Raw genomic sequence first — 139,229 nt, 5'->3', positions numbered from 1 at the left:
CCCCATGCTGTAAGACCATAATGTTAGGGTCTGTTCAGTGCTGTATAGAGATATATATATATATATATATATATATACAATTTTATAGCATGTGTTTACATTATTTATAGTCATGGAGTCACTGCATCCACCTGTTCCTTTGCACACAAAGTGAAATGGAGTTACCTTGACGTATCAAAAGAGATCTGCCCAAGAAGGAAGTGAGTGGCAAAAAAACAATATCCTGGAGTCAACAAGTGTTCAAAACTTCATAGACAAAAACAGTTTTCGAAGTTTTATAGCATTGATTTATTTTAAGCAACAACCAAGGATCCTCCAAATCTTACACCCATAAGTGCATTGACATTCCATGCAGGTTACAAATACCACATTTGTCAAGAACTCCTTTGACAAAATCCTCCAAGGCACTAGTTAGTGATGTTCATTATGAATCAGGTTTCTCAATTTGCATCCACCACTGTTCCAGGGTTCATAAAAAGGCTGAGTCACCAAAGACAACGTCTCAATCCTGACTTGTCACTATAACTCTGTCACAGCTAATAACAGTTGAGCAACATGAGACACTATCGATTGGGATGAAGTGACACAGGCCATTGATGGTGAAGCAGAGGATACAATGCTGTGTCAGATTAGTGAAGGCTAGTGACGATCTCCAATACTATTTTGGTCACTGGTCTCTTGAGCAAACTTGTATCTGAAGATCCACCCATGAAATCGTTTGAAAAGAAGTTGCAAACAATAACTGAGCAGAAAAATAAATAATTCTGTACAGGCCTCATTTGGAATGGAGAGAACTAAGTCGGTGAATGATATCGCTGCTTTTGCATTCTAATAACAGTGTAACTAGGCTATTTGAGATTATTCTGCCATTCATAAAATGATGGCTGTTCTACCTCAGTTCTACCAGCTTGCACCACTTTATTGTACTTTGATCCCTTTGCAGCATCTAAAACCATCTAAGAATTATAAGACAATAGACTTGTCACTATAACTCTGTCACAGGAGTAGGCCATTCAATGTGATCATGGCTGATCATTGTCAAACAGTACCCCGTTCCTGCTTTCTCCCCATACCCCCTGTCTCCGCTATCCTTAAGATCTCTATCTAGCTCTCTCTTGAATGCATTCAGAGAATTGGCCTCCACGGCCTTCTGAGGCAGAGAATTCCACAGATTCACAACTCTGACTGAAAAAGTTTTTCCTCATCTCCGTTCTAAATGGCGTACCCGTTATTCTTAAACTGTGGCCCCTTGTTCTGGACTCCCCCAACATTGGGAACATGTTTCCTGCCTCTAACATGTCCAACCCCTTAATAATCTTATACGTTTCGATAAGATCCCCTCTAAATTCTAAATTCCAGTGTATACAAGCCTAGTCGCTCCTAATCCTCTGAAAGAGTTTCTTCTCAATCCAATGCCTCGGTGTTGGCCCTAATTCTGATGTTGACTAGTAGACAATAGACAATAGACAATAGGTGCAGGAGTAGGCCATTCAGCCCTTCGAGCCAGCACCGCCATTCAATGCGATCATGGCTGATCACTCTCAATCAGTACCCCGTTCCTGCCTTCTCCCCATACCCCCTCACTCCGCTATCCTTAAGAGCTCTATCCAGCTCTCTCTTGAAAGCATCCAACAAACTGGCCTCCACTGCCTTCTGAGGCAGAGAATTCCACACCTTCACCACTCTCTGACTGAAAAAGTTCTTCCTCATCTCCGTTCTAAATGGCCTACCCCTTATTCTTAAACTGTGGCCTCTTGTTCTGGACTCCCCCAACATTGGAAACATGTTTCCTGCCTCTAATGTGTCCAATCCCCTAATTATCTTATATGTTTCAATAAGATCCCCCCTCATCCTTCTAAATTCCACTGTATACAAGCCTAATTGCTCCAGCCTTTCAACATACGACAGTCCCGCCATTCCGGGAATTAACCTAGTGAACCTACGCTGCACGCCCTCAATAGCAAGAATATCCTTCCTCAAATTTGGAGACCAAAACTGCACACAGTACTCCAGGTGCGGTCTCACCAGGGCCCGGTACAACTGTAGAAGGACCTCTTTGCTCCTATACTCAACTCCTCTTGATATGAAGGCCAACATTCCATTTACTTTCTTCACTGCCTGCTGTACCTGCATGCTTCCTTTCAGTGACTGATGCACTAGGACACCCAGATCTCATTGAACATCCCCTCTTCCTAACTTGACACCATTCAGATAATAATCTGCCTTTCTATTCTTACTTCCAAAGTGAATAACCTCACACTTATCTACATTAAACTGCATCTGCCATGTATCCGCCCACTCACACAACCTGTCCAAGTCACCCTGCAGCCTTATGGCATCTTCCTCACAATTCACACTACCCCCCAGCTTAGTATCATCTGCAAATTTGCTAATGGTACTTTTAATCCCTTCATCTAAGTCATTAATGTATATCGTAAATAGCTGGGGTCCCAGCACCGAACCTTGCGGTACCCCAGTGGTCACTGCCTGCCATTCCGAAAGGGACCCATTTATCCCCACTCTTTGCTTTCTGTCTGTCAACCAATTTTCTATCCATGTCAGTACCCTACCCCCAATACCATGTGCTCTAATTTTGCCCACTAATCTCCTATGTGGGACCTTGTCGAAGGCTTTCTGAAAGTCGAGGTACACCACATCCACTGACTCTCCCCTGTCAATTTTCCTAGTTACATCCTCAAAAAATTCCAGTAGATTTGTCAAGCATGATTTCCCCTTCGTAAATCCATGCTGACTCGGAATGATCCTGTTACTGCTATCCAAATGCTCAGCAATTTCGTCTTTTATAATTGACTCCAGCATCTTCCCCACCACTGATGTCAGACTAACTGGTCTATAATTACCCGTTTTCTCTCTCCCTCCTTTCTTAAAAAGTGGGATAACATTTGCTATCCTCCAATCCACAGGAACTGATCCTGAATCTATAGAACATTGAAAAATGATCTCCAATGCTTCCACTATTTCTAGAGCTACCTCCTTAAGTACCCTGGGATGCAGACCATCAGGCCCTGGGGATTTATCAGCCTTCAGTCCCATCAGTCTACCCAAAACCATTTCCTGCCTAATGTGGATTTCCTTCAGTTCCTCCATCACCCTAGGTTCTCCGGCCCCTAGAACATTTGGGAGATTGTGTGTATCTTCCTCAGTAAAGACAGATCCAAAGTAACGGTTTAACTCGTCTGCCATTTCTTTGTTCCCCATAATAAATTCCCCTGCTTCTGTCTTCAAGGGACCCACATTTGCCTTGACTATTTTTTTCCTCTTCACGTACCTAAAAAAACTTTTGCTATCCTCCTTTATATTATTGGCTAGTTTACCCTCGTACCTCATCTTTTCTCCCCGTATTGCCTTTATAGTTAACTTTTGTTGCTCTTTAAAAGAGTCCCAATCCTCTGTCTTCCCACTCTTCTTTGCTATGTTATACTTCCTCTCCTTAATTTTTATGCTGTCCTTGACTTCCCTTGTCAGCCACAGGTGTCTCTTACTCCCCTTAGAGTCTTTCCGCCTCTTTGGGATAAATTGATCCTGCAACCTCTGCATTATTCCCAGGAATACCTGCCATTGCTGTTCTACCGTCTTCCCTGCTAGGGCCTCCTACCAGTCAATTTTGGCCAGCTCCTGCCTCATGCCTCTGTAATCCCCTTTGCTATACTGTAATACTGACACTTCCGATTTTCCCTTCTGCCTTTCCATTTGCAGAGTAAAACTTATCATGTTGTGATCACTGCCTCCTAATGGCTCTTTTACCTCTAGTCCCCTTATCAGATCAAGATCATTACACAACACTAAATCCAGAATTGCCTTCTCCCTGGTAGGATCCAGTACAAGCTGTTCTAAGAATCCATCTCGAAGGCACTCTACAAACTCTCTTTCCTGGGGTCCATTTCCAACCTGACTTTCCCAGTCTACCTGCATGTTGAAATCTCCCATAACCACCGTAGCATTACATTTGTGACACGCCAATTTTATCTCCTGATTCAACTTGCACCCTATGTCGAGGCTGTAGGGACACAGGGATTGGTCCAGGCCATCGAACCCTCTGATTGGTAGACCGGGTGAGGTGGTACGCAGGTAAAGGGAACGAGGCAGTCTCGTTTAGTCCTCCAGCGGAGACAGTAAGATTTATGGTTGTCTGTCGTTTGATGCGTTGATTGTCACGGTTGTTAATGTTATAATAAACGGCTACTTCAACGTACTTCGCCTACGACCCGCCATAGTGGTGACCCCGACGTGATCACAGATCACCAAGATGTCCCATCAGGAGGCATCGGCGCCAAACGCAGTCGGCGTTCATCTGCCCCCGTTCTGGGCCCACCAACCACGCCTGTGGTTCGCCCAAGCGGAGGCACAGTTCCACCTCCGGGGAATACAGGAGGACGCGACCCGGTTCTACCACCTACTGAGCGTCCTGCCGTCGGAAACGTCCGCACGGGTCGCACAGTACGTCACCGAGCCGCCAGAAACCGGCAAGTAAGCGGGCCTCAAGTCGCTGCTGCTGAAAACCTTCGGGCGCAGCCAACAACAGCGGGCCAGCACACTCCTGCACTTACCTGAGCTCGTCGGTCCTCATGATGGAGATGTTGACTCTAGCGGGAGAACACACCAAATGCCTCATGTTCGAGGAGGCATTCCGCGAAAAGATGCCAGAGGACGTCCGTGTAGTCCTAGCTGACGTTACTTTCGGGGACCCGATGGATTTCGCAGAAAAGGCGGACGCACTGGTCGCGGCAAAGGCGAGGCGCCCCGGGTCAGTAAATCGGGTTTCAACACAGGTGAGCGACCGACCGCGTGGCCAAGATGGCGCCCATCCGCCCGCCACTTTTCAAAAAGCCCGCCAAGCTGCTACGTCGACGGCGGCCATTTTGAAGCAGGCCCGCGACACAGAAACACACCAGCGCGGCTGGTGTTTCTTTCATAGAAGATGGGGAGCAGCGGCACGCAACTGTAGAAGCCCCTGCACATTCTCGGGAAATGCCTCGGCCGATCAAATGTAGAGGCAATCTCGATCGGCCAGAACCATCGCCTCTACCTGACGGAGCAACATACGGGCACCGTTTTCCTCGTGGACACCGGGGCGATCGTCAGCATTGTGCCCCCATCCTGCCAAGAAGCACGATCAGGTAAGACCGGCCCCCCACTCATTGCGGTCAACGGCAGCCCTGTCCGTACCTACGGAACACGGGACATGTCCCTGTCCTTTGGTTCCAGGACCTACAACTGGACTTTCATCATCGCAGATGTAGGCCAGGCAATCCTGGGAGCGGATTTCCTTTGGGCTTTCGCGTTAATCCCTGACGTCCGCGGGAAGACCCTGCAGCCGTCGTCCAGTAGTGTTGACCCCCCCGCTCCTTCGGTTTCCGTGTCATCCACCCCGACCGTCCAGGCCGTCACTATGACCTCCGACCCGTTTGCTGCGATACTCGCTGATTTCCCGGAGCTCCTAGTCCAGCGATTCGACACACCTGCTGCCAAGCACGGAGTCGTACACTTCATCCCCATGGAGGGACCGCCTGTTTTCGCCCGAGCCCGACGCCTTCCCCCCGATAAACTGGCAGTCGCTCGCGAAGAGTTCCTCACTTTGGAACGACTGGGGATCATACGCCCGTCAGACAGCCCGTGGGCCTCACCGTTACTCATGGTCCCAAAAGCATCTGGGGGGTGGAGACCGTGTGGCGATTACCGACGCCTGAACGCCATCACCACGGCTGACCGATACCCGATCCCGCATATTCAGGATTTTTCTGCCAGCCTAGAGGGTGCCACGGTTTTCTCAAAACTGGACTTAATCCGAGGGTATCACCAGATCCCGGTTCGCCCCACAGACATCCCTAAGACCGCCACCATCACCCCGTTCGGGCTTTTCGAGTGGCTGCGGATGCCTTTCGGCCTCAAAAACGCCGCCCAAGCGTTCCAACGTCTCATGGGCCATGTGGGTCGGGGTATGCCTTTTGTATTCATATATCTAGATGATATTCTCGTGGCAAGTCGGTTGGCTCACGAACACCGGTCCCACCTGCGCTCCATATTCCAAAGGTTGCAAGACCACGGTCTGATCCTACACCTGTCCAAATGCCAATTTGGACTATCCTCAGTAGATTTCCTGGGCCATCGGATCACACAGGCAGGTGCCGTTCCCTTGCCCGAGAAGGTGGCTGCTATCCGCTCCTTCCCCCGCCCCGACACTATCAAAGGGTTACAAGAGTTTGTAGGGATGATAAACTTTTACCACCGCTTCGTCCCGGCGGCAGCCCGGATCATGCGCCCCCTTTTCCAATGCCTCGCGGGTAACCCCACCGAGCTCGTGTGGTCCCCTGCTGCCGACGCGGCTTTCGCAGCAGCCAAGCTGGCCCTCGCGAACGCCACCATGCTCGTCCACCCGCGCGCCTCTGCCCCCACTGCCCTCACCGTCGATGCCTCCGGCGTGGCAGTGGGGGGCGTCTTAGAACAGCAGGTTAACGGCCTCTGGCACCCTTTGGCCTTTTTCAGCCGCCAGCTTACTCGCCCCGAGATAGCTTACAGTGCCTTTGATCGGGAGCTCCTGGCCCTCTACCTGGCGATCCGTCATTTTCGCTATTTTTTAGAGGGTCGCTTTTTCGTGGCTTTCACTGACCACAAGCCACTGACTGTTTGCTTTTTCGAAGGTTTCCGATCCGTGGTCGGCCCGCCAGCAGCGACACCTCACTTACGTTTCGGAATTTACCACCGACGTTCGGCACATTGCGGGAAAACTAAACGCCGTCGCGGATGCCCTGTCCAGACCGGTGGTTTCCCCGGTGGCCGAGGTAAGTTCCGGGGTGGATTTCCAGGAGTTCGCGGAGGCTCAGCGCCTGGAAGACACCCCCTCCCTGTACCCCCACACCACCTCGGGGTTGCGGTTGGCACAGGTAGCCTGTGGTCCCACGCGTACTAAACTCTGGTGCGACGTTTCCCTGCCACGCACCCGCCCGGTAGTACCCACTTCCATGCGGCGCCAGGTTTTCGACACTATTCACGGCCTGGCACACCCGTCCATACGGGCCACTTCGGCTCTCATTGCGGCTCGATTTGTCTGGCACGGGCTGCGGAAGCAGGTGGCCTCCTGGGCCCGCGCCTGCATTCCGTGCCAAACCTCCAAGGTCCATCGACACACTTGGCCCCCCGTCCAACAGTTCACGATCCCCGCAGTCCGATTCCTCCACATCCATGTGGATCTCGTCGGCCCGTTACCCCACTCCAGGGGCTACACCCACCTCCTCATGGTAGTCGAGCGGTTCACCCGGTGGCCAGAGGTGCTCCCGTTGTCCGACATCTCAGCAGCCTCCTGCGCGCGGGCTCTGGCGCTAAATTGGATTGCCCGTTTCGGCGTCCCGGGCGTCATCACTACCGACCGGGGCGCCCAATTCACCTCATCCCTGTGGGTGGCTCTGACTCAACTGTGCGGGTCCCGGTTACAACAAACCACCGCCTATCACCCCCAGGCCAACGGGATGGTGGAGCGGTTCCACAGGCAGCTTAAAGCGTCCCTCACATGCCCGCCTGTCCGGGCCCGACTGGGCCGACCAGCTCCCATGGGTTCTCCTGGGTATCCGCATGGCTCCGAAGCACGATCTCGGAGCTTCCTCGGCAGACCTGGTCTATGGCTCGCCCCTGCGAGTACCAGGCGACGTTCTTCCCCAATGTTCCACCCCCCCTCCCTCCATGACAGCACTCTTAGCTGCACTCCGAGCGCGGGTGGGGTCCCTAGCCCCGGTCTCTGCTTCTCGTCACGGGGATCCCCCTTCACACATCCCGCCGGCTTTGGCCGACTGCGAGTTCGTTTTCCGGCGCATCGATGCCCACCGCCCCCCTTTCCGACCAGTCTACCAGGGTCCGTTCAGGGTAGTGAAGAGAGGCACAGTTACCTTCACGTTAGAAGTGGGTACAAGACAAGAGGTCGTCTCGGTGTCCCGCCTTAAGCCTGCCTATTTAGACCCAGACCAGCCCGTCACAGCGGCTCAACCTCCTCGCCGAGGCCGCCCTCCGGCCGTGGCTCCTGTACAGCAGTTTTCCCCCTCGCTGCCCCCGTTCGGGACCCCGCTTCCCCCGGTCCCCTTGCCACTGCCCCCTCCGGCTCCGGCAGTTTCACCTTCTCCCGCCGTGCCGGTTTCCCCGTCCCCACCCCCGGCAAGGCCCCCCTCTCCTCTCCGCACCCGCTCCGGTCGGGTGGTCCGGACACCTGCCCGGTACCGCACCGAGGGTTCTGGGGGGGGGTCATGTAGGGACACAGGGATTGGTCCAGGCCATCGAACCCTCTGATTGGTAGACCGGGTGAGGTGGTACGCAGGTAAAGGGAACGAGGCAGTCTCGTTTAGTCCTCCAGCGGAGACAGTAAGATTTATGGTTGTCTGTCGTTTGATGCGTTGATTGTCACGGTTGTTAATGTTATAATAAACGGCTACTTCAACGTACTTCGCCTATGACCCGCCATAAGGCTACTGTTTGGGGGCCTATAGATAACTCCCATTAGGGTCTTTTTACCCTTACAATTCCTCATTTCTATCCATACTGAGTAGTTCTAGACTCCTCAGCCATGAGAAATATCTTTGCATCTGCTCAATCAAATCCATTCAGATGTTGGTTTCAATGAGACCGTCTGCCAATCTGTAATCTCTTGGGACCAGGCCTTCAGGTTGGCCTCAGGAAAAATCCAACATGTTATAGGAACAGAATTGAGCCATTCAGCCCATCAGGTCTACTCCGCCATTGAATCGTGGCTGATCTATCTTTCTCTATCAACCCCATTCTCCTGCCTTCTCCCCATAACCCTTGACACCCGTACTAAACAAGAATCTGTCAATCTCCGCCTTAAAAATATTTTTTAAATTTACTTGGCCTACACAGCCTTCTGTGGAAATGAAGTCCACAGATTCAACATCCTCTGACCAACAAAATTGCAATGAGCTTTAGTTGCAGAGTACGGTTTCCTGTTGGTTAGTCACACCTAAGGCGTGGAAACTGCACTGTATCTCAGTATAGTCTCACCTTCGCCCAATGTGGTTGCATTAAGACTTTTACTCCAACCATTTTGTGTGCTCCATAGGTTGAACAATTAAATGTCTCATCATTATCCTCAACTTCACACAGTATAATTGATATTACTATTGATATTACTAACAATTCTTCAATAATTACAAATGAATTATTGGAGGTAACAATGCTAAAATATGTATTTTCTCTTAAGTTTGCGGTTCAATGTAGTCAGTGATTTTTTAAATAGCAGCAGTTTTTTAAAATTTTGTGCGGTTATATACTACTGATAACCATGTGCTCATTGTGGGAGCATCAAGGCTCTCTGAAGGTCATATAAATCAGAATCTTAGAGCATGGAAACAGACTCTTCATGCCATAATCAAGCAACTATTCACCCTCATCCCATTTTTTTATTCTTCCGACATTCCCATCAACACACCCTAGAATAGACAATAGACAATAGGTGCAGGAGTAGGCCATTCGGCCCTTCGAGCCAGCACCACCATTCAATGTGATCATGGCTGATCATTCTCAATCAGTACCCCGTTCCTGCCTTCTCCCCATACCCCCTGACTCCGCTATCCTTAAGAGCTCTATCTAGTTCTCTCTTGAATGCATTCAGAGACTTGGTCTCCACTGCCTTCTGAGGCAGTGAATTCCACAGATTTACAACTCTCTGACTGAAAAAGTTTTTCCTCATCTCCGTTCTAAATGGCCTACCCCTTATTCTTAAACTGTGGCCCCTGAATCTACTACTCACCTGCATTGTAGGGATAATCTACAATTGTCGATGAACCTCCCAACCTGCATGGGATATGGGAGGAAAGGAGGTTGTCCACTGGGAACTCACGCAATCACGGGACAAAGGCGCAATATCCACACTATCAGAATTGAACCCAGGTCATAATAGGAGCAGAATTAGGCCATTTGGCCCGTCAAGTCTACTCCGCCATTCAACCATGGATAATCTATCTCTCCCATTCTCCTGCCTTCTCCCCATAACCCCTGACACCCATACTAATCAAGAATCTATCTGTCTCTGCCTCAAAAATATCCATTGACTTGGCCTCCACAATCTTCTGTGGCACAGAATTCCATAGATTCACCACTCTCTGACCAAAGAAATTCCTCCTCACCTCCTTCATAAAGGAATGTCCTTTTTATTCTGAGGCTATCTTAAACTCAGAATTTAAGATATTCTGTACTATATCTGGTCCTAGACTCTCCCATTCGTGGAAAAACATCCTCTCCACATCCATTCTATCCAAGCCTTTCACTGTTCGGTAAGTTTCAATGAGGTCCCCCCTCCCTCATCCTTCTAAACTCCATTGAGTACAGGCCCAGTGCCGTCAGACGCTCATCATATGCTAACCCACTCTTTCTTGGGATCATTCTTATGAACCTCTCCAGACCCTCTGCAGAAGCCAGCACATCCTTCCTCAGATATGGGGTCCACATTTCCTCACAGTAGTCCAAATGCTGCCTGGCCAGCACCTTGTAGAGGTGCTGACTCAGGTCGCTGGAGATGGAAGGCAGAGCTACATTAACAGTGTCACTGCACCACCATTATGGTGTTCTTTCTTTAGAATGGAAGCAGTACCGTCTGGTATCAATAGTAATTCTGCGGAGAAAATGGTGGAAATACTCAGCCAGTCAGTCAGGCGGCATCTGTGATGAAAGAAAGAGTTAATATTTCAGCTAAATGTCCTTTCCTCAGAGCCAAAATTAAAATTTTAATCAGGCATGTTTAAACTTGAGGAAAGGCAGTGAAGGGTAAGGACAGCAAAGAAATCTGTAATAGCGTGGAGACCAAGGGAAGACTGATGAGAGAGGTTTCAGTTGAGTCGGAGAGGATATGGAAGGTTTGTCAATGACAGGTAATCTGTCTGATGAGGTGTAAATAGAGGGAGGATAGGGGAGAGGAAAAACACCGCTGGAACTGTGAGGTGTACATCAGTTGCTGGAAATCAACAAAATAAAGACATAAAAACTAAATACAGACAAGACCTTCTGGTCCAAGAGGGAAATACTGAGTCATGCCAGGGCTGGCCAAAATTTGAAAAGTTAATTAGTGGAGCTGCTAAATGTCTGAAACTAAAACCGAAAACATGAGAAACACTTGGCAGGCCAGGCAACAATCAGAAAGAAACAAAGTCCATGGGATGTGTCGCAAAGAACTGCAGACGCTGGTTTAAATCGAAGACAGACACAAAATGCTGGAGTAACTCAGTGGGACAGGCAGCATCTCTGGAGAGAAGGAATGGGTGACGTTTCGGGTTGAGACCCTTCCTCAGACTGATGAAGTTTCGGATCGAGACCCTTCTTCAGACTGATGAAGTGGTCTCGACCCGAAACGTCACCCATTCCTTCTCTCCAGCGATGCTGCCTGTCCCGCTGAGTTACTCCAGCATTTTGTGTCTAAAGTCAATAGGATGTTATGTTACAGTTGTACAAGACGTTGGTGAGGCCGCATTTGGAGTATGGTTTGCAGTTTTGGTCATCCTGCTAAAGGAAGGATGCCGTTAAGTTGTATAGCCTGGGACTGGATGTCAGGTATCCCGACAGGCTTTGGGGGGGTGCTACTAGCTAGAAACAGACAGAGCAAAAAGCTGGAGCCAGGAGAACAAAGGAGCACAGTGAAAACGGTCACGCCATTGACATCTGGTGGGAGCGGAGCTGAAGGTGCCTTCACGGCTAGGCAGTACGGCCTTGAGAAGATAAGGTGCCTGGAACGGACATATTGCAAAATAACTCTATAATGAGAAGGAGATATGAACAAGCAACATAATTAACAACTCCCTAGCCCTGATCAGGAATGAAGATGTGTTTTGTTTATTCAGCCCTTGGAGGAGTGACAGCTTGAAATGATTGACTGCAAACCCATGAGAGCCTTGAGTTAGACCTAAGGCTTCCTTTCGAAGATGGAAGAAAAAATTAGTATAAAAGAAGGACGGTCCGAGACATCGGGGGCGACAACGAGGGAACAACCATGGCAAGAAGGAGGGACCTGAGTTCGAAGCTCAGAGAAGACTAACCACTACCAACAGTGAATCTGGCCAATTCATTCATACGGGTAATATCTGACACCAAGTCAGGGGTTTTGAGATTTAGTTTAAGAAGTGATGTTGAAATAGTAAAGTAAATGAGAAGTTATTAGAAGTCAAATGTTTGCATGCATGTTTAAAGTTACTCGAGTGTTAATAAAGATTAAGTTGTACTAAACTAAACTAAACCTTGGTTTAGAGTCTTTCGTTCGACACGTCAGTTGATACCCTATAGACGTAATAGGGTCAACAGTTGTAAAGAGTGCCGAGAAGATTGGTGAGGACTTGAGGGCCTGAGCTATAGGGAGAGGTTGGGCAAGCAAGGACTGTATTGCTTGGAGCGCAGGAGGATGAGGGGTGATCTTACAAAGATGTATAAAATCATGAGGGGAATAGGTAAGGTGAATCGCACAGTCTTACCCCATGTATGGGAACCAAGAACCCGAGGACATCGGCTTAAGGTGAGAGGGGATAGGTTTAATAGGAACCTGAGGTGCAACATTTCCATGCAGAAGGGGGGGGGGGTATATAGAACAAACTGCCAGAGGAATTAGTTGAGGCAGGTACTATCACAACATTTAAAAGACATTCAGGCAGATACATGGATAGGAAAGGTTTAGAAGGATATGTGCTAAATGCAGGCAGGTGGGACTAGCATGGATGGGGCATCTTAGTCAGCGCGGGCAAATGGGGCCGAAAGGCCTGTTTCCCTGCTCCATGACTCTATGACTATGACTCTTGGCTCAACAACCAGCCCCCAATTAAACATAGAAAAGCACAGCACAGGGCTAACCTTTTGGTCCACAATGCCTGTGCTAAACATGACGCCAAGATAACCTCGTCTCATCTGCCTACACATAATCCATATCCCTCCATTCCCAGTATATCCATATGGCTCTCCAAAAGCTTCTTGCCACCACTATTCTATCTGCAGGAAAGGAGAGGACAGGAAGGTTGGGCCCTTCATCCATGTTGCCCAACCCACCAAGCATCTCCTGTCCCTACCGCAGAAATGGTTATTTGAAATCGTTGAGTTCGCTGTTGACCAGAAGGCTGAAATGTGATGCAATAATAAATGAAATGTTGTTCCTGGCACTGACATTTGCCTTTTATTGCTGTGGCGTTTGGTTTGCATGGTATCTTTCACAACTGAAGTGATTTGAGTAAAGCAGCTGGTTGCACAACACAGCGTGTAATCAAACGGAAGTACAGATGCTGGTTTATACCAAAGTTAGACACACAAAGCACTGGAATAACTCAGCGGGTCAGGCAGCATCTCTGGAGAAATTGGATAGGTGCCATTTCAGGTCAGGACCCTTCTGTTTGAATCAGGGTCTCAACCCTAAACATCACCTATCCATTTTCTCCAGGGATGCTGCCTGACCCGCTGAGTTACTCCAGCATTTTTTTGTCTTTCTTGTGCAATATCTTGCACAATACTGTTGCCCTTCCTCCACAGACACAATCTTGCTGCAGTAATCTAGAATTTACAGGGATTCCTTTCTGGTACAATTATGTGTTGGCAATAAATGCAGTATTTTTCACATGGTCCACATCTCAAGATTTTTTTAAAGTTGATACATTTTTCCTTTTCCAGTACATTGAGTTTTAAGTACATAATAATACTTTTATTTTCATCACAAGAATGTACCCTGTACTATTTCTATAGTATTTTGCATTTTCTGTTGTATTTTAGGATTAAAGAAGAGGGTTTTTTGGTTTTTTTTTTTTTAGAGATACAGCGCAGAAACAGGCCCTTCGGCCCACCGAATCCGCGCTGCCCAGCGATCCCCGCACACTTACACTATCCTACACACACTAGGGACAATTTTTACATTTACCCAGTCAATTAACCTACATACCTGTACGTCTTTGGAGTGTGGGAGGAAACTGAAGATCTCGGAGAAAACCCACGCAGGTCACGGGGAAAACGTACAAACTCCGTACAGACAGCGCCCGTAGTCAGGATTGAACCTGAGTCTCCGGCGCTGCATTCGCTGTAAGGCAGCAACTCTAACACTGCGCCACCGTGCCGCCCTTAAATTGCGACCATTCTTGCGAGTATAAGATAATTCACTGTGAAATACAGATTTAAAAATAATAGTAGCAATTGGATTTTTGTGATATGAGATCAGATATTCCATACATTGGAACATGTTCAGTTGTTCCATACATTGTTTTGCAATATTGTGCTGACTTTAGTTTAGTTTAGAGATACAGCATGGGCCCAGGCCCTTTGGCCCATCGAGTCCACGTCAACCGATCACCCGTTCTCACTAGTTCTATGTTATCCCACTTTCTCATCCAATCCCTACATGCTAGGGCCAATATAAAGAGGCCAATTAACCTACAAACCTGCATGTCTTTGGAAAGTGGGAGGAAGCGACAGGAGGAAATCCACGCGGTCATAGGAGGAACGTGCAAACTCCACGTAGACAGAACCCGAGGTCAGGATCGAACTGGGGTCTCTGATGCTGTGAGGCAGTAGCTCTACCAGTTGAGCCACTGTGCCGCCCTTAAGTTGTTATACGAAACTCTGGAATATTCATTCCAGACTCATTAAAATCCAATGGAGAGCAGTATTGGTATGATAATAGTATGGTAATTGCTGAATCAAAGCCCACCTCAATAGTGCTTCATTTATCACGTATGCAACTGTACAGTGAAATTCTGTTTTAAATATACTACACATGCGGGCACTGCCATTATTAGGGCCATTACCCAAAGACCAGCCGGCTGCACGATCGATGTACCGGTGCAGTTCCCGCGAACTGACGCCCCTATCCTCTCCTCGCCAGGCATTTTCATGTCCCGGGGACACGTCCTGCAGCCTATTTTGAGGGCGCTGGAGGCATTACCCCCAGTTCACCCTCCTACCTGCCCACTCCTAGCACCTGACGTCTCCAGCTCCCTCCCGGTCACACCGTCCAACGAGCCTATGGACAGGCTGTGGCTGACCGACCTTGACAGATGTTGATGGACTATCCAGCAGTACACCTGGCCTTTGTTCATGCCCATGTACTAGTTTGCCTAAAATAGCCAAACAAGGTGTGATATTTGTGAAAAAATAATACAGTAAAAGCTTTGTTTTGCATGCTATCCGATCGGATCAGATAATACTATATACAAATACAATCATGACAAACTCAAGTCATAAGTCATAAGTTAGAGGAGCGGAATTAGGCCATTCGGCCCATCAAGTCTCCTCCACCATTCAATTATGGCTGATCTGACTCTCCCTCCTAACCCCATTCTCCTGCCTGCTCCCCATAACCCGTATTAATCAAGAATCTATCAATCTCTGCCTTGAAAATATCCATTGAAGGCCACCACAGCCTACTGTAGTAAAGATTCACCACCCTCCACTCAAGTACAAGAGGCGGAGCAAAGGGGAAGATACAGAGTGCAGAATATAATTCTGGGGAGGACACATGACCAGCATCTGATGACATTATTTTGTTGACCGGAAACATGAACAGTGTTTCTCTTTGCTGCTGCCCATCCTGCTCATTGTTTCCAGCATTTTTTGTTCTTATTTCAAATTTCCAGCGACTGCAGGTTTTTGTTTTACAAGTGATGTTTTACAATGACATCACTTTCTTCATTTCACATGTGCCTGTATTTGACATTCAATCACTGGAAATATCAACTCTGCATCTACCCCATCAAGTCCCTAAAGAATTTTATATGTTTCCATTAAATAACCTCACAATTGTATTAAACTCGAGAGTACGGGCCGAGGCACTGCTAATGTGATAAATATGCCTTCCCTGGAGTCAGTCTGTTGAAGTCTTGTTGAACTGCATTGGAAGTGCAGTGACCTGAGAAAAAATGTAATTACACAATAAATGGTTGGTGTAGGAAGGAACTGCAGATGCTGGTTTAAAAACCGAGGATAGACACAAAATGCTGGAGTAACCCAGCGGGACAGGCAACGATGACATCACCTATTCTGTTTCTCCGTCTGACTCGCTGTGTTATTCCAGATTTTTGTGTCTATCTGCATTTCCTAGTTTCTCAGAAACTAAGGATGTATTCCCAATCTCTCAATCTACCTTGTGGTGACCCTTGCACTTTTTTAAACACTTTGTCTTTAATCGTAACACTCTATTTTGCACTCTGCTGTCTTTTTCATTTGCATGTTGCGATTGCACTCATATATGGCATGATTCCCCTGGATAGTACGAACAACATGGGTCACTTTTCTTTTCGGGTCGAGACCCTTCTTCAGACTGAGCGAAATGTTTAGGATCCACAATATACTGCCCGTTAGAGTAGTGGAGACAGATTAATTAGAAGCCCTTCGAAAAGAATTAGAAATAAAGTCATAAAGTTATACAGCATGGGAAACAGGCCCGTTGGCCATCTTGTCCATGTCGATCAAGATGTCTATCTGAGATATTCTCATTTGCCCTGTTTGGCCGATATATCCCTCTAAACCATTTCTATCCTTGACCTCCTGACCAACAGACCACAGTCAGTGAGGATAGGTGAGAGATTATCCTCTACAATAATCTTCAACACAGGTGCCCCGCAAGGATGCATTCTCAGCTTGCTTCTTTACTCCTTATACACCAACGACTGTGCAACCAGATATAAATCCAATTTGTAGATCATAGAACATAGAAAATAGGTGCACGAGATGCAACACCTGTCCCATTACCTCCCCCCTCAACTCCATCCAAGGACCCAAACAGTCTTTCCAGGTGAGACAGAGGTTCACCTACACCTCCTCCAACCTCCAATCTATTGTATCCGCTGCTCTAGATGTCAACTTCTTTACATCAGCGAAACCAAACGCAGGCTCGGCGATCGTTTCGCTCAACACCTTCGCTCAGTCCGCCTTAACCAACCTGATCACCCGGTGGCTGAGCACTTCAACTCCCCCTCCCACTCCCAGTCTGACCTTTCTGTCATGGGCCTCCTCCAGTGCCATAGTGAGGCCCACCGGAAATTGGAGGAACAGCACCTCATATTTCGCCTGGGCAGCTTGCAGCCCAGCGGTATGAATATTGACTTCTCCAACTTTAGATAGTTCCTCTGTCCCTCTCTTCCCCTCCCCCTTCCCAGTTTTCCCTCTATCTTCCTGTCTCCACCTATATCCTTCCTTTGTCCCGCCCCACTGACATCAATCTGAAGAAGGGTCTCGACCCGAAATGTCACCCATTCCTTCTCTCCTGCGATGCTGCCTGACCTGCTGATTTACTCCAGCGTTTTGTGAATAAATACCTATGATTTGTACCAGCATCTGCAGTTATTTTCCTACACCAATGTGTCCACGATTTCTAGAGCCACCTCCTTGAGTACCCTAAGTGTAAGAAAATAACTGCAGATGCTGGTACAAATCGAAGGTATTTATTCACAAAATGCTGGAGTAACTCAGCAGGTCAGGCAGCATCTCAGGAGAGAAGGAATGGGGTCAGGAATCAGTCTGAAGAAGGGTCTCGACCCGAAACGTCACCCATTCCTTCTCTCCTGAGATGCTGCCTGACCTGCTGAGTTACTCCAGCATTTTGTGAATAAATACCTTCCTTGAGTACCCTGGGATGCAGACCATCAGGCCCTGGGGATTTATCAACACCTTCAGTCCCATCAGTCTACCCAATACAATTCAAATTTAAAATTTGTAGACGACAACACCGTAGTGGGCCGGATTTCAAATAATGACGAGATGGAGAACTGGAAGGAGATTGAGAACGTCGTAACCTGGTGCCAAGGCAACAACCTTCCCCTCAATGTCAGCAAGGCAAATGAGATTGTGATCGTCTTCAGGAAGCAAAACGGTACACATACTCAATGACCCAATATACATTGAAGGCACCCAAGTAGAGATGGGTGGGAACTTCAAGGTCTTAGGGGTAACTATCACCAGCAACTTGGCAAAATTAAACTGAAAAATTGTGTTTCTTGGGATATCGAGGTAGTAATAGTTATCCAATTCTCTGGATGCATGATAGATAATTAGCTGCAGTTTATTTATTGAAATAATCTCCAAGATTTACACCATGATTTCCCATGGAATGTCTTTTAGCCAATGCTTGACCCGGTTTATGGTTAGCCGACAATAACTCTTCAGTAAAATACTGTGACTATTTCACTGGCACCTCCAAAGAATAAATAAATAAATAAGTCTTTAATAAAAATGTGAATTTTGAAAATGATAAGATAAATATTAAAAGACCAAATCCTACATTTCCCGTCTATAACAGAAAACCCCCAATGAACCACTGTTTACTGAGATTACATTGAAAATTTCTATGTACCAATGACAAAATAATTTACTTGTAATACATTTAAAACAATTACCATCAAACAATGTACCAATTCATGTTTCACATAGTTGAAGACCTCACTTCGAATAGTAGATTATAAGCCACTTTGCTGTCACCTCCCACCAGCCAGTTTAGCTTTCTGTAATTCAGATAGAGTTTGACTATTCATCGAGATCGGCTCAGTTCCGTAATCGAAACAATTGTTCCTCAGTGATTTCCTTCCGACGAGAGAAGATAAGGCTTTTGCACCTTCTGCACATACCAATTCCTATGAGTAAATAGACCAGTATATCACGTTAAAAAGTGTGTAAGCAACTGGAAATATCAGTCTGGAATATTTATCAATAACGTGGGTGTCGATCCAAATGTGTCCTCGCAAGCCCATTTCCTTGCTCGCAGTTGTCTCGTCAGTAATCGGTGGATGTACCAGATCTCGATCCTGCTTCTCTCCATTTGGTGGCACATAACTAGGTCCAGCAAATTCAGCCAGGTTGCCAACTTCCCCATCGTTGTATGTTCGCTCGACCATTAAGGGTCTCGGCTCAGGTATTCCACACGTGCATGGTAGCTGCAAGAGAAGAAGTCAAAATCAATTTGTGCAGGAAGGAACTGCAGATGCTGCATTACACCAGAGGTAGACACAAAATGCTGGAGTAACTCAGCGGGTCAAGTGACATCTCCGGAGAAAGGTATTTATTTCACAAAATGCTGGAGTAACTCAGCAGATCAGGCAGCATCTCAGGAGAGAAGGAATGGGTGACGTTTTGGGTTGAGACCCTTCTTCAGACTGATGTCAGGGGGGCGGGACAAAGGAAGGATATAGGTGGAGACAGGAAGACAGAGGGAGATCTGGGAAGGGGAGGGGAAAGAGAGGGACAGAAGAACTATCTAAAGTTGGAGAAGTCAATGTTCATACCGCTGGGCTGCAAGCTGCCCAGGCGAAATTTGAGGTGCTGTTCCTCCAATTTCCGGTGGGCCTCACTATGGCACTGGAGGAGGCCCATGACAGAAAGGTCAGACTGGGAGTGGGAGGGGGAGTTGAAGTGCTCAGCCACCGGGAGATCAGGTTGGTTAAGGCGGACTGAGCGAAGGTGTTGAGCGAAGCGATATTTTCTTACATTCTGGATAAAGGAATAGGTGACATTTTCGGGTCGAGAAGAAGGATCTCCTGTTCCTTTTCTCCAGAGATGCTACCTGACCTGCTGAGTTACTCCAGCATTGTGTGTCTATCTAAAGTCAAAATCAACAGTCAAAATAGAAGGTCGACACAAAATGCTGGAGTAAATCAGCGGGACACGCAGCATCTCTGGAGAGAAGGAATGGGTGACGTGTCGGGTCGAGACCCTTCTTCAGTCAAAATAGAAGAGTAGTTGAAGGAGATAAATGTTCTATGATTGGAGAAAGAGCTGCTGTAAGCCTCTTTAAAACTCTCCACACATTTCGTAGCCTTCTTCATTTGACTACTTCATCCCCAGGGCCATAGCTGCTATGAACCGGTCCTGCTGAGCCGGATGGCCACAACGCATAGATCAACTTGCACTTTACCCTGTCTAAAAACTGTTACAATTGTTTCGTTTCGTTGGGTTGCTGTTAATTACTTAAATTATTGCATCGTATGGGGAGGCGCATTCCCAATCTCGTTGTACCCCTGGGTACAATGACAATAAAGATATATTGTATTGTATTGTATATGGCGCATCGTTTTATAGGCACAAACAACCTTATATCTAGTGGTTGGAGGAACTTCTTTTATTTCATTCTGAGCAGGCAGAAATTAGCTTCCATAGCACAGTGGCGCAGTGGTATAGTTGCTGCCTAACCTTACAGCAAGGTTCGATCCTGACACAGCGGTATAGTTGCTGCCTAACCTTACAGCAAGGTTCGATCCTGACACAGCGGTATAGTTGCTGCCTAACCTTACAGCAAGGTTCGATCCTGACACAGCGGTATAGTTGCTGCCTAACCTTACAGCAAGGTTCGATCCTGACACAGCGGTATAGTTGCTGCCTAACCTTACAGCAAGGTTCGATCCTGACACAGCGGTATAGTTGCTGCCTAACCTTACAGCAAGGTTCGATCCTGACACAGCGGTATAGTTGCTGCCTAACCTTACAGCAAGGTTCGATCCTGACACAGCGGTATAGTTGCTGCCTAACCTTACAGCAAGGTTCGATCCTGACCATGGGTGCTGTCGCTATGGAGTTTGCATGTTTTACCTGTGCAACATATTAAAAAAATGTTCTGGAAGTTTGTGCACTCTACATGGAAGGTACTTTCACGCTGCTGTAGTCTAGGGAGGTTCCCAGATTTTCAACCAGAAATGTGAATGGAACACCAATACATTTCTAAGTTAGAATGATACACAGCTTGAAAGGGAATGTGCAAGGTGACGGGCTTCCAAAAACTGCTGCCCCTTATTTATCTTGGGGCACAGACTTCCCACCAATGACTCCATCCACATTTTACACTGCCTCAGAAAAGCAGCCAACACTTCCAAAGACTTGTCCCACCCCGGCCATTCCTTCTTCTCCCTGCTCCCGTCCAGCATGAAGGTACAGTAGCTTGAAAATACGCATCACCAGACTCAGAAATGGCTTCAAGTCAAGTCAAGTTCAAGTCAAGTTTATTTGTCACATACACATAAATGTGCAGTGAAATGAAAGATTACCCATAGTTCAACAACAAGACCAATAAAAATAAGCAATAACACACACAATCAAACAAAAAGTAAACATCCATCACAGTGAGTCTCCTCCAGTCACCTCCTCACTGTGATGGAAGGCCAGAATGTCTTTTCTCTTCCCTTGCCGTGTTCTCCCGCGGTCAGGCTGTTGAAGTTGCCACGTTCCAGGCTGCGCCGGACGGTGAAAGGTCCGCAGCGGGCCGACCCAAGCCCCGCGATCCGGGGCGGGCGAAGACGCCGCTGCTGCTGCCGCTACCGCTGCCCATCGGGGCGGTCGTGGCTCCCGACATTGAAGCCCCTGCCGGGCAGAGAAAAACCCGCGGCTTATTTCAGGCCGCGCCGGACGGTGAAAGGTCCGCTTCTTCCCCTCTGTTATCAGGGTTTTGAATAGTCCTTCCATAAGCTAGAAGATTTACAAGAATGTTGCCAGGACTTGAGGGCCTGAGCTATAGGGAGAGGTTAGGCAGGCAAGGACAGTATTCCTTGGAGCGTAGGAAGATGAGGTGATCTAATAGAGTTGTATAAGCTCACGGGGGGAATAGATAGGGTTGATAGAACAGTCTTTTACGCAAAATAGTGGATTCAAGGACCAGAAGTCATAGGTTTAAAGTGAGAGGAGGAAGATTTAACGGGAATCTGAGGGGCAATTTTTTCACACAGGTTGCTAACTGGGTATATGGAATGAGCTGTTGAAGGAAGTAGTTAAGGCAGAAACTATAACAACATTTGTAAAATAAATTTGGGTTCCAGCTATGCTTGCCTCTTTGTAGGGTACGTTGAGCAATCCCTGTTCCAGGCATACTCTGGCCCCATCCCCAAACCTCCAACTCCATCACATTCATGACTGCATCGGTGCTACCTCCTGCACCCATGCAAAACTCATCGACTTTATTAACTTCACCAATTTCCATCCTGCACTCAAATTCACTTGGACCATCTCCGACATTGATTGGGGGACGATCAGCCATGATCACAATGAATGGCGGTGCTGGCTCAAAGGGCCGAATGGCCTCCCCCTGCACCTATTTTCTATGTTTCTATGACACCTCCCTCACCTTTCTTGATCTCACCGTCGCCATCACAGGAGATAGACCATCGACTGACTTCTATTGTAAACCCACTGACTCCCACAACTATCTCGACTACACTTCTTCCCACCCTGCTTCCTGCAAAGACTCCATCCCCTACTCCTAATTCCTCCGTCTACGCCGTATCTGTGAGGCGTTCCATACCAAGACATCCGAGATGTCCTCATTCTTTAGGGAACGGGGGTTCCCCTCTTCCATCATAGATGAGGCCCTCACATGTGTCTCCTCAGTACCCCGCAGCTCCGCCTTTGCTCCCCCTCCCCCAAGTCGCAACTGGGACAGAGCTCCCCTAGTCCTTATCTTTCACCCCATCAGTCGTCGCATACAACACATAATCCTCCGATATTTTTGCCACCTCCAAAGGGATCCCACCACTAGTCCCATCTTCCCACCTCCACTCCTTTCCGCCTTCGGCAGAGACCGTTCCTTCCGCAACTCCCTGGTTAACTTATCCCTTCCCACCCAAACAGCCCCTCCCCAGGTACCTTCTCTGCAACCGCATGAGATGCAACAACTGTCCCTATGCCTCCTCGCTTGACTCTGTCCAGGGACCCCGACAGTCCTTTCAGGTTAGGCAGAGATTCACTTGCACCTCCTCCAACTCACCTACTGCATCCATTGTTCAAGGTGTGGACTCTTATACATCGGCGAGACCAAACGTAGACTGGGCGATCGTTTTGCTGAACACCTTTGCTCAGCACGCCTGGACATATCTGATCTTCCGGTTGTCAAACACTTTAATTGCCCCTCCCATTCCCACACAGACCTTTCTGACCGAGGCCTTCTCCATTGTCAGAGTGAGACTAATCACAAATTGGAGGAACAGCATCTCATATTTTGCTTGGGCAGCTTGCAGCCCAGTGGTATGAATATTGATGATAAACACAAAATGCTGCAGTAACTCAGAGTAACTCAGTTACTGGAGAGAAGGAACAGGTGATGTTTTGGGTCGAGACCCTTCTAACTTCATGTAACCCCTGTATTCCTTCTCTCTCCATCCTTCCCCCACCCAAGTCGCACCAGGCTCCCGTTCACACCTAGCGAACAGCTAACAATGGCCTGTTGCCTTTATCATCGTTACTTTTTTGCATATCTTTCATTCATTTGTTCTATATCTCTCTACATCACCATCTATATCTCTCGTCTCCCTTTCCCCTGACTAGTCTGAAGAAGGGTCTCGACCCAAAACGTCACCCATTCCTTCTCTCCAGATATGCTGCCTGTCCCGCTGAGTTACTCCAGTATTTTGTGTCTATAAAAGACATTTGGACAGGTACATGGATAGGAAAAGTTTCGAAGGATATGGGCAAAACACGGGCAGGTGGGACTAGTGTAGATGGGGCATGTTGGTCGGTGTGGACAAGCTGGTCCAAAGAGCTTGTTTCCGTGCTGTATGACTATGACTCTGTCTGCAGTTGTTTGGGTTTCTGATAGATGTCACTGTTGTAAGTGTGATGGAGCACCATGGCTCGGTGCACAGATGGTTCTTCAGCATCACAGAGATGTTGCCTGACCCGCTGAGTTTAGTTTAGTTTAGTTTAGAGATACATCGTGGAAACAGGACCTACGGCCCACCGGGTCCACGCCGACCAGCGATCCCCGCACATTAACACTATCCTGCACACGCTAGGGACAATTTTTTTTACATTTACCAAGCCAATTAACCTACAAACCTATACGTCTTTGAAATGTGGGAGGAAACCGAAGATCTTGGAGAAAGTCCACGCAGGTCACGAGGAGAACGTACAGACAGCATCCGTAGTCGGGATCGAACCCGAGTCTCCGGCGCTGCAAGCACTGTAAGGCAGCAACTCTACCACTGTTTTCTTTGGTATAAACCAATATCTGCAGTTCTTTGTTTCTACTGATAATAAAGCAAACTTGACTTAATATTTGCCATGAGATATTTTGTGATGGGCACTGAAGATGTTTTGCAGTAATCTTCCTTCTAATTTCAAGTTACATTACAATAACGGCTCCAGAGTAAGACCACATTTGTTTAATCTGGTTGGTGTGTGGTACGGAGTTTGTACGTTCTCCCTGTGACTGACTGACGGGTTTCTCTGAGGCCTGGGTTTCCCACTACATTCCAAAGACATGCAGGTTTGTAGGTTGATTGACCTCTGTAAAATGTCCCTAGTGGGTAAGGAGTGGGTGTGAAAGTGGGATAACATAAAACTAGTGTGAACGGGTGATCAACGGTCAGCTTGGACTAGGTGGGCCGATGGGCCTGTTTCCACACAGTATCTCTAAACTAGTGCACAGGGCAATATTGAGCAAATTCCACAATGGTTATTTATCCCATTACTATTTTATCAAATTCCCGGGATGGCGGGACTGTCATATGAGGAAAGATTGTAAAGACTGGGCTTGTATTCACTGGAATTTAGAAGGATGAGAGGGGATCTTATAGAGTTATAAAATTATAAAAGGACTGGACAAGCTAGATGCAAGAAAAAATGTTCCCAATGTTGGGGAAGTCCAGAACAAGGGGCCACAGTCTAAGAATAAAGGGGAGGCCATTTAAAACTGAGATGAGGAAAAACTTTTTCACCCAGAGAGTTGTGAATTTGTGCAATTCTCTGCCACAGAAGGCAGTGGAGGCCATTTCACTGGATTAATTTAAAAGAGAGTTCGATAGAGCTCTTGGGGCTAGCGGAATCAAGGGAAATGAGGAGAAGGCAGGCACAGGTTACTGATTGTAGATGATCAGCCATGATCACAATGAATGGCGGTGCTGCCTCGAAGGAACGGATGGCACTTGCTCAAGTTGATTGGAGCAGATTGTTTGAAAGAAAAGAAAGTGGCAAGTTTTTAAAACTGTGCTGACAAGACTTCCAGGACCTGCATGTTCCTGTTAAAGGGCAAAGCAGGTGGGCGTAAGGAAGGTTGGATGACAACTAAACCATCCTACCACAACCAGAGAGCATTCCTGAATTGCTATCTACCTCATTGGTGACCCTCAGACTATCTTTGATCGGACTTTACTGGCTTTACCTTGCACTAAGCGTTATTTCTGTAATCATCTATCTATACACTCTGAATGGCTTAATTGTAATCATGTACTGTCTTTTCACTGACTGGTTAGTACGCAACAAAAGTTTTTCACTTTATCTCGGTACACGATACAATAAACAAAATCGAAAGTTTGGTGATCAGATGACTAGAGAAGTTGAGGCTCCAGTCAAGAATAGTGGGTGGCATGGTGGCGTCTCAGTAGGGCTACTGCCTTACAGCGTCAGAGTCACGGGTTCAATCCTGACTACAGGTGCTTGTCGGTATGCAGTTTGTACGTTCTCCCCGTGACCCACGTGGGTTTTTTCCCCGAGATCTTCGGATTCCTCCCACACTCCAAAGATGCATGGGTTTGTAGGTTAATTGGCTTGGTATAAATGTAAAATTGTCTCTAGTGTGTGTGGGATAGTGTTAATGTGCGGGGATCGCTGGTCAGTGGGGAATCAGTGGGTCAAAGGGCCTGTTTCCGAGCTGTATCTCTAAACGAAACTAAACTAAGAAGGAGGCATGGGGCTGGTGTAGGCAGCCTATCCATTGATCAAGTCTATCCCTGGAGGAGTTTCAGGACCTGAGGAACACACTAAAAAAATAAATTTGGGAGGGCAAATAGGGGACCGGACATGGCTCCGGCAGGCAGCATTAAATTTAATTACATTTAATGGCTCTGGCAGACAGCATTAAATTGAATTAGCACAGCCAATAATATTCATATTCTCACCTTTGCCCGAAGTTTTCGTTCTTTCCTCTCTTGCACTGTGCTCAGGTAATTCACAGCTGCATACTCCAGCACTGAGAGAAAGACGAACACAAAACTGACCCACAGGTAGATGTCCACGGCTTTAATGTACGACACCCTCGGCATGGAAGCATTTACGCCCGTGATAATGGTCGACATGGTCAGAACTGTCGTTATTCCTGGAATAACAGGGAGAGGATATGTTTTATATATGTTACCATTGAGAAGGTCATAAGGTCATAAGTGATAGGAGTAGAATTAGGCCATTTGGCCCATCGAGTCTGCTCCGCCATTCAATCATGGCTGACGTATCTCTCCCTCCTAACCCCATTCTCCTGCCTTCTCCCCATAACCTCTGACACCAGTACTAATCAAAAATCTATCTGTCTCTGCCTTAAAAATATCCACTGATGGCCTTCGCAGCCTTCTGTGGCAAAGAATTCCAGAGATTCATCACCCTCTGACCTGACTAAAGAGATTTCTCCTCATTTCCTTCCTAAAAGAACGTCCTTTAATTCTGAGGCTATGATCTCTAGTCCTAGACTCTCCCACTAGTGGAAACATCCTCTCCACATCCACTCTATCCAAGCCTTTCACTATTCTGTATGTTTCAGTGAGCCCCCCACCTCATTCTTAGAAACTCCAGTGAGTACAGGCCCAGTGCCGACAAATGTCCATCATAGTTTAACCTACTCATTCCTGAGATCATTCTTGGAAACCTTCACTGGACCCTCTCCAGAGCCAGCATATTCTTCCTCAGTCTGAAGAAGGGTCTCGACCCAAAACGTCACCCATTCCTTCTCTCCAGAGATGCTGCCTGTCCCGCTGAGTTACTCCAGCATTTTGTGTCTTCCTTCCTCAGATATGGTGCCCAAAATTGCTCCCATAATTCCAAATATTGTTGATATTTCTTTACTGTTTACCCCTCAGGCGATTCACAAAGTTCCCAATATTCCCAATATTCCCACCAGCCCAAAGAAGGGTCCTGATCCGAAACATCCCTACCCATGTTTTCCAGAGATGCTGCCTGACCCGCTGAGTTACTCCAGTAATTTGTGTATTTTTGTTGTTGTAAACAAGCACCTGCAGTTCCTGTTTCTACTCCCGACATTCCGTGACTGATTAAATATAAGTGCACAGATGAAGATGAGAGGTAGGAAAAGATTTGTTCAGAAAAAACTCAGAAGTCTTTTTGAATGATGAGCATCTTGTAAATTCCATTCATGATTTTGTGGTCCCCTCATTGAGCCCAAGAGAAAACATAACCAAGCTGTGGATGAAGAGGGGAATGATTTGATTCATAAACAATGTTTGCATTATAATGGGCCATGGGGCAACTTTCAGTCTTGGCATTATATGAAGTAACTAATATCCCTCCTGCACTCACAGCGATAATGACACCAGTTTAGAAGGATGAGGGGGGTGGACCTGATTGAAATTTACCGAATAGTGAAAAGCCTGGATAGAGTGGACATGGAGAGGATGTTTCCCCTAGTGGGAGAGTGTAAGACCAAAGGCCATCGCCTCAGAATGAAAGGACGTACCTTTAGAAAGGAGACGAGGAGGAATTTCTTCAGTCAGAGGGTAGTGAATCCATGGAGTTCATTGCTACAGAAAGATGTGGAGGCCAAGTCAATGGATATTTTTAAGGTGGAGATTGACAGATTCTTGATTGGTACGGGTGTCAGGGGTTATGGCGAGGAGGCAGGAGAATGGGGCTAGGAGGGAGAGACAGATCAGCCATGGTTGAATGTCAGAGCAGATTTGATGGGCCGAATGGCTCCTAGAACTCATGAACCTATGAACAGAAGATCTTGGCTAGTCTGGGCTGGATGTAGCTGGGACACTGATGTCTAACTGGTGCAAAAGCTATGGTTTTACTCTCCTCACCTAAAGGAACTCTGGCCGGCACAGCTCGCCGGTCGATCCAGAACGACACCCAGGATAACATGACCATCAGAGTCGCTGGGAAGTAGGTTTGCAGCAGGAAGAAAAAGATGTGCCGATGCAGCTTGAAATGGATATACAGGCGATTGTACCAACCTGTGGAATGACGCGGGAGATAACTGGTTATTATTATAATCCAAAGAATGCAGAAATATAGTGAATTAAAAATGTAACAACAGTTTAACGAGAGCAAAATGGCTGGTTTAAATAACTCTGACAGATAAAGTATTTTCTAAAAACCGTCACCTTTTTAAAGCACAGTTTTGGTGCCCCCTGTCATTAGAAGGATACCGCAGCTCCAGAGAATGTAAGCACATGGGGAAAGCACATGAGCCCTGCCATTGTGATGGGCCACAGTACAACTCAATCTTGGCATTATATGAAATAAGTGATATTTCTCCCACACTACAAATGTGCGGGCAGCACGGTGGAGCAGCGGTAGAGTTGCTGCCTTACAGCGCCAGAAATCCGGGTTCGATCCTGACCACGGGTTCTGTCTGCACGCAGTTTGTACGACCTCCCCAGGACCCACACACCCACACACATACAGGTTTGTAGATTAATTGGCTTAGTATAAGTATAAATTGTCCCTAATGTGTGCAGGATAGTATTAATATGCGGGGATCGCTGGTCGGTGCGGACTCGATGGGCCGAAGGGTTTGTTTCCGCACTGTATGCTCCGGTTTCCTACTACGCTCCAAAGACGTGCAGGTTTGTAGGTTGATTGGATTTGGCAAAATTGTGAAATTGTCCCTCGTGTGTCGGATAGTGTAAGTATACGGTCAGCTGGGCAGCACGGACTCAGTGGGCCAAAGGACCTGTTCCATGCTTTATCTCTAAAATCTAAAGAGAGCCTAGTTAGACTAAAATAGAAGTTTGTTGGAACTACAAATATTAATATCGGTCTGATAAAGGGCATGCCAGTTTAAGGTCACATTATGAGCAGAGACAAAGGGAACATAATAACTGATTCAGTTCAGTTCAGTTTAATTTATTGTCACGTGTACCGAGGTACAGTGAAAAGCTTTTGTTGTGTGCTAACCAGTCAGCGGAAAGACAATACATGAGTACAAATCAAGCTATTTACAGTGTACAGATACATGATAAGGGAATAACGTTTAGTGCAAGGTAAAGCCAACAGAGTCCGATCAAAGATAGTCCGAGGGTCAGCATTGAGGTAGATAGTAGATAGCACTGCCACATTGTTGCATGTAGACTCTCAGAAAGTGTTTGATGACCGTGATAAAGATAATATGGACTTGATTCACTTCGACAGATCTGCCTTAAAACCAGAATGACAATGGAGAAAAGAGATGATGGACGATGAGCCCCTTAGCTGCCTGAGATGAATTTCCCCTCTCTATCTGCTGGATACCATGACTTCATCTGCTCCATGTATGTTCCTTGACCTCCTGTGAGCCTTTGAGATCTAGACGACCGACAACGTGAATCTTAATGCAGTGGAAAGGTACCACCAACACTGTCTCTACAAAAAGTCCTTCAAAATCACGGAAAGAACACGCACAATAATGTTGGTGTGCTCTCCCAGTCCAACATCTCTGGTACCGAGGTCCAAATTACAATTGGTAAACCATGTAATTTACGTACCCAAAACCAGCTGCCAAGACAGACACTCTTTTTGGGTCTCTGGACTCCAGAATTCACAGGAATACAATGCAGGAAAAATAGTTCCTCTGAGGATGTGATCTCTCTTGCACAATTTTCAGCCCCGGTTCACCTTAACCTATCTCAGGATACTATTTTTTTTGCCTGTCAAACTGGTCTTTCCCTTTATTCAGACTGAAGAAGGGTCTCGACCCGAAACGTCACCCATTCCTTCTCTCCCGAGATGCTGCCTGACCTGCTGAGTTACTCCAGCATTTTGTGAATAAATCGATTCTTCAGAAGGGTCGCGACCCGAAATATCACCCATTCCTTCTCTCCTGAGATGCTGCCTGACCCGCTGAGTTACTCCAGCATTTTGTGTCTACCTTATTTCCAGAAGTGTTTAGTTTAGTTTAGTTTATTGTCACGTGTACCGAGGTACAGTGAAAAGCTTAACGTTGTATGCTAAGCAGTCAGCAGATGGACAATACATGATTAGAATCGAGCCATCCACAGTGTACAGATGCATGGTAATGGAAAAAATGTTTAGTGCAAGATGAAGTCCAGTAAAGTCCTATTATAGATAGTCCGAGGGTTAAGAGTGAAAGAGGTGCTGCCACATACCCTTAATCTTAACTCTACTCAACTTGATTATGCTGTCATTATACGTTTATATGCTTTCGTGCTACTTGGATTTTTCACTACAATCTTGCATCATTCTGCTTTTTTTTGCACTTGCTGCATTTATTGTTGCATTTATCATTACTGCTTATTCTGTGAGCTGCATGTAAACAAGGAATTTCATCGCGCCCCAGTTTATGCCAATAAACCCAATGGAATCTGAATCGTGGGTCAATATTATCAGGTGGACAGAAGGAAAGATTCAAGGATGTATTGGAAGCTTCCTTGAAGAAATGCAACTTTCCCACTGACTTTGGGAATCTTTGACCTCAAAGTGAAGAAGGGGCATTTGAGATGGTATTGAGGACCAAATGCGTACACAGGTGTACAGAGATGTTAAATGCAGAAGGATCTCACAACTTCATTGACTTCCCACTTGACTCTCCCTGGCCGACATCATCTGTCCCAACTGTGGAAGACGGTGGTTCTCATTTTGGCCTTATTAGTCACATAAGAACCCACAAAAGTGGAGTGGAAGTAAGGTATAGACGTAGCTTCCAAGATGGCGCCCAACCCAGGCAACTATTTGCGTGCTCGCCACCGAAGCAGATGTACAATCACATGTTACAATCATTCCACATCTATACACGGTTGTAATCATGTCTTGTCTTTCTGCTGACTGGATAGCATACAACCAAAACCTTTTCACAATCAACTAAACTGAAACTGAAACTGAAACTGAAACAAGGAACTGCAGATGCTTGTTTACAACAACAAAAAAAAGACACAAGTGCTGGAGTAACTTAGCGGGTCAAACAGCATCTCTGGAGAACATGGATAGGTGACGTTTCGGGTCAGGACCCTGTTGTACTTCGTGGTCAGGTACCTGTTGTACCTTTAGTGACTCTGGACGGACCACAAGTACACGTGTATAAAAGGTTACAATGCTGGAGCTCAACTCCAGGCTGTTTATTCCGTGGCCACCTGCATCCAGAGTGACCGCCTAATCACACCCATCACTTATATACACAGCCATACAAAGTAGTTCTTGGATACACAAAGTAGTCCCAGCAATATCACAACAGACCCCACTTCAGACTAATCAGGTGACATTTCGGGTCGGAATCCTTCTTCAGACTGACGATATCCATGTTTTCCAGAGATGCTGGCTGTCCCACCGAGTTACTTACTCCAGCACTTTGTGGTCTTTTGGAGTGGAAGTAAATAATTTTCAATCGTGAGGGACTGCCTAAGAAGATTTCATAAACGAATGGTCAGGAGTGAGTCTCGTTTTCCTGGCCAATTTGTAACTGCTTCCCAGACAGTCTGTGTGAGGTGAAGATATGTCCCATGGAGAGAAAGAAGTCAGCACAGCTCCATCCAGGCCCCTCACCCCACAGTTCCTCCCCTTGAACTCTATACTAGACATTATAGACATGGGAAATGTGCTGTGGAGAGGCACTAACAAGCGACCTGAAATAAGAGTTTAGAGCGATGGCTTGATAAATCATTGCTTCCAGCACGAAGTGTGACTACATAACAGGTGGCGCAGTGGAGCAACAGTGGAATTGCTGCCTTACAGAGCCAGAGACCCAGGATTGACCCAGACTACGGGTGCTGTCTGTGCGGAGTTTGTACGTTCTCCCTGTGACCGCGATTTCTCCGGCTGCTCCGGTCTCCTCCCACATTTCAAAAGACGTACAGGTTTGTAGGTCAATTGGCTTCTGTAAAAAATTGTAAATTGTCCCTAGTGCGTTGTATAGAACCAGTGAATGGAGTGATCGCTGGTCAGCATGGACTCGGTGGGCTGAAGGGCCTGTTTCCATGCTCTGTCTCTAAAGTCTAAAGAGTGGACACATTAGTGCGAAATGTCGGATCCTGGCAGAAGAACATAGACAAATGTTTAATGTCTGCCAAAGAATGTGGTGAAGCTTTGAAAACGGCTTACTTTTCTCTCATTCAGTATAATCATTTGCCTTATCATTGCAGCTTGGATTTCCTTCTGTATTCACCCTCTGCCCTCTAACATGTTTCCTCCCTCCATCCCTCACCCCCGCCATGTCTGTTCAGGTGAGGCAAAGGCACCGAAACTACTGAATCAGAAACAATATCAAATAATAAAGAATTCCAAATAATTTGTGATTAGTACCTTATCAGGGGTAATGGGGCGAAGGCAGGAGAATAGGGTTGAGTGGGAAAGATAGATCAGCCATGATTGAATGTCGAAGTGGACTTGATGGGTCAAATGGCCTAATTCTGCTCTTAGAACTTATGAACTTATGAATAATTACTACGGTAACACCAACAGATTGAAATACGAAGAGTAAAAGGAAAACATTCTCACTTTAAAGAAACATAAATGTATAACCTGTGCTACTGTAAAAAGCCAGTTTTGTTGTTGTGCGGAATTCTTTTATCATGAACTGAGACAGGGAAATCTTTTCATCTATTGTTAACGAGTTGTTGCCATTCTTCCAGTACAGCATGAGGTCATCGTCAGTGTAAGCATCTGGAGACACCAAGGATTAAACAAAGCATGCTTTAGTAATTTGGACAATTAACACGCAGCCGAATTGTGTCATCTTTCTCATAGTTTCACCTCTGGAAGAAAACACATATTGCATTAATATTACATGGTGTTCAAAACATTGAGAACTATTTTATTTTACAATTACAAGAGGGATAATATCAAGTTACATTGGGGACTTCCAAGATTTTTTTGTGTGGATGTGTTCAGGGATTAGCATATGAGTGCATCAGGGGACCCGGTTTTGATGCAACACGTTGCCTTATAGCTGTGACGTGACTTACAGCTCTCGATTTCCAGCGAACAGCTTTGGGTGTCGAGGGGGAAGCGACTGAAGTCCATGTAACATATCGATGTCACTGTAGCCCTGCAAACAACATAATCGGAAACTGTGACGACTACTTTGAGCTAAAGCACAGGTAGAAAAACAGTGAAAAAGCAGATATTCCACTGGCCATTTAATCAGGAACTGCACATTTCTGACACTATATTATGAATATCCTTAGAAGCTTTCAGCATATGGAACCCAACGATTTGACTGTAGAGAAGTAATCCACATAATTAAATCAAATATAAGTTTGCAAAACTCTTCAGGAAAGTACCAGCTTATTTAGAAAAGGATCTCTTTAAAAACAGGCTGTTAATCAGAATTAAAGGACGTTCCTTTAGGAAGGAGATGAGGAGAAATGTCTTTAGTCAGAGGGTGGTAAATCTGTGGAATTCATTGCCACAGAAGGCTGTGGAGGCCAAGTCAGTGGATATTTTTAAGGCAGAGATAGATAGATTCTTGATTAGTACGGGTGTCAGAGGTTATGGGGGGAAAGCAGGAGAATGGGGTTAGGAGGGAGAGATAGATCAGCAGTGATTGAATGATGGAGTAGACTTGATGGGCCGAATGGCCTAATTCTACTCCTATCACTTATGACCTTATGACCTTATGGTTACAGTATGTGTAGGCAGAGAGGAGTTGGTTTCGGCATCCAGTTCGGCTTAGACATTGTGGGCTGAAGGGCCTGATAAGTACAGGCCCTTCAGCCCACTGCTCTACGGTTCTATGTTTCAAAATGCACAGGATTTCAAACAACACGGATAGCATGAAGGGTCTTGACCCGAAACGTCACCCATTCCTTCTCTCCAGAGATGCTGCCTGACCTGCTGAGTTACTCCAGCATTTTGTGATACCTTCGATTTGTACCAGCATCTGCAGTTATTTTCCTACACAGATAGCATGAATTGTTATTTGTTCTTTCTTTATTAGGACTTCACCAGTCGGCGTTACTGTAATGCATGGAATCCTGCTCTAAAAGCAACAAAGGGTGTGATTTGTGTACAAAAAAAAACAAACCTACGAACAACATGAATAATATGAATATGAATATGAATAATTACCTCTCCTACTAGTGCAGGTTGTTACAATGTTCACTTTGCTCACTTACCTCAGACTGTATAGAACCTTCCCATCGGGATAGACACGCAACATAACATTGTCTGTGGTTGTATCATGTATGAAGGACCTTTTTGAATGAACAAAGAACAAATCAGGAACCCATATCTTTTTGACCAGTCTTCCATCGAAGGTCATGCTCAGGTTGTTGGTGCTGGGGAATGAGAGTCGCTCATCCTTCCAGTAATGCCTTAGGTACAGGGTCATTGTAAAGTCCTGTGAGAAAGCATCACACAAAAAAATAAAATCCTGATCAGATTAAGCTTCTGGTGCCCTCAAACATTATTTCCCTTTCTCTGGCAGCGCCATGGGAATTAGGTCAACATATTGATCCATAAGCCTACTTATATTTTGGTATGAACCATTTTAGCGCAATATGTGAATAAATAGTCAAAGGATGCTAAAATACACAAATTACCATTTCCACTTCAGATATACTGTCCAGACTCTCCACCTGCACATCAACACCAACAGGTATGGATGGACCTGTGGGGGCGGGGGAAACAAGATAGAAAATTACCGTCGATTTTCAAGCTGAACGTTACAATTCAGTGATTTTTTTCAAGATAAAATTAATGTTCCATCTTTCAGGTCAAAGTGGAGATTTCTTGATCACCATACTTGAGGACCATTGTTGCACGTGGCACTGTTGCCCTTTCTGTTTCATCTTGGGAAACCTTAGGAGAGGAGAATATTGTTGCTCACAAAGCTAAGAATGAAATAAATAAAAGCCTTTGTACTAAACTATTGATTTGTACAGAGGTTGGCAGGGGTTGGGTGTCAGGGGACATTAGGGGTCAAAGGTGCCAGGGATTACTAGGCGAAGGCAGGAGAATGGGCTTGAGCGATAGATCAGCCATTGTTGAATGGCATTGTTGACGGGCCGAATGGCCGTATTCTGCTCCTGGAACATAAGCATATATGAAAGTCTGATTAAGCATGGAATAAAGAAATCTCCATTGTGATGCAGTCATAGTCAAATAGAGTACCATGGACTTTGTATGGATTGCACTAAGTATTATTGAATTATTAATTATTGTATATTTATTTGTTGTGTTGTCACATTATAAGTTCCTAAGTCATAGGAGCAGCATTAGGCCATTCGGCCCATCGAGTCTACTCCGCCATTCAATCATGACTGATCTATCTTTCCCTCTGGACCCCATTCTCCTGCCTTCGCCCTGTAACCTTTGACACCCTTACTAATCAAGAACCCTCTCAATTTCCACTCTAAAAATACCCAATTACTCGGTCTCCACAGCCGTCCGTGGCAATGAATGTCTCTGATTCCCCACCCTCTGGCTAAAGCCTGTAAAGCTGCAGCAAGTTAAAAAAATATTTTTTCCGGTTCCAGTGCATGTGACAACACAACACACTATGAAGAAGGGTCCCAACCCGAAACATGGCCTATCTATTCCCTCCGCAAATGCTACTTGACCGTAGAGTTCCAGATGTCAACTTATTTACATCGGCGAAACCAAACGCAGGCTCGGCGATCGCTTCGCTCAACACCTGCGTTCGGTCCGCGTTGGCCAATCTGATCTCCCGGTGGCCGAGCACTTCAACTCCCCCTCTCATTCCCAGCCTGACCTTTCTGTCATGGGCCTCCTCCAGTGCCATAGTGAGGCCCACCGGAAATTGGAGGAACAGCACCTCATATTTCGCCTGGGCAGCTTGCAGCCCAGTGGTATGAACGTCGACTTCTCCAACTTTAGATAGTTCCTCTGTCCCTCTCTTCCCCTCCTCCTTCCCAGATCTCCCTCTATCTTCCTGTCTCCACCTATATCCTTCCTTTGTCCCGCCCCCCCTGACATCAGTCTGAAGAAGGGTCTCGACCCGAAACGTCACCCATTCCTTCTCTCCTGAGATGCTGCCTGACCTGCTGAGTTACTCCAGCATTTTGTGAGTAGAGTTCCTCCAGCTCTTTGTGTTCTAGTCTTGACTCCAGACTCTTGACACCTAGCGCCAACAACTTATGTGCAAGTCCCAAATGCAGCATCTTCCACACCTCCCTCTGTGCACATTAACAACTTCAGCGAATCCTTCCAAGCACCTAACACTTGTACTTGTACTTGAACTTGTACTTGGGTGGCACAGTGGCACACCAGTAGAGTTGCTACCTTGCAGCTCCAGAGACCCAGGTTCGACCCTGACTACGGGTGCTGTCTGTACAAAGTTTGTACGATTGGGTGCTGTCGGTACAAAGTTTGCACGTTCTGCCTGTGACCACGTGGGTTTTCTCCAGGTGCTCTGGTTTCCTCCCACACTCCAAAGGTGTACAGGTGTGTAGGGCCTGTTTCTATGCAATATCTTTCTCAAATGTAGCATCAAGTGGTAGAAATCATTCAGCTACTAATCTGCAGGCCATTGATGATTGATCTAAAGAAATTAGATGTGTGGTCCTTTCTATTGTAGAATGCATGTTCTTTGAAACATAGAGGCCATTAGTCAGAAAGCTGTTCCAAAATAGAGGCAGTGGAATCACATTAGCTTTACACGCTGACTGACATTACTCTCTGAATTCCCTATATATTTCCACTGTACCCTAACACCCTCCCCCATTCCTTATCTGGTAATAGCGTATTATACGTGACCATATATATTGCAATTTTAAATCATTTTCAATCATCAAAAAAGTGCTCTGGATAACCGAATGTTTCACCCAATCAAAAATCTAATTCAAAATGGACATTTCTTTAAAATGAGAATAAAGTTAGCGGTAATATTAGAAGATCACATTTCTGAGGAGTTAGTTCAATTTAAACAAATGCAGTATGATTTATGTCGGCAGGAACTGCAGATGCTGGTTTACACCAAAGATAGACACAAAATGCTGGAGTAACTCAGCAGATCAGGCAGCTTCTCTGGATAGAAGGAATGGGTGACGTTTCGGGTCAAGTCTGAGTTCAGGTCTGAAGAAGGGTCTCAACCTGAAACGTCACCCATTCCTTCTCTCTACCGACGCTGCCTGTCCTGCTGAATTACTCCAGCATTTTGTGTCCAGCAGTATGAGTTATCCTGAGGGCTGGATACTATTTGAGAACGTTAAATAAAATGACTGCTGAATCTAATCCAAAAGATTGGAACTGCATTTCCCTTTAATCTTTCATTTTGGAACTATCAACTAATTATTTTCTAAAAATGAATCTAAACATGTTTTGTTTCAAGGTGTAACAGTAAATTCCTAAAATACATGTTTAAGATTAAATGTGATTAGATTAGTTTACTGTCATGTGCACCAGGGTGCAAAGAAATGCCTTGTTCACATGAAGCTCACAGAGTAAACACCACAATACAACATTAAATAATGTTTCCATAATGTTTAGATCAGGGATATAGGGTAGAAACAGGCCTTTCGGCCCACTGAATCCATGCTGACCAACGATCACCCGTTCTATCAACAATTAACGATCACTAGTTCTATTCTACAATGTACAGAAGCCAATTGACCTACAAACCTGCAATGTGGGTGGAAACCGGAGCACCTGGAGAAAATCCACACAGTCACAGGGAGAACATACCTACTCCCTACAGACAGCACCCGTAGTCAGGATCGAACCCTGACGCTGTAAGGCAGCAACTCTACCGCTGCGCCACTGTGCTGCCCTTAAATGTATGTGTGATTTTACATTACATCCATTGAAGGCAGGGCGAAGGCCGCGGACGCCAATAGGATCAACAAACTCATCAGGAAGGCTGGCTCCAGCCTGGGGGCGGAGTTGGATTCATGGGAGGTGGTCTTGGAGGGGAGGATGCTCCTCAAACTGCGGAGCATCCTGGACAATACAGCTCACCCCCTCCATGATGCACTGGTCAACCTGAGGAGCACCTTCAGCAACAGACTGGTTCCACCAAGATGCAGCACGGAATGATACAGGAGATCCTTCTTCCCTGTGGCTATCAAACTGTTTAACTCCTCCCCCTTCTGTCGTGGGGTAGACTCAGGCTGACTCCCCTCCCTCCTCCCTCCCTTCCTCCCCCCCCCCCCTCCCCAATCTTTGCACCCCCCCCCCCCCCAATCCTTTCCACTCGTTACTTTAATTTAATGTTTCATGTATCTTATTGTATTTCATGACTGTTGGCAGATGAATTTCCCTCCTGGGATAAATAAAGTTCTATCGTATCGTATCATATCGTATCGAATGCAAGGTGGAGACTTTAAAGCTCCTGATATGTCATCCCAAGCCGAATGATGCACAAGAGAAGTAATCTCTCCTGGTTTTATCTCGTCCCTGTTGAGATGCAGAGCGTTCTCCATTTGAAGAGAGCGGAGCCATGTGACATAGTATTTGGAACAGCAGCATCGTGACTAACAGTGCACCCCACCCAGTAAGAGAAATATAATTTAATGTAACACATACTCAAGTGTAGACACTTAGAACTTGAAGCATCACTTTATTAAATATTGTTTACGTGTAGAAACACACTGAGGCCTGATTTCCTGAACATCACTTATATTTAGAACACAGAACCGTGCAGCACAGGAGTAGGCCTTTGGCCCACAACACCTGTGCCAAACATGATGCTAAGTTAAGCTATCCTTCTCTGCCTGCCCATGATCCATATCTCTCCATTCCTTGCATATCCATGTGCCTATTTAAAAGCCTCTTAAATATCACTGTCACGCCTGCCTCCACCATCACCTCTAGACATCAAATACCACATATTTTACCTCTTTAGTTTTGTGGAAAAAAAGTCAGTTTTAACAAGCATGGGAAAATTGTGCTTGTCACAATAAAACTGGTGACAAAAGGTTAAAGTGGTAATGTGAAAACATCAGGTGCAATAAAACCCAATCATAAATCCTGTAGAACTACTATGTTGCAGGAGATTTCGCCTTTGTGTACGGGACTCACAATATTATAAGCTATCAGCTGAGACAAAGATGATGGGCACAAAATGCTGGAGAAACTCAGCAGGACAGACAGCATCTGTGGAGAAAGGGAATAGGTGACGTTTGGGGTCGAGACCCTTCTTCAGACTGGGTCTGCAGAGATCCTGCCTGCTCTACTGATTTACTGCAGCATTTTGCATCTACCTCTGATGTAAACCAGCACCTGCAGTTCCTTCTTACACGAGACAAAGGTGAAGAAGTGTCTCGACCCGAAACGTCACCCATTCCTTTTCTCCACAGATGCTGCCTGTCCCGCTGTCCAGCATTTTGTGTCTATCTTCAGACAAAGATGATTGTTGGTTCCTACCTCCAAATCCAGGTCTCATTGTGAAGTCATGATCATCCACTCGAAGAAGTTGCTCAGATTTCGTTAAGTAAGATTTTGTAACATCGGTGCTCCTCTTCAGTGTAGGGCTGTTGGACAAAATATAATTAAATTCAACATTGAGGAGATATTGGTCAGCATTCATTTCCTCCCGCCTAGACTACTGCAACTCCCTATACACTGGGATCAGCCAATCATCCCTGTCCCGCCTGCAATTGGTCCAAAACTCCGCAGCAAGACTCCTGACGGGTACCCGTAAAAGGGACCACATCACCCCGATTCTGGCCTCTCTCCACTGGCTCCCTGTACAGTACAAAATCAACTTCAAGCTCCTCCTATTGACATACAAAGCCCTAAACGGGCTTCCCCCCCCCCCTCTCCATATCAAAAATCTTCTATCCCACCACTCCATCTCCAGGTCCCTCAGGTCGGCCGACTTGGGGCTACTGACTATCCCACGGTCTAGGCTTAAGCTCAGGGGTGACCGCACTTTTGCGGTTGCAGCTCCTAGACTGTGGAACAGCATCCCTCTCCCCATCAGAACTGCCCCCTCCATTGACTCCTTTAAGTCCAGGCTCAAAACCTATTTCTACTCCCTAGCGTTTGAGGCCCTCTGAGGGGGCGCTGCGAACTGTTTATGTATGTGCTGTTATGTTTGTGTGCCATTTTATGTGCTGTTATGTTTGTGTGCCATTGTATGTTCGTTCTTAGTACCTGAACTGATGTACAGCACTTTGGTCAACGTGGGTTGTTTTTAAATGTGCTATTGTAGCGACCATAGAGAATGGTCCGGGTCGTCGAACCCTCAGATTGGCCAGCAAGGTCACGTGTGAGCGCGACCGTAGGGATTGGTCCAGAGAGCGACATCGCTGATTGGCCAGCGTTGTCATGTGCGCTTTTGGCGCCCGAAATAGTTAGTTCGGAGAAGTCTTCGAAGAAGACAGTGAGTTTTTGATGGTTGTCCTTTACCTTGTTGTTTAACTTTGTATTCGAATATTGCTGCTGCAATAAACTTCTTCTACAACCAACAAGTTTCTGGACTCGCCATACTATACAAATAAAATTGACTTGACTTGACTCACCTCTCCAACTATTTTGTTCATTTTTCTGAACTTTTTTTGTTGTTTATAATGGTGTTTGTAGAGTACTATGATTACATATCTGTTGTGCTGCTGCAAGTAAGAATTTAATTGACATAAAAACAATAACATGCTCTTGACTCTTTCTCTCTGGACTCTTACTTAACCCGTCTGTGACTGGATTACATTTCTGAATGAAAGGCATGGCAGAGGAGTTCATTCCTGTGTGATGTGGCTTGCAGCGGATCCAACCACTTCATATTCTGTTATCGGCACCGGCACGGTGGCGCAGCGGTAGATTTGCTGCCTTACAGCGCCAGAGGCCCGGGATCTATCCTGACTACGTGTGCTTATCTGTACTGAGTTTGTACGTTCTCCCTGTGACCTGTGTGGGTTTTGTCCGGGATCTCCGGTTTCCTCCCACACTCCAAAGACGTACAGATTTGTAGGTGAATTAGCTTGGTATAATTGCAAATTGTCCCTAGTGTGTGTAGGATAGTGTTAGTGTGCGGGGATCGCTGGTCGGCGCGGACTCGGTGGGCCGAAGGGCCTGTTTCCGCACTGTATCTCTAAACTCTAAGATATCTTGCATGAAGGATCACTTATCTACTTGCAGGGACTGCTGTGGGTACAGGTGGTCTCAATGTGGGGATGTGATGTGATGGCAATGCCAGACACGTGGCTGAAAACAGGTGTCAATGGACATTAAATGTTCCTGGGTACAGAGTGTTCAGTATGGACGAGAAAGCAAATAAAAGAGGAAAGGTAGCAGTGCTGACTAAAGAGAATATTATAGTGCCGAGAGGGAGGACAATACAGAAGTGGTCAAAGACAGAATCTGTTAGTTGGAGCTGAGGAACTGTAAAGGGAACATTGCACTGCTAAGTAATCCATGTGACCAAGGAGTGGGAGAGATAGAAAGGAATAAAGTGGAACTCCGGCATAAAGATTTGTTACTTGAGGAGGAGAAGCCTCAATTGAATGAAAATCTTGTTTGCAGCAGCTTCACAGGCTCGTAGACACAGAACATACATGATGCAGATAGGATAAGTGACAATGAAACTGTGCAAACACTAGAGATTGACGCAACAACAAAACAAGTCCATCGCAGTGCGCACAAGTTCATGGTAGAAAACAAGTGAATGTGCCAAACATCTGAATGATTGGGTATTGTTGCTGGTGGAAGACCTGGGCCTGTCTCACTGATCTTGCATTCACTTGCTGACAATTCGTTTACATCAGATCTCAGGTGGGACTGGTGAATTGCTCTGATGGTGAGCCAGCACAGACACAAGGGACTGCATGGTTTCCTGCTGCACTGTAACCATTGTATTATGCCACGAATAATTGTATTCATTTCTGAACTGATCTCTGACTCACTTTTCACTTTTCTAAAGTGAATTAATATATAGTCGTAGAATCATCGAGTCTTACAGCGAGTCTTACAGCCGTTTGGCCCAACTTGCCCACAACGGTCAATATGTCCCATTTGCACCAGTCCCACCTGCCTGCATTTGGCCCACATCCCTCTAAACCTGTCTAAATGTTTCTTAAAAGTGACAACAGTACTTGCCTCAACTACCTCCTCCAGCAGTTCGTTCCATTCACCCACCACCCTTTGTGTGAAAAAGTTACTCCTCGGGTTCCTATTAAATCTTTCCCCCCTCACCTTAAACCTATGTCCTCTGGTTCTCGATTCCCCTACTCTGGGCAAGACATTCTGTGCGTCTACCCGATCTATCCCTCTCTGAATATCCAATATTCCAATATCAGAATGATTGTTTCTTTGTTTGCTATTCATTCACAGGATGTTAGTGTCATTGGCAAGAATATTGCCTATGACTTATTGCCCTCATCAAGATGGTGACAGTCTGAAGAAGGGTTCCAACCCAAAACGTCACCCATCCTTTTTCTCCGAAGATGCTGCCTGACCCATTGAATTGCTCCAGCATTTTGTGTCTGTCTTTGGTATAAACCAGCATCTGCAGTTCTTTGTTTCGACAATTGGTAGTGAGCCACCTTCCTTTGAACCACTACGGTTTATATTTTAAAGCCACTAGTACAGTGTTTGGCATGAGAGTTCTAGGATTTAGACTCCGTGACAAAATAAAAAAGAAAGACTTGCTTTTTTCCCCCCCCCCGAAAGGTGAGAATGTGGAAGCGGGCAGTGTTCATTCAGTAAGTTAGATATATTTTATTCAAAATAAAGCATTTTGCAAAACACGTGAAAAGTGGAGTATACTTGGGAGAAATATGTGACACTAGAAATATTGTTCACAAATCTTTTCATTGCTGATTGTTCTTCCTGTCATTGAGATCTGATGTAAACTAAATTGTCAGCAAGTGAATGCAAGATCATTGAGACAGGCCCAGGTCTCCCCCCATCAAGCAATACCCATCCATTCAGATGCCTTGCACCTTCACTTCTTTTTCTACCATGCATTTCTTTTAATTGTGCGCACTACTATGGACTTGTATTTTTGCATTATCTCTAGTTTTTGCACAGTTTCATTGGCACTTATCATGTCTGTATAATGGATGCTCTGCATGTTATCTGAGTTTATTTGTCGGTGATGCAGCTGCAAGCGAGATTTTCATTGTCCCTGTACCTCATCGTGAGCATGACAATAAACCAAAGGTAGACACAAAATGTTGGAGTAGCTCGACAGGTCAGGCAGCATCTCTGGAGAGAAGGAATGGGTGATGTTTCGGGTTGAGAGCTTTCTTCGGACTGAGAGTTGGGGGAAAGGAAAATCAGAGGTGTGAAAATGGACAGAACAAATCAGGGCCGGCACCAATGACCAAGGAAAGGTGGAGGTGGAGGTTAATTCCCGGAATGGCGTGACTGTCGTATGTTGAAAGACTGGAGCGACTAGGCTTGTATACACTGGAATTTAGTCGGATGAGAGGGGATCTTATCAAAACATATAAGATTATTAAGGGGTTGGAAACATTAGAGGCAGGAAACATGTTACCAATGTTGGGGGAGTCCAGAACCAGAGGGTTTGGCCAGCAAGATGCTGTGGAGATATTCTTCATCAAGGGAGAATTTAGAACATGGTTTCAAGACCTAGTTGCTGAAAAAAGAGTTTGCCCATTTAACTCATCGAAGAGGAGGAATTTATTCTCTAATCGGTCATGAATCTGTGGAATTCTCACCCTCCAGGGAGCTGTGGAGGAGGAATTATTGAATATATTCATGGTGGACATTCGCAAGTTTCTGAACTGTAGAAAAATCAAGGGTGAAGGTACAACCCAAAATCAAGGTACAACCCAACAGTATGAATATTGATTTCTGTAATTTCAAATAACTCCTGCATTCTCTCTCTCTCTTTCTCTCCCCCCTCCCCCCCCCCCCCCCCCCCCCCCCCCCACCACCACAGTGGTTCCACTGTTTGCATCCATGTATCGCATTGTTATAACCTCTTCCACAGCCAAAAATAGACCATTGTGGGCTCCACCTTTCCTTGTCCATCGGTGCGGGCTCTGATTTGTTCTGAACCTTTTCATACCTGTAGTTTCCCTCTCCCCTGACTCTCAGTCTGAAGAAGGGTCTCGACCCGAAACGTCACCTATTCCTTTTCTCCGGAGAAATACCTGTAGTTTCCCTCTCCCCTGACCCGCTGAGTTACTCCAGCAGTTGTGTTTGTCAAGTGTGAAGGGAACAGGCAGGACAGTGGAACGGAAGCTACAACCTTACTGAATGATGGATCAGGCTGTGGGGCCATGTGGCTACCGTTGCTGCTCCTTTTTTATTTTCTTATGTGACTGGAATGATGGAAAGATGCTGCAGATGTTCTAGCAATCGCTGGTAGCCAGTAACATCTACTTCGCTGCCGTGTGCTGGGGCAACAGATTGATTCCTGGGATGGCTGGACTTTCATATGAAGAAAGACTGGATAGACTCGGCTTGTACTCGCTGGAATTTAGAAGACTGAGGGGGGATCTTATAGAAACATATAAAATTCTCAAGGGGTTGGACAGGCTAGATGCAGGAAGATTGTTCCCGATGTTGGGGAAGTCCAGAACAAGGGGTCACAGTTTAAGGATAAGGGGGAAGTCTTTTAGGACCGAGATGAGAAAGTTTTTTTTCTCACAGAGTGGTGAATCTGTGGAATTCTCTGCCACAGAAGGTAATCGAGGCCAGTTCATTGGCTATATTTATGAGGGAGTTAGATGTGGCCCTTGTGGCTAAAGGGATCAGGGGGTATGGAGAGAAGGCAGGTACGGGATACTGAGTTGGATGATCAGCCATGATCATATTGAATGGCGGTGCAGGCTCGAAGGGCCGAATGGCCTACTCCTGCACCTATTTTCTATGTTTCTAAGGCTGTAGACGCCAGTAGGATCAACAAACTCATCAGGAAGGCTGGCTCCATCCTGGGGGCAGAGGTGGATTCATGGGAGGTGGTCTTGGAGGGGAGAATGCTCCTCAATCTGCGGAGCATCTTGGACAATACAGCTCACCCCCTCCATGACACACTGGTCAACCTGAGGAGCACCTTCAGCAACAGACTGGTTCCACCAAGATGCAGCACAGAACACCACAGAAGATCCAGCTTCCCTGTGGCTACCAAATTGTACAACTCCTTCCCCTTCTGTCATGGGGTAGACTGACCCCCCCCCCCCCCAATCTTTGCACATCCCCAATCCTTTCCACTCGTCACTTTAATTTCATGTTTCATGTATTTCGTGGTTTTATAACTGTTGGCAATTTCCCTCCTGGGATAAATAAGGTTCTATTGTATCGTATCATGTCGTATCGTGCAGGCTGAATACAGATGGAGGGCCATTTGAGCGGGCAATGTTGTCGATTATGTTAGAGACTGAAGGCAATTTAAGGAAGATGAGAAAGGAGACAGGATGGTCACAATTACACAGGAGACCATCAAGGGATTTGGTAGGTGCTGCATGAAATCTGTGGAGGAATTTCTGATGACAGATTTGAAATATGAAGAATAGCAAAATGTCCAAATGAATGAATGAATGAATAAGTTTATGGATAGGTTTATTGGCCAAGTATGTGCATATACAAGGAATGTGCCTTGGTGCTCCGCTCACAAATGACAACACAAACATACAGTTAACAATTAAGAATAAAGCATAACCACATCAAAACAATAAGGATACAACATTACGGTCTAAACATGGGGGTGAAAATAAACCAGAGCAAAAAAAACTGTTTTTATGTCTGGCTGTGGCTGCTTTGACAGTCCGGAGTCGCCTTCCAGAGGGAAGTGCTTCAAAGATTTTGTGGCCATGGTTAGAGGGGTCAGAGATAATCTTGCCCGCTCGCTTCCTGGCCCTTGCAGTGTACAGTACGTCAAGGGGGGGGAAGGTTGCAGCCAACAACCTTCTCAGCTGATCGAACTATCCGTTGCAGCCTCCGGATGTCGTGCTTGGTGGCTGAGCCAAACCAGACTTTTAAGAGGGAAACGAGTTTGGAAAGAAGATGAGAGTTTGCAAGGAGACAGGGCTCACAGTTTACTTTGTTGATAAGAACACGAACAACAGATTCAATGGGGAAGTATACAGTAGTTTAGAGATACAGCGTGGGGACAGGCCCTTCAGCCCGCCGAGTCCTTGCCGACAAGTGATCACCCTGTACACTCGCACTATCATACACACTAGGGACTAATTTACAGAACCCAATCAACCTACAAGCCTGTACATCTTTGAAGTGTGGGAGGAAACTGGATCGCCCACAGAAAACCCATCCGGTCACAGGGAGAACGTACAAACTCCGTACAGGCAGCACCCATAGTCAGGATCAAACCCAGGTGCCTGGCGCTGCAAGGCAGCAACTCTACCGCTGCACCACCGTGCTGCCCTAAGGGGTTAGAATCATTAACAATATAAAGCATCAAACGGATAGAAGGGATGGGTAACCTGTTGGAGGTTGCTTGTCCTCTGCATCTTTGCAAAGGCTCGAGACGCAGTTTTAAATACTTGGGAATCCGCATCACAGAGGATCTGACGTGGGCAACGCACATTGCCGCACTGGTGGGCAAGGCAAAGCAGCGCCTTTACCACCTTAGACAGCTGAGGAAATTCAGAGTGTCTCTGAGGATCCTTCATTGCTTCTACTCTGGGGCTGTAGAGAGCATCCTGTCCGGCAACATTACAGTCTGGTTTGGGAACAGCTCCGCCCAGGACAGGATGGCCCTGCAGAGAGTAGAGCGTTCGGCAGAACGCACCATGGGAACTACACTCGTCCCCCTGCAGGACCTATACATCAGGAGGTGCAGATCCAGAGCAAGCAAGATCATGAGGGACCCCTGCCACCCCAGTAACGGACTGTTCCAGATGCTACGATCAGGCAAACGCCTCCGCTGTCACGCTGTAAAAACGGAGAGGATGAGACGGAGTTTCTTCCCACAGGCCATCAGGACTGTCAACTTTTATAACCCCAGAGACTAATTTTTTGTCTACACTATAGTAACTTATTAACTTTATTTATATGCTGTAATGGTAATTCTTTTTTGTGCACAATCCGCAGGCATTGCCACTTTCATTTCACTGCACATCGTGTATGTGTATGTGACAAATAAATTTGACTTGACTTGACTTGACTTGACTTGACTTGACTTGACTAGAGTGGATGTGGAAAGGATGTTCCTACTAGTGGAAGTGTCTAAGAGCAGGGGTGATAGCCTCAGAATAAAAGGACGATCCTTTAGGAAGGAGATGAGGAGGAATTTCGTTAGGCAGAGGGTGGTGAATCTGTGGAATTCTTTGCTACAGAAGGCTGTGGAGACCAAGTCAGTGGATATTTTTAATTCAGAGATAGATAGATTCTTGATTCTCGGGTGTCAGAGGCTACGGAGAGAAGGCAGAAGAATGGGGTTAGAAGGGAGAGATAGATCAGCCATGATTGAATGGCAGAGTAGACCTGATGGGCTGAATAGCCTCAATCTGCTCCTATCACATGAACTTATAAACATTAATCTTTATATTTATAGACACAATTGGTATTTAGATGAAATAGATAACACTGGGATGAAATTGCTGTCAGCATTATTTATAATAAATGTCCTGGCACACATAATACATTTCATATCATATCACATCCAAGTCCGTGCCGCCCAGCGATCCCCGCACATTAACACTATCCTACACATACTAGGGACAATTTTTACATTTACCCGGCCAATTAACCTACATACCTGTACGTCTTTGGAGTATTTCTCTGTGAATAACTTTAATTTGTTGAAACCTGGCAAAAATTTATGAATATTCAAATGAATGATTTAATTCAACACGATAATTTGCTGATTACATTTTCACACAATTTCACACAAGTCCCTTTTAAACAAAATCAATTGATTTTTTTAACTACATTTTTTCCCCAGATATTGTTTTCCTTTGCAGAGAGAAAAACTAAATCAGATGGCATTAACCTAGATTTCTGCAAGCTTGTAGCTTCATTTTATTCAGACACTAGATAACATACACTAAGAATTTAAGAACAGGAACATGACAACTAGAATATCGAACCATAAAGAAACAATTTCTAAGTGGACGTGATTATTCATTTAACTTTATTTTTAAAGCGATCTCCGCAGACACAAATACCTCTCTAGATGTCAACTCAGTATTCAGAAAACATAATCCTGAGGCAGGATTTCCACTGAGCAAAGGCCCATTGGATCAACTATGTTTATTTTCTAAATTCATTGAACTATAACATAACCTGAGGAGTGATCTTATAGAGGTGTCTAAAGTCAAGAGTGAATAGATAGGGTGTATACACAGAGGCTTTTACCCAGAGGAGGGGAATCAAGAACCAGATTCCTTGCTTAAGGTGAGAGGGGAAAAATTAAATTGGAACCTGAGGGGCTACTTTTCACACAGAGGGTGTTGGGTATTTGGAACGAGCTGTCAGAGGAAGTAGTTAAGGAAGGTACTATAATACCATTTAAAAGAAGGGTCTGAGGAAGGGTCTCGACCCGAAACGTCACCCATTCCTTCTCTCCCGAGATGCTGCCTGACCTGCTGATTTACTCCAGCATTTTGTGAATAAATACCTAAAAAAGTAAAATGATTTTTAAAATGTTTCCTTACCCAAGTTCTGTTTATTCGTCTTTGAAACATAGAAACATGGAAACAGAGAAAATAGGTGCAGGAGTAGGCCATTCGGCCCTTCGAGCCAGCACTGCCATTCAATATGATCCAAAATCATTACCCCCCGTTCCTGCTTTCTCCCCATATCCCTTGATTCCGTTAGCCCTCAGAGCTAACTCTAACTCTCTCTCTTGAACACATCTTGGTTCACTTACCTGCGCTGGTGGTGTTCTTCCAGGTGATTATTTCCCCTCTCCATTTCCGATCTGCTATCCTCGGCCCAGAAAGCACAGCAGAAAGACAAGAAATGAGCAAAATGCATGGTGAAAGCGGCTGGCTTCAAGGATAATGCAGGAGAGAAAGGGAAAAAACTCCACACAATCTATTGCTTTCCAAGACCTGCTTTTCCCCTTTCAGTTCTCACCGATCGACAGCTCAAATGTCACAAAAACATCACAAAACATTTAATCTGGTCCGTGGTCATAGCAATTTGAACTAAACCAGTAAATCCCACTGAATCATGCGAGAGGATTTTCAGTCAGCTAAAATCTAATTCTGCACATGTGAGATTGGAAGATACCTCCTTTAACTGAGGCATCATTGCCAAATATACATGCTACCAATCCAGACCTCCGTCACAGAATGAAAAATCTGATCAGAAATCCAATAAGTGTCACTATTTGTAGCAGCAAGCTGGTATTTTGAGGATTGTTCATAATGCAGAGGGCAATGGTCGTGCTGTTAATACATCCCATTGACCATGTAAAGGTATATGAAAATTAAACAGTGTGGGGCTCTTTAGCCAGGCAGTGACAAACACACCATTTGACACAAGCGGCACGGTGGCGCAGCGGTAGAGTTGCTGCCTTACAGCGAATGCAGCGCCGGAGACTCAGGTTCGATCCTGACTACAGGCGCCGTCTGTATGGAGTTTGTACGTCCTCCCCGTGACCTGCGTGGGTTTTCTCCGAGATCTTCGGTTTCCTCCCACACCCCAAAGAAGTACAGGTATGTAGGTTCATTGACTGGGTAAATGTAAAAATTGTCCCTAGTGTGTGTAGGATAGTGTTAATGTGAGGGGATCGCTGGGCGGCACGGACTCGGTGGGCCTGTTTCCGCGCTGTATCTCTAAATCTAAATCTCTAAATCTCAAAAAACCAGGATCATTATTTGCTGTTTTTTAGGAGTGAATACCATTAGTATCAGACATTTCACATCTGATAAGGTGTGTTAAAGGTTGAGGTTTATTATTGTCACATGTACTGATATACAATGAAAAGCTTTGTTTCGCATGCTATCCAATCAGATAGATAATCTATATACTAAAAGTCTCGTTTGTTTGTTTATCTGTGATCAAACTACAGCGAAACCGGTACACGATAGCTCGACAATTTTAGGCCCACCTTACTCACTTTAATGGTAAAGCAAGTAGCTTTATTGAAATTGGTGTTATATTTTTTAAGTTATTCACATTTTAAAGTTTAAATCTATCTCCTAGGGAGGGAGGGGGAGGGAGGGAGGGGGGAGGAAGGTGGATAAGGGGGATGGAGAAGGGGAAGGGGAAGTGGGGAGGGGAGGGGGGGAGGGGGAGGGGGAGGGGGAGGGGGAGGGGGAGGGGGAGGGGGAGGGGAGGGAGGGAGGGGGGAGGGGTAGGAGAGGGTGCTGCACCAATGCAGGAGAGGTTTGGGCCCAACGGGTCCACTTGGTCTAGTACTATATATAAATATAATTAAGCTAAACTCAAATACTATAGGTACAAAAGGGTGGCACGGTGGCACAGCGGTAGAGTTGCTGTGCCAGAGACCCAGGTTCGATCCTGACTATGGATGCTGTCTGTACGGAGTTTGTGTGTTCTCCCTGTGACCTGCGTGGGTTTTCTCCAGGAGCTCCGGATTCCTCCCACACTCCAAAGACGTGCAGGTTTGTAGGTTAATTGGCTTGGTATCACGGTAAATTGTCCCTGGTGTGTGTAGGATAGTGCTAGTTTGCGGGGATCAATGGTTGGTACAGACTCGGTGGGCTGAAGGGCCTGTTTCCGCTCTGTATCAGAAGGCAAAATATAGTTCTCAGCATTGTGGTGTTGTTATTAGTCCTGCACATTTAGTGTTCGAACTGATGATGAATGATGGATTGCATCACCACATTCAAAACATCGCTGAAGTCTCACCTGTTCAGTACTGCCTTCAACCACTGAAGGTCACCTCACCTTCTGTCTCCTTTCTCTGTTCGTTTACTTATTTACTTATTTATCTATTTATTCATTTCCCTATGTTCTCTAAATCTCTGTAAAGCGTCTTTGAGTATATGAAAAGCGCTATATAAATGTAATGCATTATTATTATTATTATCATCAATGGTGAACTGTAAGTAAAAATCAGTAATCCGAGCTTGATCTAATAATGGCTCCTTAATTGACCTCCCAAGGTGTAAAGGTTCACTGTAGTGTCATTTTGTTACCATCATCACCTCTCAAGAAAACTAGAGGTGGGAGGTTACTCAAAGGTAAACAGGCTAATTCACAGATTCCAAGCCCAGAGATTACAAAATTATGAGCAATTTTAGGCCACAGATCTGAGGAAGGATGTGCTGGCGTTGGAGAGGGTCCAGAGGAGGTTTACGAAAATGATCCCAGGATTGATTGGGTTAACATATGATGAGCATTTGACGGCACTGGGCCTGTACTCACTGGAGTTTAGAAGGATGTGGGAGGACCTCATTGAAACTTACCAAATAGAGAAAGGCTTAGATAGAGTGGATGTGGAGAGAATGTTTCCACTAGTGGGAGAGTCGAGGACCAGTGGTCATAGCCTCAGAATTAAAGGACGTTCCTTTAGAAAAGAGATGAGGAGTCATTTTTTGAGTCAGAGGGTGGTGAATCTGTGGAATTCATTGCCACAGAAGGCTGTGGAGGCCAAGTCAGTTGATATTTTTAAGGCAGAGATAGATAGATTCTTGATTAGTACGGGTGTCAGGGGTTATGGGGAGAAGGCAGGAGAATGGGGTTAGGAGGGAGAGATAGATCAGCCATGATTGAACGGCAGAGTAGACTTGATGGGCCGAATGGCCTAACTCTGCTCCTATCACATGATCTTTTGAAGTTGATTGAGAAAATCTAGACATTGAATCATCCCAGTGTCATCCTCTCCACAGCCACAATATCCAGGCCTCCCCAGATGATGAAAGCTCACTGCTCGATTTTCAGCCCACCTCTTCACCCCAAATTGACTCCCACCCCATGCAGGACACTGTCACTGCACTGAGTAGCTCCTTCAGTGACAGACTCCTTCACCCCAAGTGTGTGAAAGAGAGATATCGGAGGTCCTTCCTTCCCGCTGCTGTGAGACTGCACAACCAGCACTGCTCCCAGCAGACCAGCCAACGGACAGTTAACAGTAACAGTAAAAACAAACACAGTAAATGATGACAATTATCCTTATCATTATTTTTATTTATAATGAATGTCTCTTGCTATCCACTTTGGTGCTGCAACACTGCAAATGTCCCCGGTGTGGGACAAATAAAGGAATATATTATTATTATTAACACTGGAGAGGGAACTGTGTTGGGAGCATCGTAGGTTCAACAGGATAATTCATATTTATCTTTTAGACATGATTGTATCCTAAGCATTGTGTCAGTAAGAGGGACTTGTTGATTGATTACCCCTTGCCAGAGGATTGCACAATGTTTGGCCTAGATGGTGATGATGATACTTTATTGTCATGTGTACTTAGGTAGAGTGAAATTCTCAGTTATTGCATACAAAGCACACAACAGAATTACAAAATGTACTCATCCCTTCTTCGACCCCCCCCCTCCGCAACCACGCCGAGTCCCCCTTTGCTCTTGGCAGCGCAGCCCATCCACCTCGGCCCAACTCCGCCCTTGAAGCTGCAGCCTGGACCCAGCTCACTCTGACCTCGCAGTTCCGATATCGAGGTCTTGGCCTTGTTCTGGACTGAGGCCAGTACTTTTTCAATATTGGAGTTGAGGTTCCCTTTGGTCACATCAGTGGCTTTCCGGGCCTGGTCAATAATTGTGCTGATGACATTGGCATACCGGTTCTGTAGGTCGGTGTTGGCGGAGGATCGCGAGTCGTTCGCTTAATCCCACGAGGGAGTTCCTCAGAAGCTGCGTTAAAGTGTGTAACCAGGAGGGGGCAGCAGTGGGTTGGGTGCAAGATAGGACTGGGAGCAGGGGCAGGTGTGGCGAGTGAAGTAGGGACAAAGTGAGTGACTGGGAGGGGAGTTTAGGTTTAGTTTAGGTTAGGTGATACCGCCCTTCGGCCCACCGGGTCCGCGCCAACCAGCGATCCCCACACATTAACACCCACTAGGGACAATTTTTACATTTACCAAGCCAATTAAGCTACAAACCTGTACGTCTTTGGAGTGCGTGAGGAAACCGAAGATCTCGGAGAAAACTCACGCAGATCCAGGGGAGAATGTACAAACTCCGTACAGACGGCACATGTAGTCGGGACCGAACCCAGGTGTCCGGTGCTGCAAGCGTTGTGAGGCATCAACTCTACCACTGCGCCACCGTGTCGCACAAACCAGGACTGCGGTGAAGGATTAAAGCTGGAGACTTGATGTCAAGTATCCCGACAGGATTTGGGAGGATGCTGTTTCAGTTTAGCTTTGGAGATACAGGAGGGAAATAGGCTCTTCGGCCCACCAAGGAAACATTAGTTATCCCACTAGCTAGATAGATACTTTATTGTCACATGTACCGTGAAGGTACAGTGAAATTCTTTGGTTTTTGCGTGTACAGTACACAAAAGTGTCGCCACAAGGCACCGATAAAGTTACAAAACTACCCCTAAATATTAGGTAGACACAAAATGCTGGAGTAACTCAGCGGGTCAGGCAGCATCTCTGAAGAGAAGGAATTGGTGATGTTTCGGATCGAGACCCGAAACATCACCCATTCCTTCTCTCCAGAGATGCTGCCTGACCCGCTGAGTTACTCCAGCATTTTGTGAATAAATACCTTCGATTTAAACCAGCATCTGCAGTTCTTTCCTACCCTTAAATATTGTTGAACCCTTCTTCGTTCGTCGCCCCCCCCCTGCCGCGCCGGGTCTCCATTGTTCTCCGTGACGCGGCCTGTCCACCTCGGCCCCCAGGGACTCCGCCCTGATGTTCCAAGCCCCCTCCTCGTTCTTGGCGGCGTGGGTCTGGTCAATGCCGGTGGTTCGGCCCCGAGTGCACACCAGGAGCAATTTACGGAGGTCGCCTAACCCACAAACCCGTGCGTCTTTGAGATGTGGGAGGAAACCGGAGCACCCGGAGGAAACCCACGCAGCCACAGGGAGAATGTGCAAACTCCACACAGACATCACCCGACGTCAGGATTGAACTGGGGAATCTGGTGCTGTGAGGCAGCAACTCTACCACTGTACCACTGTGCTGCCCTGCAGCTGGCTAGAGAGAGAGAGAGAGAGAGAGAGAGAGAGAGAGAGACAGAGACAGAGACAGAGACAGAGACAGAGACAGAGACAGAGACAGAGACAGAGACAGAGACAGAGACAGAGACAGAGACAGAGAGAAATGCTGGGAACACAAAAACAAAGAAGCACTGTTGAAACGGTGACTTGATTTACATCTGGTGAGACCATATCTGAAGATAACCTCATGACTATGGGCTATGGCCTTGAGAGGATATGGTGTCAGGAAACGGCCATCTTCGTTGGGGAGACAAACACTGGACCTTATAATCTGCAATAGCATTAGATCCTGCCACCTATTATATAGTGTCATTGAGTGCAAAATACCAAGGATGTCCACATCACCAGCACCTTGACCACTACTGAACACGTTGGACTAACCACTGCTTAATCCTTATGTTATATTTACCTGGTCCTGTTCCCCAACCACACCCTTTGACAGTGGGGGTCGATGACAAGACTCTGGAAAACATGGCCCACCACCCATTTACATAGAAACATAGAAAATAGGTGCAGGAGGAAGCTATTTGGCCCTTCAAGCCAGCACCGCCATTCATTGTGATCATGGCTGATCATCTACAATCAGGAACCCCTGCCTGCCTTCTCCCCATATCCCTTGATTCCGCTAGCCCCTAGAGCTCTATTTAACTCATACATCCAGTGAATTGGCCTCCACTCACTCTCAATGCTCCAGCATAGCTTTTGACCATCTGAGGAAAAGAAAACTCAAAGGTCACGATTTTAGAACTAGCATAAAGCTTGCCAGACCCCAATCGCCTATTGATTCCCTCCACAGATGTTGCCTGACGTACTGAGTTCCTCCAGCACTTTGTCTTTTGCTCAAGGTTCCAGCACCTGCAGTCTCTAGTGTCTCTTACTTACGCATTGGGAAGGCCACGTCATTCACATTCATGGCACCAAACTCCCAATACACCAGCACTCCATTTTGAGCTCCGTCACGGCAAAAGGTTAAAGGTTAGCATGTGGACAAAGAACAAAAAAATCAACGATGATCTCACAACCTCCTTAACAGGAGGTTTGGGCGGCACGGTGGCACAGCGGTAGAGTTTCTGCTTTACAGCACCTGAGACTCGGGTTCGATCCTGTTTCCACGTTGAATATCTCTAAACCAAACTAGGGAGTGACATTCTTGGCCGCTCACGGGAATCTCTAGCCTGTGACTGCTCCAGGTGGGGAAAGAGCAGGCTGGGTAACATGTATTGGAAGCGCTCAAAGGAGGAAACTGGCCCTTCGGCCCACCGAGCTTACGCCAACCATCCTTCACCCGTTCACGCTATTTCCACGATATCTCACTTTCTCATCCACTCCATACACATTACGGGCGATTTTACAGAGGTGCAATAAGTAAAACGAACCCACATATCTTTGGGACGTGAGAGGAAACCAGAGCACCTGGAGGAAACCTACGTGGTCACAGGGAGAACGTGCAAACTCCACACAGACAGCAGTCGAGGTCAGGATCGAACCCGAGGCAGCAACTGTACCAGCTGCGCCACTGTGCCAAATGTTCCAGAACTCAGAGAAGCAAGTCAAACTTGCACCCAAGGAACTGTCTGAGATGAAGGCAAGTAACATATGCTTAGGAATTTTAATTCACTGAAATTTGCCAATTACGGAGATTAAACCTTTACATTTAATGCATTTACATTTTAAGAAGAGCTGCCAATTGAAAAAGTCAACTCTCTCTTGAGCTCAGTGTTTCAGGTCTTGGAAATGTAGGGCCTGAGGTGACGAGGTATTGCATATTTATTTATCCATTGTTTTCACAAGGATGCTATTCGTACCACTAAAGAGAAGGACAGAGAAAGACAAAGCTAAAGAGAAGGACTTCAGACACATGGCAGCAGGAGGATCGGGACTGGGAACTGAATATTCAGGGTTATACGTCCCATAGAAAGGACAGGCAGGTGGGCAGAGGAGGTGGGGTAGCTCTGTTGGTGAGGGATGGAATTCAGTCCCTTGCGAGGGGTGTCATAGGGTCTACGATGTAGAGTCACTGTGGATAGAGTTGAGGAATTGTAAAGATAAGACACTAATGGGAGTTATCTACAGGCCCCCAATCAGTAGCCCGGATATAGGGTGTAGGTTGCAGCAGGAACTAATATTGGCATGTAACAAAGGTAATGCCACTGTGGTTATGGGGATTTCAATATGCAGGTAAACTGGGAAAATCAGGTTGGTTCTGGACCCCAAGAAAGGGAGTTTGTAGAGTGCCTCCAAGATGGATTCTTAGAGCAGCTTGTACTGGAGCATACCAGAGAGAAGGCAATTCTGGATTTAGTGTTGTCCAATGAACCAGATTTAATAAGGGAACTCAAGGTAAAGGAACCGCTTGGAGGTAGTGACCATAATATGATTAGTTTTAATCTGCAATTTGAGAGGGAGAAGGTTAAATCAGAAGTGTCAGTGTTGCAGTTGAACAAAGGGGACTATGAAGGCATGAGAGAGGAGCTGGCCAAGGTAGACTGGAAAAGGATCCTAGCAGGAATGACGGTGGAACAGCAATGGCAGGAATTTCTGGGCATAATCCAGAAGATGCAGGATCATTTCATTCCAAAGAGGAAGAAAGATTCTAAGGGGAGTAAGAGGCAACCGTGGTTGACATGGGAAGTTAGGGATGGAATAAAACTAAAAGAAAAGATGTATAACACAGCAAAGAGTAGCGGGAAGCCAGAGGATTGGGAAACTTTCAAAGGTCAACAGAAGGTAACAAAAAGGGCAATACGGGCTGAAAAGATGAAGTACGAGGGGAAGCTGGCCAAGAATATAAAGAAGGACAGTAAAAGTTTCTTTAGGTATGTTAAGAGAAAAAGATTAGTAAAGACAAATGTGAGTCCCTTGAAGGCAGAAACTGGTGAAATTATGGGTAACAAGGAAATGGCAGAAGAGTTGAACAGGTACTTCGGATCCATCTTCAATAAGGAAGACACAAACAATCTCCCAGATGTACTAGGCTAGAGGACAGAGGATCTAGTGAGACAGAGGAACTGAAAGAAATTTTCATTAGGCGAGAAATAGTATTGGGTAGACTGATGGGACTAAAGGCTGATAAATCCCAGGGGCCTGATGGTCTGCATTCCAGGGTACTCAAGGAGGTGGCTCAAGAAATCATGGATGCATTGGTAATCATTTTCCAATGTTCAATAGATTCAGGATCAGTTACTGTGAATTGGAGGGTAGCTAATGTTATCCCACTTTTCAAGAAAGGAGCGAGAGAGAAAACAGAGAATTACAGACCAGTTAGCCTGACATCGGTGGCGAGGAAGATGCTGGAGTCAATTATTAAAGTAATAACGGCGCATTTGGAGAGCGGTAAAAGGATTGGTCCACGTCAACATGGATTTATGAGGGGGAAATCCTGATTGACTAATGTTCTGGAATTTTTTGAGGATGTGACAAGTAAAATGGATGAAGGAGAGCCAGTGGATGTAGTGTATCTGGACTTTCAGAAAACCTTTGATAAGGTCCCACACGGGAGATTGGTGAGCAAAATTAGAGCACATGGTATTGGGGGTAGAGTGTTGACATGGATAGAGAATTGGTTGGCAGACAGGAAGCAAAGAGTAGGAATAAACGGGTCCTTTTCAGAATGACAGGCAGTGGCGAGTGGAGTGCCGCAAGGCTCAGTGCTGGGGCCGCAACTATTTACAATATATATTAATGATTTGGATGATGGAATTAGAAGTAACACTAGCAAGTTTGCAGATGACACAAAGCTGGGCGGCAGTGTGAACTGCGAGGAGGATTTTAGGAGGTTGCAGGGTGACTTGGACAGGTTGAGTGAATGGGCAGATGCATGGCAGATGCAGTATAATGTAGATAAATGTGAAGTTATCCACTTTGGCGGCAAAAACAAGAAGGCAGATTATTATCTCAATGGTGTCAGATTAGGTAAAGTGCAACGAGACCTGGGTGTCCTTGTGCACCAGTCACTGAAAGTAAGCGTGCAGGTACAGCAGACAGTGAAGAAAGCTGATGGCATGTTGACCTTCATAACGAGAGGATTTGAGTATCGGAGCAAAGAGGTCCTTCTGCTGTTGTATAGTGCCCTGGTGAGACCACATCTGGAGTATTGTGTGCAGTTTTGGTCTCCTAATTTGAGCTAGGACATCCTTGCTATTGAGGCAGTGCAGTGTAGGTTCATAAGGTTAATCCCTGGGATGGCGGGACTGTCATATGAGGAAAGATTGGAAAGACTGGGTTTGTATTCACTGGAGTTTAGAAGGATGAGAGGGGATCTTATAGAGGCGTATAAAATTATAAAAGGACTGGGCAAGCTAGACGCAGTAAAAATGTTCCCAATGTTGGGGGAGTCCAGAACCAGTGGCCCCAGTCTAAGAATAAAGAGGAGGCTATTTAAAAATGTGGTGAGAAGAAACTTTTTCACCCAGAGAGTTGTGAATTTGTGGAATTCTCTACCACAGAAGACAGTGGAGGCCAATTCACTGGATGAATTTAAATGAGTTAGATAGAGCTCTAGGGGCTAGTGGAATCAAGGGATATGGGGAGAAGGCAGGCACAGGTTACTGATTGTGGATGATCAACCATGATCACAATGAATGGCGGTGCTGGCTCGAAGGGCCAAATGGCCTCCTCCTGCACCTATTTTCTATGTTTCTATGTTTCTATGACACAGGCTGCCCTACATTTGGCTACATTAAACAGCGATAATGAGCTTCAGAGATTAAAGGATTTAGGCCATTGCTGCACATACTGCCTTCCGCAGTCAACATGAGAAATGGAACAGCAAACGCAATGAATTGCTCCTGTTTGTAATTATCAATTCCCAGCGTTTGTGCAGAAGAGTCTGGGTCAAAGATGCTTCGTTGCTAAATAAGTCCTGTAATCCGCATTCATAGGTGGAGGAATGTTCTCAAGCTGCGGGAGATGTCTACGTATCGAGGGAGATGATGCTGGTGAAACCTCAAGGGGAATAACAACCTACATCTGCCGGACACCAGTCATTGTTTAGAACAATCTCCTATGCTTGAAAATGAAGGATGCAGCACGGAAACAGACCCATCAGCCCACTGAGTCCACGCCGACCATTGATCACAAATCCGACACTAATTCTACGTTACCCCTCTTTTACATCCATTTCCTACGCACGAGAGGGAATTTACACCACCTATACATCCACATTTTTTTGTGGTGTGGGAGGAAATCAGAGCAACCGGAGGAAACCCATGTGGATGGAGTAGCCCAGATAGAGTGGATGCGGAGAGGATGTTTCCACTAGTAGGAGAGTCTAGGCCTAGAGGTCATAGCCTCAGAATTAAAGGACGTTCCTTTAGGAAGGAAATAAGGAGGAATTTCTTTAATCTGAGGGTGGTGAATCTGTGGAATTCTTCGCCACAGAAGGCTTTGGAGGCCATCAATGGGTATTTGTAAGGCAGAGATAGCCTTATAGTTTCTTGATTAGTACAGATGCCAGGGGTTATGGGGAGAATGGGGTTAGGAGGGCGAGATAGATCAGCCATGATTGAATGGCGTAGTAGTCTTGAGGAGCCGAATGGCCTAACTCTGCTCCTATCACTGATGAACTGGGTGGTGGTGTGAACTGTGAGGAAGATGCTATGAGGTTGCAGGGTGACTTGGACAGGTTGTGTGAGTGGGCGGATGCATGGCAGATGCAGTTTAATGTGGATAAGTGTGAGGTTATCCACTTTGGTGGTAAGAATAGGAAGGCAGATTATTATCTGAATGGTGTCAAGTTAGGAAAAGGGGACGTACAACGAGATCTGGGTGTCCTAGTGCATCAGTCACTGAAAGGTAGCGTGCAGGTACAGCAGGCAGTGAAGAAAGTCAATGGAATGTTGGCCTTCATAACAAGGGGAGTTGAGTATAGGAGCAAAGAGGTCCTTCTGCAGTTGTACAGGGCCCTAGTGAGACCACACCTGGAGTACTGTGTGCAGTTTTGGTCTCCAAATTTGAGGAAGGATATTCTTGCGATTGAGGTCGTGTAGCGTAGGTTTACTAGGTTAATTCCCGGAATGGGCGGTCTGCCGTATGTTGAAAGACTGGAGCGACTAGGCTTGTATACACTGGAATTTAGAAGGATGAGAGGGGATCTTATCGAAACATATGATTATTAAGGGGTTGGACACGTTAGAGGCAGGAAACATGTTCGCAATGTTCGGGGAGTCCAGAACCAGGGGCCACAGTTTAAGAATAAGGGGTAGGCCGTTCTGAACGGAGATGAGGAAAAACCTTTTCAGTCAGAGAGTTGTAAATCTGTGGAATTCTCTGCCTCAGAAGGCAGTGCAGGCCAGTTCTCTGAATGCATTCAAGAGAAAGCTAGATAGAGCTCTTAAGGATAGCGGAGTCAGGGGGTATGGGGAGAAGGCAGGAACGGGGTACTGATTGAGAATGATCAGCCATGATCACATTGAATGGCGGTGCTGGCTCGAAGGGCCGAATGGCTTCCTCCTGCACCTATTGTCTATTGTCTATTGAACATGGGGTCACAGTAAGAACCTGCAATCTCCACATTGACAGTACCAAGGTCAGGACTGAATCCAGGTCTCTGATGCACCACTGTCCCTTTCCTGTTCAGAAACAGGCTCTCTTTTTAAATTTTCATCTCTCAATGATAATAAGAACACATTTATAAACACCCAGATGAAAAAGTAATCAGAGACTGTGACGGACTCAAAGAGAGGATTACCCTCTGTAAGTGTGGATCAAGTGTAACAATAATTTCCCTACACAACACTTGCAGTCTGATAAATATCACACTTTAATTCTGTATAAAGAGGATACTGCTGGAAAGTGAGATTAAGTAACATTGTTTAAATTGGAAAATATTAAAAATCCGAGATTGCTTGTGGAGCAAGTTCAATTCCCACTGCTCCCATCGCCCTCTGAAACAGCGCCACCTCTTGGCTGAGCGTTCACATCCGCATTCAATGTGCAAAATGGAGAACAATGTGTTTTATTTTCATTCTCTGGTTTCCTGGCATAGTTGGCATTTATTGCCCTCCCATATTTACCCTTTGAGACTCGTTGGATAGGCAGGTAAGTCCTGATGCAGAGTCTTGGCCTTCATAACAAGAGGATTTCAGTATAGGAGCAAAGAGGTTCTTCTACAGTTGTAAGACCACATCTGGAGTATTATGTACAGTTTTGGTCTCCTAATTTGAGGAAGGACATCCTTGTAATTGAGGCAGTGCAGCGTAGGTTCACGAGATTGATCCCTGGGATGGCGGGACTAACATATGAGGAAAGATTGAAAAGACTAGGCTTGTATTCACTGGAGTTTAGAAGGATGAGAGGGGATCTTATAGAAACATATAAAATTATAAAAGGACTGGACAAGCTAGATGCAGGAAAAATGTTCCCAATGTTGGGCGAGTCCAGAACCAGGGGCCACAGTCTTAGAATAAAGGGAAGACCATTTAAAACTGAGGTGAGAAGAAACTTTTTTCACCCAGAGAGTTGTGAATTTGTGGAATTCTCCGCCACAGAGGGCAGTGGAGACCAAATCACTGGATGAATTTAAGAGAAAGATAGATAGAGCTCTAGGTGCTAGTGGAACCAAGGGATATGGGGAGAAGGCTGGCACGGGTTATTGATTGTGGAAGATCAGCCATGATCACAATGAATGGCAGTGCTGGCTCGAAGGGCCGAATGGACTCCTCCTGCACCTATTTTCTATGTTTCTATGAAACATCAACCATTTGTTCGCCACCACAGTTGCTGCTTGACCTGCTGAGTTCCTCTGGCAATTTATCTTTCACTCCAGGTTCTCGCCCATTAGTTTACAGACACAGTGGAAACAAGTCCTTCAGCACATCGAGTCTCTGCCGACCTACGATCCCCTGTACACTAGTTCTATTCTACCCACCAGGGACAATTTACAGAAGCCAATTAACCGGCGGCACAGTGGCGCAGCGGTAGAGTTGCTGCCTTACAGCGAATACAGCGCCTGAGACTCAGGTTCGATCCTGACTACGGGCGCCGTCTGTTTGTACGTTCTCCCCGTGACCTGCGTGGGTTTTCTCCGAGATCCTCGGTTTCCTCCCACACTCCAAAGACGTACAGGTATGTAGATTAATTGAAAATGTAAAAATTGTCCCTAGTGTGTGTAGGATAGTGTTAATGTGCGGGGATCGCTGGGCGGCGCGGACTTGGTGGGCCGAAGGGCCTGTTTCCGCGCTGTATCTCTAAATTTAAATCTAAATCTAAACCTGCACGTCTTCATTTCAGTTTAGTTCATTGCCATGTGTACCGAGATGCAGTGAAAAGCTTTTGCTGCATGCTAACCAGTCAGCGGAAAGACAATACATGATTACAATTGAGCCATGTATAGTGTACAGATACATGAGGAGGGAATAACGTTCAGTGCAAGGTAAAGCCAGCAAAGTCCGGTCAAAGATAGTCCGAGGGTCACCAATGAGGTAGACAGTAGTTCAGGGCTGCTCTCTAATCTTTGGAATGTGGAGGAAACTGGAGCACCTGGAAAAAACCCACACGGTCACAGGGAGAACGTACAAACTCCACACAGACAGCACCCATGGCCAGGATCAAACCCGGGTCTCTGGCGCTGTGAGGCGGCAACTCTACTGCTGCACCACTGTGCAGTCTCTTGTGTTTCCGACTTGATAAAGTAGATGCCTTGAGTGTGTTTCCATTGGCGTGGGAATCGGGAACTTGAACAGAGAAGAGGAGGACAAAGAGAAAAGAAACAACCTGCCAGCCTTTTTGTTCCTCGCTGCGTACAGTCTGTCCCGCCGGCCATTTCCCTGTAGGACAGTCACATCAGCAAACAAATGACACAGACACAGCGTCTTTACCTTACCCCACCTGCCACAGGACGGCACAGTGTCAGAGAAACTCCTTTGGTTTCACCCACACTCGGTGGCTACCAGGAGTAACTTACTGACTGACTTACTTCTTTTTTTCTCATGAAGAGTCGCTCATCTGTAACGTTAACACTTTCTCTTTCCAAAGTGAGGAACCAGCACTCAGGATGGTTTTGGGAATTGGGAAGACAGAAACCCTGCAAAAATGGCAGAGGGAGTGCATCATCCCACAAACCGCGCACACTCTCCTGACTCTTCAGGAACATCCAACGCCCATCTAGTTTAATTTAGTTTAGTTTAGAAATACAGCGTGGAAACAGGCCCTTCGGCCCACCGTGCTGACCAGCGATCCCGATCCCCGCACATTAACGCTATCCTACACACACTAGGGACAATGGACACTTATACCAAGCCAATTAACCTGTATGTCTTTGGAGTGTGAGAGGAGCCCGAAGATCTCGGAGAAAACCCACGCAGTCACGGAGAGAACGCACAAACTCCGTACAGACAGCACACCGTTGTCAGGATCGAACCCGGGTCTCTGACGCCACAAGCGCTGTAAGGCAGCAACTCTACCGCTGCGCCACCGTGACCGCCCCTGGGGAAGAATCTGCAGTTCTATATTGGCTTGATCAGTCACTTTAGAATCCACAATCTCTGGAACGTCGAATGGAGACGATAGAAATTATGAATGGCAGAGATAAAGTTAACAGCCAGAGCCTTTTGTCCTGGGTGGAAATGTCCAACACTGAATTAATGTTTAATTTAGTTTGTGGTCACGTGTACCAAGGTATAGTGAAAAGCTTTTTGTTATGTGCTAATGGTCAGCAGAAAGATTACACATGATTACAATCGAGCTGCCCACAGCATACACATACAAGATAAAGGAATAACGTTTAGTGCAAGATAAAGCCAGTAAAATCCAATGAAAGATAGTCCAAGTCTCTCTAATGAGGTAGATGGTAGCCCAGGGCCACTCTCTAGTTGGTGATTAAATGGTTCAGTTGCCTGATGACAGGTGGGAAGAAAGTGTCCCTGAATCTGGAGGTGTGCGTTTTCACACTTCTGTATCTCTTACCTGATGGGAGAGGGGAGAAGATGGAGTGGCCAGGGTGAGACTCATCTTCATGGACGTCATAGCGATAAGGTGAGTGGGGGAATGTTTGGTGGAGATGTGTGGGGCACTTTTATTTTACACAGAGAGTGTTGGGGGCGTGGATCGCACTGCCAGGGGTGGGGGTGGAGCCAGATACCAGAGTGGCGTTTAAGAGGCTTTTGGATTGGCACGTGGAAGTGCAAGGAATAGAGGGATATAGATCATGTACAAGCCGATGAGATCAGTTTAACTTTAGTTTATTTTATTTGATCATGTTGGGCACAAACATTGTGGGTTGAAGAGCCCATTCGTGTGCTGTACTGTTCTATGTTCTTTGTTAAAACAATAGTGGAAGCAAGATGTCCTTAATCAAAGAACCTGTCGAAGAAGAAGGATTCTGAAGACGGGTCTCGACCTGAAATGTCACCCATTCCTGCTCTCCAGAGATGCTGCCTGTCCTGCTGAGTTACTCCATCATTTTGTGTCTATCTTTGGCGTAAACCAGCATCTGCAGTTCCTTCCTACAATATACCTTCACAAAACGTGTGATTGTTTAGCGTTATAGAGTCATAGAGTGATACAGTGTGGAAACAGGCCCTTCAGCCCAACTTGCCCACACCGGCCAACATGTCCCAGCAAAACTAGTCCCACCTGCCTGCCTTTGCCAAACCTGTCCTATCCATGTACCTGTCGAACTGTTTCTTAAATGTTGGGATAGTTCCAGCCTCAACTACCTCCTCTAGCAGCTTGTTCCACACAGCCACCACCCTTTCTGTGAAAAAGTTACCCCTCAGATTCCTATTAAATCTGTTCCCCTTCACCTTAAACCTATGTCCTTGATTCACCTACTCTGTGAATCTACCTGACACTTTCCTCCAATTATTTTATACACCTCTATAAGATCACCCCCTCATCCTCCTGCGCTCCAGGGAATAGAGTCCCAGCCTACTCAACCTCTCCCTATAGCTCAGACCCTCTAGTCCTGGCAACATCCTTGTAAATCTTCTCTGTACCCTTTCCAACATCTTTCCTATAACATGGTGCCCAGATCTAAACACAATAATCTAAATGCGGTCTCAGCAACATCTTTTACAACTGCAACATGACCTCCCAACTCTCCTATACTCAATACTCTGGCTGATGAAGGCCAATGTGCCAAAAGCCTTTTTGACCACCTTATCTACGTGCGACTCGTCCTTCAAGGAACCATGCACCTGTAATCTTAGATCCCTCTGCTCTACAACACACCCCAGAGGCCTACCAGTCACCGTGAAGGTCCTGCCCATGTTAGACTTCCCAAAATGCAACACCTCACATTTCCCTGTATTAAATTCTATCGGCCGTTCCTCAGTCCACCTGGCCCATCGATCAAGATTCTGCTGCAATTTTTCACAACAATCTTCACGATTTGCAAAACCACCCACTTTTGCATCATCAGCAAACTTGCTAAACTTGCCGTATGTTCCCATTCAAGCCATTGTAGATGGAAAACAGTAACAATAGACAATAGACAATAGGTGCAGGAGTAGGCCATTCAGCCCTTCGAGCCAGCACCGCCATTCAATGTGAGCATGGCTGATCATTCTCAATCAGTACCCCGTTCCTGCCTTCTCCCCAAACCCCCTGACTCCGCTATCCTTAAGAGCTCTATCTAGCTCTCTCTTGAATGCATTCAGAGAATTGGCCCCCACTGCCTTCTGAGGCAGAGAATTCCACAGATTCACAACTCTCTGACTGAAAAAGCTTTTCCTCATCTCAGTTCTAAATGGCCTACCCCTTATTCTTAAACTGTGGCCCCTTGTTCTGGACTCCCCCAACATTGGGAACATGTTTCCTGCCTCTAATGTGTCCAATCCCCTAATTATCTTATACATTTCAATAAGATCCCCCCTCATCCTTCTAAATTCCAGTGTATACAAGCCTAATTGCTCCAGCCTTTCAACATACGACAGTCCCGCCATTCTGGGAATTAACCTAGTGAACCTACGCTGCACGCCCTCAATAGCAAGAATATCCTTCCTCAACGGGCCCAGCACCGAACCTTGAGGCACACCACTAGTCATAGGCCTCAAGTCCGAGAAGCAACGTTCTACCATCACCCTCTGCTTCCTTCCATGGAGCCAATTTGCTATCCATTCAGCTATCTCTCCTTGGAACCCCTGCGATCTAACCTTCCAGAGCAGCCCACCATGAGGAATCTTGTCAAATGCGCTTTGTGCGACACGACCTCCCACTTACAAAACCATGCCGACTATCCCTAATCTTCGTTTGTCCGTCTAAATGTCTGTATATCCTATCCCTCTGAATACCCTCTAGGACTTTCCAACTGTAGATGTTAAGCTCACCGGCCTATAGTTCCCAGCATTTTCCCTGCAGCCCTTCTTCAAAAGCACAACATTTGCCACCCTCTAGTCTTCCGGCACCTCTCCTGTATTTAAGGACGAATCATAAATTTCGACCGGGGCTCCCGAAATTTCCTCTCTGGTTTCCCGTAATGTCCTCAGATATATCTGATAAGGCCCTGGAGATTTGTCTACCTGCATACTCGGTAGTACCTCCAGCACCTCTTTGACCATAACACTGACTGACACTTCCATTGACAGCCCCAAGTTCCTCCGTCCTACTGTCTTTCTCCTCAGTAAATACAGAGGAGAAATACTCATTGAGGACCTTGCCCATCTCCTGTGGCTCCACGCAAAGGTGACCACTTTGATTCCTGAGGGGTCCCACTCTCTCTCCAGTTACCCTTTTCCCCCTTGTATCTCTTGGGATTTACTTTGATGACACTGGAAGTAGTTTGATCTTTGGGGTTTACTGTAAAAGATCTTGGGACATTTTTCTTCATGAAAGACACAACCTAAATGATTTAGTTTTTTATATATTTGAGCGTCCTGTAAATGATGACCGGAATCATTTTTTTAATAGATTTTGTCATCTGGCTTATTCATGCAAACATCGTTTTAACTGAGACACGGAGGTCTGAAGAAGAAACAATTTTATTATTATTATTATTATTATCATCATCATAATACACAAAAGATTTTCTTGCCACTCATTTCCATTTCTCCGATTTGCTAAATTTTATATTAAATGGAAGGTCGTTTGCAATGATAAATAGATCTTTAATGTAGTTGTACTACAGGCTCCATTCCCCATAACTAAATCTCCACATTTTGACACCTGTTCTACACCCACAGTAGACCAAATTTAACAGTATTGTAAAAATGTCAAAAGTTACTCTTTTAATTATTACATCATTTTATATTGTTCAGTCTTGAAATTGGATAATAGGATTCCAGTGGGTGAAATTAATCTTTTCATTATGTTGCCCGTTCACCCATTTTGAACAGCTGAATGGCTCTACGAGAGTAATATTAAATACGCACTAGTTTCTACTCTGATCCCACTATCAACCTTAATCTTTCGTACTCAGAAGAGCACCTGTTGCTGCAGATGTCTGATTTTTTAGTTTTTAGGTTAAAAGATACAGCATGGAAACAGGCCCTTCAGCCCACCGAGTCCACACCGACCATTGGTCACCTGTTCACACTAGTTCTATATTATCCCATTTTCTCATCCACTCTCGACACGCTGGGGGCAATTTTAAAGAGGCCAATTATTCTCCAAACCTGCGCGTCTTTGGGATATTGGAGGAAACCGGAGCATCCGAAGGAATTCCAAGCAGTCACAGTGAGAACATGCAAACTCCACACAGACAGCGCAGGTCAGGATCGAACAAGAGTCTCTGACGCTGTGAGGCAGCGGTTCTACCAGCTGCGCCAACGTGCCACCACTGTGACATCTTTCCATCTTAGAGCTGCTGCCTTACAGCGTCAGGGACCCAGGTTCAATCCTAACTACGGTGTTGTCTCTACGGAGTTAATACATTCTCCCTGTGACCGTATGGGTTTCCTCTGGGTGTTCTGAATCACTCCCGCACTCCAAAGACATACAGGTTTGTAGGTTAATTGGCTTCGGAAAAATGGTATATTGTCCCTGGTGTTTAGGATAGTGTTAGTGATCATGGTCGGTGTTGACTCAGTGGGCCGAAGGTCCTGATTCCGCGCTGTATCTCTAAAGTCTAAAGTACGGGATCATTACCACCAAGAAGACAGTGGAAACTTTTATCAGCTCATTCTGTGCTAATTTGACCCCAAATTGTGGAGCTGAAAGGTTGGTGAGCAAGCCAATTCTCATTAAGGTTAAATTTAAACATATTTAAATTTGCATAAAAATAAATATTTATGTTTAGGCTGTTGGATATATGTTGAATTTCAAGGCAGAGTTTCAAAAGCAAGATAAGAGCCACAACAAATTCATTAATAAATGCATTAATATCACACACATTTATGTTCTTTTTCTTAGTTTGTGCATTCCGTTTACTGTACAAATGCTGCGTCATTCACGTTTTGGTTTTAAAGGAGGAAAAACTCATTCAGAATGGTATCTATAGATATACAGACCAATACACCAAGTTGAAAAACACATAACAAGCTGGAAATACCAATCTGGAATATTTGTCAATTGAGTGGGTATTCATAATGATTCGCTTGTCAACAAATTTCCTAAGACGTTTCTTCTTTTGTAGATTAGATTCTCCGTCAATGGACAAGTGAACCACCATCCGGTCCTGCTTGACTCTATCCGGAGTCATCATTGGAGTCCCGGTAAATCCAGTCAGGCTGTTGACGTCAGACTCACTGTAGGTACCATCCAACAGCATGGTCTTGCTGCCGGGGAAACCACATGTGCAGGGGAACTGGAGAAGAGAGAAAAAAAAAATCCAGCTTCACAAAGATAAAGTAGGAAGTCTGGAATTACATTCACGACCTCAACTGTTTGGAACCGATTTGTCTCCTTTTGGGTAACCATTGAGGGGCAAGAGAGACAGAAAGATGCATTATATATTCAAATCTTTCTTGTCATTTTTGACCCAAAGCTCTGGAATTTCCACACTCAGCTTTTCCTCCACAACTCGCCCCCTGCCAATACTTTTAACCCACCTTGTCGTATCCCAGGGTTCTTTTGTGTTGCTGTTCACTAAGACAAATAGCAAAGGGAGCTAACAATCTATATACTAAAACTCTCGTTTGTTTGTTTGTTTGTTCCTGAACTACAGCCAAAACGGTACACGATAGCACAACAATTTTAGGCCCGCCTTACTCACCGTCGTCCCTTTGGTGCTAATGGAAGAAGTGTCATTGAAATTGGTGTTATAGTTTTAAAGTTATTCACATTTTAAAGTTTAAATCTATCTCCTAGGGAGGGAGAGAGGGCGGGGGGAGGGGGTGGAGGGAGGGGGGGGGAGGAGGGAGGATAAGGGTGGTTGAGGTGGATGGTGTGGGGGGGGAGGGGATGTGGGGGAGGGGAGAGAGGGTGGGAGGGGGAGGGGAGGGGGGAGAGGGTGCTGCACCAATGCAGGAGAGGTTTGGGCCCAATGTGTCGATTTGGTCTAGTATTTTATTAAAGGCTGATGCCCCTCCGCTGACAGCAGTAGCTAGTACAAAAATACATCAAAATATATACTAGTCCTGTTGCCAGGACTAGAGGGTGTGAGCTCTCGGGAGAGGTTGAGTAGGCTGGGTCTCTATTCCTAGGAAGATGAGGGGTGATCTTATAGAGGTGCATAAAATCATGAGCGGAATAGATCGGGAATAGGCACAGTCACCTGCCCAGAGTAGAGGAATCGAGGACCAGAGGACATAGGTTCAAGGTGAAGGGGAAAAGATTTAATAGGAATCTGAAGGGGAAACTTTTTCACACAAATGGTGGTGGGTGTATAGAAGAAGCTGCCAGATGAGGTTGTTGAGGCTGTGACTCTCCCAGTGTTTAAGAAACAGTTAGACAGGTACATGGATAAGACAGGTTTGGAGGGATATGGACCAAGCGCAGGCAGCTGGGACATTGTTGGCCAGTGTGGGCAAGTTGGGCCAAAGGGCCTGTTTCCACACTGTATCACTTGATGACTCTATGACTCTATGACATAACCGATGGTCCACACACAATTCTTAAAGATTCATATATACCACACAGCTTCCCGTTAGAAAACAATAAACCTATGCAAACCATTATCTCTCTATGTATATTGTAGCCTGGGGCTGGATGTCAAGTATCCCGACAGGCTTTGAAAGGATGCTACTAGCTGGAGACAGACAGAGCGAAATGCTGGAGCCAGGAGAACAAAGGAGCACAGTGAAAACGGTTGTGTCAGCTGTAAGATGTGAGAAGTTTTCCCTCATTCTGCAATCAACACCAAACCAAAGAGCTGCAGTTTGGACATTTTAAACGGGAGACTGGGGCTGATAGCGGAGAAAGGCTGCGGTCAGTTTACCAAGGGATGTCACAATCCGTGGGTCCTAAAATGGCCGCGGGACCTCGTGACCAGCCACAAAAGCAAAAACCCCACAGCCCAGTATCTAGGTTTCTGCAAAGCCACGGCCAGAACAATAATAATACATAATAATAATACATTTTATTTATATAGCGCTTTTCATATACTCAAAGACGCTTTACAGAGATTTTGAGAACATAGGGAAATTAATAAATAGATAAATAAGTAAATAAATAAATGAACAGAGAAAGGAGACAGTAGGTGAGGTGACCTTCAGTGGTTGAAGGCAGTACTGAACAGGTGAGACTTCAGCGATGTTTTGAATGTGGTGAGTGTGGGGGAGTCTCTAACGGTTTGGGGTAGTGAGTTCCATAGGGTGGGAGCAGCGATGGAGAAAGCCCTGTCCCCCCAGGATCTGAGTTTAGTCCGGATGTGGGGGGATAGGAGATTGGCAGCGGCAGAGCGGAGGGTGCAGGTGGGAGTGTGCCTGTGGAGGAGGATATTGGATGGATATTGGCAATGGATGGATATTGGCCGTGCAGAAACCTGCGAAACCAGGTCGAAGTCCAGACACTGGGGCGCTGACATCAGCATACTCACAATGCCCCAAGCCGACCTACACAGTTAATCTCGTTAAGGGGGCACAATCGCCCATAGAAACCTACCTGGCAGGAGATGGGAAACCAGTTAAACCCATCACCTCTCAACGAGAAACAGATTAACGGACCGTCTGGCCATCACCGGTACCCCCGGACATAACGCAGATCAAAGAGAAATCTCGAAACCTATCTTTGAATCAAAGAGATCCCGAGATCTGGCGGGAGATAGGACGGGTCAGGATTAGTATAACTGGCCACGACTTTTGGGTTTTAAACTCAAGAAGAAAAGACAGGCAAGAAAGGCATTCAAGACAGAAGTCAGAGGACGCAACAAACGGCACGGAGAACAGCGGAGACTCACCGAGAAGAACGGAAGGAAGAAACTCACGGAACAAGCACGACCCTCACGGAGAACAGCGGAGAAGCAGCACGAACAGCCAGTAACCCCAGTAATAGCCCCATGGTGAGCATGTACCCCGATCCTGCACATCCTGGACATAGTTTAGTGTAGAGGGGAGGGTGGTTTAATTAACGTGGGTGTATAAGTAAATATGTGTTGGCCAATTTTGCGATGTGTCGTACGTTCCCCATCTTACAGTCGTGTATATGTCTTGTAGAACTGTACGTTTTATGATTCATAGTCAAAAGTATTCATGTATATGTCCTGTAGAACTGTGCGTTTTATGATTCATAGTCAAAAGTATTCATGTAATTCGGTATGTGTCTTATAGATATGTCTTATAGAACTGTGAAGAGCATTCATGTACAATAGTCCCAAGCGCTCAATAAAAGCCTTTTCCATTTAAACCCTGGTCTTCAAATCTGGTCTGGTTGAGTTTTTCTGCACTATCAACGCTCCTGCATCTAAGTCCAGTGTCTAGAACCGTAGGGGGTGAGTGGGTCGAACCACTCACGGGGAACCAGTGTGCACGGCCTGGTCAAGGGATCAGAGCAAGGCACGGGGACCTTAGGTCGGGCGAAAGCTCGGCGCAGAAAACCCCTTACACAGTAGAGCTGAAGGTGCCTTCATGGCTAGGCAGTACGGCCTTGAGAAGATAAGGTGCCTGGAACGGACATATTGCAAAATAACTATAATGAGAAGGAGATATGAACAAGCAACATAATTAAAATAACTCCCTAGCCTGATCAAGAATGAAGATGTGTTTTGTTTATTCAGCCCTTGGAGGAGTGACAGCTTGAAATGATTGACTGCAAACCCATGAGAGCCTTGAGTTAGAACTAAGGCTTTGTTATGAAGATAGAAGGAAAATTAAGAAGGACGGTCCGAGACATCGGGGGCGACAACGAGTGAACAACCATGGCAGGAAGGAGGGACCTGAGTTCGAAGCTCAGAGAAGACTACCCCCTACCAACAGAGTGAATCTGGCCAATTCATTCATACGGGTAATATCTGACACCAAGTCATGAGTTTTGTGATTTAGTTTAAGAAGTGATGTTGAAATAGTAAAGTAAATGAGAAGTTATTAGAAGTCAATTGTTTGCATGAATGTTTAAAGTTACTCGAGTGTTAATAAAGATTAAGTTGTACTAAACTAAACTAAACCTTGGTTTCGAGTCTTTTGTTCGACACGTCAGTTGATACTCCATGGAGGTTACAGGGTCAACAATATTATCTCACAGTTAGTCATTTACTTATGAGAAATTATGCATTTCACTAATTATTTACAAAAACATGTCCAGATCATGTTTGATGTAGTTTTAGTTTTTAATTTTAGTTTTAGAGATGTAGCGCTGAAACAGGCCCTTCAGCCCATCGAGTCTGCGCCGACCAGCAATCCCCGCTCACCAACACTATCCTACACACTAGGGACAAGTTACAATTAAGGCAGTGAAGTATACGCAGAATAACAAGCTGACAACGGAAAGAACAACAGTCTCTTTGGTCACTGAAGGTGAACATTGACATTAATAAGGTGGAGTGATGGGCCTCCTGAACAGTGGTAAATTCCCACGATGGGATAACTTTGCTGCTGGGTCTCACCTTTTGGTGGAGTTTTCGTTCTTTCCTCTCTTGCAGTGTGGTCAGGTAATTCACAGCTGCATACTCCAGCACTGAGAGAAAGACGAACACAAAACTGACCCACAGGTAGATGTCCACGGCTTTAATGTACGACACCCTCGGCATGGATGCATTCACGCCGGTAATAATGGTCGACATGGTCAGAACTGTCGTTATACCTGGAATAACAGGGAAAGTGTGAAAAATGTTAGTTTAGTTCTAGTTTAGAGATACAGTGGGGAATAGACCCTTCACCGAGACCGCGCCGACCAGCGATCCCCGCACACTAACTACCCTACACACACTAGGGTCAATTTTACCAACCCAATTAACCTACAAACCAGTACGTCTTTGGAGTGTGGGAGGAAACCGCAGAACCCGGAGAAAACCCAACCAGGTCACAAGGAGAAGGTACAAACTCCGTAAAGACAGCGATAATCAGTATCGAACCCGGGTCTCTGGCGATGTAAGGCAGTAACTCTACCACTGCGCCAACGTGCATTGTCTCATTCTACCTAAAACAAACTAAAAAACATTTTATCTTAACGTCTAAAAAGGGATTTAAAAGAATATAATCTACAGATGTTTTAGTCATAGGGTGATACAGTGTGGAAACAGGCCTTTCAGCTCAACTTGACCACACCAGCGAACATGTCCCAGCTACACCAATCCCATCTGTCTGCGCTTGGTCCATATCCCTCCAAACCTGTGTACCTAACTAACTGTTTCTAATATGTTGGGATAGTCCCTGCCTCAACTCCTCTGGCAGCTTATTCCATGCATCCATCACCCTTTGTGTGAAAAAGTTACCCCTTAGATTCCTATTAAATCTTTTCCCCTTCACCTTTATCCTATGTCCTCTGGTCCTCGATTCTCCTACTCTGAGCAAGAGACTCTGTGCATTTACCCGATCTATTCCTCTCATGATCTATTACCCACTCGGTTATAGGAGAATGTATAAACTCCATATAGACTGCACCCGCAGTCAGAATCGAACCCGGGTCTCTGGTGCTACAAGGCAGCAACTCTAGCGCTGCACCACTGTGCTGCTCTTTAATGTGTGGAACAGCACTCTAACTTCCAGCGGGACACATTGTAATCCTTAAGAGTCAGCAATGAGTTCAACAATGTCAGATTTTGAGTAAATATCAGAACAGGCCAGTTCTGATTAAAGGCCACAACCCGGGAGATTAACTCTGTTTTTCTCTCTCCGCAGATGCTGTTAGACCTGCTGAGTATTTCCAGCAACTGCTATATTTTGTATTTTCACCTGCCGATCGGCGCGGAAGTCCCGATGAGGTTGAGTTCGGCCACCTCATCTGGCCGCATTTAGAACGGAGATGAGGAAAAACTTTTTCAGTCAGAGAGTTGTAAATCTGTGGAATTCACTGCCTCAGAAGGCAGTGGAGGCCAATTCTCTGGATGCATTCAAGAGAGAGCTAGATAGAGCTCTTAAGGATAGCGGAGTCAGGGGGTATGGGGAGAAGGCAGGAACGGGGTACTGATTGAGAATGATCAGCCATGATCACAGTGAATGGTGGTGCTGGCTCGAAGGGCCGAATGGCCTCCTCCTGCACCTATTGTCTATTGTCTATTGTCACATGTTTTGGGAGACATCCATGAGGGGGTGGGGGGGGATTTCAAGCGCTCTCGTAATTTGGTCTGGATTAAAGGAGGTTTATTTTTTAGATTAAAGATATAGCGCGGAAATAGGCTCTTCGGCCCACCGATCCCCACGCATTAACAATATTCTACAGTGGAGCAGACGAAAGGCGAAATGTGTAGGAAGGAAATGTAATTGCGGGTTGAAACCGAAAATAGACACACTGGAGTAACTCAGGGTAGGAAGGAACTGCAGATGCTGTTTTACACCAAAGATAGACTCAAAATGTCTCTGGAGCGAAGGAATGGGTGATGTTTCGGGTCAAGACCCCTCTTACTTATTCTACACACACACTAGGGACAATTTACAATTTACACTTATACCAAGCCAATTAACCTACAAACTTGTACGTCTTTGGAGTGTGGGAGGAAACCGAAGATCTCGGAGAAAACCCACGTGGTCACGGGGAGAACGTACAAACTCCGTACAGACAGCACCCGTCGTCGGGATCGAACCCGGGTCTCGGGCGCTGCAAGTGCTGTAAGGCAGCAACCGTACCGCTGCGCCACCGTGCTGGAACATCAGTTGCTGGAAAATCAGTGGTGGACCTGTGTAGGTTTTCAGCATTGTGTCACTACAGTTCCAGAGAAAGAGAGAATAAATGCTATAAGTGAGTCTACCAGGTATCCAATAACCCAGTGTGCAACTTTGCTATCGCTGAGCGATACACTTAGCTGTGCTGAGGCGGACATACTTGCTCACCTAATGAAACTCTGGCTGGCACAGCTCGCCGGTCGATCCAGAACGACACCCAGGATAACATGACCATCAGAGTCGCTGGGAAGTAGGTTTGCAGCAGGAAGAAGAAGATGTGCCTGCGCAAGGTGAAGTTAATGTACAGACGATTGTACCAACCTGTTGCAAAAGCAGATGCTCATCAGTATGCAATCATACACCATTGGTTGCACTGTTGGGGCTGGGAAAGCATAACACATTTAATAACAGATCAATACTGGTCCAGTCTAACACCACCACTGAAAAAAAGCCACAATGCTACTACTGTGATATTGTAACATTCAACGCTATTCTCAGCAGCAAACCTATTAAAAGCAACTGGGATGAGCTAATATACTTTTTCAGAAAGTATGGCGTTTCCAGCAGTTCTAAGTTTGGCATTAAAAGAATAGCAATTTTGTCCCTAAAGGACATTCAATGTTGCTCAATGAATGGTCATAGAGTGAAACTGTGGAAACAGGCACTTTGGCCCAACTTGCCCACACCGACCAACGTGTCCCAGCTACACTAGTCCCACCTGCCTGCATTTGGCCCATATCCCTTTAAACCTGTCCTATCCATGTACCCATCTAAATATTTCTTAAACATTGCAATAGTCCCTGGCTCAACTATCTCCTCTGGCAGCTCATTCCGGCAGCTTTTTCAGAAAATGTGAAGCCTGACGTTCCTAGTAGTTTTATGTTTGGCATTAAATTAAAACCTATTTGCCCCTAATGGACATTCAATTTTGCTCCTGATGAAAGGATATGTGAAAATAGGGTTTCCACATTCCTCTTGCCACCTCATCTGAATGAAGAATGATTGACATGACTGCAACATGTTTTCTTGTGTGATCTTTGTGCCACAGTGGAATATACTTGCATGCTTATTGTGAATTAGAGTCATTGAGTGATACAGTGTGGAAGCAGGCTCTTCAGCCCAACTCGCCCACACCAGCCAACACGTCCCAGCTACACTAGTCCCACCTGCCTGCTTTTAGCCCACAACCCTCCAAACCTGTCCTAACCATGTACCTGTCTAATTATTTATTTGACGTTGCGATAGCCCCTGCCACAACTTTCTCCTCTAACAGCTCGTTCCATCCACCCACCATCCTTTGTGTGAAAATGTTACCGCTCGGATTCCTATTAAATCTTTTTCCCTTCAACTTAAAACTATGTCCTCCGGTCCTCGATCACCTCACTCTGTGAGTCTACTTGATCTATTCCTCTAATGATTTTATACACCTCTATAAGATCACCCCTCATCCTCCTGCACTCCAAGGAATAGAGTCCCAGCCTACTCAACCTCTTGCTATTGCTCAGACCATCTAGTCCTGGCAACATCCTCTTAAATTTTTTCTGAACCCTTTCCAGCTTGACAACATCTTTCCTATAACATGGTGCTTAGAACTGAATACTCTAAATGCAGCCTCACCAATGTCTTATACAACTGCATCATGACCTCCTAACCTCTCTACTCAATACCTTGACTGATGGCCAATGTGCCAAAAGCCTTTTTGACCACCTTAGCTACCTGCGACTCCACTTTCAAGGAACCATGTACCTGCACGCCTAGATCCCTCTTCCCCTACTATACTCCCCAGAGGCCTACCATTCACTGTGTAGGTCCTGCCCTTGTTAGACTTCCCAAAATGCAACACCTCACATTTCTCTGTGTTAAATTCCATCAACCATTCCTCAGCCCACCTGGCCAATCAAAATCCTGCTGCAATTTTTCACAACCATCTTCACTATCTGCAAATTAATCCCACTTTTGTATCATCTGCAAACTTGCTAAACTTGCCCTGTATGTTCTCATCCAAATCATTGATGTAGATGACAAACAGTAACGGTCCCAGCACTGAATCCTGAGGCCCACCACTAGTCACAGGCCTCCAGTCTGAGAAGCAACCTTCCACCATCACCCTCTGCTTCCTTCCATGGAGCCAATTTTCTATTCATTCAGCTATCTCTTCTTGGATCCCATGCGATCTAACATTCCAGAGCAGCCTACCATGTGGAACCTTGTTAAATGCTTTGCTGAAGTCCATATACACAGCATCCACAACTTTGCATTCATCAACCTTTTTGGTCACTTCTTCAAACGTATGTGTACTCGTGTGTGTTGTGTGTGTAAAAAAATATTTATATGATCTATATATATGTGTGTATTTGTGAGTATGTGTACATATACACACACTGAACTTTTTTTTTCTCTCGTTTATTACATTGTTTACAGTGGACTATGTTTACATATTCTGTTGTGCTGCTGCATGTAAGAATTTCATTGTTCTATCTGGGACACAGGACAATAAAACACTCTTGACTCTTGAATCTTGCCTATGTTTTCCCACCCAGATGAGCTACAGACCTCAGGAGATCATCAAGGGAGGCAGGAGAGGAATTGAGCTAAAATTGGAGAATGATTATACCAGGATCGGTTCATCGTTCGGCTGCATTTCAATCCCTCTGTAAGAATACCAAACGAACTGTATATGAAATTAAGCCTCACACCGGAATACACACCTGTACTACTGTAGAATGCCAGCTTGGAGGTAGTGTGAAATTTCTGAATGAGAAATTGGGACAAGGAGACCTTCTCGTCTGTTTTCAGTGCTTCTGCTCCATTCTTCCAATACAGCATAAGGTCATCTTCAGTGTAAGCATCTGCCATGTGAGAGAAGGCATCAACAGTGTTGAATAGTGGCAGATTGAAACCGGAGAGCAAGAACTCAGATTCTTTTGCGTAATGTTCTAACATAAGCCTAGGTTACAAAAGCTTTAGCTAACTTCACCATGTTCTATTCTAAATCTAATGTAACACAACAATAGTGTTGAATAAAAATTCACCATCCAGCAGACTACCTTCGTTTTAGCTTCAAAATATTCGTCAACAATTGGACTTCCTGTCCGGATACGGTTGTTTAGATTAGATTTTTGGATTAGAGATACAGCATTGAAACAGGCCATTCAGCCCACTGAATCCATACAGACCACTGATCCTTGTCCACTAACACTATCCCACACACTAGGGACAATTTACAATTTTTACCAAAGCCAATTAACCTGCAAGCCTGCACCTCTTTGGAGTGTGGGAGGAAACCAGAGCATCCAGAGAAAACCCACGCAGGTCACGGGGAGAATGTACAAACCCCGTACAGGCAGCACCCTTAGTCAGGATCGAACCCGGGTCTCTGGTGCTGTAAGGCAGCAACTCTACCGCTGCGCCACCGTGCCGTTGTCATTAGTCCCTTCACAAAGCGTCCTCTGGGTAACAACCAGGTTGTCATCAGCATGTTTATGATAGGGTTGATGTTAACCTATCTTACCTGGCTCGTATGCAGTGAGGCAGCCTTTAGAATTAATCAATTCCACTTAATGCCCATTCTCCTTGTAAACACACTGACCCTATTTTAACTGTAGACCCCTGCAGAGCTGAGGCACACGTTGGAATCCCTGGTAGATATAAAATGCTGGAGTAACTCAGCGGGTCAGGCAGCATCTCTGGAAAGAAGGAATGGGTGACGTTTCGGGTCAAGACCTTTCTTCAGATTGATCCCTGAATCCCTGGATTCCTTGCACGTCTGCATCTTACTTGCGTGGTGGATCTGTGGAATTCATTGCCTCAGACGGCTGTGGAGGCCAAGTCAGTTGATATTTTTAATGTGGAGGTTAACAGATTCTTGATTAGTACGGGTGTCAGGGGTTATGGGGAGAAGGCAGGAGAATGGGGTTGAGAGGAAAAGATAGATCAGCCATGATTGAATGGCGGAGTAGACTTGATGGGCCGAATAGCCTAATTCCCTCCTAGAACTTAAGAACTTATCAACTGATCTCATGAAGTGGTTTGCAGCTGGAAACCTGCAGCCTAACCTGCTGGTTAAATAAAAAGCTCACTGGTTATTGAATGGATGGCCCGAGCAAGCTGTTTCCAGGTTATTCTGTATAATGAATGAGTACAAATTAATGAATGGTATTGTTTTATTGGTAGGTGAACATAATAAAAAAGTAGGGAGGTTATAAATCCCATCATACAGTATATGGCACTTGTGAGTGAAAAAATGTACTGTATTGGAAATGGCTCAAAGTAGGTTTATCAGACCAATACCTGGAACTGGGGATGGTGTGTCATGTCTTCTAGAAAAGGCTGGAAAGGGGGCCAGGGTGGGGAGTGATAAGATGTGACTTGATTGGAACGTAAGAACCTGACAGACCATGGCAGTGTAACATGGAGAGGATGTTTCCTCTTGAAGTAGAATAGAGAACCAGGGATAATGATTCAAAAATAAGGATTTGACCATTTAGCACAGAGATGCACTGAATGGCCTAATTCTGGTCTAATGACGTAGACATGCAGCAATCTTACTTTCACTCAAAGTGTGTGAGACATTGACCTCTTTCTTATAGATCAGTGGAAGTGGAGTCTGAATGGTTTTAAGGTAGAGGTAGATAGATTATTGAAAGGTAATGACAATGAATGCTATCACTGGGAGGTAGAATATGAAATTGAGGTTTCCATCAGATCAGTTACGATCTTATTAAATGGCAAAGCAGATTTAAGCAGCAAGTTATGATCACAAGTGAGGTCAGGTCGCATTTGGAGTATAATGTGTAGTTCTGGTCACCCCATTATGAGAGGATGTAGAGGCTTTGGATAGTGTGCACAAGAGGTTTCCCAGGTTGTTGCTGGATTAGTTGGGTATTAATTATCAGGAGAGGTTGGAAAAACGTGGTTTGTTTTATCCGGAATGTCAGGGATTGAGGAGAGACCTGATAGAAGTATCTAAAATTATGGGAGGCATAGATAGGATAGACAGCCAGAGCCTTTTCCCAGAGTGGAAATGTCAAAGACTAGAGGGCACAGCTTTAAGGGGGAAAATTTAAAGGAGATGTGTGGGTAAGTTTTTTTTTACACAGAGGGCAGTGGGCGCTTGGTACGTGCTGCCAGGGGTGGCAATGGCAGTAGATACGACAGCGGTGTTTAAGAGGCTTTTAGGTAGGCACATGAATAGTCGAGGAATGGAGGGATATGGATCATCTGCAGTCAGCAGTGATTAGTTTAACTTGACATCGTGTTTGGGCACAGATATTGTTGGCTGAAGGGCTGGTTCTTATGCTGTACTGTTCTATAAATGCTACTGCTCCTAATTTGCAACTACATTTAAGATCATAAGTTACAGGTGCAGAATTAGGCCATTTGGCCCATCAAGTCTGCTCTGCCATTCAATCATGGCCGATCTATTTTTCCCTCTCAACCCCATTCTCCTGCCTTCTCCCTATAACCATGGGTGTCCTTACTAATCAAGAATGTCAATCTCTGCTTTAAAAATATCCAAAGACTTGGCCTCCATAGCCATCGGTGGCATTGAACTCCATGGATTCACCACACTCTGGCTAAAGAAATTCCTCCTCATCTCCATTGTAAAGGTACATCCTTTTATTCTGCTGCTGTGCCCGCTGGTCCTAAACTCTCCCAATAGTGGAAATATCCTCTCCACATTCACTCTATCCAGGCCTTTCACTATTCGATAGTCTTCAATGAGGTCCCCTCCTCATCCTTCTAAACTCCAGCGAGTACAGGCCCAGAGCCATCAAACGTTCCTTGTACATTAACCCAATCATCCCCGGGATCGTTCTCGTAAACCTCCTCTTATGTTTGTATGTATATAATGTAATCACATTTAACAGGTCCAAAAAAGATCAGCATGGGAAAAAGAGATGCTTCTTTTAGATGGCCTCCCCCTGCAGCCGCAGTCTACAGACCAAGAGTTGAGGCAAACAGGCCTTACACAACACTGGAATTCACAAAGCAAGGTACAGTGCATAAGGAGGTTCCAAAAAATGTGGTCAGGGTGGCGCAGCGGTAGAGTTGCTGCCTTACAGCAAATGCAGCGCCGGAGACCCAGGTTCGATCCTGACTACGGGTGCTGTCTGTACAGAGTTTGTACGTTATCCCCTGTGACCTGCATGGGTTTTCTCCGAGAACTTTGGTTTCCTCCCACACTCCAAAGACGTACAGGCTTGTAAGTTGATCGGCTTGGTAAATGTAAAATGTACAAATTGTCCCTAGTGGGCGTTGGATAGTGTTAATGTGCGGGGATTGCTGGCCGGCGCGGACCCGGTGGGCCGAAGGGCCTGTTTCCTCGCGGTATCTCTAAACTAAACTAAACTAAACCTACTTTTAAATGTAATCAATTGGAGCACCTGAGCCCTTAGAATCCTTCGTTCAACCACCGTCCATGCATCTCCAAAACAGGAGGGAACATACCCTGAACACCAGACATTGCTGTGAGTGAATGACTTGTTAGCATTCGAGATCAACTCCCTCACCTGGGTATCTTCTGAACAGCACTGACTATTTTAGCTAAACATTGCTAGCTGTTCTGTTCTGATACAATTAGATGGAAACATCATGGGTGTCAATATATTTTCTTCCTGTAAGTACAAAATTGGCTCTAAAACAGAGAACAGTACAGCTCAAGAACGGCCCTTCAGCCCACAATGTTTGTGCCGAACATGATGCAAAGTTAAATTGATCCCATCTGCTTGTGCATGACCCATATCACTCTATTCCCTGCACTTCCACGTGCCAGCAAAAGATCGATCAGTTTCTATATTTAAAACTGAAGATGATACGGCATAAAATGACAAGGCATTTTCATATGTTTTCATAAGTTCACAAGTTGTAGGAGCAGAATTAGGCCATTTGGCCCATCAGGTCTACTCCGCCATTCAATCATGGCTGATCTCTTTCCCTTTCAATCCCATTCTCCTGCCATCTCCCCATAACCCCTGACACCCTTACTAATCAAGAACCTATCAATCTCCACGTTACAAACACCCACTGACTAGGCCTCCATAGCCTTCTGCAGCAATGAATTCCACAGATTTGCCACCCTCTGACTACAGAAATTCCTCCTCATCTTTCTAAAAGGCACGTCCTTCTATTCTGAGACTATGGCCTCTGGTCCTGGTCTCTCCCGCTAGTGGAAACATCCTCTCCACATCCACTCTATCCAGGCCATTCATGAAGGTCCCCCTCATCCTTTACTGTGCCAGTGGAAATTATGGTTTGGTTTTTTCCATACACGGTAGAGCAAAAGGTCGATCAGTTTTTATATTTAAAGCTGAAGATGATATGGCATAGAATGACAACAACATTTTTTTCCAAACCATACTTGTGTTTTTCAAATATATTTCACCTGCACCCTAACAAATTTCAATCAGGATGTCTTAAATCACAGAGTCATACAGCACGGTCACAGTCATACAGTATTTCTTCAGTGAAGCCTAGATAAATACAAAATGGTGGATGGTGACAAAATGGTGGATGGTGACAAAATGGTGGACAAATACAAGGTGCACATGACTTACAGCTCTCTATCTCCAGGGAACAGGCCTGTGTGTCGAGAGGAAAACGACTGAAATCCATGTTACACATCGATGTCACGGTAACCCTATGAATCAAATAGATTTAAAATGTTGTTTACTAAATGTGCACTGGAGCTCAGACACTCACAAACATGGGTTGCATGATCTCCTCACAAATATCCATTAGATTGTTTTACAGAACTCCGCTGTCATGATTCCCAACAACTTCCTGGAGATTGCCTTCCCCCAAGAAGATAATTTTTTCCTTGGAAAAAAAAGGAAAGTAGACCAAGGTAAAATATCCTGGGCCCATAGCCGGGAGTCTGGGTAAAGCAAATACATAAAATCTGGATGGGTTTCCCCATTAGTTAGCTCATCCACTTCCCAAGAAGTGCTGTGTCCTGTAATCCATTATCTCCAGATCCCAGAACAGGAAATATTCCTTTTTGTCAATTTCAGTAACTGGAGGGAAATTTAAGTAATATATTTGTTTAATGTAGTTTCGACATACGGCATACAACATGGTCGGCCCACCAAGTCCAAGCCCACCATTGATCACACTAGTTCTATGTTATCCCACTTTCTCATCCACTCCTTACACACTTGGGACAATTTACCGAGGCCAAATAACCTACAAACCCGTACGTCTTGTGGAAACACTCACGGCCACAAGGAGAAGATGCAAGTCCACACAGACAGCACCCAAGGTCAGGATCGAACCCGGGTCCCTGGAGATGTGAGACGCAGATCCACCAGCTGTGCCACTGTGTCGCCCATTTGTTTCATTAAACCAATAAGGTCATAAGGAATAGTAGTAGAATTAGGCCATTCGGCCCATCAAGTCTTCTCCGCCATTCACTCATGGCTGATCGATCTCTCCCTCCTAGCCCCATTCTCCTGCATTCTCCCCATAACCCCTGACACCCGTACTAATCAAGAATCTACCTATCTATGCAAATGGATAGAACCACCAGGCATTTTAGGCCCACAGATTCATAGGAATGGCTCTCACCAAGAACTGGCCTCCTATAATTCAGAATGAATTGCCTGTCCCACTCAGTGAAGCTGAAGGGACAGGTGGATTCTGGAAACAGAACGAGCCCCGAGGTAGCCATTGTCTGGTTGTGTGTAGAAGCCTAAGTAAGATTCAGGAGCTCTCCTCACCTTATGCTGTACAGCACATTTCCATCAGGGAAGATGCGCAGCATCACATTATCAGTGGTCGTCTCGTGAATGAACGAGCGCTTGGAGTGAACGAAGAACACATCGGGGGCCCAAATCCGTTTGACCAGCCTGCCGTCGAAGGTCATGCTCCTGTTGGTGGCGCTGCGGAAGGAGAGGCGTTCATCCTTCCAGTAATTGCGCAGGTACAAGGTCATGGTGAAATCCTGTGGACAGTAATACTCATCAGGATCTGACAACAGTTAGTGGTGGCACGGGCAGCGCAGTCTAGGTCAGAATATAGAACTAATGTTGGGAATATTGCAGCAAGAGGAATAGAAACATAGATAAAATAGAAAATAGGTGCAGGAGTAGGCCATTTGGCCCTTCGAGCCAGCACCGCCATTCAATGTGATCATGGCTGATTATCCAACTCAGTATCCCGTACCTGCCTTCTCTCCATACCCCCTGATCCCTTTAGCCACAAGGGCCACATCTAACTCCCTCTTAAATATAGCCAATGAACTGGCCTCAACTACCTTCTGTGGCAGAGAATTCCACAGATTCACCACTCTCTGTGTGAAAAAAACCATTCTCATCTCGGTCCTAAAAGACTTCCCCCCTATCCTTAAACTGACCCCAGTTTAAATGTTTCATATTAGTTTAGAGAAACAGTGCGGAAACAGGCCCTTTCAGCCTACCTGGTCTGCACTAACCAGCGATCGCCATATTAACACTATCCTGTACCTACTAGGGACATTTTTTACAATTACCAAGCCAATTAACTTACATACCTGTACGTCTTTTGAGTGTGGTTTGAGAAACATTTAGACAGGTACATGGATAAGAAAGGATTAGAGGGATATGGACCAAACACAGGCAGGTGGGACTAGTGTAGATGGGACATGTTGGCCGATGTGGGATGACCATAAAAGCTCTGGGCTTAAAGGCACAGGCATGGAAATGGTAACAATATGGTTTGTGTCTGACCTATTTATATCCAAATAAAATAAAATTAATGACTGAATTCATAGGGCATTATAACTTGAAGGTAGACCCAAAATGCTGGAGTAACTCATCGGGACAGGCAGCATCTCTGGAGAGATGATATGGGTGACGCTTCGGGTCGAGACCCTTCTTCAGACTGAGTTTGTCCTCTTACCATATCCACCTCTGAGATACTGTCCAGGCTTTCCACCATCACATCAACACCAACCGGTATTGCTGGGCCTGATAGAAGATAACAGTGTTAAAATCTGCATGTGGACATGGCATGTAATGCAGTAAAATAAACCTCTTGTGATTGAATGCATTGGATGCATCCAATGATTCATATGTAGATTTTTTTAAATCACCTGCTCACTTTCCCCATACATCAATTGAGTTTACATACAGTATAGTTTAGTTTTAGTTCAGAGATACAGCGCAGAAACAGGCCCCTCGGCCAAGCCGACCAGCATTCACTAGAAGACGCTTCCAGTCCGAGCGGCGGACAGGTCGGTGGCTCTAATCCAGGCAAGGAGATTCGACCAAAGTCGGGAAGAGCCATAGCAGTGGGTGACTCCATTGTCCGAGGTACGGACAGTAGATTCTGTGGCGGCAGGTGGGACTTGAGGATGTTCTGTTGCCTCCCTGGTGCCAGGGTTCAAGACATCATGGACCGGCTTCAGAACATCCTAGCGAGGGAAGGCGATCAACCGGAAGTAGTTGTGCACGTGGGCACGAACGACGTCGGGAGGAAGAGGAAGGAGATACTGCAACGTGAGTTTAGAGAGTTAGGAAGAAGACTGAGAAGTAGGACGTCGAGGGTAGTTATCTCTGGATTGCTACCTGTACCTCATGCTGGTGAGGGAAGGAACAGAGATCGGGGATATGAATGTATGGCTGAGAGGCTGGTGCAGGAAGCAGGGATTTAGATTTCTATACCACTGGGATCTCTTCTGGGGTAGGGGTGACCTGTACAACAGGGACGGGTTGCACGTTAACAGCAGGGGGACCAACATTCTGGCAGGCAGGTTTGCTAGTGTTACACGTGTGGCTTTAAACTAAGTAGTGGGGGGGAGGGGTTGACAAATTGGGAATATGAAGATGGAGTTAAAGGGGAAGCGAATACAGGAGAAATTGCAAAGGACTCTCGAATAAATGGGAAGGAAAGTTCTAGATGGGATAAGAGAGTAAGGTCAGGGCCAATGGTGAATACCGAAGTTAAAGTGAGAGGGGAGGTGAATACCGAAGTCAAAGTGTTGTATTTAAATGCGCGAAGTATAAAAAATAAAGTGGATGAGCTTGAGGCTCAGTTAGACATGGGCAAATATGATGTTGTGGGAATTACAGAGACATGGCTACAAGAGGACCAGGGCTGGGAACTGAATATTCAGGGGTACACAACATATCGAAAAGACAGACAGAGGGGGTGGGGTCGCTCTGTTGGTGAGGAATGATATTCACTCCCTTGCAAGGGGTGACATAGAATCAGGAGATGTAGAATCAGTGTGGATAGAAATGAGGAATTGTAAGGGTAAAAAGACCCTAATGGGAGTTATCTACAGGCCCCCAAACAGTAGCCTCGACATAGGGTGCAAGTTGAATCAAGAGCTAAAATTGGCATGTCGCAAATGTAATGCTACGGTGGTTATGGGAGATTTCAACATGCAGGTAGACTGGGAAAATCAGGTTGGTACTGGACCCCAGGAAAGGGAGTTTGTGGAGTGCCTCCGAGATGGATTCTTAGAACAGCTTGTACTGGAGCTTACCAGGGAGAAGGCAATTCTGGATTTAGCATTGTGAAATGAACCTGATCTGATAAGGGAACTCAAGGTAAAAGAGCCATTAGGAGGCAGTGATCATAATATGATAAGTTTTAATCTACAAATTGAGAGGGAGAAGGGAAAATAGGAAGTGTCAGTATTACAGTATAGCAAAGGGGATTATAGAGGCATGAGCTGGCCAGATTTGACTGGAAGGAGGCCATAGCAGGGAAGATGGTGGAACAGCAATGGCAGGTATTCCTGGGAATATTGCAGAAGTTGCAGGATCAATTTATCCCAAAGAGGAGGAAAGATTCTAAGGGGAGTAAGAGGCACCCGTGGCTAACAAGGGAAGTCAAGGACAGCATAAAAAGAAGTATAACATAGCAAAGAAGAGTGGGAAGCCAGAGGACTGGGACTCTTTTAAAGAGCAGCAGAAGATAACTAAAAAGGCAATACAGGGAGAAAAGATGTGGTACGAGGGTAAGCTAGCCAATAATATAAAGGAGGATAGTAAAAGCTTTTTTATGTATGTGAAGAGGAAAAAAATAGTCAAGGCAAATGTGGTCCCTTGAAGGCAGAAGCAGGGGAATTTATTATGGGGAACAAGGAAATGGCAGACAAGTTGAACCGGTACTTTGGATCTGTCTTCACTAAGGAAGATACAAACAATCTCCCAGATGTTCTAGTGGCCAGAGATCCTAGGGTGACGGAGGATCTCTGAAGGAAAATCACATTAGGCAGGAAATGGTGTTGGGTAGACTGATGGGACTGAAGGCTGATAAATCCCCAGGGCCTGATGGTCTGCATCCCAGGGTACTTAAGGAGGTGGCTCTAGAAATCGTGGATGCATTGGTGATCATTTTCCAATGTTCTATAGATTCAGGATCAGTTCCTGTGGATTGGAGGGTAGCTAATGTTATCCCACTTTTTAAGAAAGGAGGGGGAGAGAAAACGCGAAATTATAGACCAGTTAGTCTGACATCAGTGGTGGGGAAGATGCTGGAGTCAATTATAAAAGACGAAATTGCGGAGCATTTGGATAGCAGTAACAGGATCTTTCCGAGTCAGCATGGATTTACGAAGGGGAAATCATGCTTGACTAATCTTCCGGAATTTTTTGAGGATGTAACTAGGAAAATTGACAGGGGAGAGCCGGTGGATGTAGTGTACCTTGACTTTCAAAAAGCCTTCGACAAGGTCCCACATAGGAGATTAGTGGGCAAAATTAGAGCACATGGTATTGGGGGTAGGGTAGTGACATGGATAGAAAATTGGTTGGCAGACAGAAAGCAAAGAGTGGGGATAAATGGGTCCCTTTCAGAATGGCAGGCAGTGACTAGTGGGGTACCGCAAGGCTCGGTGCTGGGACCGCAGCTATTTACAATATACATCAATGACTTGGATGAAGGGATTAAAAGTACCATTAGCAAATTTGCAGATGATACAAAGCTGGGTGGCAGTGTGAACTGTGAGGAAGATGCTATGAGGTTGCAGGGTGTCTTGGACAGGTTGTGTGAGTGGGTGGATGCATAGCAGATGCAGTTTAATGTGGATAAGTGTGAGGTTATCCACTTTGGTGGTAAGAATAGGAAGGCAGATTATTATTTGAATGGTGTCAAGTTAGGAAAAGGGGACGTACAACGAGATCTGGGTGTCCTAGTGCATCAGTCACTGAAAGGAAGCATGCAGGTACAGCAGGCAGTGAAGAAAGCCAAAGGAATGTTGGCCTTCATAACAAGACGAGTTGAGTATAGGAGCAAAGAGGTCCTTCTGCAGTTGTACAGGGCCCTAGTGAGACCGCAGCTGGAATACCGTGTGCAGTTTTGGTCTCCAAATTTGAGGAAGGATATTCTTGCTATTGAGGGCGTGCTGCTATCGAGCCAGCACCGCCATTCAATGTGATCATGGCTGATCATTCTCAATCAGTACCCCGTTCCTGCCTTCTCCCCATACCCCCTGACTCCGCTATCCTTAAGAGCTCTATCCAGCTCTCTCTCTTGAATGCATTCAGAGAATTGGCCTCCACTGCCTTCTGAGGCAGAGAATTCCACAGATTCACAACTCTCTGACTGAAAAAGTTTTTCCTCATCTCAGTTCTAAATGGCCTACCCCTTATTCTTAAACTGAACATGATGCGAAGACCAAGTCTTATCCACCTGCACACAATCCATATCCCTCCATATCCATATGCCTACCCAAACGTTTCTTAAATACCACGTCATATCCACCTTAAGTCCCATCTCTGGCAGTGTGATCCAGACACTCACCACAGTCTATGTAAAAAAAAAAACTGCTCGAATGAAGCCCTTTATCCCATCGAGTCCATGCCAACCATCAACCACCCATTTCATCCATTCACTTTACAAAATTCCTACCCTGATCCATTCTGTTTTCCCCACATTCCCTGTACCTCACCTCCACCACTTAGGTTCTAGGGTTAATCTACAGTGGCCAAATAAGCTATCAGCCCACACATTTTTGGGGTGTAGGAGAAGACCAGCGAACATAGAGGGAACCCCACTGTTGTGTCTTCGGGTTTGATGTCCTGATAATAACGACACAATTCAGGTTGTTTCAGTTGCCTTAATTTACTCCTTTATTCAGCTCCTTGCCTGTGTGGCGTAGTGATCCTGAAAAGTGCTTACATACCTAATCACAGTGTGTGTGTGTGTGTGGTGAGTGTGCCTGATACAAAGTAGTGCAGGAGGTTGGGACTGCTACAATGAATATGTAGCATATGTAACATCCCCCCTTCTCAAAAGAAAAGAATAAAAGTTAGTGACACTAGAGGATTTCCAGAGCGAGGGTGGCAATCCTGTAGCAGATACCGTGGGATTATTCTGCCCACATTCATGGCATTCTGCTTTCTACTATACTACACAACAAAATATATAATGGCAGCTTGTTTTCTTTCAGGTAGTGCGTAGCCAGTCAAGAGTCATGTCTTGGCGTGACTTGTGACTTGTCCCTTCCAGTGCTAGCGATAACGCGCTGGGGGTAAGATGTTGCTCCTGGATCTAGTAGATCTGGTTGTTGCCTGCAGTGTTGCACTCGATGTATTGGTGACTTGTTGAGTCGTTTCCTGGCCATTGGTTGGTGCTGGTTGACTATATAACTCACTGGTAGCAGTTTGTGAGAATGTGTTGTCATCAATGGCAGGTGTTGCTGTTGCTGTGGGTGGTGTCCTAGGAGTTGCTGGTGTTGTCTTTGAAGTTGCAGGTGTTGACATTTCAGGTGTCGGGCGGATGTGAATTCTGTTTCGTCTCAACTGCCTGCCCGGTTCTGTCTCTATGATATATGATTTTGGGGTTCCAGCCCTACTGGTGATTTGTGCTGGGGTCCATTTCTTTGTTATTGGATCCTGAGCATGTACGTTTTGGCCTTGAAATAGTTCAGGCAAGTACTGTGCATTTTTGTTGTATTGTTTCAGCCCCTCCTCCTGGGCAGCTGCCAATTTTGCCCTTGTTTCTTCTTGGTCGATAGGGGGTTGGATTTTGCTTGGCAGGGTGGTTTTGTATTTCCTGCCATTTAGCATTTCTGCAGGAGACTTCATGTCAGCCTTTAGTGGAGTTGCCCGTAAGGATAATAGTGCCAGGTTTGGATCCTCCTTTGCCTCTCGGCATTTTATTAGTATTTTCTTGGCTGTCTGTACTTGCCTTTCAATAAACCCATGGCCCTTTGGGTAATGTGGTGAAGATGTTGTGATTTTGAACCCGTATTCGGTGGCCAGCTCTCTGAATTCCCGAGATGTGAATTGGGTTCCATTGTCACATACGATCTGCTCAGGTATTCCTTGCTCTGCAAACAACCCTCTAACAATTGACACAATTGTTTTAGCTTTCAAGTCCTTTATGTTTCTCACAAATGGGAATTTGGAGTAGTAGCAGGCCATAATCAAATACCATTGCTGGTTCTCTGTGAACAGGTCTGCTCCGATGGTTTGCCATGGCCGGCTTGGGATATCACTGGGTGTCATTTCCTCCTTCTGTTGTGAATTCCTGTATTTTTGGCATATGTGGCATGTAGATACCAGCTTTTCTATGTCCTTGTACATGCCTATCCAGTACACAGCGGATTTAGCACGGAGTCTGCACTTTTCCATTCCTAAGTGTCCTTGGTGGATCTTTTCGAGGATTTCTTTTTTCATGGACTTGGGTATGATGATTCGTGATCCGGCCAGCAGGACTCCATTCTCTACCGAAATATCATCACGGATGGTCCAGTATTCGCGGAGGATAGGCTGAACTTGTTGTCTCTTTTCTGGCCACCCCTGTATTACCATTTGGGTGAGGAGCTGGAGTTCTTCATCTCTGGCTGTTTCCTCTTTAATCTGTTCCAGCTTCACGCTTGTCACACTCACAATGTGGTGGATCTTTATGCTCAGCCCTTCCATCTCTTGTTTGTCATGTGTTGATAGTCTGGATAGGGCGTCAGCTAGCAGCAGGTCTTTTCCTGGCTTGTATCTGATGTTGTAGTCGTAGCTCTGTAGCCTCAGTAATAGTCTCTGTAGTCTGGCTGGTGCTTTGGTGAGGTTTTTTTTTCCGATTTGTTCTAGAGGGCGGTGGTCTGTTTCGATGTCGAAATACCTTCCATATAGGTAAGTGTGAAATTTCTCGCAGCCATAGACTACTGCTAAGAGTTCTCTCTCTATGTTTGCGTACCTTGATTCTGTAGGAGTGAGTGCTTTGGATGCATACGCAATAGGTCGGCCATTTTGTATCAGTACTGCTCCAACTCCTCTCATGGAGGCATCAACTTGGAGTGTTACAGGTTTCTGTCTGTCATAGTACTGCAGGATCGTTTCTTTGCTGATGAGTTGTTTTAATTTCCCAAAATCTTGGCTATGTGAAGCACACCAATCAAATTCAGCGTCGTCTTTCATCAATTCACGGAGATTTGCTGTATGATTAGCAAGCTTAGGTATGAAGACTCCCATGTATTGTATGAGCCCTAGGAAACTTCTTAACTGTTTCTTGTCTTTGGGTTCCTCCATGTGGTTGATAGCATCCACTTTTGTAGGGTCCGGTTTCACTCCTTCTGCAGAGTAAATCAGTCCAAAGAATTTGCACTCCCTTTCTTTGATTATGCATTTGTCTGCATTGAGCTTTATGCCGGCTCTTCGAGTTTTTTCCATAGCCTCATGGAGGTTGTAATCATGCGTGTTTTCATCTCTGCCGTATACTTGGATATCATCTGCTATCCCGATTGCCCCTTTACAGCCTTTGTATGTTTCATCTATTTTCCGCTGGAAGACATCTTGACTCACCTTCAGCCCGAATGGGAGCCTGTTGAATCTGAATCTGCCAAATGGCGTGTTGAAAGTGGTGAGCATTGATGACTTCCGGTCTATTTTGACGTTCCAATATCCATTGCTAGCATCCAGCTTGCTGAACACCTTGGAACCGGCTAGTGCGGGTGTGATCTCTTCAAGGGTTGGAGTTGGATAATGGTCGCGCTTCAATGCATTGTTCAGATCCCTGGGATCAAGGCATATCCTTAGTTTTCCGTTTGGCTTTTCTTTGATAACAATTGAATTTACCCAATCAGTTGGTTTAGTTATTGCTGTGATGATGCCCTTTTCTTCCATTTCGTTTAGTTGTTCCCTTAGCCTCTCTTTCAGTTCAAGGGGAACACGGCGGGGTGGGTGGATCACTGGCTTCACACTGGGGTCTACTGTGATATGGTATTCGTATTCCTCAAAACAACCAACGGTATCGTCAAAACACTCTGGGTACATGTCCATCAATTCTTCTTTGTTCCTGATGGGCGGCCGGTTTTTGATGGGTATGTTTCTGTCAATTCTGCAGGAGTTTGTCTTGATTTCATAGTTGATTGACACAATCTTCAGTCTTTGGCACGTGTTCAGGCCGAGAATAGCAGGTCCTTTCGATTTAGTGATGAAGAAGGGGCATTTCACTTCTTTCCCTTTGTATGTTCCTGCTATGATTATTTTGCCTAGCTGTGGGATTATGGAACCTCCGTATGCAGCTAGGACTACATCGCTACTTCCAAGGATTCCTTTCCTGACGCTGCCATCTTTTGTCATGTGTTCAGGGAATATCTTTCCGTAAAGATTGACTGGTAAGATATTGCTCTGGGCTCCAGTATCAATTTTGAGCCTTAGATTAATCGTTGTTCTTTTCTTTCCCACTTTTTTCTGTAGTTGTATTATAGTATATGCTTCCTCTCTGTTGCTATGTGTTTTGCTGTTTCCCATTTCGTGGACGTCAATGGTCCCAACGGAAAGGAATTCTTCCTCAGAGGTATCTGAGGTTATCTCCTCTTCCTGTTGGACGTGTGCGTGTATTTGTTTCCTTCTCGTATTTCTATCGTTCTTTGACCATTGCTGCTTTGGCTTGGTGCTGTATGATTTTGTTGACCTACACATTTTCTTCCAGTGGTTAGGCCTCCCACATGAGTTGCAGGTAGTCCCGTATGCTGGGCACGCCCTGCGATCATCAAATGCATGCTCTGTACCGCAGTTCCAGCAGCTTCTTTGGCTTGCTTGTTTGTTTGCATGCCTAGAAAATGTCTGCTTTGGAGCCTTTAAGGTGGAGCCAGGGTCACGTTTTGAGAGAGCGTCTATATTCACTCTGGTGCTGCTCTGAGATGAGCCAACTTGAAGGCAGAGGGAGGACATTTGTTTCCTTGTGGCTTCGAAAGCTCTGGCAGCATCTACGGCGTCTTTTAGGTTGAGGGTGTCTTTCCCTATTAGGGACTTTTGGACCTCTTGGTGGGCGCACCCCCATATTAGCTGGTCGACAATTCTGTCATCTTCATCACCAAATCTGCATTTCTTGGCCACGTTCCTTAGTCTCGAAAGGAAAGTGTCGGTTGTTTCTTGTGGGTCTTGTCTTAGCCCTTGGAACTCATACCGATGGATTCTGTGGTTTGATTTGGGCTCCATATGGTTCGCAAACCTTTCAAGGACTATTCCCGGATTATTGCAGTCAGGCTCTGTTAAGCTCCAACTGTTAAAAATGTCTAGACCCTTCTCCCCGAGCCATAGTAAAATATAACTGACCTTCTCTTCATCTGCAGTTCCTTTCAGGAAGCTTTTAAATGCCAGCTGGCTCTTTTGTTTGAATTTCTTGAACGCCTCCACCACATCATCGGCGTCCCAGTTCATCGTAGGGTGGAGGCTCATTGCTGCTGTGGAGGCCGCCATCTTGTGTTGTTAGGCGGGTGCACAAAAAAAATCAATTTCTCTGCAGCCGCTGTTCCTAATTCACAATAGCGATTCACAATAGCGCGGGTTTTTACTCGAAAGTCACCGCTGCCACCATGTTGTGTCTTCGGGTTTGATGTCCTGATAATAACGACACAATTCAGGTTGTTTCAGTTGCCTTAATTTACTCCTTTATTCAGCTCCTTGCCTGTGTGGCGTAGTGATCCTGAAAAGTGCTTGCATACCTAATCACAGTGTGTGTGTGTGTGTGGTGAGTGTGCCTGATACAAAGTAGTGCAGGAGGTTGGGACTGCTACAATGAATATGTAGCATATGTAACACCCACGCGGTCAAAGAGAGAACGTAGAGACCCCATGCAGGCAGCACCCGAGGTGAGGATTAGACCAGGGTTGGCTGCTCTGAGAGGGAGTGGGACTGGTAGCTGTGCCACCGTGCAGCCCCTTACACTGTGAGGCATCAATTTAGCAACAGTTGGTGCAGAATTAGGTGCTGACAATAAGCCTAAGCCCAGGAGGAAGTGGCCAGAGGCAGTTTTTCATTAATTCAACTTGAGGAGGTATACAATCAGTCGTCTGTGGGCTCCCGGTCAGTATGCTATCACTTCTCGTTGATCCCTCCAATCCGAATCGCAGAGATGAGGTCAAGCCCATCAGCAGGTTAAATCTCCTTCCACAGAGCAATAACACAAACATGGACACTGCACGATGCAGTAAGTTACATAATATGTAGGTGATTCACAGACTGGACGATAATATAATCAGTTTTCTTGCAGGAAGTAAACCTTACTGGTTAAAAAGATAATGACTGCATGATGGCTCTGGGAACTGTAAATGTTATTCACGTTATTCCCTTGATCATGTATCTGTACACTGTGAATGGCACGATTGTAATTTAGATTTTTCTTTAGATTTAGAGATATCGAGTCCGCGCCGCCCAGCGATCCCCGCACACTAACACTATCCTACACACACTAGGGACAATTTTTACATTTACCCAGTCAATTAACCTACATACGTCTTTGGAGTGTGGGAGGAAACCGAAGATCTCGGAGAAAACCCACGCAGGTCACGGGGAGAACGTACAAACTCCGTACAGACGGCGCCCGTAGTCGGGATCGAACCTGAGTCGACGGCGCTGCATTCGCTGTAAGGCAGCAACTCTACCGCTGCGCCATCGTGCCGCCGTATCATGTATTGTCATCATGTATTGTCTTTCCGCTGACTGGTTAGCACGCAACAAAAGCTTTTCACTACCTCGGTACACGTGACAGTAAACTAAACTCAAACTGTACTCCCTGCTAGTTTAGAGGATGAGGGGAGATCTCGTTGAAACCTACCAAATAACGATAGGTCTGGATAGAGTGAATGCGGAGGGGATGTTTTCACGAGTGGGAGAATCTAAGTGGGAGGGCACAGCCTCAGAATAAAAGGACATGCCTTTAGTTTAGTTTAGAGATACAGCGTGGAAACAGGCCCTTCGGCCCACCGAGTCCGTGCCAACCAGCGATCCCTGCTAACGCTAACGCTATCCTACACACACTAGGGAGCATTTACAATTATACCAAGCTAATTAACCTACAATCCTCTACGTCTTTGGAGTGTGGGATGAAATTGGAGCTCCCGGAGAAAACCCACACAAGTATGTTTTACTTTTATTTTATTACTTATTTTTGTTTACACAATTGCCGATTACCTCACAGGATGGCTGATGCATAATGAATGAGAGAATCCTGAACCATCTGACATGTTGTAGATATGTATGGGCCTGCGCCTTGGAAGAATGTAGGTTTTGCTGTCAAATTGTGCATTTGTATTTGTGATATGATATATTGTGAACACATCAGCTGCAAAGGGGTGTCCAGGGAGGGTGGGTGAGGGTTATTTTTGTTGTTATATATAAAGAACAAAATGGAGGGGAATGTAATGCATTACGTTTTTCGTATTGTATCTTTCCTTCAATAAAAATAAATATTTAGGAAAACCCACACAAGTCACCGGGAGAACATACAAACTTTGTACAGACAGCATCCATAGTCAGGATCGAACCAAGGCCTCTGACGCTATAAGGCAGCAACTCTAACGCTGCACCACTGTGCCACCATAGTGGGAGAATGGGAGAATGGGAGAATCTAGGACTAGAAGACGTAGCCTCAGAATAAAATGACGTACTTTTAGAAAGGAAATGAGGAGGAATTTACTTAGTCAGAGGGTAGTGAGTCTGTGAGATTCATTGCCACAGATGGCTGTGGAGGCGGTCATTGGGTATTTTTAAAGTAGAGATTGATAGGTTCTTGATTAGAATGGCCTAATTCTGTTACCTATGTCTTGTGAACTTATAAAGCGAGATTTAGCAGAGGCATACAGAATTATGAAAGGACCAGGCTGTAGGGCTACATAGCAATACTGGAAGAGCGGATTAGGCTGGGTAGCTCTTTTTCAATTAGCACAGCCGCGATGGGCCAAATGATTCTATGATTCAATGATACTCTCAGAGAATACTGTAAGCATTTCTTTTCTATTTTGCAATTAATAAATCTGTTTTGAAATCATGGTATGATGCATTTGCTCCAAGTAACGGGCAGAGGGAAACCTGCACTGGAAGGTTGACCAGAATGTGGCCAAGTCTTCTGAGGTTACATTAAAGGGAGAGATGGGGCTTGTGCTACCAAGGATAAGTAAGGTTATGTTTGCTTGAGAGTTTCGAATTTTGACCAGACAGACAGACAGACGGTATATCTATTGCTCTGGCTAGTCAGTACAAAGATTTGCAAGATTAAAGATGCTTTACGAAAAGAGGTGGCAAAGTTGAATTCTGTCCCACAGAAATAGCAGTTGCTAATTCAGCTAATAATTTCGAATTTTCAAATAATATAGTTTTGCGCGTTGAAGCAATAAAGGCATGAGAGTAAGTCGATGGAGACAGATATAAGTCAGCAAGGCCTCACTGGATAGTAGAACATGGTCAAGGTGGACAATGGCCAATTCCTAATCTTTGGTTTTTAGCGGCCTTCAACAGAGTTATACTCCAGGCATGAGCGGTCTAGTAACACTAGAGAAAGAAGGGGAGCAGTAGACGGCAAAGTCGTACAAGGAGGAGATAAGGTAGTGTGAAGCAAAGGTGAATCTGGGAGCATAAATCTACAGATAAGCATAAAATGCTGGAGTAACTCAGCGGGTCAGACAGCATCTCTGGAGGCCATTTAGAACAGAGTTGAGGAAAAACTTTTTCAGTCAGAGAGTTGTGAATCTGTGGAATTCTCTGCCTCAGAAGGCAGTGGAGGCCAATTCTCTGAATACATTCAAGAGAGAGCTAGATAGAGCTCTTAAGGATAGCGGAGTCAGGGGGTATGGGGAGAAAGCAGGAACGGGGTACTGATTGAGAATGATCAGCCATGATCACAGTGAATGGCGGTGCTGGCTCGAAGGGCCGAATGGCCTACTCCTGCACCTATTGTCTATTGTCTATTGTCTAAAACTAAGAGGTAACGTTTCAGGTCAAGACCCTTCTTCAGACTGAGATTTATTCACAAAATGCTGGAGTAACTCAGCAGGTCAGGCAGCATCTCGGGAGAGAAGGAATGGGTGACGTTTCGGGTCGAACCCTTCTTCAGACTGAGAATTAGGGGAAAGGGAAATGAAAGATATAGACAGTGTTTTAAAGAGATATAGAACAAATGAATGAAAGATAGGTAAAAAAGTAAAGGAAACAGGCCATTGTTAGCTGTGGACTAGGTGAAAATGAGTTACAGACAATAAAACTCATCAGTACGACATTGAAACTAGTACAACTAGGGTGTGGGAGGGGTGGAGAGAGGGTATGCAGGGATTACTTGAAGTTAGATAAATCTATATTCATACTACTAGGTTGTAAGCTGCCCAGATGAAATATGAGGTGCTGTTCCTCAATTTGTGTTTGGCCTCACTCCTCATTGTCTGTAGCTTGTTAGACAAGCTACAATAGTAACTCAATGACATCTCACAGAGCATTGCCATATCAAGGACATCACTACATCTTTCCATTCCACAGAGACTATTTGCAACTCTTGCCCAATTTACAGAGTAAAGCAGGATGAGAGAACATAAGTGTGTAGGAAAGAACTGCAGATGCTGGTTTAAATCGAAGATAGACACAAAATGCTGGAGTAACTCAGCGGGACAGGCAACATCTCTGGAGAGAAGAAATTAGTATCGTTTCCAGTCGAGACCCTTCTTCATTTGACCTTTCGGGTCGAGACCCTTCTTCAGTCTTTCTGAAGAAGGGTCTCGACCCGAAACGTCACCCATTCCTTCTCTCCAGAGATGCTGCCTGTCCCGCTGAGTTACTCCAGCATTTTGTGTCTATCTTTGAGAGAGCATAAGGCTTTATCCAAATGAAAAGCCTCCCATCATTTATAGATTACACACATGTCATCTTGCATTCTCCTCATCATGTAACATTTGAGGTGGTATGGTAGCACAGTGGTAGAGCTGCTGCCGTACAAAGCCAGAGACCCAGGTTCGATCCTGACTACAGGTGCTGTATGTACAGAGTTTGAACATTATCCCCATGACCGAGTGGGTTTTCTCTGGGTGCTCCTGTTTCCTCCCCCACTCCAAAGATGTACAGGTTTATCGGTTAATTGGCTTTGGTAGAAAACAAATTGTAAATTGTCCCTTGTGCGTAGGTTAGTGCCAGTGGACGGGGATCGTTGGTCGGCGCGGACTCGGTGGGCTAAAGGGCCACTAAATCTTGTATCTCCACTGTATCTTTAAACCAAACTATAACTGTATGGCGCAGGTACAGGCCCTTCAGCCCACCATGTCCGTGCCGATCATGATGCCCGGTCAAACTAGCCATGCTCCTTTCTCAGCAGGAGAAGGAAAACTGGACACCTGGGACATAACTCTCAAATAGAATCCTCACTTAGACACCACAGAGCTGAGACATTATTCCCAGAAGAAAGCCAATCCATTTGCTGCCATCAGGGAGGATCTCTGCTTTATAACCTGGACAGTCATTCAGAACTCTGGTGCACCCAAAGAATTAAGGATGACTCCCTCCCATTCATTCTGTAGGCACTGAGATTCATAGACTCTGTCGCAGGTGAGCAGATGGTGTTTACAGGTATCCTTTTGCTGGACTTGTGTGTGGTCCCTGATTCACTGTCCTTCTAAGGGCTTTGTCCCCATTTTAAGCAGCCATGGTTTAGAGATTCCTGCATGCTAGGGGCAATCACACATTTTAGTGAGCAGTTGACATGATTCTTGGATTGTTTCTATCCACCTTGAAATCAGAGGGTGGTGAAGGTGTGGAATTCTCTGCCTCAGAAGGCAGTGGAGGCCAGTTCATTGGATGCTTTCAAGAGAGAGCTGGATAGAGCTCTTAAGGATAGCGGAGTTAGGGGGTATGGGGAGAAGGCAGGAACGGGGTACTGATTGAGAGTGATCAGCCATGATCGCATTGAATGGCGGTGCTGGCTCGAAGGGCTGAATGGCCTACTCCTGCACCTATTGTCTATTGTCTATTGTCTATTAAGAGTCACAGAGTGATAGGGTCTTACAGCGTGGAAACAGGCCCTTAGCCCAACTTGTCCCATCTAGTCCCACCTGCCTCCGTTTGGCCCATATCCATTTAAACCTGTCCTATCCATGTACCTTCTAAATGTTTCTTAAATGTTGCGATGGTACCTGCCACAACTATCTCCTCTGGCAACTTGTTCCATACACCTACCACCCTTTGCGTGAAACATTTACCCTTCAGATTCCTATTAAAACTCTCCCCTCCCACCTTAAACTTATGCCTTCTGGTCCTCGATTCGCCTACTCTGGGCAAGAGACTCTGTGCATCTACCCGATCTATTCCTCTCATGATTTTATGCACCTCTGTAAGATCACCCCTCATCCTCCTGCGCTCCAAGGAATAGAGTCCTAGCCTGCTCAACCTCCCCTACAGCTTAGGCCCTTGCGTCCTGGCAACATCCTCGTAAATCCTCTCCGCACCCTATCCAGTTTGACAACACCTTTCCTATAACGTGGTGCCTAAAACTGAACACAATACTCTAAGTGCAGCCTCACCAACATCTTGTACAATTTCAACATGACCTCCAAACTTCTATACTCAATGAACTGACTGTAATAAGGGCCTGTCCCAGTTAGACGATTGTTTAGGTGACTGCCGGCGACTGTCATAGTTGTAGCAGGTCGGCGAAAAAACGGCGACTGGACCGCCCCTACGACAATGTCTACGACAAGCTACAACAACCTACTACCTAGACGACGTCAAGCTACGGCAAGCTACCGACAACCGGCGACCCAATCGTCGCGACTTAGGACATCCACCTACGACCGCGCCTACGACAATTTATGACCACGCAGGCGACAACCTACGACAACTGAAGTCAACCCAGGTCTACCCGCGACAAGCTACGATAAGCTACGACCCTGTCGGCGACAACTGAAGACAATTCACGTCATTTTGGCCTCCAATTTTGACGCCGGTACCTGTCGCCGGTTGACGTACGTTGACGTAGGTAGTCGCCAATGGAATTCACCGAAGTCAGCACCGGCGACAACCTATGTCACCTGGCGACAACCTACGACAGCACTTACATCAGGAGACGTCAAGCTACGATCATTGGCATCAAACCAACAGTCGCCGAAAATTTTAAAACATTTCAAAATCCAGCGGCGACCAGAAAAACGCTACGACTCTTTGGAGACGACTCACAACCGTACAGGCAACACCCCGGCGACCGTGTGGCAACAGCCTAGTCGCCTGTAGTCGCCTAAAAAATCGCCTAAGTGGGGCAGGGGCTTTAGATACCGGTAGATAGGGTGAATATTATAATTGTTGAATTTAATCATTTTTGACAGGATTGGAAGCAGGAGGGGACTTCTTCCCTTGGCACTCTTAGTTAACAAAGATTTCAAAGAGAGATGTAACCAAGATAATTGATGCAATTGATGTATTTAAGAGAGAGTTAGATATTGCTCTTCGGGCTCAAGGAATCAGGGGGTACTGATTCTGGATGATCAGCCATGATTATATTGAATGGCGGTGCTGGCTCAAAGGGCCGAATGGCCTACTCCTGCACCTATTTTCTATGTTTTTATGTTTCTAACCAAACCCCCAAAGCACCAACATGATTGCAATCCTTTACATCATTGACAAGCAGTTTACTGACAGTGAAACACTCCTGGACAGCCTTTGGTCAGGAAAAGTGTTTTATTGATGTGTTCTTCTGTGAGTGGGGATTATGGAATTATCCTGTTAAGACATCTAAAACATAAATAATTGAACATCAGGAAATACCATCTCATCTGAGGAGAAAACTACTGAATAACTCATTCACAAGAAAAGCTCTCAACTATAATTCAGTCAATAATGTTTCTTGTAAATTATATAACTCACTCAAGAAACATTATTATGCTTATTGGTGAAGGAAAATCACAATGTGTAGGAAGGAAGTGCAGATGCTGCTTGTATCAAAGATAGACACCAAATGCTGGGGTGACTCAGTGGGTCAGGCAGCATCTCTGGAGAAAAGAAATAGGTGATGTTTCGGGTCAGGTCTGAGTAGTTTGAAGAGCATTGTGTTATTTGTGATGTTTCATCCACATTAAATTGATTAAAGCTTCAAGTTATTAGCTTTGACCCCAACGTTGAAGGGGGAGATGTGATGTAAGTAAAGTAAAGGGGGAGATGTGATGTATATGTAATATAAATGCCAGCCCCCTTGAGGCCAAGAGCAGAAGCTGACAAATAAAGATATCTTGAATCTTGAATCTTGAATCTCTTGAATGGGCTTGTGCCTTGTGACTGAGGTCAGGTGATCTTCTAGAAGTTTCCTGGTGAAGGATCAGTAATTAAATCTTCTTACAAGATGTCGGGCTTATATTCATTGTGCTAGCCACAACAGGGTCGTACAGAGGACATTACTTGATTGTTTGGTGTTAGTTTATGATTGTATGTGTTATTGCATTTTTATTGATTATTCTTATTGGTCTTATTGTTGAACTGCGGGTAATTTTTCATTTCACTGCACATTTATGTGTATGTGACAAATAAATTACTATTGACTATTGACTATTGAAGAAGGGTTCTGACTCGAAACGTCACCTATTCCTTTTCACTGGGAATAGGTTGAGTTACTCCAGCATTTTAAGTCGGAAAATTCAGAATGTTCGGAAAAAATCTTCAGAAAATTCAGAATGTTGTCTTGCTGTATAATTTAAAGTAGGATAATGTTGTTCTCCCTCAATGTAACTGTCCTATTCATTCACTCAAAGTTACGAGTGATGCATGAAACATACCAAGACTAACAACATCTACCTACTCTCTGGCATTGCACCTCCTGGAATCAGAAGAGCTGTATCCAGTCAAAAAGAACGCCTCAGACAATCAGAGGATGAAAGACACCCCCTACATGACCACCCTTTGCTACCTCAGCGTTTGAAATCACGCAGAAGTTTCCTCTCTTCTGTCCATCCCCTGGACTGCAGTGCATCGTCCAGAAGGCTCAAACTCTGGGAGGAGAGACTAGAGAAATCTCCGAAAGACATTCACATGGCAATCGATCCCTCTGAGAGACTCCCACCAGGTTCCGACCAACCGTGGATAACCTGGCGCAGTCTCAACAGATTGCGGACAGGCATGGGGAGGAGCAAATGAAGTGGGGATATACTGGAACATGCTGAAGTGGGGATATACTGAAGGTGTGGCAGACTGTGAGTGCGGACGGGGCCTCCAGACTGTGGAACATCTCCTGAGCTGTGACATGCTGCACGACACATGCACTGTGAAGGAACTTGCAGAGGCCAACGACGTGGCACTAAAATTTGCTCGCTATTGGCAAACAGTCGTGTGATGACACGAATACATAAATAAACTCAAAGATATACTCTAACAAGCATGTTGACAAGTTTCCTTTTGAATATATCCACATAGACCAGTGACTTTAATCTCCATAACACACTGATTCCAACTTCTCCCTGTGAGTGAATCAGCCTGCAGAGATTACATTATTTGTCACAAAAACAACTCCACAAATACATTGAGTTAATGGTTCTTTAAGCCACCATCATCTATATACTAAAACTCTCGTTTGTTATCTTGTTTGTGACTGAACTTCAGCCAAAACGGTACACGATAGCGCGACAATTTTAGGCTCACCATTGTCACTTTAGTGATAATGCAAGTAGTTTTATTGAAATCGGTGTTATATTTTTTAAGTTATTCACATTTTTAAGTTTAAAAGGAGGGAGGAGGGAGGGAGGGGGGAGTGGGGGAGAAGGGAGAGGGGAGGGGGGGGTTGAGGAGAGAAGGGAGGGGGGGAGAACAGGGTGCTGCACCAATGCAGGAGAGGTTTGGGCCCAACTTGGTCTAGTAATATTCTAAAATAATTACATGATTGTAAAATTAAATCTATACCACTGCAAATTTTGTTTGCAGAAACACGTTTTATTTGTTAGTATTTGGGCACATCTTATTTCCCGAAGGAGGAAGAATTCTTTGTGAGCAAGAATTTACGTTTGGGTATTTATACATATGATCTTTTGAATGTAGGTCGGTAAAGTGCTGTGGCATAGCCATGCACACACATACATACATACAGCATAAATTGCTGCTTCCTTTAATCCACACCGAGCTAGTTAATCCTCGCTTGTACATTCACTGAGCTTCCAGATGGTTAGTCAAATTCCACAGCCAATGGGGTTTGCACTAAGCAGGAAAGATAGAAAATCCAAAAAAGCGATTTGCAGCGTTAATTCCAAGCGCATGTGGCCCACATTGTGTGGGCGGAACAGTGAGCTATAAAGTTGCACTCACCCCCAGGGCAAAGCAATCTGTATTTTACCATAATGAACTACTGCACCTACCCCTACAGGCAGAGGCTGTGAGTGAAAGAGGATATTATTCTCAAGAGGTAGCATTATCCTGCACAGTTTCGTGAAGAGATGGAACATAATCTTCAGAAAAGCTACTTTTTTTGTACATCTATTGTAAAGCTATTTCATGGATCTATACACTTTCAATACACCGTAAATGGGTCGATTGTAATCATGTATTGTTTTTCCGCTGACTTGTTAGCACGCAACAAAAGCTTTTCGCTGTACCTCGGCACACGTGACAATAAACTAAACTGTTTTTCAGTTTTTAGCTTGTACCCAACTATCTCTCATAATAAAATTCATACTTTTCAAAGGCACTCAATATTGTAATGGAGTAGGCAATACTCAAACTTTAAAAATACGATTAAAGTTGAGACGTAGAATTGTTATATCAATCAATCGGAAACTGCAGCTGAATTGATTTGCAAGATATGCCTTTTGCTTGGTATGTAGGTATATTGGCTTGGTAAATGTAAAAATTGTTCCTAGTGTGTGTAGGATAGTGTTAATATGCGGGGAGGGCTGGTCGGCGAGGACCCGGTGGGCCGAATGGCCTGTTTCCGCGCTGTGTCTCAAAACTAAACTAAACTAAAGAAGGAGAATCCTTGTTGTAAATTATCACTAATTTCAACATCACTTCCAGCCTGACCATTTGCACATTCTCCAAAAGTGTCTCTACTCACGAGATCCAGAGCAAGAGCTCAATGAAACCGAATACTTTAGAACCTACATAACTTCCATCTCTGCAATAAATAGACCTTGTATTTTTTTTTTAAACAAAGAGTTGATCAAAATCTTTTTTGAAACAGAATCCTGGACGGTCTTCTCAAAGAGCACTAGAAATTACTGTTTAACCGCACAAAATTGTGATGTAAACCCCTCTCAAAAACACCCATGTCCCGTTCCTGAAACTCTGCAACCCCAACTCTGGCAGCGCCTCCCAAACCTGTGATCTCTACTACCTTAGAAGACAAAGGCAGCAGTGGGAACACCACCGAGTGCAGGCTCCCTTCCAGGGTGCACATCTTCCTGCGTTGGCAACGTATCACTGGCCTTTCACAACTGCTGGGTCTAAGTCTTAGAAACTGCTGCCCGAAAGCAATTTTGGACTAACTTCACCAGAAGGACTGCAGTAGCTCAAGAGAACAGTTCTACGACATCTGCTGAAGGCCAGGTAAGGCTGGGCAATAAATTACGGATTTGTCATTGTTGCTTAGCTCCCAAAAATGACTAAAAATCGAAAAGCTGAGGGAAAATTACTTTGCATTTAATTCATCTGGGAAAGCCATTTAAAAACTTTTCCCAATGGACACAGGTGCTGGAGTAATAGAAACATAGAAACATAGAAAATAGGTGCAGGAGTAGGCCATTAGGCCCTTCGAGTCTGCACCGCCATTCAATATGATCATGGCTGATCATCCAGCTCAGTAACCTGTACCTGCCTTCTCTCCATACCCCCTGATCCCTTTAGCCACAAGGGCCACATGTAACTCCCTCTTAAATATAGCCAATGAACTGGCCTCAACTACCTTCTGTGGCAGAGAATTCCACAGACTCACCACTCTCTGTGTGAAGAAATGAGTAACTCAGCAGGTCAGGCAGTGTAAGAAAATAACTGCAGATGCTGGTACAAATCGAAGGTATTTATTCACAAAATGCTGGAGTAACTCAGCAGGTCAGGCAGCATCTCAGGAGAGAAGGAATGGGTGACGTTTCGGGTCGTGACCCTTCTTCAGACTGATGTCATGGGGCGGGACAAAGGAAGGATATAGGCGGAGACAGGAAGATAGAGGGAGAACTGGGAAGGGGGAGGGGAAGAGAGGGACAGAGGAACTATCTAAAGTTGGAGAAGTCAATGTTATCTGGAGAACACGGATAGGTGAAGTTTCGGGTCGAGGCCCTTCTTCGAGAAAGGTCTCAACCTGAAACGCCACCTATCCATTTTCTCCAGAGATGCTGTCTGACCTACTGAGTTATTCCAGCTCTTTGTGTTCTTTTGTCTATTAACCAGCATCTGCAGTTCTTGTTTCTACTCTATAACCTGTGGACCAGCCTCATATTTGTCAGCAACTGAGGTTCTTTGTTTCAATATAAATTGTGGCGGCTGAAGGGTGACCAAGATCATGAGGGGCACGGAGAAAACATAAGGGCACCGGGTTAAGGTGAGAGGGATGAGATTTTAAGAGGGGACAACCTTTTCACTCAGAGAGTCGTCTGCATCAGGATTGAGCTGCCAGTGGAACCCATAGAAGCAGATACAATTATGATTTTTAAAGGACGTTTGGGCAGATGTATGGATTGGAAGCGTTCTGTGGCCTATGGGCCAAATGCAGGCAAATGCAGGACTAGCCCAGTAAGCAAGGACAGCGTGAGTCAAAGGGCTTGTTTCCGTGTTGTACAGCTCTATGATTCTATAAAGGTGCAGCATTAAGTTATTAATCACAGAAAGAACATCCGCCGATGAGCTTCCATTAGTAAAATTATTCAAATAAGTATGCCGCATTATAGATCATCACTGGCATGTACAGCATTTATTCTGAGTTCCTAATTGACCATGTAATGAGTGGCCATTTCACGAGCCGACCACATTGGTGTCAGGTACAGACTAGATCTGTTGAGGATGACCTAAAGGACATTTTAACAACAACCCAGAAGTTTTGTGACCATTAATAATAATGATGAGTTCATCTTTTTAAATCAAAGCCAGATTATTAACAAGCATGGTATTCTGATTCCAGTGTTACCGCTACTTCTAGCTGAGTTCCGGACCAGTGTTCCATCAAAATGAACCCGGTGATTAGAATATATTCTTTTTTTAATCTATCCAAAAATGCAATTTAGTTGACAATCTCCATAATCTCCATAATTGTAAATTGTGTTCCTTTCTCCTTAGACACCAGAAATGTTACTATGCCAAGTTTAGTTTTAGTTTAGCTTAGAGATACTGCGCGTAAACAGGCCCTTCAGCCCACCGAGTCCGTGCCGACCAGCAATCTCCCGCTCACCAACACTATTGTGGAACAATTTACAATTATGCCAAGCTAATTTACCTCTCAACCCGTATGTCTTTGGAGTGTAGGAGGAAACTGGAGCACCCGGAGAGAACTCAGGCAGGTTGCGGGGAGAATGTACAAACTCTGTACAGATTGCACCCATAGTAAGGATCGACCGCTAGGCCACCGTACCACCCAGTGTATCACTAAAATATCCAAAACCTTCCATTGAATCAGGCAATCAAGCATCCTAGGCAAAGCTGTCAAAAATGCACACCATAGAAGTTTAAATATGAATAAAATAAAATGTTCCTACCACCAAATGCAGGTCTCATTGTGAAATCATGATCATCCACTCTGAGCAGGTGATCAGACTTGGCTGCTCGAGTTTTGGTTTTATCCGGAATTCTCCTTATTATGGGACTGCAAAGAGTAAAACATCCAGTTAGTTGACAGCAGATACTGTATTGGAGCATGACAATGTAATCAGCTCAGTAGTGATTTTTTTTTCTCTCTTTCTTTGAATCCAGAACATCCCCTAAGGTCAAATTATTTCCTCTTTTATCCTGCTCATCCCTGCACACAATTGAATCCTGTCTAACAGAACAGATGTTCAGTGCCACTCGAAAGGAGACCAAAAAAAAAGAAGTAGAACATAGAACAGTGCAGGCACAAAGTGCTGGAGTAACTCAGCGGGTCAGGCAGCATCACTGGAGAAATAAGATGGGTGACGTTTCAGGTCTGGACACTTCTTCAGACTGCTGAAGGAGTCTGAACCAGTCTGAACACCCAGTCTGAAGAAAGGTCCTGACCCAAAACGTCACCCATCCTTTTTCTCCAGTGATGCTGCCTGACCTGCCGAGTTACTCCAGCATTTTGTGTCTATCTTTGGTACAAACCAACATAAGCGGTTCCTTTCTACACACAGAATAGTACAGCACAGAAACAGGCCCTTTGGCCCACATTGTCCACGTTGAACTTGATGCCCAGTTCAACTAGTCTCTTCTGCCCATATGTGATGCATATCCCTCCATTCCCTGCATATTTATGTAGCCTATCTTAAAGCCTCTTAAACACCACCTTTGCATCTGCTCCACCACCACCCCTGGCACTGTGTTCCAGGTACCCATCATTCTCTGTGTAAAACTGCACATCTCCATTAAACCTTGCCTCTGTCACCTTAATGCTATGCCCATTAGTCTGTGACATTTCCACCTTGGACAAATGTCCTATGCTTCTCATTTTTTCATCGACTTCCATCAGGTCTCTCTCTCTTCAATACCCCCAAGAGGAGAGGGGAAAGGTTTAATAGGAACCCAAGGGGCAACTTTCTCACACAGTATTGAGAGCAAATTTGGGCACCATATCTGAGGAAGGATTTGCTGGCTCTGGAGACGGCCCAGAGGAAGTTTACAAGAATGATCCCAGGAATGAGTGGGTTAACATATGATGAGCATTTGATGGCACTGGGCCTCTACTCGCTGGAGTTTACAAGGATGAGGGGAGAACCTCATTGAAACGTACCAGATAGTGAAAGGTTTGGATAGCGTGGATGTGGAGAAGATGTTTCCACCAGTGGGGTAGTCTAGGACTAGAGGTCATAGCATCAGAATTAAAGGAAGTTCCTTTAGGAAGGAGGTGAGGAGGAATTTCTTTAGTCAGAGGGTGGTGAATCTGTGGAATTCATTGCCACAGGAGGCGGTGGAGGCCATCAATGGATATTTTTAAGACAGAGATAGATAGATTCTTGATTAGTACAGGTGTCAGATAGATCAGCCATGATTGATTGGCGGAGTATTGTTGGGCCGAATGGTCTAATTCAGCTCCTATCACCTATGACCTTATGACAAAGGGTGGTAGGTATATGGAACAAGGTGCCAGAGGAGGTAGTTGATGCAGGTACTATACCAACATTTTTTTTAAGGCATTTGGCCAGGTACATGCATAGGAAAGGTTTATATGGAGGGATATGAGCCAAACACGGACATGTGACTAGTGTAGATGGGGCATCTTGGTCAGCATGGGCAAGTTGGGCTGAAGGGCCTGTTTCTGTGCAGTATGATTCTATGACTCTATAATCTCTGATGTTCCAGAGAAAACAATCCAAATCTGCCCAAACTCTCCTTACAGCTAATACCCTCTGATCCATGCATCATTCTGCAAACCATCCCAAAGCCTCCTCCGTATCCTTCCTGTAATGGGGGAACCACTATTGCACTCTGCACTACAAATGCTTCCGGATCAGAATCTTATCACCTGTCCATGTCCTCCAAAGGTTCTGCTTGGTCCGTTGAGTTACTCCAGCGTTTTGTGAGTTATCATTTTGTAAACCAGGATCTGCAGTTCCTTCTGTCTTTAAAACCTTACAGGGCTGCATCATGACTTACTGACTCTTATACTCAATGCCCCGACTGATAAAGGCAAGCCTGCCACCATATGCCTTCTTCACCGCTCTATCTTAAGAATAAGGGATAGGCCATTTGGAACTGAGATGAGGAAAAACTTTTTCACCCAGAGAGTTGTGAATCTGTGGAATTCTCTGCCTCAGAAGGCGGTGGAGGCCGACTCACTGGATGCATTCAAAAGAGAGTTAGATAGAGCTCTTGGAGCTAGCAGAATCAAGGGATATGGGGAGAAGGCAGGAACGGGCTACTGATTGTGGATGATCAGCCATGATCACATTGAATGGCAGTGCTGGCTCGAAGGGCTGAATGGCCTACTCCTGCACCGATTTTCTATGTAACTATGTATCTACTTGTGTTGCCACTTTCAGTGTGGTGATGATCCTGTTCCTGACCCTCTCTTCTCCAAGACAGAGAACACCAGGAATACCCAAAGATCTAAGCTGAGACATGGAGCTATTGGTCTGCGATGCCTTATAGCTTCAAATATACTCTGGCAGGTGCCTGAGCTTTTATTTTTCACTTCTGAACAACGGCGTGATAATTAATAATAAAGACAACAACAAAAGATTATTATTGTCAACTTTGAGTGGAATAACACTTACTATCTTTTGGCTAACATTGTTTATTATAAACAAAAGACTACAGATGCAAGGGAGAGTTAGATATAGCTCTTCGGGCCAACGGAATCAAGGGATATGGGGAGAAAGCAGGAACGAGGTAACGCTTTTGAACGATCAGCTATGATCATATAGAATGGCGGTGCTGGCTTGAAGGGCCGCATGGCCTACTCCTGCACCTATGTTCTATGTTTCTATGAATCAGGAGGAAAACATCAAACTGCTGGTCGAACTCAGCAGGTCAGGCAGCATATGTGGAGGAAAAGGCATAGTGGTGTTTTTGGGTGCGAGATCCTGTATTAGGACCCTGACTCACTGAGTTCCACTAATAGACAATAGACAATAGGTGCAGGAGGAGGCCATTCAGCCCTTCGAGCCAGCACCACCATTCAATGTGATCATGGCTGATCATTCTCAATCAGTACTCCGTTCCTGCCTTCTCCCCATACCGCCTGACTCTGCTATCCTTAAGAGCTCTATCTAGCTTTCTCTTGAATGCATTCAGAGAATTGACCTCCACTGCCTTCTGAGATAGAGAATTCCACAGATTCACAACTCTCTGACTGAAAAAGTTTTTCCTCATCTCAGTTCTAAATGGCCTACCCCTTATTCTTAAACTGTGGTCCCTTGTTCTGGACTCCCCCAACATTGGGAACATGTTTCCTGCCTCTAACGTGTCCAACCCCTTAATAATCTTATACGTTTCGATAAGATCTCCTCTCATCCTTCTAAATTCCAGTGTATACAAGCCTAGAATGCAAGATGATTTGAAACAACGAGTCAATCGAAACAACACAACATAGATTAGATTGAAATATTATTTCACATTGTGGCTGCTAGAATCAATAACGATTATCAAATGGAGACACAAGAGATGCTGGAATCTTAAGCAAAACACAAAGTGTTGGAGGAACTCAGTCGGTCGGGCAATATCTGCGGAGGGAATGGTCAGACGATGTTTCAGGTCGGCCCCCTTCATCTTCAGAATTAAATCTTATCAAGTGGATGTTTTCAATTCTATTTTATCTCCATTGCTTTGTGATGTTATGCTCTGAGGTGATATTCATTCTCTTTGAATGTAGTCAGTTCGTTATGCCCCCAACAACTCTCACCAACTTCTACAGATGCACCGAAGAAAGCATTTTATCAGGATGCATCACAGCTTGGTTTGGGAACAGCTCCATCCAAGACCGCAAGAAATTGCAGAGAATTGTGGATGCAACCCAGACCTTCACACATACCAACCTCCCTTCCATTGACTACATTTACACTTCACACTGCCTCAGCATGGCCACCAGCACAATCAAGGACGAGAGTCTCACTCCGGTCTCACTCCGTATTTTCCCCTCTCTCATTGGGCAAGAGATACAGAAGTATGAAAACACACACCTCCAGATTCAGGGACAGTTTCTTCCCAGCTGGAACATGTTGACATAGGGGTTGACAGGCAGATGGAGACAGGTGGGGGAGAGAAACGGGGCTGGTAGGTGATCCAGTGCACCATAGGTTCACCAGGTTAATTCCCCATTGATCTAAACCATTGATCTAAACAATTTAATCAGTCATGAAAACAATTCTTTTTAAACCTTTCTGTGCACAAATTGGCAGCTGATGTAATGTACATTAAACACACGCACCTATGACCATAGTAGAAACAAGGAACTGCAGATGCTGGTTTATAAAAAAAGACACAAAGTGCTGGAGTCTGGCAATTTGTGTTGCCTTATGACCATTGAAGCCAATGACCATGTTGGGGGGTGGTGTAGTGGATGTATAAATCCATGTTTTATTTTCTTGCCTTCCTGTTTGTATATACTTTAGATGTGTTTTTAAATGTATTAACTGTTTCTAGAACTGCACAACAGGATCATGGTGATGATAGATAAAGAACATAAAATTCACATTTGAAATATTGATGTATCATCTGATGACTTTGAATTGCCACCAATAGACTATATCCTCTAAAAAGTCTGAAATTTGGGCATAATTGGGAATGGGATTCCCCAACTGGGCAGCAGAGTGGAGCAGCGGTAGAGTTGCTGCCTTACAGCGCCAGAGACCCGGGTGCGATCCTGACTACGGATACTGTTTGTACAATTTATATGTTCTCCCCATGACCACGTTGGTTTGTCTGGGTTGCTCCTCCCACACTCCAAAGATGTACAAGTTAGTAGGTTAATTCATCATCATCATCATATATATACAGCCGGAAACAGGCCTTTTCGGCCCTCCAAGTCCGTGCCGCCCAGCGATCCCCGCACATTAACACTATCCTACACCCACTAGGGACAATTTTTACATTTACCCAGCCAATTAACCTACATACCTGTACGTCTTTGGAGTGTGGGAGGAAACCGAAGATCTCGGAGAAAACCCACGCAGGTCACGGGGAGAACGTACAAACTCCTTACAGTGCAGCATCCGTAGTCAGGATCGAACCTGAGTCTCCGGCGCTGCATTCGCTGTAAAGCAGCAACTCTACCGCTGCGCCACCGTGCCGCAAATTGGCTTTGATAAAACTGTAAATTTTCCCTAGTGTGTTGGATAGTGCTAGTGTATGGGGTGATCACTGGTCAGCACAGACTCGGTGGGCCGAAGGGCCTGTTTCAGCACTGTATTTCTAAAGTCTAAAGTAATCTAGATCCAGTGATCAGGAAGTTAACTTCCCCATATCCCTTGATTCGTTTTGCCCGAAGAGCTAAATCTAACTCTCTCTTGAAAACATCCAGTGAATTGGGCTCCACTGCCTTCTGTGGCAGAGAATTCCACAGATTCACAACTCTCTGGGTGAAGACGTTTTTCCTCATCTCAGTCCTAAATGGCCTACCCCTTATTCTTAAACTGTGACCCCTGGTTCTGGTCTCCCCCAACATTGGGACCATTTTTCCTGCATCTAGCCTGTCGAATCCTTTAAGAATTTTATATGTTTCTCTCATCCTTCTAAATTCCAGTGAATACCAGCCCAGTCAACCCATTCTTTCATCATATGTCAGTCCCACCATCCCGGGAATTAACCTGGTGAACCTACGCTGCACTCTGTCAATAGCAATAATGTCCTTCCTCAAATTAGGAGACCAAAATTGCACACAATACTCCAGGTGCGGTCTCACCAGTGCCCTGTACAACTGCAGTAGGAGCTATTTGCTCCTAAACTCAAACCCTCTCGCAATGAAGGCCAACATGTCATTAGCTTTCTTCACTGCCTGCTGTACTTGCACTCTTACTTTCAGTGACTGATGTACAAGGACACCAAGGTCTCGTTGCACTTCCCCTTTACCTAATCTGACACCATTGAGATAATATTCTGCTTCCTTATTTTTGCTACCAAAGTGGATAACCTCACATTTATCCACATTATACTGCATCTGCCATGCATCTGCCCAATTACCCAACCTATCCAAGTCACCCTGCGGCCTCATAGCATCATCCTCGCAACTCACTCTGCCACCCAGCTTTGCGTCATCCGCAAACTTGGAGATGTCACATTTAATTCCCTTGTCTAAATCATTAATATATATTGTAAATATATTTACTACCCTCCAGTCCACAGGAACTGATCCAGAGTTGAGAGAACATTGGAAAATGATCACCAATGCATCCACAAAATGCTGGAGTAACTCAGCAGGTCAGGCAGCATCTCTGGAGAGAAGGAATGGGTGATGTTTCATATCGAGTCTCTTCTTCTGCGTCTGAAGAAGGGTCTCGACCCGAAAAGTCACCCCTTCCTTCTCTCCAGAGATGCTGCCTGACCCGCTGAGTTACTCCAGCATTTTGTGATACCTTCGATTTGTACCAGCATCTGCAGTAATTTTCCTACACCAATGTATCCACGATTTCTAGGTCCACCTCCTTGAGTACCCTGGGATACAGACCATCAGGCCCTGGGGATTTATCTGCCTTCAGTCTCAACAGTTTACCTAACACCATTTCCTGACTAATGTGGATTCCCTTCAGTTCCTCCCTCCCACTAGATCCTCGGTCCCCTAGTATTTCTGGGAGATTGTTTGTGCCTTCCTTAGTGATGACAGAACCAAAGTACTCGTTTAACTGTTCTGCCATTTCTTTGTTTTCCATTATTTCGATTTTTTTAGATTTAGAGATACAGCGCGGAAACAGGCCCACTGAGTCTGCGCCGCCCAGCGATCCCCGCACATTAACACTATCCTACACACACTAGGGACAATTTTTTACATTTTACCCAGTCAATTAACCTACATACCTGTACGTCTTTGGAGTGTGGGAGGAAACCGAAGATCTTGGGGAAACCCACGCAGGTCACGGGGAGAACGTACAAACTCCGTACAGACGGCGACCGTAGTCAGGATCGAACCTGAGTCTCCGGCGCTGCATTCGCTGTAAGGCAGCAACTCTACCGCTGCGCCACCGTGCCGCCATTATAAATTCACCTGTCTCTGATTGCAAAGGACCTACATTTCTATTCACTTATCTTTTCCTTTTTATATCTCTAAAGAAGTTTCTAAAGTCAGTTTTTATATTCCCCACAAGCTTTCTTTCATGCTCTATTTCCCCCCTCTTATTTGACCCCTTTGTCCTCCTCTGTTGAGTTCTAAATTTCTCCCAGTCCTCCGGTTTGCTGCATCCTCTGGCCAATGTATATGCTTTTTCCTTGGATTTGTGTCTATATCAGTATTTTTTTCCAATATAGAAATGGTAAATACTAGAAGGCATAGCTTTAAAGTGATAGGGGAATTTTTTAAAAGAGTTGTGCCAAGTTTATAAAGAGAGTGGCAGGTGCTTGGAACATGTTGCCTGGGATGGTGGTGGAAACGGAAACAATAATGACATTTAAGACGCTTTTAGGTAGGCACATGAGTATGCAGGGAATGGAGGGATATGTATCATGTGTAGGCAGAAGGGATTAGTTTAACCTGATATGTGCTGAAGAGCCTGTTCCCATGCTGTACTGTTCTATGGATAGACACAAAGTGCTGGAGCAACTCAGTGGGAAAGGCAGCAACTCTGGAGGAAAAGGATGGGTGGTGACCCATTCTTTATCTCCAGAGATGCTGCCTGACCCGTTGAGTTACTCCAGCACTTTGATGTCTATGTTCGGTATATACCTGCGTTTTAAAACACTCATCCGAATTGTTCTTTCTCGGACATTTTTGTAGTTTGAGTGAGTCCCCTCTGGGTTTTTTTCTGCCATTGTTGGTTACATTTGTTTGATATTGATTCACTTTGGCTAAAGAGGTTCCTTCTCAGTTTAAAACACCGTGTTCTGCCTGATCCAGCCACAAGACATTTGTTAATACTTGAGTGTGATTTCTAAAGTCCTAGTTCACAAATAATTTGGAGTTGCAGGCTGATCTTTGAAAAAAAAAAGTAAAAAGATGACATCCTTTAAAACTGCCCTGCTCCATTCATTGCCCAAGCCGTTTTCTCATTACTAATCTGATATCTCTCCGGGGTGAAATACTGATTCTTCCTTTTGTGAATATTTTGAGCTGACTTATTGTCAACTACTTTCAGCAACCAGAAAAAATATATTAAATGCGCGCGGTAATGATTCATGGACTATTTATGTTTTTTTCCCCCCTGGTCGATAAGCTTCAAGCAGATTTTTTTAAAAGTAAGATTCAATATTCTCCATAACCTCCCCCCCCCCCCCCCCCCACCCCACTAATCTCTATGAAATTAAATCGACATTGTCTTCTTTATGTGCAGAATGCTGGGAATGCAATGCAATGCTATTTGGATACATTGGGTATGTAAGCAAATAATTTCACTCTGCCTCGTCACATGTGACAATATAATATCCCATTCCATTCCAAATTAACAAGCTGAGACTTACAAGGCAAGACAGATCACAGCGAGATCTTCCTACAGCGTTAATGTTCGTATTTAAAACAATGGAAATGTTTCCAACTTTGAAGCCCCAGCAGCGAAGAACAAATTCAACATTTTTCTGCCATTGCAAAGTGGCTTCGCCCATTCACAAATGCCCATCACTCTGATCACACGAAGCGCCTGGTTCTCTCCCAGTGTCACCCCTTACCTGCCAAGCTTCAGCTGCTCAACCTGAGATGCCCATCGTTTCTTCCTGTGCTTCCTGCACTCGGCGGCTATTGTCAGGCAGCAGATTATTAAAATTGTTTTTAAAAAATAAGGCATGGCTTGCAAAACAGCAGCAGTCCCGGCGATAGTCCCGTACAACCCGGCAGTGCAGGCCACTTGTGGTTTAAACATTGAATCGATTATTACTCTGGGAACCCACACGCCGGTTGCTGCCGCAGTTGTCGATCCTCTAACGTGCTTCCGACTACTTGCTCGCCAAAGGCTGGAACAAACTTCAGTGTCTGCACGGGCTTTGCGATTGACAACTAATCCTTCTTTCCCTAAAGCCAGCGATGCCAGCTGGGCGCGTCATCTGGAGAGCAGGCAGATCAAATCCACACACAAATGGCAAGACCCCCCCTTTCCTCAACGCGCTTCTTGCATGAGATAAGGAGCAACTTGTTCGTCCCATTGAGTCACGTTAATAATGTAACAGCAAACATCATCTTACCGAGGAAACGGTGCAGAAACATCTGCAGAAACGAGAGACTGGCCGTTTCAGCTTCACGTACAAATGACAAATTAAACAGCGAGGAATGCTGGAAGAATGTATGCATTTCGGGTATCACGCGAAACCTGATTTGCAGATAGACACAAAAAGCTGGAGTAACTCAGAGGGCCAGGGTGCATATCTGGAGAAAGGGAATAGGTGACGTTTCGGATCGAGACCGTTCTTCAGACTGAGAGAGTCAGGGGAAAGGGAAACAAGAGATATAGGCGGTGATGTAGAGAGATATAGAATTTAAAAAAACATGAATGAAAGATATGCAAAAAAGTAACGATGGTAAAGGAAACATGCCATTGTTAGCTGTGGGCTAGTTGAGAAAGAGTTACAGACAATGTAACTCACCAGGACGACAGTGAAACTAGTACAACGACTGGGGTGGGGGAGGGACAGAAAGAGAGGGGATCCAAGGGTTACTTGAAGTTAGAGAAATCAATATTCATACCACTGGGTTGTAAGCTGCCCAAGCAGGTGAGGTGCTGTTCCTCCAATTAGCCTTTGGCCTCACTCTGACAATAGAGGAGGCCCAGGACAGAAAGGTCAGTATGGGAATGGGAGGGGAGTTAAAGTATTATCTGATTTGAATCTCTTCTTCCAGATCTGTAGAAACAGAATGTAGCAGTCAGGTCTTCTGTCTTGTAAGATTGCCTGACTGGCTGAGTTACTCCAGCATTTTGTGTCTATCTTCTGTTTTGTAAGACAGTCACTGTCTTACACCTTCTGCTTTCTATCTCTGGTCTTTGTCCCCCCCAACCACATCGCCTGTGTACACCTATTATCTGCCATGACTTGTCCTGCCTCTCCTCTCTCCCCCAGTCCCGCTACAAGCAGGGTGAAGAAGGATCCTGACATGAAACGTCACCTGTCCAAGTTCTCCTCAGATACTGCCGGACCTGCTGAGTTACTCCAGCATTGTGTATCCTTTGAGATCCGTACTTGGTTTATAATTGCAAATATATCTTTCAGAGGATGGGATACAGATAAATGCAGGAGGCTGTGGTCTTGCATTATTTTTCCTGGCTGAGAAATGGAAATTGGATTTATTGTGGAATTGTGGAGAACAGAGATGCTGCATGGGCCGCCGAGATACTGCAGCACTTTATCGAGAAATTGGGCTAGTTCAATTGAAGAATCTGGTCACATGGAAGGCAAGAAATTTGTGGTAGCTGCAGAAAACTGCTTTTTCAAAGTGTTTGCACTAGTGTTCTGCATTATTAATGGAACGATGCAAGGAATGGAACAATGCTTTCTATTAGACATCATCCAAGTTGGAGGTTTACCAGAATTCAGCCTGGATTAGAAGGTATTAACCACAAGTGCCTGGGGTTGCTTTTCCTGGCGTGTAGGGGGCTGTAGATACAATTATGAGAGGCGTAGACAAGGTAGCAGTCAGGACCTGTTTCCAGGGATTGACTTGTCAAAGACTAGAGGGCATAACTTTAAGGTGAGAGGGGCAAAGTTTAAAGGAGATGTGCGGGGCATGTCTTTTTCGTTTTACACAGTGGTGGTGGGTGCCTGGAGATGTGTTGCCAGGAGTGGCTGTGAAGGCAGATGCGATAGTAGCATTCAAGAGGCTTTTGGCTAAGGCACATTAAGTAGGGAGTGGAGTGCAACAATTTTAGGTACCAACTAGACCAAGTGGACCCGTTGGGCCCAAACCTCTCCTGCATTGGTGCAGCACCCTCTCCTCCTCCCCTCCCCTCAACCCCTCCTCCTCCCCTCCCCTCAACCCCTCCTCCTCCCCTTCCCTCCCTTATCTTTTAGCTTTTTGTTTTCATTTCTGGGCTATCCACCCATCTGCCAATGAAAAACTCCCTTACATAATCCACCTATCACTTGCCAGGCCTTGTCCCACCCCCCACCTCAATTCTCAGCTTCCCTTTACCCCTCACAATGCTTAGTCTGTGAAAAGGCCCCAGCCCAAAACGCCACCTATCCATGTTCTCCTCAGATACTGGCTGAGTTACTCCAGCATTTTGTATCCTTTGAGATCCGTACTTGGTTTGATTGCAAATATATCTTTCAGGGCATGGGATACAGATAAATCTAGGAGGCTGTGGTCTTGCATTATTTTTCCCCACCTCGATTCTCAGCCCCCCTTTATCCCTCACAACACTTAGTCTGTGAAAGGGCCCCAGCCCAAAACATCACCTATCCATGTCTTCCAGAGATGCTGCCGGACCCGCTGAGTTACTTCATCACTTTGTCTTTTTTTGTAAACCAGCATCTGTAGTTCCTCGTGTCTACATTAAAAGACATTTGCACAAGTACATGGATAGAAAAGGTTTAAAGGGATAAGGGCCAAATGTGGACAACCTTAGGGCTATCTCAGGTGAGAGCATCGTTTTTGGCATGGATGAGTTGGTCCATGGGGCCTCGTTCCATGCTGCATGATTCTATTAATGAGCTTCCATAAACTGCTGCTACATCAAATGTTTTTTTTTTAGAAAGACCTACAACCCACGACATTGTTACTTATTACATAATCTGTTTAATAACAGTTAATTTTAAATTATAATTTATACTAAAATAGAACATTAGACTTTTGCATAGGAGATAAACAAATCCCTAATTCTCTCTGAATAAAATGACTTGTCAATGTAAAAGTAAACACTTTACTTGCTGGAAAAGTAATACAATATCAGGAAATCACTGACTCATTAATCGGATTGAATACAATAGGACTTTCAGTTAAATCCAACTGTCTCTTGTTTAACGTCACCCAGTCCTTCTCTCCAGAGATGCTGCCTGTCCTGCTGAGTTACTCCAGCTTTTTGTGTCTACCTTCGGTTTAAACCACCATCTGCAGTTCCTTCCTGCACACGTCTCTTGTTTATTACCAGCGTATTATCTTCTAGCTATGCAAATATACTGAGCTAATACAACAATATAAAAAAGGTTTTAACTCTCAACGAAGGAGGAAAGACTGATCTGTACAGGATCAGACTAGTTAGTCCACTGTCTCCAATTAGTCCTCCAATGCTCTGCAATAAAGCAGTACACAGAGTACTTTCACATTATGTACAAAATATCTTTCTAAAGGTGTATACTTTACTTTTAATCCATCAAAGATATTTGGTAATGGTACTCATATTTAGTTCATGTATTTCTAGCTGTCTCTTTTCAACTTATAAGCCATGATTGAAAATTTTAACATTCAAAGTGTTAATTATTTGATCAATGACAAAAAAATGAAATGAAGGTGACAAAGCACAAACAATAAATCTGGAATTATATTTATTCAATATTATAATTAAATTGTTATATCAGTACTATTTTAGCAACCTTCTGAATTGTGCTTGTGACAGAAAAGCGTTTATAATATCACAATTCATGAACTTTGATACAAAACTCTCCAAAGAATCTTTCGGAATGGATGACAGGCAATGTTGCCAGACAGGAAAGTTCATTTTTCTTCCAAAGCTATTTCAAACAAAAACTAAGAGCTTTTCTCAAACATCTACTTTGAGCGTGGTAACAATGATGAATAAGAAAGACAAGAGTAACCAGATTGTTCCCTTAACTGTAAAGTGCTGTGTTGATGGTTGTACAATTTAGGTCCCACAAAAAGCAATTCTATAACAGGAAATATAATGATATACGTTTATATCTGTGTGAGATAGCTTTAAAAAGATTTACATCAACAAAAGTCATTGTTCAAAATGCAACCAGCAATTGAAAAAAAATCTCCCTCTGTTCACTCAGAATGTCAAATCAAAAATTATAAATCTGCATAGCATCGTGTACAAGAAAATTCCATTATTAACTTTGAACAGAAAGTTCAAAAGAGACATGCACAGACACTTGAAACTCTGACATGTTATTACATTCATACCTCAAGGAAACAAATCATAATTGAGAAAGCGCTTTTTTAAAATCACTTGCTGAAAAATGCAATATTAGGCCAACTCGGGATGGGAAGAGGTTTCCACAAATAACTTATCCAAGCATTATTCTCAAACGCAACAACTCTTATGCCTATTGAAGCTTAGAAATATGGTTACCTTGACTTTACAACCAAAATTACTGCAACATTCCTTCATGTTTCTACCCATTAAAATAAGCTACTCAAATATAAAAAGATATATTGCTTCTTGGACAAGCGCCAAATCATTTTCCTTTTAGTACTACATATTCCATGGGTTTTTGTATCATGGAAAAACTTTTTAAATATACAATTTGTTGCTCCTGAATAATAATGTTAAATTAATCTACAAGATCACAAAGCATGGAGCCTGCTGTTTTTTGGATTCATTTTATAGGTCTTTGTAGATCACATTTCTGATGGATCCCTCGTAAGAGGAGATATTTTAAAATGTAATTAATGGTATTTCTTTTAGCCTGGTGCCATGAAACTAGTATTACATTTTAGCCTGTACCTACTTCACTGAGCAGTGTGAAGAATTCAATATGGATTTTAAATTTGAAGAGTACCATAACTCCTGCCAAGCTGCTCAAATGCACATAACAACTGGAAATTCACCCTCTAACTGACAGGGTTACAATATTAGAGAACTTCAAAAAGGGAAAATTGTATATAACTTGACTTGGACTGGTGTTAACGTCCCAGTTAAATAGTTCAGCAACACGTTTAAGATCAATACATTTTTGAACAGCATAGCCTCAATGAAAACAACTCAATTCTACTAACACTAAACTGATATGATCAAAAATATTCTTAAATGGGTTTCCCTGCAGTGTAAAATTTTGAAAAATGCTTTTTGCTATCCCAAAGATAATTATGCATAACCTTTACATACTATAACTTCTTAAATCCACTTTGCAAAGGTCATACAATGCCCAGCAAATATTGTTTAATATGGTGACCGAACATGCTAGAATACATAAGGTATGTAATAAACCCAGTCTATGCTATACATATTCATTACAATTTGATCATTACAATTCATAGTCAAATCTATATTCATTGGCCATGTAAATCCTTCGGAAAATGAGGGCAGCCAGTGCTAATGTCAAAACAACGATTAGGATAGTGGATCCTATTTGATTCGTGTTAGCTGGTTGCCGGACTTGAGAGTATGATGAAGTTGGGCGCCTTGTCTGTTGTTGCTGTTGTGCACGCCGCTGTCGAGGGCTGAGCGATGTCGTATTCGGCACGCTTTGTGTATCTTCCCCATTCCCAACGTGAGTGTCATCTGCAACAATCTGAATAATGGAAAGAAAGATCTTTAAATTTTTTTATTATTAGAGATACAACGCAGAAACAGGCCCTTCTGTCCAGAGTCCGCACCGACCAGCGATCCCCGCACACTGCCACTACCCCACACACTGGGGACAATTTAAAATTTCACCAATGCCAATAAACCTACAAACCTGTACGTCTTTGGAGTGTGGGAGGAAACTGGAGCACCTGGAGAAGACCAGTGCGGTCACAGGGAGAATGTACAAACTCCATACAGAAAGCACCCATAAACAGGATCAAACCCGGGTCTCTGGCGTGATAAGACAGCAACTCTACTGCTGCACCACCGAAGGTTCCTTGGGCTCCATCCAAAAGAATCAGATCAAATTGCAACATTGCCAAATTCTGACAATTATGATATGATATTATCTCAATACTTCAAAACGTGATGGCAAGAGAGATGTTCATTTAACCAATCAAGTCCTGTTAGCTCTGGTCAAGGACATTCTGGCCATTTTATTCCCTTATCTTCCCCATGTACTCCTGCAAATTTCTTCAAGTTCCCTTTAAAAAACCATGATTGTACTTGCCTCCACTACTATTACTGCTACAAGCAGCATATCTGAGAGCCTGATTCTCAACCAACGGTTTTGTCCCATGCTACTTCTTGTTGTTTCGCCAATCCCATTCACTCCATGTCCTGATTCAAAATCCCTCTGCTAATGGGAATGGTTTCGTGCTGCCTCTTGTTTATACACTTGAGAATTTTAAATACCTCTAACGAATCTCCTTTACATTTCTTCTGTCTCAAGGAAAAGAACAAATTCTTCTGTCTACACACATCCTTGAAATCATGTAGAAACAAGGAACTGCAGATGCTGGAGGGGAGGGGGGAGGGGGAGAGAGGGGTGGGAGGGAGAGGAAGGGGGAGGGAGGGGAAAGAATAGGGTGCTGCACCAATGCAGGAGAGGTTTGGGCCCAATGGGTCCACTTGGTCTAGTTTATATTAATATTATTTACCTGTGTTTGGCCCATATCCCTTGAGGCCTTCCTATCCAATTGCAATTATCTTCTAAATATTATAATTATACCTGCATCTACCACCTCCTCTGGCAGCTTGTTCAATATACCCATCACCCTCTGAAATTTTTGTTCCTTCGATCCACTTTAAATCTTTCCCCTCACCTTAAACCTATGCCCTTGATCTTTAGATTCCCCTGCCCTTGGAAAAACACTATCCTAGCTATACCTGTCATAATTTTATAAACCTCTTAGAAACTTTCATGTCTATTTTCCCCATGGTGTGCTGAAAATGTGTACAGTACTTAAACATAAGGTGTCCTATAAAGGTTTTGTATTAATCCCTTGCCATGGCACTTGGTGTCCATTTATAAAGCCTAGCATTCCATCTATTCTTCTTTTTAAAAAATGCACTATTTCAGCCGTTCTGCATGCAACAATTTATGCACATATATGCCTTCAGAAATTTGTGCTTTTACCCTTTAGGACTGCACCTACTAATTTATATTGCTTCTCTGTTGTCATCTGACTGAAATGTAATACCTCTCATTTTTCTATTATATAATTCACCTGCAGTATGTCTACCATTCCACCATCTGTCTGCATCACCCCCAAGTCTGGCACTATCCTCCTCATGGTTCATTTATGTTTCGTCAATATGTTTCCAAGTTTTCTGTGGTCTGTGGTGCAAGTAGTTTTGTCAATTATATCAAAGTTTAAGTCTTAAAGGACAGAGAAAGAGTACAGAATTCTGGGGAAGACCACTATACACTGTATCCACCTATTGCCGCTACTGTTTCTTGTCACGTATATTTTTACCGCTATTACCTCTATTGCCTTTTTTTAATTCCATAGATTTTATTAAACATCACATAGGTTAAATCAATAGTATTTACCTCCTCCATCCTGTCACCCAATCCATTTACAAGACATTTGGACAGGTACATGGATAGAAACATAGAAACATAGAAAATAGGTGCAGGAGTAGGCCATTCTGCCCTTCGAACCTGCACCGCCATTCAATATGATCATGGCTGATCATCCAGCTCAGTAGCCTGTACCTGCCTTCTCTCCATACCCCCTGATCCCTTTAGCAAAAAGGGCCACATCTAACTCCCTCTTAAATATAGCCAATGAACTGGCCTCAACTACCTTCTGTGGCAGAGAATTCCACAGACTCACCACTCTCTGTGTGAAGAAATGTTTTCTCATCTCGGTCCTAAAAGACTTCCCCCTTATCCTTAAGCTGTGACCCCTGTTTCTGGACTCCCCCAACATCGGGAACAATCTTCCCGCATCTAGCCTCTCCAACCCCTTAAGAATTTTATATGTTTCTATAAGATCCCCCCTCAGTCTTCTAAATTCCAGTGAGTACAAGCCCAGTCTATCCAGTCTTTCCTCATATGAAAGTCCCGCCATCCCAGGGATCAATCTGGTGAACCTTCTCTGTACTCCCTCTAAGGCAAGAACGTCTTTCCTCAGGTTAGGAGACCAAAACTGCACACAATACTCCAGCACAATACACACAATAGGAAAGGTTTAGAGGGATATGGGCCAAACACAGGCAGGTGGGACTAGTGTAGATGGGGCACATTGGTTGGCATGGGCAAGCTGGGTCATAGGGCCTGGTCTATGCTGTATGACCTTAAAAACATCTAACAAATAGACAAATTTCCACTAACAAATCAATCCATTAAATTCTTAGTTTACATGCCTATCCTTCACCATTAAAGTAGTCAAAGTGACCATTAAACAACATATGGCTAATAATTATGACAGCTGAATTAATCCATCAGACACAACTTCAGTTTCTTGACTAATATCGTGGAACACAGATTATTATACCCTTCCCAGATAGCAACAATTAGTATTATTAAATCCAATTAATAGGAATCTAGGAATAAGGATTTTAATAGGATTTTAGGAATAAGATGCTCCTCGTTAGCTTTAATTACAATTAAGACTGACGGCAGCTCTCGCAAAAATATCATAAAAATTATTTTTTAATGTATGTAGATTACCCAATTTTAAGCACATAATAGATCAAACTAATAAATCGGATATTAAGTAAAACATGCAGACAGCATTTCCCGATTTAAGTTGTTGATTCATTTTGGCTGTTCTATCTTTTCTTTCATTGAACATGAACAGATGAATCAACGTCATTAGATTTGTTTTTGCTAAAACAATCTCCAGTCCTCGTCATGCCTGAACCGCAGCTTATCCTGGATTTTGACCATAATTTATCTGCAAATTCAAGTTGAAGCTCCCTTCCACCCCCACACTATCTTGGCTATATTCCAGGCTACAGCATTTCATAACAGATGAGTGTTACATAAATGCTCAATCCACATAAAATAATTACAGCAGAGCACCATAATAACCAGGACATTTTGTTGTATATTCGCAAACTAATTTGGATGAGTTTCATCTGTTAAATCCAAAAAGCATTCAAATTCTTTCAAGGATTAAATTGATCAAATCAGAACAATAAACAAGGGAAATTCAATGGAATCTTCAATGGTGGTTAAGATGCAAAATTTGATTTAAATTACAGTTGCTATGAATGGCAGTTTTGCTAAATTAGCTACAGACAAGCCTTGGGCAATTTCAAATTAATGGACGTGTAAAAGAATGTTTCCAGATCAAATAGTTCAAAAATGCAAGGTGACAAACTATCATGAATGTTTTACTGAAATAGGCTGCTGCCAAATTTAGGGATGATAACTGAAAAATGCCATAATAAAGATAACTGCAATAGCAGAAATCAGCATGTGTAAACTAATATAGAGCAATTTTTTCCAGACTGTCTAGACAACTCTGGCAGTACAAAGACAGTCAATGCAGTAAAACAGCAATACTGAGTGGTATTAGAACAAAACTTCCACATAAATTTTAAAAAAGCAACGGCATAGGGGCCACCAAGTACCTTAACCGAGAATAATAACGATAACATGTTCAATAATAACAACAACATTAACGAGTGCAAAATTCATCTAAATGACCAAGAGATGAATAAAACAGCTGGCAAAAACATTGTCACATTTTTCAGATTTTAACACTGCCTGTGTTTAAATTATGAAACCCAATGTGCAATTATTGAAATATTCATGAAGCATATGCCAGATCACTAATTGGTTAACACAAAGATTTGTGTTTGCTGTTTCCCATTGATCACTTTAATAGAAACATTTTATTTGATTTCATAAATACATATCTGCAGAAAACCTGCACAGTTCAGTCCAAGGATATGGAATACCTCGGTTTACATACCATTTCTGTTTCCAGACTGGTGCCAGCGGATGTAGGTTGCTGGGAAACTTGACTATCTTGGTTTTCATTTATTATTGGTGCTGGAGTAGCAGCAGCAGATTCAGTTGCAGTATTGCTTTGAGTGTGTGTCTCTGCCTATTGAAAGGTAAATAACACATTTACAAACTTTAAACCTCACTTGCATCCACCTGTTATCTGCCAGGCTTTGTCCTGCCCCTTCTCTTTTCAAGCTTTATTCCCACCCCTACCCCCCCCCCCCCTCCCTCCGCTTCAATCAGTCTGAAGAATGGTCTCAACATGAAATGTCATAGAAACATAGAAAATAGGTGCAGGGGACACCATTTGGCCCTTCGAGCCAGCCATTCATTGTGATCATGGCTGATCATCTACAATCAGTAACCTGTGCCTGCCCTTTCCCCATATCCCTTGATTCCACTAGCCCCTAGAGCTCTATCTAACTCTCCTATAAATTCATCCAGTGAATTGGCCTCCACTGCCTTCTGTGGCAGAGCATTCCACAAATTCACAACTCTCTGGGTGAAAAAGTTTCTTCTCACCTCAGTTTTAAATGGTCTCCACTTTATTCTTAGATTGTGTCTCCTGGTTCTGGAGTCCCCCAACATTGGGAACATTTTTCCTGCATCTAGCTTGTCTAGTCCTTTTATAATTTTATATGTCTCAATAAGATCCCCTCTCATCCTTCTAAACTCCAGTGAATACAAGCCTAGTCTTTCCAATCTTTCCTCATATTACAGTCCCGCCATCCCAGGAATTAACCGTGTGACCCTACTTTGCACTGCCTCAATAGCAAGGACGTGCTTCCTCAAATTAGGAGACCAAAACTGCACACAATACTCCAGATGTGGTCTCACCAGGGCCCTATACAACTGCAGAAGGACTTCTTTGCTCCTCTACTCAAATCCTCTTGTTATGAAGGCCAACATTCCATTAGCTTTCTTCACTGACTGCTGTACCTGCACGTTTACTTTCAGTGACTGATGTACAAGGACACCAAGGTCTCATTGCACTTTACCTAATCTGACACCATTGAGATAATAATCTGCTTCCTTATTTTTGCCGCCAAAGTGGATAACCTCACATTTAACTACATTATATTGCATCTGCCATGCATCTGCCCATTCACTCAACCTGTCCAAGTCACCCTGCAACCTCCCAACATCCTCTTCGCAGCTCACACTGCCACCCAGCTTTGTGTCATCCGCCAACTTGCTAGTGTTACTTCTAATTCCATCATCCAAATCATTAATATATATTGTAAATAGTTGCGGCCCCAGCACTGAGCCTTGCGGCACTCCATTTGCCACTGCCTGCCATTCTGAAAGGACCCGTTTTTCCCCTTCTCTTTGCATCCTGTCTGCCAACCAATTCTCTATCTATGTCAAAACCCTACCCCCAATACCATGTGCTCTAATTTTGCTCACCAACCTCCCATGTGGTACCTTATCAAAGGCCTTCTGAAAATCCAGATACACTACATCCACTGGGTCTCCTTCATCCATTTTACTTGTCACATCCTCAAAAAATTCAAGAAAATTAGTCAAGCAGGATTTCCCCTTCATAAATCCATGCTGACTTGGACCAATCCTTTTACCGCTATCCAAATGCGCTGTTATTACCTCTTTAATAATTGACTTCAGCATCTTCCCCACCACCGATGTCAGGCTAACTGGTCTATAATTCCCCGTTTTCTCTCTCGCTCCTTTCTTGAAAAGTACGATAACATTAGCTACCCTCCAATCCACAGGAACTGATCCTGAATCTATTGAACATTGGAAAATTATCACCTATGCGTCCACCTCCTTGAGTACCCTGGGATGCAGACCATCAGACCCTGGGGATTTATCAGCCTTCAGTCTCATCAGTCTACCCAATACTATTTCTCGCTTAATGCAAAATTCTTTCAGTTCCTCTGTCTCCCTTGATCCTTTGTCCACCAGCACATCTGGGAGATTGTTTGTGTTTGCCTTAGTGAAGTCAGATTCGAAGTACCTGTTCAACTCTTCCACCATTTCCTTGTTACCCATAATAATTTCACCCGTTTTTGCCCACATTTGTCTTTACTAATCTTTTTCTCTTAACATACCGAAAGAAGCTTTTACTGTCCTTCTTTATATTCTTGGCCAGCTTCATATCGTACCTCATCTTTTCAACCTGTATTGCCCTTTTTGCTATCTTCTGTTGTCCTTTGATAGTTGCCCACTCCTCTGGCTTCCCGCTACTCTTTGCTATCTTATACATCTTTTTTAGTTTTATTCCATCTCTAACTTCCCTCGTCAGCCACGGTTGCCTCTTACTCCCCATAGAATCTTTCTTCCTCTTTGGAATGAAATGATCCTGCATCTTCTGGATTATGCCCAGAAATTCCTCCAATTGCTGTTCCACCGTCATTCCTGCTAGGATCCTTTTCCATTTGACCTTGGCCAGCTCCTCTGTCATGCCTTCAGAGTCAACTATTCATGTTTTCCATTCTATTCTATTCTGACCCACTGACTTTCTCCAGCACTTTGTGTCTTCTTTTGTAAACCAGCATCTGCAGCTCATTGTTTCTACAAACATGAAACTGTTATCTTAGCTTGGTTGATAGCCTTATATTCCTAAATAATTCAGGGATTGGGGTTTAATTTGCATTACAGGACTTCCACACACAATCCAGGCCTAGAGTTCAGCACTTGCACAGCATACATACAAATTGGCAGAGGTATTAGTCACTCAAGCATATCTACAGAGGTCATGGCTAAACTAACTATAATCTTACTCAATATCCCCACTTACCCTCAGAAACATATCATCACGTGGTTTAACAAGAATCTACATCAAAAAATATTCATAGAATCTAGAATTCTCTTTGCCAAAAGGTAGTGGAAGCAAAGGCACACATGCGCTGGCATTATTTTCCACACTTTGCCCTGCCAACAACTTTGCATAGGCAATTTAGCTCTAATTTCTGACATCACATCGCACTCTCGCCCTTCTGCACTGAGTTTGCCCATCTCGCCTTGTTCCACCTCTTGTTCTTCACTGATCATCCAAACACTCCAAAAGCTTTCCCACTTTCACTGATCGTCTCTGCACCAGTTAACTTCGCAAAATGATTGCAAAAAAATTCAATTTTTTTTCTTAGATTTTCCTCTCATGTACACAATTTTACTATACTACTGCATTTTTTTTCTATATATACATACTCCAACATTCAAGGCCACCTCTTTAACATTGCCATGTCATGTGGCATTTCTACTTCCATAAGCCCACTATCAATTCTATGTTCACCCAAAACGGTACCATCATCTTTTGCAAAAAGGTATTAATCCTTGATGTGTAGGAAGGGGAACTGCAGATGCTGGTTTGAACCGAAGGTTATCATAACAAGCTGGAGTAACTCAGCGGGACAGACAGCATCCTTCATCGTGTCCCCTTTCTTACATGTTACTGCATGGCAACATTACTCAAATTATGCAATTTCAATAGTATGCCAATACCCTGTTTGACCTTGCTACCATCTCTAAATTTCTTGTTTACTGGCGATACATTAGTGTACAGGAAGCCATGATCTTCAGATCTAACCACATAATACTGATTTCATCTATCTTGGTATTTGTCCAGGATATTTAAAAAACTCTGATTTAATTGTTGCAGTCATATTTGAACCATCTATTGAATCACAAACCCTGCAGTTTCTCACCAAAATTACTTCTTTCCATCTCCAATTCCCCCTGCTGCTGCTGGAATCTTCAACTATGCCTTTGTTGGTTCTAATGCCTTTTCAGTTCTGGGCTCTTCAATATTTCCAATTTTAATAGTTCCTACTTCAACCGATGTTTCCTCCTGTACGTCAGCGAGACCAAGCGCAGACTTGCCGACCGTTTCGCTGAACACTTGCGTTCCGTCTGCCAAGGTCCACTGGATCTCCTGGATGCTAACCATTTTAACACCCTGACCTTCCTGTCCTTGGCCTCCTCCATTGCCCGAGTGAAGAGGATTGCCATAGTAGCTTAAAATCCATTGGGATGAACATTGATTTTTTTAATTTTAGGTAGCCTCCAACAAACACCATCCCCCCTACCCCCCTTTCAACCCTCCCCTTCGACTGTACCCCACCTGGACTCACACCTATTTCTCCCCTACCCCTTCACCTCCACCTACATTCTTTCCTCTGCCATAACAATTTGTAACTCTTCAATCCTTCTGTCTCACACCCTCTGTTTTAATCGCTGGCCTTTGTCCCAACCATCTGCCTAGAAAAAAAACCCTCGTCTGTGATCACCTATTACCTGCCACGCTTTGCCCTGTCTCTCCAGCACACTATGTCCTTTTAACAGCTCCACCACTGGTTACAGAAGCTTCAGTTAGTAGGGTCTTAAAATCTGGAATAAATCTCCTAAATCACTTCTAATCTCAACACTCCTTTGAAACAATATCCAGAAAATACATCTGACTTGTGTGGCTCTGGCTCTTGAAAGGTTGCCTGTATAAATCATTATAAATGCCAGCACACAGTACACTGCATCACTGTGCAAATTCCAATCAAACTGTCTTTTCCGACTTAATTTTTGTTCATTGCTCGATTTATAAAAGGCAACATACCTTAAAATTGATTTGTTTTGCTAATTCTTTGGCCTCCACATCAGCGAGACTTGGAATGCTACTTTCTGAGCATGCCAGCAGGGCTGTCCTCATGCAAGTGCCACAGGTTTCACAGTTGAAGTCCTGTGACCTAAATCAAAAGAACATTAAGCATGGTCTTTTAGCAGCATTTGCAATTAATGTTTTGCAAAAACTCATGACTCTTTACAATCTGTTCATTACAATAGCAATAACAATTAATCTAAATACTTCTAAGTGGTCCTTTAATCAACTTCTTTCCTCAAAGCAGCTCCTTACAAATAGCAACGGTTATGGAATCTTAGTTGTTCACATTTTCAAGAACTATTTAATACAGAATTATTACATTGTGTGCATTCATTTGCAGTGAGAAATCTAGTAACATTTTACAACCTACACCCACCAACATCAAATGCTCTTGCAAAATTCTAAAAGGGAAAAGCAGATTAGAGGGCTACAACATGAACTGCAGCAACAACCGCGCAAACAGGACGGTGTGGCAACTGGTGAAGGGAGTGCTGGAGCAGTCCAGCGACATCGACGCCGAGTTTTAAGGTGAAACGACACAAAGTGCTGCAGGAACTCAGTGGACCAAATCAGTCTGAACTGATTCCGAAATGTCACCTATCACGTTCTCCAGAGATGCTGCCTGTTCTGCTGAGTTACTCCAGCACTTTGTGTCATTTTGTATATTAACCAGCACCGGCAGTTCTTTGTTTCTGCCTAGTGTTAAGGTGATTTCAACTTGCATAAAATCTGACTTAGGCACGGTTTAGGGAACGTAACCTTAACAACAAGTCGGGGAGTGTCTGTAGTTGAACAAAAGCCAAACATCACAGATGATTGATTTCTGAAATTTTACAGGACATAAGATGCTGGGAATTAACTAGTTGAGTACTTCCCACATTGTGTTTTTAATCAGAGAAGTTGAATTTGGAAATAGCAAAAGTGAGAATGAAGAAACTACAATGGTCAATTCTATACAGAGGATATTTGACTTTAAGATGGTACAAAGACACTAATTCTGTCTAGGTTACGTCCAGTGTACAAAAGCAATTTTGCTAAACCGTTTCAATGTTAAATGTAGCAAGCTACAATTGAGCAAGAGGATATGATAGGCTGACATGAATAATTACTAGCACCCAAGTAGATTTAAAGATTGAATAAAGTCAAACGTGTTACAAATGTACATTTTCCTTCTGGAACATTTTTGGTTTCAGGAAAAAAAGAACCGAGTGGGGCAATTAAAACAATTAGACTAAAATATTCAGGAACTCTCCTAGAATTGGTCTACTTGCATGATGTAAATAAAATTAAAATCTTACTTTTTGGCCAGTGCTTTTCTCTCATCAGGAGTATAATCCAGAGAACCAATGGCTCCTTCTCCTTTCGTTGGCATGAAACCAATAATGGCCAACAATGCAGTCCGTACTAGGAAAAAATATAATATGGTTTAAAGCAATTACGTTAATTAAATTGGAAAAAATGGGAAGTTTAATTTTTCTTTTAAGTTTTTCAACACACACCATAATAGCTATTAGTTAACAATTCAATAGTTGAGAAGAAAATTCCAAAAAAGTACAGACACACTCAAGTTTTGTTTTGCTCATTTCTTGTATCTTGTGATCTGGTACTCAAATGGAAATATTGCTTGGCATTTCAAATCTCCACCGCTGCATGGCTGAAAGGGGAAACTTCAGACATAAAACTAAAAATCGCACGTGTAATACTGCACATGACGCCTCAATTGTATTGCACCAGAATTAAAGCTGTACTACAACACAGAAAAGCAACACGAGTGACCTGCTGCACAACCCTGCTGCACAACAGCTTTGGAAGTGATGATTAACATTGATGACCTGGATCGCAGGTAATACTCACTACTCCAGGATGGTTGCCAGGTTTCAGGATGATGTCCTGAAATGCTTAGACAAATCTTCTTTCCTACTTCGAATCTACCATTAGGCTGAAACACAAACACCCTCGTCAGGCAGCAGCAGCAAATAATTAATACACTGCAATTGTTGTTACATTTCTGATCATTTCTGGTAATGTTGAAATTGTACAGGGCATTGGTGAGGCCGAATCTGGAGTATGGTGTGCAGTTCTGGTCACCAAATTATAGGAAAGATGTCGACAAAATGGAGAGGGTACAGAGGAGATTTACTAGAATGTTGCCTGGGTTTCAGCACTTAAGCTGCAGAGAGAGGTTGAACAGGTTGGGTCTTTATTCTTTGGAGCGTAGAAGGTTGAGGGGGGACTTGATAGAGGTTTTTAAAATTTTAAGAGGGACGGACAGAGTTGACATGGGTAGGCTTTTCCCTTTGAGAGTGGGGAAGATTCCAACAAGGGGACATAACTTCAGAATTAAGGGACAAAAGTTTGGGGTAACATGAGGGGTAACTTCTTTACTCAGAGGTGGTGGCTGTGTGGAATGAGCTTCCGGTGGAAGTGGTGGAGGCAGGCTCGATTTTATTATTTAAGAATAAATTGGATAGGTATATGGATGGGAGGGTTATGGTCTGAGAGCAGGTAGATAAGACTAGGTCAGAGAAAGTGGTCGGCGTGGACTGGTAGGGCCGAACGGGCCTGTTTCCGTGCTGTAATTGTTATATGGTTATATGGTTATTTCCAATTGTTCTTAACATTTCCAAAATAATCAAAGCAAAATATTAAAACACTTTGTTTTGCCATTAGAAAACTTTATGGGGTCAATTGTTTATTCCAATTTTCCAAAAAGCCCAGTCAATGATATCTCTGGGGAAAAAATATTTTTCACATCTGCTAATTAACATAATAGCGTAGGAATCACTTCATTTAATGCATTAATATTGTCAGGAAGTACACAGAAGTGTAACAAAAGACCAATTGCATAACAAGACGATGAAAACAAAATGCAAATGTCAACGGGCATGAGCGTGATTAATTATCACTGGGTTGTCAATAAACCCTCAATGCTACTGTTTTGGCACAGAGGATTACCTAGCTGACATTGAAGACTAACCGCTGACATAAGATAGACACAAACATCTGGAGTAACTCAGCAGATCAGACAGCATCTCTGGAGAAAAGGAATAGGTGATCTCGGGTCGAGATCCTTCTTCAGACTCGAACCAAAACATCGCCTATTCTTTTTCTCCAGAGATGCTGTCTGACCCGCTGAATTACTCCAGCTTTTAGTGTCTATCTTCGGTTTAAACCAGCATCTGCAGTTCCTTCCTGCACAACCGATGACACCCACTGCAAATGCATGCCTACTGAATAAACTCAGCATTGGCTCTCTGCAAGACACCAGGTCAAGAAAAATGATATTTATTCTATTAGAATATATGTAAACAGAATATACTAATTAGCATCTTGATATGAAAACAGAATATTTTTTGCCATCCAACAAGTTTACAACTCATCATTTTTTATCCATTTTGTGATTAAAAAAAAAAAGATCAGCCTCTTCTACCTGTACCCCCCCAAAGTGGTTGCATTTAAAAAAAAAAATTAATAGTCAGCTTGTTTCACCACCGGCATCTTGATATCTACATCAGAGGCACAGGGAATCACATCTTGTGCAAGATCTTATACATACATTTCAGTTCAACACTTCTCCCAAATGTCAATGTTTCTTGTGTCCAGGCAAATGCAAAGGATCATATAATAATAATATTTAGAGGAAAGGGAGTTTGCCAAATGCACCATTTAACATTGATCCCTCAACCAAATGGAATCACCAGACAATGGCCCAGAGATTAAATTGCTTTAAAGAGCTAAGTAACATTTTAGACAAATTTAAACAGAGCTTACTGTTAGAAGAATAATGCTGGGCGGCTTCATGGGATATTCTGGTGGCAGCACAATTCGGCCATGGTATACACCACCATCAAAGTCAGAGTCTGGAGGACCTCGTACGGTGAAATGCCATTCGAATAGATTATCCTACAAGTTAAAAGAGAGAACAAACAATTGCAAATGGCACGTTGAGCAAGTTTTTACTGATGTTAAGTCAGAAGCAGAAGGCAAGTCACAAAAAGGTACAAACATGCTTGTCGTTTATTGCTAGCATGTAAGCATTCATCCACGTGTGGAAAAGAACAACATCCACTCCAACTTATACAAACCACGGTCCCAAATCTTTTGAAAACGCCAAAAGCCCCACAGAATTTAGCATCCCAGTGAACCTCCCCACCCTTGCGTCAGAAATGCCGCCCTGCTAGAGTTATTCCTGGCAGCATCAATTTAAATTACCATTAATTTACCAGCCGCAAAAGATTCGGGTTTCCCAATCTCCTTCCTGTGCACTCAATGCATCTGCCCAGACCCTGGCTTAGAGAGTGATCCACTGTCTGAATTAACTCCAACTATTTACTTTTCTCCCAACACGTTTTACAACCAAAATCTAGATCATCACAAAAGACCAGAGTCAATGGCCAGAAATTAAGGACAGAACCCATGCCTGCTTATTCCCCTTATCAATTTAAGAAGCACCAATGGCACCGAGGACCATGTGGTTGTACGTTGTTTCTTCCCAGGCACAAAGTATCTTCATTGGTGTGAAACCATTGGACTAGGATAGCTCCCCAGTCATTGGAAGAACCAACTACAGCTACGGTTTACATTTTGCTCCCTTCTGGCAAGCACGGTTTCTGCTGGCAGCTTTTGCAACTCAGTTCACGAGTTTATCATCTGAGAGTTCAACTTTGATGGTATTTCCAAAATTAACACCATTTGGAATGAGACTATAAACTGTAATGGCTTCTAAAACACAGACTAGACATTCACTTGTAAGAAGTGAAACTTCAAACCACAATATATTGAGTTACAGTTACAAATAAAATTTTCAACCACCTCAGAACCACGAAGGAAAAACCCAGGCACACTGTTGGTCGAGTTTTAAAATTAAAAGTTAAAACTCTAGATACATGTTCACAGCAAGTGGAGAAAAAAAGGATAAACATTTAAAAGCCTGTTAAGGTGTTAAGTAGCACCCTGAAGTAAATTGATGCACATTTATCCAGAGTAGGGGAATCAAGAACCAGAGGGTATAGGTTGAAGATGAGAGGGGAAAGATTTAATAGGAACCCAAGGGGCAGCTTTTTCCACACTGAGATGGTGTGTATATGGAACGAGTTACTAGAGGAAATAGTTGAGGCAGGTACAATAACAACATTTAAAAGACATTTGGACAGGTACATGGATATGAACGGTTTAGAGGGATATGAGCCAAATGCAGGGTGGTGGGACTAGCGTAGATGGGGCATCTTGGTCTACATGGGCAAGTTGGGCCGAAGGGCCTCCATGACTATTTGTTGGACCATTCAGGAATGGTTCGTAAAGAGAGGAAATTTCATCCATACCAGGAACAAAAAACCACACCAAATAATTTTTAAACGTTTAAAAGTCTCACCTCCAGAGGCTGGGCATGGTACTGTTCTGTGGGGTCTCTCAGTTCTTGTGCTTCTTTCATTAAACGTTTAACAGCTATAAAATAAAACAAATTCAGCTAAGAAATCTAGACAATGGTTGCAAATAAGCAATTGCATGTTTTATTTTTATGTTCACTCAAATATTCAAAGTCTCTTTTTATGCTTATTTGTTTGACCCGGAATTTTCAAGCTTTTGTACATGTGAAAATAAACTAAACTAAAAAATCCGCTAGCGAAACCTTTGTTTGTGTACTTCTTACCCCTGACTATCCTGACGCCAGCCTGATTATCCTCCCACTTAGCCTATTCTTGTGCTCATCTAAAGATCTGCAGCCGGCACCTAACTTCACACAGGTCTAAAGGTAATCCAATCTGATTTATTTTGGATTGCACAGTAAACATCGTTATTTTGACATTCTTATTCTCCTTTTGAATTCCCTACCCAACTACAATTTACTCCAATCACACAAACATTGACAAACGATGTTCAACTCCTGGTAGCAATTATTCCCAATTTTATTTCATCTCAGACTGGTGACTGAAACTTTTCCAGTTCTCCTTTCTTCCAAGATACTGTTTTTACACCATAGCTCTTCAACTAAACTTAACTGAGATTCTTAAAAACTCTTCGTGGCTTGGCAGTAAATTTATTTTTACAACTTCTGGGAACTTGGGATAGGTTGCCAGTTTAAAGGAATGCAAGCTGCGGTCACTACTGCGGCAGCTATTAATCAATAATGTTTCTGTGTTCAAGTAATATATCTACAATGCCCCCAACCTACACATCAGATGGTTTATCAACGTTCCTAACTTCAGACACAAGTGCACAGCCTACTCCTAAATGTTTAGGGCCCACAACCATGGCTTGTGCCCAGCATGGCTGTCAACTTCAAGAAAACAAATTTGACACATCTTAAGCACCTTCAGCTCAAAGAATGACGTGGTACAGACATACCAATGCAACAGGAAGAGAAGAGTTAATTGAATATTTTGACCCAGGAAGTTTGGATAGCTCTTTCGATTTGGCTAACGTTCGGAAAGATACAAGAATACTACTACATGTCAAAGGTATCACAAAATGCTGGAGTAACTCAGCAGGTCAGGCAGCATCTAGGAAAGAGGGAGTGGGTGACTTTTCGGGTCGAGACCCTTCTTCAGTCTGAAGAAGGGTCTCGACCCGAAACGTCACCCACTCCCTCTCTCCTAGATGCTGCCTGACCTGCTGAGTTACTCCAGCATTTTGTGATACCTTCGATTTGTACCAGCATCTGCAGTTATTTTCTACACTACTACATGTCACATGCATAAATGAATCTCGGATGTAAAGATGGAGAAGCTTTGGCCCAAGCAGGAACAAAGAAACATGCTGCCCAACTGGAACTGAGGCCAAAGATTTTAAGAAAGCTGGGGAAGTGTTGACTGTTACAAACAAAAAAATTAGAAAGCAAAATGAATCACATACACCCCAAGTCTGCTAAGACAGGTCGAAGTCCATGGTACAAATTACAAACAGGCTAAGGACACTTTTCTGAGAAACTTCCTGAGAAGCTTAAAAAGGCACCTCCTTCAGCAAGTTGCCTCGGAAGGGAACATTCCGAGTCAGACATCCATTGCACTGCCTCAGCACTGATGCCCATATGTGAACAGAATTGTCATGCGTCATCATTTCCTCTGGAGCATTGGAGGTTGAAGGGAGAACTGATATCAAATGAGGGGCATTTTCCCAGGGTGAAAATGTGGAAAAACTCAAGGACATGGCATGGAGGTAAGAGGGGCAAAGTTTAAAGGAAAGGTGCAGGGCAAATTTTATTTTTACAGAGAGTGCTGGGTGCCTGGAACATGCTGCCTGGGGATGGTGGTGGAAGGAGATAGGATTTTGATAAGCACATGAATATATGAGGTGTCGAGGGATATGGATTACATGCAGGCAGAGGAGATTAGTTTAACTTGGCATTATGTTTAACACAGATACTGTGGGCCGAAGGGCCTGTTCCTGTGCTCTATTATTCTGTTTAATGAGGTTTTAATCCGATTGGCCTCTAGCAAATTAAAATACAGCCATCTGGACCATTTAGTCACAGCTATCCTTTCTACTATTTTATTAATTACTTAGCCCATCTGGCAATTATAACTACATCTTCCCGAAGGCCTTGTTCCTGTGCTGTACTGTCCTGTGTTCTTTACAAACTACAATACCTTCGGAAGCAACCCATTATCACCTTCTCAATGACAATTAGATGTGGAAAATCTAAAATAGCATTAGAAATACCTGGCAGATCAGGCAGCATGTGGGAGGGAGAAGAAATACTGAGTTAAAATGGATCAGAACAAACCAACTCCACAATAAGTAAAAAGTTTGGGTAATTGGTGAATTGCATTTCATCAGTTTCACTCTCTCAACTGTATCTGATTTGGTGACAACACTTCCAACACCTGCGATTTAGATTTTTTTTAACTTAACTATGGCTTTACCTCTGTAGATTGGGCTGTCAACCACACCTGTTCCATTTCCCACATTCTGCTCTCATCCACTCTCCTGCCAGCCAAACCAACTTTAAAAAACTGCTTTCTCACTTCTTCAATTCCAATGAAGAGTCGGTAACCTGAAACTTTAACTCTATTTCATTCTGCACGTAATAATGTTTGTACCGGGCCCTGGTGAGACCGCACCTGGAGTACTGTGTGCAGTTTTGGTCTCCAAATTTGAGGAAGGATGTTCTTGCTATGGAGGGCGTGCAGCGCAGGTTCACTAGGTTAATTCCCGGAATGGCGGGACTGTCGTATGTTGAAAGGCTGGAGCGATTGGGCTTGTATACACTGGAATTTAGAAGGATGAGGGGGGATCTTATTGAAACATATAAGATAATTAGGGGATTGGACACATTAGAGGCAGATAACATGTTCCCAATGTTGGGGGAGTCCAGAACAAGGGGCCACAGTTTGAGAATAAGGGGTAGGCCATTTAGAACGGAGATGAGGAAGAACTTTTTCAGTCAGAGGGTGGTGAAGGTGTGGAATTCTCTGCCTCAGAAGGCAGTGGAGGCCAGTTCGTTGGATGCTTTCAAGAGAGAGCTGGATAGAGCTCTTAAGGATAGCGGAGTGAGGGGGTATGGGGAGAAGGCAGGAACGGGGTACTGATTGAGAGTGATCAGCCATGATCGCATTGAATGGCGGTGCTGGCTCGAAGGGCTGAATGGCCTACTCCTGCACCTATTGTCTATTGTCTATTGTCTATTGTTCTGTAGGGAGTTTCCAGCACTTGGATATCATTTACAAACTGTTTCACTAGAGTTGGCATTTGTTCCCAATCTAAATATCAGCTTATGTTTAGTTATAAGTAGCAGTATTAAAATTTTAAACATAGTTTGGAAAACCTATGAGAAGAAAACAATATATTTGCAAGTAGTTTTGTTGGTCCAAATTACAAAATTTAGAATGCCATGATCTCCCCCACCCACAAGGAAATACAATAGTGAACCATTATAATAACCATTATACCCAACTAACAATGGTTTGAAAACAAATTGTATTACTTTGCGATGAATACTTGGTGCCGTGGATATTTTGGTCATGAGGAAAAGCTTCTAGGTAAACTAAGTTTAATAGTTAAGATAAAACATTTTTTTTATTCAAAAGATTTATAATATCTATGCCAAACCTTCAAAAATCCACAGCCAAACAAATAAGAATATAGAAACATGAGATGTAGAAGTCAGTACTAACTTTACTCTTTCAGGCTTCGTCCACCATTCAGTCATGATTAATCTAGCTC

The 139,229-nt window shown here is 44.5% G+C and overlaps 3 protein-coding genes across 3 annotated transcripts in view; all 3 read right to left on the bottom strand.

Annotated features, from left to right (window-relative positions):
- Positions 1 to 18,590: 18,590 nt before the first annotated feature.
- Positions 18,591 to 39,208, bottom strand: LOC144594052 (gamma-aminobutyric acid receptor subunit rho-1-like). The gene is made up of 8 exons (XM_078400228.1): positions 39,190 to 39,208; positions 34,407 to 34,474; positions 33,981 to 34,204; positions 32,829 to 32,911; positions 32,386 to 32,526; positions 27,735 to 27,887; positions 25,827 to 26,023; positions 18,591 to 18,890 (listed from the first exon to the last, which is right to left on the bottom strand). The coding sequence occupies exons 1-8, from the start codon at positions 39,206 to 39,208 to the stop codon at positions 18,591 to 18,593; spliced, it is 1,185 nt and encodes a 394-aa protein (XP_078256354.1).
- A 27,535-nt stretch (positions 39,209 to 66,743) lies between these two features.
- Positions 66,744 to 115,800, bottom strand: LOC144593752 (gamma-aminobutyric acid receptor subunit rho-2-like). Its single transcript, XM_078399799.1, has 9 exons — positions 115,421 to 115,800; positions 106,699 to 106,805; positions 84,744 to 84,811; positions 83,585 to 83,808; positions 82,424 to 82,506; positions 77,576 to 77,716; positions 75,036 to 75,188; positions 72,653 to 72,849; positions 66,744 to 68,479 (listed from the first exon to the last, which is right to left on the bottom strand). Exons 1-9 carry the CDS (start codon positions 115,609 to 115,611, stop codon positions 68,168 to 68,170), a joined length of 1,476 nt encoding a protein of 491 aa, XP_078255925.1. The 5' UTR covers positions 115,612 to 115,800; the 3' UTR covers positions 66,744 to 68,167.
- A 3,406-nt stretch (positions 115,801 to 119,206) lies between these two features.
- The window catches only part of ube2j1 (ubiquitin-conjugating enzyme E2, J1), a 24,859-nt gene continuing 4,836 nt past the window's right edge, over positions 119,207 to 139,229 (bottom strand). Inside the window, exons 2-8 of the mRNA XM_078399798.1 lie at positions 135,439 to 135,512; positions 133,839 to 133,970; positions 131,922 to 132,006; positions 131,366 to 131,471; positions 130,023 to 130,152; positions 125,421 to 125,555; positions 119,207 to 121,150 (exon numbers count right to left, since the gene is read on the bottom strand). Of these exons, the coding sequence (XP_078255924.1) occupies positions 120,884 to 121,150; positions 125,421 to 125,555; positions 130,023 to 130,152; positions 131,366 to 131,471; positions 131,922 to 132,006; positions 133,839 to 133,970; positions 135,439 to 135,512 (929 nt within the window). The 3' untranslated portion in view covers positions 119,207 to 120,883. The remainder of the gene's footprint in view (positions 121,151 to 125,420; positions 125,556 to 130,022; positions 130,153 to 131,365; positions 131,472 to 131,921; positions 132,007 to 133,838; positions 133,971 to 135,438; positions 135,513 to 139,229) is intronic.

Source organism: Rhinoraja longicauda, chromosome 5 (assembly GCF_053455715.1).
Source record: "Rhinoraja longicauda isolate Sanriku21f chromosome 5, sRhiLon1.1, whole genome shotgun sequence".
NCBI classification, from domain to species: domain Eukaryota; kingdom Metazoa; phylum Chordata; class Chondrichthyes; order Rajiformes; family Arhynchobatidae; genus Rhinoraja; species Rhinoraja longicauda.
This window is presented reverse-complemented; position numbering and strand designations above follow the sequence as displayed.

Bases quoted from the DNA above. Each gene is read 5' to 3' on its own strand.
- LOC144593752 (XM_078399799.1), bottom strand. From the start codon at position 115,611: ATGTTTAAACCACAAGTGGCCTGCACTGCCGGGTTGTACGGGACTATC. The intron at 75,189-77,575 runs GTGTGTATTCCG...CTTTTGCAACAG, and splicing joins GGCATTCTACAGTAGTACAG to GTTGGTACAATCGTCTGTAC. The intron at 68,480-72,652 runs GTGAGACCCAGC...TCTCTTCTCCAG, and splicing joins AACGAAAACTCCACCAAAAG to TTCCCCTGCACATGTGGTTT.
- LOC144594052 (XM_078400228.1), bottom strand. The intron at 32,527-32,828 runs GTAAGTCACGTC...TGGTGTCTCCAG, and splicing joins TTCGCTGGAAATCGAGAGCT to ATGCTTACACTGACGATGAC. The intron at 26,024-27,734 runs GTGAGGAGAGTA...CTGTTATTCCAG, and splicing joins GCCGGCCAGAGTTCCTTTAG to GAATAACGACAGTTCTGACC.